Source organism: Chiloscyllium plagiosum, unplaced genomic scaffold, assembly GCF_037043375.1.
Source record: "Chiloscyllium plagiosum isolate Xiang-an unplaced genomic scaffold, Cpla_swu_hap1 HiC_scaffold_27, whole genome shotgun sequence".
Taxonomy (NCBI): domain Eukaryota; kingdom Metazoa; phylum Chordata; class Chondrichthyes; order Orectolobiformes; family Hemiscylliidae; genus Chiloscyllium; species Chiloscyllium plagiosum.
The window spans coordinates 36,561,946-36,706,124 of NW_028270165.1; the positions used below are offsets into that span (position 1 = coordinate 36,561,946).

A 144,179-nucleotide genomic window follows, 5' to 3' on the forward strand; every position below is an offset into this window, starting at 1 on the left:
TTATAAATTCCACTTTGGAAATAGAACCAGTCTGACTGAAAAAATACAGACAGACTCTGGCCTCACACCTTTAATGCATTGTCTGAGCTAAGTTGTCATCTTTTCTTATAAAACCTTAAGTTATCTCGAGTAGGTGTCTTATAAGAAGTTCTGGGGTTTACATATTAATGACACCAGCAACTCATTCTAAAGATGAAAGACTTTACAATCCAGGTTTCTTCAATGTATCATTTCAGTGGCATGACTCTGTAATGTTTTGCTGTAAACTCAGTGTCTTATGATCTTATACTCCACAACCACCTGATGAAGGAGCAGTGCTCCGAAAGCTAGTGCTTCCAAATAAACCTGTTGGACGGGCGTCATGTGATTTTTAGCTTTGCCCAGGTTAGGGTGGATTGGCCCTGCTAAATTACCCATGGTGCTCACGGTTTTGCAGGTGTGGGAGAATTGTTAGAAACGATTTGATTCCACCTTCTCATGACTGTCTGTGTGAACTTTGGTATGTTCTCCCCCTTCTGTCTGCGCGGGTTACCTCTGGGTGCTCCGGTTTCCTTCCACAGTCCAAGGATCTGCAGTTTCGGATGGATCGGCTGTGCTAAAGTGTCCAGGGATGTGCAGGTTAGAGTGGGTTAGCCACGGGGAACTGCAGGACTGTAGAGTAAGTTGATGAGTCTGGGTGGGATGCTGTGTGGAAGGTCGGTGTGAATTTGATAGGTGAAATGGCCTGCAGGGATTATATAATTCTTCTCCTTTAGCCATATGTGGATTGAGAAATGACCTGCTGGGGGAGGAGTAGGCTCCAGTTCATGGGACACTGCCCCAGTCCTGGGGAAGGTGGGAATTGTGCTGTCTCTCTCCCCACCCACCGCCCCCATCCATTCTCTCTCACCCCGCAACTCTCTGCCCCCCATTTTCTCTCTCTCTCCCCCTCATTCTCTTCCTCCACCCTTTGACCCCTGAGTCTTTCCTTTCAGCCCCCACCACCCTCTGTTCCCCCCAGTCTCACAATGGCCCCCACACTCTGTCACCCTGTCCATTCTGTATCTCTTCCAACTCCCACTGAACTTTCTCATGCCTCAAGCTCTCTTTGATCGCTGTATCAAGCTCTTAGAAGAGAGAGAGAGAGAGAGAGAATGGTTGGTGATGAAACTGCCTGGGAGATGGGGGTGCACGAGAAATGGCTGATCTTTCAAATTGAGAATAGCTAACATAATATATTCAGAAACAGCATTAAAGTTTGAATGCATGTTCAATTTTATATGAAGACAAAGCTGCAGCCATCTTTCTCAAACTTGCTTTGAACTATGTGCAGTTGAGGACAGGCTGTTCAGGGTGAATGAGGCTTTTGCTCGAAATGTCAATTTTCCCGAAATGTCAATTTTCCTGCTCCTCGGATGTTGCCTGACCTGCTGTGCTTTTCCAGCACCACATTCTTGACTCTAATATCCAGCATCTGCAGTACTCAGTTTCGCCTGTTAGGGGTGAATGGCCGATTCCTAGTCTTGAAAAATAGGTTCTGTTAGAAGGTGTAGAGGTGTATTCTACCTTCAAGAGAGTTGAAAAGCGAGCAGAACCACCTGACGTAGCACCAAACGTTCTGAACAAGGTAACAATTTAACATTTGGTCGAACAGCTCAGTAGCTGGGTTGCCTGGAGACAAAAACATACTCAATTTTGGCGAATCGATTTAAAATCTTGCCCCAAAATATTGAATTCCAACCAGTTTGAATTTAGTATTTTGAGAATATTGGTTAGCACTGCTGCCTCACACCACCAGGGTCGATTCCAGCCTTGGGTGACTGACTGTGTGGAGTTTGCACATTCTCCCCGTGTCTGCGTGGGTTTGCTCTGGGTGCTCCAGTTTCCTCCCACAGTCCAAAGATGTGCAGGTCAAGTGAAGTGACTATGCTATATTGCCCGTAGTGTTAGGTGCATTCGTCAGAGGGAAATGGGTCTGGGTGGGTTACTCTTTGGAGTGTCAGTGTGGACTGGTTGGAACGAAGGGCCTGGTTCCGCACTGTAGGGAATTTAATCCAATCTAATATTAACACCAATGAAACGATTTGATGCTTTGGAGTACAAAATCAAAAAAAAAGTTGAACAGTTACAGGAGAACTGCCAAAAGACCAACAAATGTAGGCTGCTAGTGAGAACTCTGAGAGGTACCTGTCCAGAGAAGGAGTCTGCACAGAGAAAAAACATCGACACTGACCTGGAGAGCAAATCTTCAGAGGAAGGTACAAAGAGAAGATTTAACAGCTGGCTGGGTTTAAAGTTTGAATCTTTCGGTAAATCTTAATCAGAGTTTTTATTGGACTGATATCATACAGGGGAAGGTAGAAGATAGGTTAGAGACAGGAGTTGTAAATAGTTGTTAATTAATTGTTCTCCGTTAGACTTTAATAAATAAAGTTGTTGATTTTTACTTTAAATACTGACCTTTGGGAATAGTTTCTTGGTTCTTGAATTTTCACAGATTGCCACATGGGTTAAACCTTCTCTATGTTGCTGGTTTAAATTAGGTGGGGGAGGTTGCACCCAGTGTTGTAAAATTTGGGGGCTTTCGTCCGAGATTTGAACTGGTTTAGACAGATTTGAATAGATTTGGCGGTACGAAAAATCCCAGCAGATTGAAACACTTGCAAGTTAGTGTCCTAGATCATTAAATAAAACTTTAAATAGTGACTTTTAGAAACAGTACCTTACCTCTTGAATTTTCACATTACCACATGGGGTAAATCTTTTTTGGGTTTAAATTAGTTGGGGGGGGGGTGCAGTCCGTGTCATAACAATTCTGACTATGTAGAAACAGTAGTGGAGAGTGGAAACAAACTGTTTGTTCTGTGCCAGTCGGATATCCTAAATTAATCTAGGCCCATTTGCCAGCTCTTGGCCCAGATCCCTCCAAACCTTCCTGTTCATAAACACATCCAGATGCCTTTTGATTATTGTAATTGTACCAGCCTCCACCACTTCCTCTGGGAGCTCATTCAATCCACGCACCACCTGCTGCGTAAAATAGTTGCCCTTTAGGTCCCTTTTAGTCCTTTCCCCTCTCACCCTAATATAAATCAATTGCTGCTTTTTCTGAACAGGCTCAGTGGCTGGCACTGCTGCCTTATAGCGCTGGGGACCCGGGTTTGATCCCAGTCTCGGGCAACTGTCTGAGTGGAGTTTGCACCTTCTCCCCATGTCTGCGTGGGATTCCTTTGGTGCTCCGGTTTCTTCCCACAATCCAAAGATGTGCAGGTTTGGAGAGGGCACTTGTGGGGAATTAACTTTCACACTTTTTTTCTACTCCTTAGGTCCCTTTTAAATCTTTCCCCTCTCACCTTCAACCTATACCCTCCAGTTTGGGAATCCCCTACCCTGAGGAAAAGATGAGTAGTCAAATAAAATGCAAAAGGAATAAAATGGGGGGGGGGGGGGGGGGCGGGGAGCAGAAAGGAGATGCATTGTTTAAATGGTGATATATTGGGATGTGGAGAAAGTGAGGACCGCAAATGTTGGAGATCAGAGTCAAAAAGTGTGGTGCTCGAAAAGCACAGCAGATGAGGCAGCATCCGAGGAGCAGGAGAGTCAGCGTTACAGGCACGAGCCCTTCATCAGGAATGTGTATAAAGGGGCCTCAGCGTCCTTCCATACCAGTTAATGCCTGTTGTGAGGTAGGTGCAGCAAGCAATGAGCAAAGCAGGTGTTATCTTAGCAAGAGCAATTGAGTTCAGAAGTGGGGATGTCTTCCTGCAGTTATGGGATCATTGAATATATTCAAGGCTGAGTTCATCTGATTTTGGAACAACAACGAAGTGGATGTTTATGGGGGAAGGCAAGGAAATGGTTTTCAGACCATTGCAGAACAATTACCGAGTCAAACAGCACAGAAACAGTCCCTTCAGTCCAACTACTCCATGCTATGTTCTCAAACTAATCTAATCCCATCTGCCAGTGTTTGGCCTATATCCCTCAGTCACAAAGCTGGTCCTTTTTACTAAAAGCTGGTCCTTTTACTAAAAGCTGGTCCTTCTTCTCAAGGATGCTGTGTCCTTGGTTTTTTTTCAGAGGGGTGGTTAAAAAAAACCCGGGCTCCGAAGTGACTGGTTTAGTACAGAGATGAAAAACAGTATTGGGAGGCATTTTTGGTTATATGTGAACAGATGAGACTTGAGGCCAAAGCTTTTATGTTTTATGTTTTAGAAGTGACCAGGGGTATCTCATGTTTAGGGGATCTATTTAAAGATGGGGTCCTGATGTCTTTTGAACAGCTGCGTCAGAAATTCGGATTACCTAATGGAGACCTCTTTTGATACTTCCAAATTCGAGATTATATACAGAAGAAGACCACGTTATTAGATAGTCTTTATAAATCAGATAGAGAATGTAGTGTCCTACGACCAGTGGGGGTATCTTCCGTCAGTACTATTTATCATTTACTACATGATGAAGTATCGGGAGATATGGATAATCTGCTTAAAACATGGGATCAGGATTTGGGACTAGAAATCTCTATAGAAACGTGGAATGATATTTGGGAAAATGCTAGAAGAATTGCTATCTGTAACAGAACCCAGGCTATCCAGCTGAACATACTTCATAGGGCCCATATAGCACCGTTTCGATTGGCAAAATTTAAGGCAGGAGCATCTCCAATGTGTCCTCAATGCAAAATAGAGGTGGGCACTCTTATACATTGCCTATGGACCTGTCATAAGATCCGTAGATATTGGACTAAAGTAGCAAGTACCCTGACAGAAATTTTAGGAACGGAAATTAAAGTGGACCCTGTATCTCTCCTCTTGGGCTTTTTGAACCTTCCCTCCCTGGACACCTACGGGAAGAGACTATTTTCTATTCTTTCTTTCGTGCAAGGAAAAATATTTTGGTGAACTGGGCGGCTGAGGGCCACCCTGGACTTTCAAATTGGCACAGATTAATTATGGAATGTATTCCCCTTGACTTCCTTACAAATATGGTGCACCGAAAGACTGAATTATTTTATAAAATATGGCAGCCCTTTTTGAATTACACAAATACAGATATTTTGGCTATCCTAACAAGGGCTTTTATTTAATTGAGATTACAAACCTGGCTGGTCCGGGGCCCCTCGGGGGAGGAATCCCGCACGAATACGGGTTTTATTACATCTGATGTTAACACATTCCGAACGTGTAAGAGACTTAAATATACACTCTGGTTAGTAGTAGGTTAGATTAGTAGATAGTTGAGTTTTGTTTGTTTTTTCTTCTTCTTTTTCGTTTTTTTTGTTAAATTTTGACTATTGTATATTTGAGTTAATTGTATATCAATGTTTATATCTGAGAGTTTTGTTTATTTTTGTAAACTTGTTAAAATGTTAAATTTCTAATAAAAATATCTATAAAAAAAACCGGACTGGCAGTGATGACTTTTGTAATCTTTTCTTACAGACTATCTGAAGACAGAAGTTTCAAGTCAACAGATAAAGGGCTTATGTCCAAAATGTTGATTCTCCTGCTTCTCTGATGCTGCTTGCCGTGCTGCCCTTTTCCAGCGATGCAGTTTTTGACTCTGACTCTCCAGCGTCTCCAATCCTCACTTTCACATCAATGTCTGATAGTTACTCAATCCATCAGGACCGCAACAATTTTTAACTATGATTCTGTGAGAAGGAGCAAAGCTTTCTTTTTGGTCCCTGTTTGAGTACGGGGGCACTGGTTGAAAGACCCTACTGTTGCAGCGCACTGAGTGTGGAGCCTGAAACAACTCTACTGCCTGGAAAGAAGAATTCATGGCAGGGTTGTACACGTGTGTGTGCAGCTGAAGCTTCGGCCATGGAGAAACCCGAGGAAACACGCCCTGTTGAGAAACCATGGAGTTGTGGCGACTGCGGGAAGGGCTTCCATGTCCCACCTGTCCTGGCGGCTCATCAGTGCAATCACACTGGGAAGAGGCCGTTCTCCTGCCCCAAGCGGGCAAAGGGCTTTACTTGCTCCTGTGTCCTGCTGGCCCACCAGCATATAAACACTCGTGAGAGGAAGTTTTACTGCTCCATGTGCGGGAAAGGATTCACTTGGGTGGACAACCTCCAGACCCACCAGCGATTCCACGCAGCGGAGAGGCTCTTTAGTTGCCATGAGTGCGGGAAAGCCTTCAGCAATTCCTCCAATCTGCTGACGCACCGGCGGGTCCACACGGGGGAGAGGCCATTCAGCTGCCCTGAATGCGGGAAGGCCTTCAGCGATTCCTCCAACCTGCTGAGGCACCGGCGGGTCCACACGGGGGAGAGGCCCTTCAGCTGCCCAGAGTGTGGGAAGGCCTTCAGCAATTCCTCTGACCTGTTGTCCCACCAGCGGGTCCACACCAGGGAAAGGCCATTCAGCTGCCCCGAGTGCGGGAAGGGGTTCACCCACTCCTCCAAACTGCTGGCCCATCAATGGGTCCACACCGGGGGGAGGCCGTTTACCTGCCCCGACTGCGGGCGGAGGTTCACATTGTCCTGCAACTTGCGGAGGCACCAGTGCATCCAACAATCAGATTCCACCAGTGACGCTGCAGTGGGTCACCCCCAGGGCTGAACCTCCTGCCCATTCTGACAGTGGGTGCAGCGAGCTTTTGTGTTTTGTGCTGGACTCACCCCCACCAAGCCCACCTACGTGGCTCAGGGGTGGCATGGTGACTCTGTGGTTAGTACCACTGCCTCACGATGCTGACCTGGGTTCAATTCCACCCTTGGGGAGACAGTCTGTGTGTAGCTTTCACATTGCACCCCCCACGTCTGTATGGGTTACCTCTGAGTGCTCTGGTTTCCTTCCCGTGGTCTAAAGGTGTGCAGGTTAGGATGAATTGGCCCATCTAAATTGTCCCATAGTGTTCAGGGATGTGTCGGTGTGGTGCATTAGTTGGGGTAAATGTAGAGGAATAGAGATAGGGAATGGCTGGGTTACTCTGCGGAGGGCCAGTGTGGACTTGTTGGGCGAAAGGACCTGTTTCCATACTGTAGGGAATCTAATCTTTAAAAAAAAAGAATTCCTCCAAGCAATCTTGATAAAATATGCCGAGTTGGACAAAGTATCCCATCAAGTTTGAGTTGAAGAAGTCAGAAGTGACACAACACCATGTTACAGTGCAACAAGTTTATTTGAAATCACAAGCTTTAGGAGCATTGCTCTTTCATGAGTGCTGCTCCTTCATCACTTCATCTGGTGTCGTGTGACTTCTGACCTTGTCCACCCCAATTCAACACCAGCACCTCCGCATCAGAGTTGACGAATGAGATTGGATTTTATTCGGCCTGATTGTGAGATGTTCCATTTGGAAACTCAAAACTGTCTGACCAACAAAGAGATGCAAATCATAGAGTCCTACAGCAGGAGACAGGCCCTTCGGCCCAACATGGTCCACACTGACCAAACTGTCCATCAACACTAAGCCCATTTCCCTGCAGTTGGCCCATTTCCTACCATACCTTTCCTATCTACGTATTTGCCCAAATGCCTTTTAAATGTTGTTAATGTACCCACCTCAACCACTTCCGCTGGCATCTCATTCCATATGTGTACCACCGTCTGCGTGAAAAGAAATGTTGCCCCTCACATTCCCTTTTATTCTTTTTCCTCTAACCTTAAACTGATGCCCTCTAGCCCTCACTTCCCCAACCCCGTGCATTCACCCTCTCATGATCTCTTCACTTCTCTAAGGGCCTCTCTCAGACTCTTAATCCTCTAAATAAAAATATCTTAGCTTGTCCAACCTCTCCCTTTTACACAGACCCTTGAATCCTGGTAACATCCTTGGAAATGTCTTCAGCACTCTTCCAAGTTGAATAACATATTTGTTATAGACACTGCCCTGTCTACCTGTTTTGTTGGAAATATAGGACCTAATCCAAACTGGATAATCTGGCTGATGGGGCAGGAAACCACTTCCTTTCTTGAGAGACAAGTCTCCTGGAGAGAACTGGCTGGCTGACTGATCTACTGACCCTCAGTGTCCCACTGCCCTCAGTTATCTGGAGGGGTGTCCACACATTTGCCGAAGGTGGTGCTTGAAACCTTTATCATCTTTGGGATGGATCCCCATTCATTCCGTGCTATGGAGTCATGCAGCCTGGAAACAGACCCTTCAGACCAACCAGTCCATGATCCCCAACTAAACTAGTGCCACCCATCTGCTCCTGGCCTGTATCCAGTATGTTAATACTTTTGTTCATTTGTTCACCGTGAGAGTTGGATAAATAAATTGCTGATTGTTGATTTTAAAGTGTTGGGGATTTATTCTTATCACTAGAGCAGGTTACACCACTTTTCATGCTAATTTTACAGATTATTGGGTGACACGCTCCTCTGGGTGTTTCTGTTTGAGATAGGTGTGGCTGTCAGCCTTTGCTTTATAAAAGTATTGACGTAATGTCGTGCTGAATGCAATGGAGTCAACATGAATCCCAGCCTTTCACTGTGGTTGTGGGTGAATCGTCTTAATTTGGCTCTTAACTCAGAAACTACACACAATTAACTGCTGAAACAATGACTAACACTTTATTGTATGTAGCAACCAAAAATAAAACTCCTCAAGTTTTCATTGGAGAAAAGAAGGTTTAGGGGTGACTTGATAGAGGTGTACAAGACGATTAGAGGTTTAGATAGGGTTGACCATGAGAACCTTTTTCCACGTATGGAGTCAACTAATATGAGGGGGCATAGCTTTAAATTAAGGGGTGGTCGGTATAGGACAGATGTTAGGGGTAGATTCTTTACTCAGCGAGTAGTGAGTTCATGGAATGCCCTGCCAGTAGCAGTGGTGGACTCTCCCTCTTTATGGGCATTTAAGCAGGCATTGGATAGGCATATGGAGGATAGTGGGTTAGTGTAGGTTAGGGGCTTGGATCGGCACAACATCGAGGGCCAAAGGGCCTGTACTGCGCTGTATTCTTCTATGTAACCAAGTTCAACCTCACTCACAACTTGGCTATCACACAATTGATGGCAGAATTTAACTGAGTTTCCCCCACCAGTATCTGACTCTGGAAGTGTCCAGGGATTCAGTGCAACATTCTTCTTCCAAGTACAGCTGCGACATCATTCTGGTTGAATTCTGGTGGAGATTCCTCGCTTTCAAATCTGTGATGTGATGCTTCTTTAGATTCTAACACCACCTCCCCATACTTCTGGAGATCTCCGGTCTGTAGCTTACCTTCTTATCCTCGAGGTTTAGTGGTTTGTTTGATACAGCGTTTCCTGCAAAAAACCCCTTTACGTCAGGGCCTTCCTTCCACAGACAAACTTAATTGTCCTTTTATCATGAGCTTATTAAACACTTCTCTCATCTGTCCCAGGAAACATCTTGTTGTTTTGCGTCCTTCTTCCCAGGGATGGTTAACTACCAGAAATTAGGCCATTCAGCCCATTGAGTCTGCTCCACTATTCAATCGTGGCTGATACGTTTCTCAACCCAATTCTCTCTGTAACCCTTGATACTTAAGATTGATTGAGTCTGCTCCACCATTCAATGGGCTGAATGGCCTAATTTCTGCCTCCTGATGTAGCAGTTTCTCAGTGGCCCTTTTGTTTCTTGGTCCAGAAAGAGTTCCTGCTGATTCAGGGAGTTGGAAAGTTCTGCAGTTTACAGGACCACACCACATTCCCCTCTGCCTCCTCCTGAGATACTGGCAATTCCCAAGATCCCTTGGTATCCCTGAAAACAATCGAGGTGTCTGGAAATCTCTGCTGCTACTCTGGAACAGAAGGATTATGGGGAGAAAATTCAGAAATCTGATGTGAAAAGGGACTATGGAGTTCTACTCCAGGATTCTCTCCAAGGTAAACTTACAGGTTGAGTCAGTAGTTGGGGAGGCAAATGCAATGATGGCATTTATTTTGATCAGACTTGAATATAAATGCAGGGATGTACTTCTGAGGCTCTGTAAGGCTCCGGTCAGCCCACAATTAGAGTACTGTATGTAGATTTGGGCCCCATATCTCAGGAAGGATGTACTGGCCCTAGAACATGTTCAGAGGAGGTTCACAAGAATGGTCCAGGAATGAAAAATTTAACATATGAAGAACATTAGAGGACTCTAGGTTCATACTTCATGGAGTTCAGAAGGATGAGAGGGGATCTAATTGAAACCTACAAAATAATGAACGGTGTGGATGTTGGGAAGGTGTTTCCATTGGTAGGACAGACTAGAACCTGAGGGCTCAGCCTTCGCGTCAAGGGAAGACCCTTTAGAACAGAGGGAAGAGAGGCTCCTTCAGCCAGAGTGTGGTGAGTCTATGGAATTCACTGCCACAAGGCTGCGGAGGCCAGGTTACTGAATATATTTAAGACGGAGATAGATAGGTTCGTGAGGATCAAGGGTTAAGGGAGAGAATGGGGTTGAGAAACTTATCAGCCATAATTGAATGGCGAAGCAGACTCAATGGGCTGAATGGCCTAATTTCTGCTGCTATGGTCTTATGATATGCTGATGTGTGGAGGGATGAGAAGGGGGGAAAAAGAGATGAAGAGAGAAAGACAGTTAAGGTGAAGCTCGATAGAGATGAAGGAAATATAAGAATTGTATTATAAATGGCAGAACACATAGGAGCACTGGCATACAGAGAGATCTGGGCATATAGATCCGTGGAAGTGGTAATGCAGGTGGGCACGGTGGTCAAGAAAGCACACAGCACACTTCCTTGAGTGTAAGAGTTACGTTACAGCTGTTTATTATGGCCACATTCAGAATATAGTGTGTAGTTCTGGTCACGGTGCTACTGGAAGGATGTGGGTGCTCTGGTAGAGGGTACAGGCAAGGTTCACCAGGACATTGCCTAGTCTGGAGGGCTCTCGTTATGAGCAGAGGAGGCATAAACCTGGATTATTTTCTTTGGAAAAACAGAGGCTGAGAGGAGACCTCGACAAAATGCTGAGATACACTGATTGGCTGGACAGGGGTGGCAGGGTAGCTCAGTGGTTCGCACTGATGCCTCACAGTGCCAGAGACCTGCGTTCGATTTTAGTCTCAGGCAACTATCTGTGTGGAGTTGGCACATTGTCCCTGCACCCCACCTCCCGTGTCTGTGTGGGCTTCCTCCGGGTGCTCGGGCTTCCTCCTACAATCCAAACTTGTATAGGTTAGGGTGGATTGGCGATGCTAAATTACCCATAGCGTCCAGGGAGAGGCAGGATAAGTTGGATTGTCTGTGTGTAAATTGCCCCAATGTTCAGGGATGTGAAAGTTCGGTGCATTAGTCAGGAGTAAATGTAGATAATGGGGGTCAGAAAACGAGTCTCTATGTGTTAATCTTTAGAGGGCCAGTGTTGTCTTGTTGGGCTAAATGGTCTGTTTCCACGCTGGAGGGATTCTATGATAGTCAGAGGTGTTTTTTTCCCTCCAAAGTAGAAAGTTCAACTAAAAGAGGTTCAAGGACTGTTTGGGGGGAAAGTGGTGGGGGTGGGGAATTAACACAGAGGGATGGTTGGTTTCTGGAACGCACTGCCAGTGGAGGTAATGGAAGCAGGCACCTTAACAACGTTTAAGGTGTATCTTGATAGACGCATGAAGGGGAGGTGAATAGAGGAACAGAAGCCACACATGGGCAATAAATTGCAGGTCTAAGTAAGAATTAAGAAGTAGCACAGGCTTGAGGGGGTCTATGTGCCTAAAGCAAGTGAGAAGGGCCTGTGACTGTGCTGTATTGTATTGATACAGCTTTCCCCCACTATTTGAAAGTAGAGTGTTCCTTTCATAAGCCGAAATGGCCTAAAGCGAAGAAGCAATTACCATGAATTAATTTATATTATGCCTTTCTTTGTAAAAGCGACAATCCTCTTCGGATTTCTTTCGGTTTGTGAGAACAGGTATTAATGTAGGTCTTTTGTTAAAGTGAAGTAGTGTAAAGTGAACTTTCGAAAAGTGGGGGATATCTTTATGCTGATGGAGGGGAGATGGGGGAGCAATGAAGAGGGGTGGATGTAGGCTCAGGTGCAGAATAAACACTGAGACACCAATTGAGCAGCCCAGACTGGCTCTGTGCTGGAGACTCAATGGGATAGAGACAAATGTATCTATTTCAGGTATACCTGCAGTATGCTCCATCCAGGATAAAAAAAAAAGTCCTTCATCTGCTTCAGCATACAGGGCAGATGAGCAGTTTCTCCCCAATGTGGACCAGGAGGTGATGCGACTGAGTGAAGCCTTTCCTGTGCTGAATGCAGGTGAATGGCCCGGTATATAAATGCTGATGAATATCGGGCAGGCGGGGAAGGGAAACCGTTCCTACACTCCCTGCATTTTCATGATTTCTCCATGGTGCAGGTGTCCTCGTATTTCTCCAGGTTCAACAATCAGTTGAAACTCGCTCACACTTACAGCATAGGTGTGGTGTTACTGGTGAACCCTCTGATAATTGGAGAACTCTGTAAAACATGTTCCAGTCACTACTCTTGTGTGTGGGTATGTAAGACTCTGTGAGTTTCCAGTCACACTGACATTTAAAACCTAACAAAGCAGACAGACCTTCTCCCCTTTGTTTTCAAGGCCATCTATATCCAAGTCCTGGTGAATCAAGCGATTGTCAGACTTCGATGTGATGTTTGGTCTGAGATTTCTGCCTCCAAATTCTTCTCTTGTAATATTCCTGTGGAAAGAGATTGCAAAGGTCATCGCTGTCAGTCCACAATAGAAAATCAGAACACACATTTCTAGTTTCTGTGGATCATTCTTTCCTCTCTTAATACCCAAGATCTTTGTGCTGATCTATACGTAAATGTATACAGCAGGGTAATGTGGTGGATTGCATACTCCAGGAAGAGTTCACTCAAGTTGCTGAATGGACATCTATCATGCGGTATTGACGTTCTTACTGAAGATATACAATATGCTGCAGTGCAATATTATGAGCCCAGAAACAACTGCAAATCAGGCTTTTAGAGCCATAAACATTCCATTAAATATGTCACATATACCCCAGACTTATCTGTCTTATATTAACGCACGGTTGTCTTACATTTCCAGAAGACTCAGATTTAAGTTTTAAGTGTGACTTTTTGTAAAAGAAGCCGTCGTTTTGGACTCCTTCCATGCCATACTGACTCTATTACTGGAAATACATCCATACTACACCGGGATTCATGGATCAATGACGTGAGGCTTATCTTTACCCTCTTATAATTTTCTGTTGCATAAATGTTTCGACGTATGCCAACGCTTTTCACCAGTCATACAGTCAGAGACATAAAGCACAGAAACAGATCCTTCAATCTAACTTGTCCATGCCGACCGGATATCCAAAATTAGTCTAGTTCCATTTGCCATCACTTGGTCCATATCCCTCTAAACCCTTCCTTTGCATATAACCATCCAGATGCCTCCACCACTTCCTCCGCAGCTCATTCCATACACGCTTCACCCTCTGCAAAAAAAAGGTTGACTGCAAGGTCCCTTTTAAATTTTCCCCCTCTCGCCCTAAACCTATGCCCTCTAGTTCCGCACTCCCCCTATCCCAGGGAAAAGACCTTGTCTATTCACCCCATCCACACTCAAGTTTTTATAAACCTCTTTAAAAAACACACACTCAGCCTGCGATGCTCGAGGGAAAACAGCCCCATCTTATTCAGCCTTTCCTTGTGGTTCAAACCCTCCTACCCTGGCAACAGCCTTGTGACTCTTCTCTGAATCCTTTCAAGTTTCACAACATCCTGCCTATAGGAGGGAGACCAGGATTGCACACAATATTTCAGAAGAAGCCGACTGAAACTGACTTTTGCAGAGTCTGCTCCCTGCTTGTATTCATACTGCCTCCCGTTGTTGCAAGTGAACAGTGCTTCCCCCTTTCTCTCTCCCTCCCAGGATAAGGAATGGAAAGGGGGAGACATTGCTTCATTTCCAGATTTTGCCCAGAAGAGCCCCCCTATTGTCTGAATGCGCAAGTTGGACGGTGAGCTTCTGAAGCTACTGCTGCTCCTCTCTTTCTGAATGAAGGTTGAGCTTCACTCCAGACTGCAACTCCCTTTCTCTGTCCAAACATCTGTGAGCACAGCACATTTTTGTTGAAATAAGGCATATTTCCTGAATGTTACAATTAAAGGGGTGTCTTCCCCCCGATATTCCAAGGGATGGTAAGTCAGAGAAGGACCACGCCTTGTGTTGTGTGGCTCGTGTGACAGTTGCAACAGGATGTCCCAACTCCTCTGCTCAATTCAAAGTTTGAGAGAAGAGTTGTAGCTCGGGTGCTCATTGTTGTGGTTCTGTTCGCCGAGCTGGGAATTTTTGTTGCAGACGTTTCATCTCCTGTCTAGGTGATATCCTCAGTGCTTGGGAGCCTCTTGTGAAGCGCTTCTGTGATGTTTCCTCCAGCATTTATAGTGGTTTGTCTCTGCCGCTTCCGGTTGTCAGTTCCAACTGTCTGCTGCAGTGGCCGGTATATTGGGTCCAGGTCAATGTGTTTGTTGATAGAATCTGTGGATGAGTGCCATGCCAGAGAACAGCCAGGGAATTCCTAGAGGCATGGCCTCGAGGCATTTTTCCAGCACCACATTTTTCAACTCTGGATCTGGGACAAGGTGTGTGGTGTGGGGGGAGGGGAGGGGAAATAAGGAAACTGGTGAAATCTACATTGCTCCTATGTAGTTGGTGGGTCCCAAGGCAGAAGACAAGATGTTCTTCCTCCAAGCGTCAGGTAGCATGAGCTTGGAGGGGAAGGCACCAGAGTACTTGCGTGTCCTTGACGGATTGGGAGGGGGAGTTAAAGCGTTCAGCCACAAGGCGGTGGGGTCGTTTCGTTTTGGCGTCCCAGAGCTGTTCCCTGAAATGTTCTGCAAGTTGGCGTCCAGTCTCCCCAATGTGGCAGAGACCACATCGAGAGCAAGGGACATATAAATAAATCTTATAAACAAATTGTACAAATTTTAGCCTGCCAGGGTTATTTTCTTTAATTAAGTTAAAGAAAATTTTAATTAAATTGGGTGACTACATGAAACGGTTTGTTGGTCAGACTCAAATCATCATCCTCAAATGAGACAATGCCATTAATATCAGTGAACTGCTTTTTTTTTAGAACCACAAGTTCTTGATTTATTTTCACAACTTATTGGTATTCACATCTGCACATTCAATGTCAAACTCTGACATCAGAAATGACATGACATCATTAATTTTTTTCTTACAGTAATTCAACAAACAAATTAATAACACACAGTGAACACCAACTCTCATTAATATGAAATTAAATTTGACCAAAGAAAAAGTAAAATCAAGATGAGAGATAACAAATGGGGGAAGGGCAGAAGGCAAGAAATGCAGCATCACTGAAGGTGCTCCTCCAGGGAGTGTATTTTACCAACTACAACTGCTCAATATAAACAAACACTCTGACATGATCCTCCGGTTTTAATGTAAACCATAGCCCCATACAGTAGGTACCATTTAAATAAGTTAATAGATACAAGCCTTGAGCAAATCCAGCCTCCAGCCGGACCCCCCGCTTCTTGGAGCTCGGACCTTCCTCCAGCTCCGGGGGGTTGTTGAGCTCCTGGGCTCCGGCCGCCGCCGAAGAAGCCGGGGGCGCCGACTCTCTCTCTTCCACCGCCGACATTTTTAATTTGTTTTCTCGTTCACCCGATAACTGTCACCTCCCCCTTCCCGGGCCCCGGGAATTATACAAAAATAAACAATAAACGCCACCGGGGACTGTCTCCTTTTCTTCACAACTTTTGTTTGAAAAGTTCTGGCTTTCATTTGAAATGTATTTTAAAGGTATTTTCTGAGGTAAACGATGCCTGTCTGCCCCCTCCCTCCGTCAGAAACCGCCCGCTGAGTCGATGAGAAAACCGCAGCCTCGCGCCGCCATCTTTGTTTTTCTTCTTCATTCCGTCTCCTCCTTCAGTGACGCGCGTCATTCGCGTCCCCTCCAATCAGAGCGCACCTTACTCCACCTGACCAATGGCGGCTGGCTTTGAGCGTCGTGTTGGTCCCACCCTCTGCAATATCTCTCTCCGATTAGTCGGTACCGACCACAAGCTTTGGGATTGGTGGAGAATTTCACAATCACGTCAGTGTATCCACCCTTTTCATTCCCGTTCATTCATTCAACAGCAGATGACCCAATTTACTGCAACGGGCTCTGGGGCGAAAGCGGTAGTGTCACATATTCAGGGGGAAGATGTGATTTTTAACGTTATCAACCAATTCAACTCTGGCACCTCCGCATCCATTCATTCAATCGAAGAGGGCTCATTTTTGTGTAATGGGCTCTGAGGGTATAATATTTGTATCCCATGTTGAGAAGAAACCTCTCCCCATTCATTCACTAGAAGAGGACCTATTTGCTGCAGAGGTTTTTTATGGCGCAGTGGTAGTGTCCCTATCTTCGAGCCCTGAAATCCCACTGCTATGAGGATGCGGAACAACAAATGTTTTCGTCATCAGTCACATGACACCAGGTTATAGTCCAGCAGGTTTGTTTGGAGGGGATCTTACAGAAATATATTAAATTATGAAAGAAGTAGAAATAGGATGTTGCATTGGTAGGTGAGACTGGGATAAGAGCGCATGGCCTCAAGATTAGAGGAAGCAGGTTTAAAACTGAACTGAGCAGAAACTTCTTCACCCAGAGGGTTGTTAATCTATGGAATTCCTTGCCCAGGGAAGTATTTGACATTACTTCAGCAATCACTAGAAGCAGTAGATACGTTTTTGAAAAATAAAAGAATTAAGGGATATGGTGAAAACGCAGGTAAGTGCAGCATAGTCCACAAAAAGATTAGTCATGATCTTATTGAGTGGTGGAGCAGACTCGAAGGGCCGGAAGGCCGACTCTTGCTCTTAGTTCTTATGCTCTTATGTTGAAATCACAAGCTTTTGGAGTGTAGTCACTGCAGCAGATGAAGTCATGAAAAAACAAGTGCAGGAAAGAGAATTTAGATAAATGAAAGACGGTCAATTACTTACTCCCATTCCTATTTCTGATGATCTTACTACACAGCAAGTTGTGTTGACCAAACATGAATTTTATTTCCATTGTTTAAAATCAAATATTTAAGATGAACAGTTTGTTTTTCCTCACTTGGACACACTGTGACCCATAACACTGTGAATATCATAAACCCGCTCATGAGATATCATAGGAACAATTCATAAACTAGATTTGTCACTGAGATACTAGAAAGGAGAAAAATTCCCAACATGTGCAGGATGCTAACGAAAAGTTAGCAACCTGAAATAGTAACAGGAGCAAGTGAACAGTCCCAATCAGGAAACTCATATTCTGACATCCACGACAGTACCTTGCTTTCCTTTTCAGTTTAATGATCCATAATTGAATCTGACTCCAACACACTCTCTGGCAGGCAGTTCCAGAGGTCAAAGTATTTTCAATCATTAACGAAGTAAGTTTTGGATCCATCCCAAAGACATTGAACATAGAAAAATACAGCGCAGTACAGGCCCTTTGGCCCTCGATGTTGCGCCGATCCAAGCCCACCTAACCTACATTAGCCCACTATCCTCCATATGCCTATCCAATGCCCGTTTAAATGCCCATAAAGAGGGAGAGTCCACCACTGCTACTGGCAGGGCATTCCATGAACCCACGACTCGCTGAGTAAAGAGTCTACCCTGTCCTATACCTACCACCCCTTAATTTAAAGCTATGCCCCCTCGTAATAGCTGACTCCATACGTGGAAAAAGATTCTCATGGTCAACCCTATCTAAACCCCAATCATCTTCTACATCTCTATCAAGTCACTCCGAAACCTTCTTTTCTCCAATGAAAACAGCCCCAAGTGCCTCAGCCTTTCCTCATACGAACTTCCTACCATACCAGGCAACATCCTGGTAAACCACCTTTGCACCCGTTCCAGTGCCTCCACATCCTTCCTATAGTATGGCGACCAAAACTGCACACAATACTCCAGATGCGGCCGCACCAGAGTCTTATACATCTGCAACATGACCTCAGGACTCCGGAACTCAATTCCTCTACCAATAAAAGCCAGTACGCCATATGCCTTCTTCACAGCACTATTTACCTGGATGGCAACTTTCAGAGATCTGTGTACATGGACACCTAGATCCCTCTGCTCATCCACACTACCAAGTATCCAACCATTAGCCCAGTACCCCATCTTCTTGTTACTCTTACCAAAGTGAATCACTTCACACTTACCTACATTGAACTCCATTTGCCACTTTTCTTCCCAGCTCTGCAGCTTATCGATATCCCGCTGTAACCTGCCACATCCTTCCTCACTGTGAACAACTCCACCGACTTTCGTATCATCCGCAAACTTGCTCACCCAACCTTCTAGCCCCTCCTCCAGGTCATTTATAAAAATGACAAACAGCAATGGTCCCAAAACAGATCCTTGCGGAACACCGCTAGTAACTGCACTCCAAGATGAACCTTTTCCATCAACTACTACCCTCTGTCTTCTTCCAGCCAACCAATTCCTAATCCAAACCTCCAACTCACCCTCAATGCCATACCTCCGTATTTTTTTGCAGTAGCCTAGCATGGGGAACCTTATCAAACACCTTACTAAAATCCATATACACCACATCTACCGCTTTAGCCTCGTCCACCTCCTTATTCACCTTCTCAAAGAATTCAATAAGGTTTGTGAGGCACGACCTACCCTTCACAAAACCATGCTGACTATCCTTGATCACATTATTCCTATCCAGATGTTCATAAATCCTATCCCTTACAATTCTCTCTAAGACTTTTGCCCACAACAGAAGTGAGACTCGCCGGCCTATAGTTATTGGGTTATCCCTACTCCCCTTCTTGAACAAGGGAACCACATTTGCTATCCTCCAGTCTTCTGGCACTATTCCTGTAGACACTGAGGACATAAAAATCAAGGCCAATGGCTCTGCAATCTCCTCCCTTGCTTCCCAGAGAATCCTAGGATAAATGCCATCAGGCCCAGGGGACTTATCTATTTTCACCCTTTCCAGGATTTCCAACACCTCTTTCCTACATACCTCAAAGCCATCCATTCTAATAAATTGTGACTCAGTATTCACATCGGCAATAATGTCCTGTTCCTGAGTGAATACTGACGAAAAGTATTCATTCAGTGTCTTCCCCAATCTCTTCAGCCTCCACACGCAACTTCCCACTACTATCCTTGACTGGACCTATTCCTACTCTAGTCATTCTTTTATTCCTGACATACCTATAGAAAGCCTTTGGGTTTTCCCTGATCCTACCAACTAAGAACTTTTCATGTCCCCTCCTTGCTGCTTTTAGCTCTCTCTTCAGATCCTTCCTGGCTACCTTATAACTATCAATCGCCCCAATTGAACCTTCACACCTCATCTTTACATAGGCCGCCCTCTTCCCTTTAACAAGGGATTCCAATTCCTTATTAAACCACGGTTCCCTCACACGACCCTTTCCTCTCTGCCTGACAGGTACATACTTATCAAGAACACTCAATAGTTGCTCCTTGAACAAGCTCCACATATCAATTGCGCCCTTCCCTTGAAGCCTACTTTTCCAAGCAACGCATCCTAAGTCGTGCCTCACCATATCATAATTTCTCTGCCCTCAGCTATAACTCGTGCCCTGCAGTGCACACTTATCCCTCTCCATCACTAGAGTAAAAGTCACCGAATTGTGGTCACTGTCCCCAAAGTGCTCACCTACCTCCAATTCTAACACCTGGCCTGGTTCGTTACCCAGAACCAAATCCAGTATGGCCTCACCTCTTGTTGGCCTGTCTACATATTGTGTCAGGAAACCCTCCTGCACACATTGGACAAACACCGACCCATCTAAGGAACTCGAGCTACAGCTTTCCCAGTCAATATCTGGAAAGTTAAAGTCCCCCATAACAACCACCCTATTACTTTCACTCTTCTCCTGAATCAATCCTTTCTTCTACGTCTCTAGGACTATTAGGAGGCCTGTAGAAAACTCCTAACAGGGTGACCTCACCTTTCCTATTCCTAACCTCAGCCCAAACTACCTCAGATGGCGAGTCTTCATCCATCGTCCTTTCCACCGCTGTAATACTATCTTTGACAAGCAATGCCACACCTCCCCCTCTTTTACCCCCACCTCTGACCCTACTAAAACATTTAAACCCTGGAACCTGCAACAGCCAATCCTGTCCCTGTTCTACCCATGTCTCCGTAATAGCCACAACATCGAAATCCCAGGTACCAATCCATGCTGCAAGTTCACCTACCTTATTTCATATACTTCTTGCATTGAAGTATACACACTTCAAGCCACTTTCCTGTTTACAGGCACCCTCCTTTGAGATTGATGCCATGTTCCTAACCTCCCTACACTCCAGGTCCTGCACCCGAAAGCTACAGTCTAGGTTCCCATGCCCCTGTAGAATTAGTTTAAACCCCCCTGAAGAGCACTAGCAAACCTTCCCCCAAGGATACTGGTGCCCCTCAGGTTCAGGTGTAGACCATCCTGTTTATAGAGGTCCCACCTTCCCCAGAAAGAACCCCAGTTATCCAGATACCGGAATCCCTCCCTCCTGCACAATCCCTGTAGCCACGCATTTAACTGTTCTCTCTCCTTATTCCTCGACTCTCTATCACGTGGCACGGGTAACAAACCAGAGACAACAACTCTGTTTGTTCTAACTCTGAGCTTCCAACCTAGCTCCCTGAAAGCCTGCCTAACATCCTCAACCCTCTTCCTACCTATGTCGTTTGTGCCAATGTGGACCACGACTTCAGGCTGCTCCCCCTCCCCCTTAAGGATCCGGAAAACACGATCAGAGACGTCACGTGCCCTTGCACCTGGGAGGCAACATACCAAACGTGAGTCTCTCTCGCCCCCACAGAACCGCCTATCTGTGCCCCGAACTATTGCTCTGCTCTTCTCCACCCTTCCCTTCTGAGCAACGGGGATAGGCTCCATGCCAGAGGCCTGAACCCCATTGCTTACCCCTGGTAAGTCGTCCCCCCCACAAGTATCCAAAATGGTATACTTGTTCTTGAGGGTAACGGCCGCAGGGGTCCCTGCACAGGCTGCTTCTTCGCAGTCCCCCTCACTGTCACCCATCTGTTTGCAATCTTTGGAGTTACTACTTCCCTAAAGCTCTGATCTATGACCCCCTCTGCCTCCCGAATGATCCTAAGTTCATCCAACTCCAGCTCCAGTTCCCTAACATGGTCTTCGAGGAGGTGGAGATGGGTGCACTTCCTGCAAGAGTAATCAGCAGGGACGACCATGGCATCCCTCACCTCAAACATGTTGCAAGAGGAACATTGCACTGCCTTCACTGCCATCCCTCTAAAAGTAACCTTTTAAAAACAAACTAGGTCCAAGAATAGAACAAGCAAAATGCAGCACTTACCTACTTACCACAACGGTTCTTATTATTAGGTTAGGCACCTCTGTAGTGCCTCGGGTTCCTCTCCTGCGTGCTTTTATAGGGAAAGAAACCTACCCAGGTAAGCTTACGCTACACCAACTTCCAGATCCGCTTCGCGCTTTTTAAAAAAAAACTTTCAAATTTAAACCGTTAAACAAACGTCACCGAGCCTTCAAGCAGCCCCTGCCAAACAGCCCTTACCTGCTCCGCTGACACTTCTATAAGAGGTGTTGGCTGGACCCAGACACTTCGGCGGGCAGTGTTCATTACTCATGTGTATTCTCTCCCCCACCCGCCTTAAACTAATCACCTGGGTTGTGAGTCGATTGTGCTGGCATTCTGGTGGCCCCAGGCAGTGTCTGTATCTGCTCTGCTGTTTCTCTCCATATTGTGATCCAGCGGCTATCTTGTGTGTCAAGTTGGCCAACTGATGGCTCAGTAGCCATCTTGTGTTTCTGTGTGCCTAGTAACACCCTGCCCTTCCCCACCTCTCCGCCACGCCCACTCTCTCTTCCCCACTCAATCTCTCTATCAACCCCACTCATTCTCTCTCTCTACCCCCACCCTCTGACTGCCATTTTCTCTCTCTCTCTGTCCCCCATCCTTTTGGTCTCTATTCTCCCCAGCCTCCACCACACCCGTCCTTTCTCAAGCCTCGAACCATCTTTGACCGCTGTATCAAGCCCTTCAAAGAACAGAGAGAGAGAGAGAGAGAGAGAGAGAGAGAGAGAGAGAGAGAGAGATAAGGGATAGTAATGCCTCTACCTGGGAGTTGGGAGGGGTGATAAATGGCTGATCTTCAAAATTGAGAATACCTAAAATGATTTTTGCAAGGTTTGTAGCTCAGGTTGAGGTTTAGGGTGTAGGTTTGCTCGCTGGGCTGTAGGTTTGATATCCAGATGTTTCATCACCTGGCTAGGTAACATCATCAGTGGCGACCTCCAAGTGAAGCGAAGCTGTGTGTCCTGCTTTCTATTTATATCTTTCTCCTGGATGGGGTTCCTGGGATATGTGGTGATGTCATTTCCCGTTCGTTTTCTGAGGGGTTGATAGATGGCATGTAGATCTATGTGTTTGTTTATGGTGTTGTGCTTGGAGTGCCAGGCCTCGTAGCCCTCCACATGGATGAAAAAAAACATCATTTCGACTGGGACAACACATCTATCCTGGGGCAGGCTAAGCAAAGACTTGCCAGAGAATTCCTAGAGGCCTGGCACTCCAACCTCAACGCCATAACCAAACACATAGACTGAGATACCATCTATCAGCCTCTCAGAAAACGAACAGGAAATGACATCACCACAAACCCCAGGAACCCCATCCAGGAGAAATAAATAAATAGAAAGCAGGAGACAACAGCTTCGCTTAACTTGGCGTCGCCACTGAAGATGTTACCTAGCCAGGTGATGAAACGTCTGGATATCAAACCTACACCCTAAACCTAAAATGATATCTTCAGAAACATCGTTAAAGCCAGAAAGCGTGTTCAAGTTTTTTAAAAGAGCTGCTGAAATCTGTCTGATTCTTTCACTGAAGTAAACGCAGTCAGGCCACCGCTCAGGACAGGCTGGAAGGGGTGAATGGGCGAAAATGAGCACTGCAGATGCAGGAGATTAGAGTCAAGATTAGAGTGGTGCTGGAAAAGCACAGCCGGTCAAGCAGCATTCGAGGCTTTTGCCTGAAACATCGATTTTCCTGCTCCTTGGATGCTGCCTGACCTGCTGTGATTTCCAACACCACTCTGATCTTGAATGTAAGGGGTGAATGGCCTAGTCCTAGTCTTGTGAAGTTGGTTCCAACTATCTAGAAATAGCGTCACAGAGCACAGAAACATACCCTTCGGTCTATGCCGACCAGATATCCTAAATTAATCTAGTGACCCATTTGCCAGCATTTGGCCCCTTATCCCTCTGAATCTGTCCTATTCATATCCCCATCCAGATGCATTTTAAATATTATCATTGTACTGGCCTCCACCACTTCCTCTGGCTGACCCCCACCAGCGTTCTGTGCAAAAAGGTTGCCCCTCAGAAATCTTACCCCTCTCACCCTAAACCCATGCCCTCCAGTTCTGGACTCGCGCAACGTGGGGAAAAGACATACAAAAGTTGAGCAGCCAGACAGAATGCAAAAACAATACAATGTCGAATCACAGGGAAAAACAAATTGTAGCTCGACCCCTTTTTTGTCGTATTGGCATTTGGACTCTTAAAATCTGACAGGAACACCAGCATCCCTAGTGAGCATACTGCGCATGTTTCCCGGTGTCAGCAACGCAGTGCACATGCCCACCGGTGTCAGCTGAACACTGGGCATGCTCATCGCTTTCCGCAAAAAATGGCGCGCGACCTTCCTTTGATGGTCCAATAGGGAACCGTGGAGGACCAAAACAAAACTGGTCCTCCTGCCAATCAGAGCCACCCCATTATCTGAATGCGGAAGTTGGACCATGAATTTCTGAAGCTGCTACTCCTGCTCCTCTTTCTGAATCAACATTGAGCTTCACCCAGACTGCAAATTCTTTTCTCTGTCTGAGATCTGTGAGTACAGCACTCTCTTTTCTCGCCCCCTTTGCCATTTCTATTTATTTACGGAATTCAATTGTTGACTTACAGCAACTGAAAGGAAAGGGATTGAACCCAGGGAGGGGACGGACTATGGAAAAGTGATCGAGGTCTGTGTCTCAATTGGCAAAGTAGACAGACAGGAGGCTGGAAGGGCACAGCAAATCAGGCAGCATCACGAGGTGTAGAAGTCGATATTTCGGGTGTAACCCTTCGTCAGGACTGGGGATGGGTGCCAGGACCGGGGGCTAAAGTGGGGATAGGTGAAGAATCGGTCAGATTAATCATTGGGTGGAAGAAATCAGGTTGGTGGCAGGAAGGAGTGGTAGTGAGGGGCATGGGGCTGAGAAGGGAGTCGGGTGATGGAAAGGGAGGTTATTTGAAATTGGAGTTCTCGATGTTGGGTCCTGCAGGCTGTAGTCTGCCCGGGCGGAAGATGGGGTGTTGTTCCCTAATTTGCGGTTTGGTTCGTTGTGGCAATAGAGGAAGCCTATGATGTTCTTGTCAGAAAGGGAGTGGGAAGGGGAATTAAAATCGATGGTGACTGGGAGGTCTGGTCAGCCTCTGCGGACCCAGCTGTGATCCTCGCCAATCTGTTCCCCAAGTTTATGCTCAGTCTCCCGGAAGTCTAGAAGACCACAATTTACAAACACGTGGCAAATGCAGTATCTCAATGTAAAGTTATAGTCTTTGCTATGAAACAAAAAAGCAGGAAGGAGATGTATTGTTTAAATGGTGATACTTTGGGATGTGGAGAAAGTGAGAACTGCAGATGTTGGAGATTAGAGTCAAAGTGTGGTGCTGAAAAAGGTGGTAAGTCAGGCAGCATCTGAGGACCAGGAGAGTCGACATTTCGGTCCCGAGCACTTCATCAGGAATGATGTGTGGATGGACAAAGGGTCTGATTCGGTTCTATATAACTCTAATCATCTTCAGTGAGAGCAGAAGTGTGATTGTGAAGGCTGGAGTTTCAGAGCAGCTTTCAAAGATGCTTTGCCCTTAATGTGGATGGACAAAGGGTCTGTTTCTGTGCTGTATGACTCTAATCATCTTTGGTGAGAGCAGAAGTGTTTCTGAGGAGTTTTCAAATATGTTTTGCCCTTAATGGGAGTAGAAGGTACAATGAAATCTTGCATTTGTGAGACAGCAACTGAGTGAGTGAGTAAATCCGAGGTTTTGGTGCAAAGTGGGAATTCATTGCACTGTGAGGATGAAACTCTACTTATTGAGTCATTTCTGCTGGTGAATGAAACCAGGCTCAAGATTAGGAGGAGTAAATTTAGGACAGAGATGAGGAGGAACTGCTTTATCTGGAGTGTAGTGTATCGATGGAATTCTCTGCCCCAGGAAGCAGTAGAGGCAGCTTCATTAAGTATATTCAAGACACAATTGGATGGGTTTTTGCAATGGTAGGGGAATTAAGGGTAGTTGGGACAATGCAGGGAGGAGGATCTCAGATGGTGAATAGATTAGCCATGATCTTAATTGGATTTTTGAACAAGAGGAAGGCATGAAAATGGTTTCAAGACCAGTTTAGAACAGTTACAGAGCCAGAGAGCACAAACAGACCCTTCAATCCAACTAGACCATGCTGACTGTGTTCACAAAGTAAACTAGTCCCACCTGCCCCATTCTCCCCGTAACCTTTGATCCCCTTGATACTCAAGAACCTATCTGTCTCAGTTTTAAATATCCTCAGTGACCTAGCCTGCACAGCCTTCTGTGGAAATAGATTCTACAGATTCACCGCTCTCTGGCTGAAGAAGTTTCTCCGTTCTAAAAGGTCTTCTATTTACTCTAAGGCTGTGCCCTCTGGCCCGAGTCTGTCCTACCAATGGAAACATCTTCGCAATGTCCACTCTGTCCGGGCTTTGAAGATTATGTATGGTTCAATTAGACACCCCCCCCCCCCCCGCCCCACCGAGTGCGGGCCTGTTAATCAGCATGAACCAGACCCTTCAGGATGAGGTCCAGCAGGGATTAGGGTCAGCAAAGTGTGAATGGAGGGAGTGTGTGTGGGATGGAGATTTTCAGCTTCTAGGGAATGAGAGAGAAAAGTGAGTTCGCTATAAATTAGAATTGATCGGATGGGCCAAAGAGTAGTAAATGGAATTTAATTTGGAGAAATGTGAGTTGTTGCATTTTGGTCAAGCAATCCAGGCAGGACTGACACAGTTAGGGGGAATGTTGCAGAACAAAGAGTCCTTGGAGTGCAGGTTCCATAGTTCTCAGGTAGACAGGATAGCCTTTGTTGGTCAGAGCATTGAGTAGATGAGTTGGGAGGTCATGTTGTGGCTGTCCAGGATGTTGGTTAAGCCACTTTTGGAATACTGCAGTTAGTTCTGGTCTCCCTGCTGTAGGAAAGATGTTATGAAACTTTGAAAGGGGTCAGAAAAGAATAGGTCAGGGGCATTCTCCATGGAGCATCCGAGGCTGAGGGGTAAACTTATAGACCTTTGTAAGGGCCATAGATAGAGGGGAAACCCCACGGTCTTTTCCCCAGGGTATGGCAGTCCAAAACTAGAAGGCATATATTTGAGGTGAGAGTGGAATGATTTAAGAGATTGGAGGGGCAACCACTTCAGAGAGTGGTGCATGTATGGAACGAACTGCCAGAGGAAGTGGTAGAGGCTGGCACAATTACAACATTTAAAAGGCATGTGGATGTCTGTCTGTTCTCAGCTCTGCTGGATGTCTGTTGAAGCTCTGAACCCTCCCTTCTACACCTTCTGGGTTAAACAAACATTCAGTCAGTCAAGCCTCAATCCACAATCTCCCAGCCAGTCAACAATCCAGGCACAGTGTAGTCACAGCAGGCAATCAGCTGCCCTGAGTCGGGAAGGCCTTTACCCAGGCCTCTGCCCTGCTGAGGCACCGGTGGGTCCACACTGGGGAGAGGCCCTTCAGCTGCCCCGAGTGCAGAAAGACATTCCATGAATCCTCCAACCTGTTGAGGCACCAACGGGTCCACACAGGGGAAGAGGCCCTTCAGCTGCCCAGAGTGCGGGTAGGCCTTTACCCAGGCTTCCTTCTTGCTGATCCACCAGTGGGTCCACACGGGGGAAGAGGCCGTTCCCCTACACAGTGTGGGGGTAGGCCTTTTTCCAGGCCTCTGCCCTGCTGAGGCACCGTGAGTCCACGCAGGGGAGAGGCCTTCAACTGCTCCTCCCACCTGCGGAGCCACCAGCGGGATCATGTGGCATTGCAGGGGATTGAAAGAATGACGGCCGAGTGCCTTTATGAACTGGACTATCAACCCAGTTCCAGTGGCTCCCGAGTTCGATTCCCACCGCGACAGATGGTGGAATTCGAATTTGGTCAGAAATCTGGAGTTCAGAATCTAACGGTGAAACCATTGTCGGTGGGGTGGGGGTGGAAGAAAACCCCCATCTGATTCACTCAGTTCTTTTTTAGGGAAGACTTGAGCAGTTATTAGAGCAGTCGTCCTAGCTGCATCCTTTACCCGGTCTGGCCTACACGTGACCCCAGCCCCACAACAGTCTGGTGGACTCTACGCTGCTCATCCAACTTGATTGGAATACAGGTTGAAATTGCTGAGTGAGGCAATACTTTCTCCAGGTTAAGGCTGTACCAAGGATGCAGTTACAAAGGGACGACTCAGTGGTGACCAATAATGAAGAAAGTGAGGGGTTGCACTTTGACCTTGAGCGATGTTTTAAAAATTGCTACTTTTTCTACGCCTTTCTGCTGGGAGATTCTGAAGCTGTAACAAAGTTGGGTCACAATAAAGATTACCTGAACTTCACACTGAGCTCAGACTCTCACTGAGAGCTTTAAACTGCAACAGGTTTTTGTTTTAAAACTGCTCATTTTACATGTGAAAGTGAGAACTGCTGATGCTGGAGATCAGAGTCAAGATTAGAGTGGTGCTGGCAAAGCACTGCAGGTCAGGCAGCATGCGAGGACCAGGGACATTGACATTTCGGGCAAAAGCCCTTCCTCAGGTTTTTGCCAGAAACGTTGATGTTCCTGCTCCTCAGATGCTGCCTGACCTGCTGTGCTCATTTCTGACAGTCTCCTGTACTATGTTTCCAATGTTGTGTATCGGTTGCAGCAGTGAAGGAGTAGCCAGCATTGTTAGAAATTGTAAAATTTTCAGGAGTGCAATGTCAACAGCATTGTAGTTTCCTGGCAGCACTGAGAAGTGTGTGCTTGGTTCACTAGACATGATGTGGAGGTGCCGGTGTTGGACTGGGGTGGATAAAGTTAAAACTCAACACCAGGTTATCGTCCAACTGGCTTATTTGGAAGCACGAGCTTCTTCATTGGGTGTTTGTGGAACAGGATCATAAGACACAACCACCTGATGAAAGAGCAGTGCTCCAAATGCTAGTGCTTACAAATGAGCCTGTTAGAGTATCACCTGGTATTGTGTGAAATTTAACTTCGCACACCCCAGTCCAACAGCGGCATCTTCAAATCAGGTACATAGTTCTTTGAAAGTTGCATCATTGGGACACAGGGTAGTGAAAGAGGCCAGTCAGGAGCCCTGGAGGACCGGAAGGTGACTGGTCCTCCTGCCAATCAGAGCCTTCCTATTGTCTGAATGCAGACGTTGGAACATGAGCTTCGGAAGCTGCTGCTGCTCTCTCTGAATGAAGATTGAGTTTGCTCCAGACTGTAACCTCCTTATTCTGTCAACCATCTGAGTGTATGGTACTCTCTTCACAACTCCTTTTCCATGTTTTTCATTCTGGGCTTCAATTTCCGACTTGCAGCAACTGAAAGGAAAGGGAATGAATTCACGGAGCGGACAGAATCAGGAAAAGTTTGTTTATAAACAGAGTGTTTCACGTGTGGAGTGAATGTAAAGAGGAAGTGGTGGATGCACATTCAGATGCAACGTTTAAAAGACATTTGGATAAGTATATGCGGAGGCACGGTGTTGGGCCAAACACTGGCAAGTGGCACCAATTTAGTTTGAGAACGTAGGCAGCATGGAATATTAGATTACTTACAGTGTGGAAACAGGCCCTTCGGCCCAACAAGTCCACACCGACCCGCCGAAGCGCAACCCACCCATACCCCTACATTTACCCCTTTAACCTAACACTACGGGCAATTTAGCATGGCCAATTCACCTGACCCGCACATTTTTGGATTGTGGGAGGAAACCGGAGCACCCGGAGGAAACCCACGCAGACACGGGGAGAACGTGCAAACTCCACACAGTCAGTCGCCTGAGTCGGGAATTGAACCCGGGTCTCTGGCGCTGTGAGGCAGCAGTGCTAACCACTGTGCCCTTAAATAATTGGACTGAAGGGTCCGTTTCTGTGCTGTCTAACGTAACTGTTCTGTCGTGGTCTTAAAACCATTTTCTTGCCTTCCACCTTCAACGTGGATACTCTACCTGCATCCAACACATAAACCATTCAAAATAAAAAAAAACCTCCTGCGCACAAAGAAATCCACACTTTATTGGTCAAAAATCAGATGAACTCAGCCTTGAATATATTCAATGACCCCCTAACTGCAGGAAGACATCCCCACTTCTAATCTCAGTTCAGCTTGTTAATATACCACTTGCCTTGCTGCACCTGTCTGACAACTCGCATTGACTGATGTAGAAGGATGCTGCAAATCAAAGCACTGATCACACGGTGGTCTGGTGTCAGCTCAGATTTCAGGCCCTGATTTCTCTGTCCTGTGTTGATCCTCCTGTTCCCACAGACTAAGATGTCGGTCTGTTCTCAGCTCTGCTGGATTTCTGTTAAAGCTTTGACCCCGCCTTTTATAACTTCTGGAACGATAAAATATTCAATCAAGACCCAACCCACAATCTCCCAGCCTGTCAACCATCCTGATACAAGGTGCAGTCATAGCAGGGAATCAAACAAGAAAAAATGAAACAAAAATCATAAATAGGCGCACGTGCTTAATGTTTGTTCATGAGGAAGTAAACCAGGAATAGGGATCTCTCAGGAATCTTACAGTGCCCTACTTGAGGAATTCTGTCACCCTTACATCTATTAGTACCCAGCTATGAATTACAACAACATTTACACCAACAGGAATAAAGCATCTGTTATCAAATAGACAGAGATATACAGCACGGACATGGACTTTTTCTCTATCTCATGCACACATGATAGATCATCCATGGTGGGAGTTAGTCTTTGTAGCATGATGTTTGCAAATACATTCTATTTTGCTCAAAGACTGCACAATCTGCAGGCAGTCAATACATGTAATATATTGTAAATTCCACTTTGAAAATAGATAATGGGCCCACTACCTTTTGGATGTGAGCATTAGTGGTATAGTAAGTAAGTTTGCTGATGACACCAAAATTGGAGGTGTAGTGGACAACGAAGGAGGTTACCTCAGATTACAATGGGATCTTGATCAGATGGGCCAATGGGCTGAGAAGTGGCAAGTGGAATCTAATTTAGGTAAATGTGAGGTGCTGCATTTTGGGAAAGCAAATCTTAGAAGGACTTGTACACTTAATGGTAAGGTCCGAGGGAGTGTTGCTGAACAAAAAGACCTTAGAGTGCAGGTTCACAGCTCTATGAAAGTGGAGTCGCAGGTCAATAGGATAGTGCAGATGGCATTTGGTATGCTTTCCTTTATTGGTCAGAGTATTGAGTACAGGAGTTGGGAGGTCATGTTACAGCTGTACAGTTGGAATATTGCATGCAATTCTGGTTTCCTTCCTATCAGAAAGCCCTATGCAATGTTTGTTTTTGTTTAGTGGGCGGCACAGTGGTTAGCACTGCTGCCTCACAGCTCCAGAGACCTGGGTTCAATTCCCGCCTCAGGCGACTGACTGTGTGGAGTTTGCACGTTCTCCCCGTGTCTGCGTGGGTTTCCTCCGGGTGCTCTGGTTTCCTCCCACAGTCCAAAGATGTGCAGGTCAGGTGAATTGGCCATGCTAAATTGCCCGTAGTGTTAGGTAAAGGGTAAATGTAGGGGTTTTTGGTGGGTTGCGCTTCGGCGGGTCGGTGTGGACTTGTTGGACCGAAGGGTCTGTTTCCACATTGTAAGTAATCTAATTAATGATTGCTGCAACCTATTCTAAAATATGAAAGACTTAACAATCCAGGTTTGTTCAATATATCAGTTCAGTGGCAGGGCACTAATGTTTTCCTATCAATTCTGTGCCATATGATCTTATTGTCCACAATCACCTGATGAAGAAGCAGTGCTCCGAAGCTCGTGTTTCCAAATAAACTGTCGGACTTAGCCTGGTGTTGTGCGATTTTTAACTTTGTCCAGGTTCAGATAGTGCCCAGGGATGTGCAGGTTAGGTGCATTAGTCAGGGGTAAATGTTAAGCAATAGGGGAATTGTGTGGGTGGGTTACCTTTCAGAGGATCGGTGTGTAGTCTTTGGGCCAGTTGGCCTGCTCCCACACTGTGGGGAGTCTCTGAAGGGGAAGGGATTTTTGTAAACTGTGCAAGGCAATGCAGGCGTAGTGTGGGGGCCTGCTGTTGGCCTTGCCCCGCCCTTTGCTCCTCTCCCCTGTTGTGGAGTTGTCTAAAAAACAGCTACTCTTTCTCTGCCCTTTTTGCTGGGGGAGGTGTGGGGGATTTGAATCTGTAACCATGTTGGGACACAAAATAAAAGGTAACCAGAACGTACTGCTGGGCTCAGGCTCTCATCGAAAGCTTCAAGCGGTTTTTGTTTTAAAGCTGCTCATTTCTTGCAGCCTTCTGCACTAAGTTTCCAATGTTGTGTATTAGATGGAGCAGTGAATGAGTAGCTGGTTTCGTTAGATACTATAAATTTTTCAGGAGTGCATCGTTTCATCGGCAGTTTACTGGCAGCACTGGGAAGTATGGGCTGTGTTCACTAGAAACGAGGTGGAGGTGCTGCTGTTGGACTAGGTTGGACACGGTTTAAAAATCACAACACCAGGTTATAGTCCAACAGGTTTATTTGGGAGCACCAGCTTCCGGAGTGCTGCTCCTTCATCGGGTAACTGTGGAGCAGGATCATAAGACACAGAGTTAAGAGCAAAAGATCAGTGTCATGCAACTGATGATATATTGACAAACGTAGATTGCTGTTAAATCTTTCATCTTTTAGAATGTGTTGCAGGTTTTAGTTCATTAATGTGTACATCGCAGTACTACTATTAAGTCATATTCTCAAGATCACTTTAAAAAACAGGTGACATCTCAGTCCAGACAATGCATGAAAGGTGTGAGAGTATCCCAATCTTAAATTGGACTGGTTCTATTTCCAAACTAGGAATTTATAAAATATTACATGGATTGACTACCTGCATATTGTGCGTTTTGTGCAAAATTGAATATATCTGCAAATATAATTCTGCAAATGCACCACATTGTTATATGTATGAATGCAGCATGAGAGTGTGTGTAAGAGAGTATGTGCGCACATGCTTGGTAAAGTGAGTGTGATGGAGGAGAAGCCTGTGAAAGGGTGTGTGTGTTGGGGGGGCGTGTATGTGTGTATGTCTGAGAGAGAACATGTGTATAGATAAAAGGTGAGGGGTTGCATTTTGCCAAAATAAGGAAGGGCAGGGCTTGTACAGAGGGATATGGTGGGGGGGTTCAGATATATACTTCTTTGAAAGTTGCATCACTGGTTGGAAGGAAGCTTCAGAAGGCATTCAGCACACTTACCTTAATTGTTCACACCATTGAATAAAGGAGCTGGGACATAATGTTGAAGTTGTACAAGATGTTGGTGAAGCCACTTGTAGAGTACTGAGAACGCTTCTGGTGGCCCTGTAATAGGAAGAATTTTATTAGAAAAGGTTCAGTAAAGATTTACCAGGATGTTGCCAGGACTGGAGGGTTTGAGTTGTAAGGAGAGGCTGAGACATTCTTCACTGGAGCACAGGAGGTTGAGGGGTGACCTCATTTGAGATTTATAAAATCATGAGGGTGATAGGGAAGATGAACATCAAACACAGCGAGCAGCGTGCGCGGTTATGTCGAGTGAGAGGGGAAGAAATTGTGGCATTTGGACACTTTAAATCCATCAGGAACAGCATCTCCATAGAGCACACTGCGCATGTCAGGTGAGGTGCCAGAAGACTGGAGGTTGGCTAACGTGGTGCCACTGTTTAAGAAGGGTGGTAAGGACAAGCCAGGGAACTATAGACCAGTGAGCCTGACATCGGTGGCGGGCACGTTGTTGGAGGGAGTCCTGAGGGACAGGTGGTACATGTGTTTGGAAAGGCAAGGACTGATTAGGGATAGTCAACATGGCTTTTTGTGTGGGAAATCATGTCTCAAATTTTGAGTTTTTTGAGGAAGTAAAGAGGATTGAGGAGGGCAGAGCGGTAGATGTGATCCATATAGACTTCAGTAAGGCGTTCGACAAGGTTCCCCATGGGAGACTGATTAGCAAGATTAGATCTCATGGAATACAGGGAGAACTAGCCATTTGGATACGGAACTGGCTGAAAGGTAGAAGACAGAGGGTGGTGATGGAGGGTTGTTTTTCAGACTGGAGGCCTGTGACCAGTGGAGTGCCAGAAGGATCGGTGCTGGGCCCTCTACATTTTGTCATTTACATTAATGATTTGGATGCGAGCATAAGAGGTACAGTTAGTAAGTTTGCAGATGATACCAAAATTGGAGGTGCAGTGGACAGTGAAGAGGGTTACCTCAGATTATAACAGGATCTTGACCAGATTGGCCAATGGGCTGAGAAGTGGCAGATGGAGTTTAATTCAGATAAATGTGAAGTGCTGCATTTTGGGAAAGCAAATCTTAGCAGGACTTATACACTTAATGGTAAGGTCCTAGGGAGTGTTGCTGAACGAAGACACCTCAGAGTGCAGGTTCATATCTCCTTGAAACTGGCGTCGCAGATAGATAGAACTGAAAAGGTGGTGTTTGGTATGCTTTCCTTTATTGGTCAGAGTATTGAGTACAGAAGTTGGGAGGTCATGTGGCGGTTGTACAGGACATTGGTTAGGCCACTGTTGCAATATTGTGTGCAATTCTGGTCTCCTTCCTATTGGACAGATTTTGTGAAACTTGAAAGAGTTCAGAAAAGATTCACAAGGATGTTGCCAGGGTTGGAGGATTTGAGGTATAGGGAGAGGCTAAACAGGTTGGGGCTATTTTCCCTAGAGCGTCGGAAGCTGAGGTCTACAAAGGGGCATGGATAGGATAGATAGACAAAGTCTTTTCCCTGGGGTGGGGAAGTCCAGAAATCAAGGGTATAGATTTAGGGTGAGAGGGGAAAGATATAAAAGAGACCTACTGGGAAACTTTTTCACACAGAAAGTGGTACGTGTATGGAATGAGCTGCCAGAGGAAGTGGTGGAGGCTGGTACAATTGTAACATTTAAGAGGCATTTGGATGGGTACATGAATAGGAAGGGTTTGGAGGGATATGGGCCAAATGCTGGCAGGTGGGACTAGATTGGGATGGGATATCTGGTCGGCATGGACGGGTTGGACCGAAGGGTCTGTTTCCATGCTGGTTCAACAAAAGCCATTCATGCTCTTCGCTGTCTGCAAAAATGGCGCAAATCCTTCTTCAAATGGACCAATGAGAAGCCAATTGTTGACTTGCAGCAACTGAAGAAAGTGAGTGAATCCAGGGAGGGGACAGAGTCGGGAAACGTTCGTCCAGGTCTGTATCTCAATTGGCAAACACATGGCAAATGCAGTCCCACAGTGTGAAGTTATAGCCTCAGTTACGAACAAATAACCGCTGAAAGGAGGTGCGTTGTTGAAATGGTGACATATTGGGATGTGGAGAAAGTGAGGACTGCAGATGCTGGAGATGACAGTTGAAAAGTGTGGCACTGGAAAAGCGCAGCAGATCAGACAGCATCCGAGAAGCAGGAGAATCAACGTTTCAGGCATGAGCCCTTCCTCAGGAATGATGTGTGAATGTAAAAAGTGGCCTCAGCATCCTTCCACACCAGTCACTGCCAGTTGTCAGACAGGTGCAGCAAGCAATCAGCAAGGCAAGTGGTATATTAGCAAGAGGAAATGAGTTCAGAAGTCTCTCCAGTTAGGGGGTCATTGAATATATTCAAGGCTGAGTTCGTCTGATTTTAGAACAAGAAAGAAGTAGATGTTTCTGGGGGAAGGCAAGTAAAATGATTTTAAGACCAGTACAGAACAGTTAAAGGGTCATACAGCACAGAAACAGACCCTTCAGCCCAACTAGTCCATGCTGACTATATTCACAAACTAAACTAGTCCCACCTACCTGTGTTTAGCCCATATCCCCCTGAACCTTTCCTATTCATGTACTTATCCAAATGTCTTTTAAATGTTGTTACACAACCAGCATCCACTATTTCCTCTGGACATTTATTCCACACACAAACCACTCTGTTTACAAAAAAGGTGCTCCTCATCTCTTATTAAAATCTTTCTCCTCTCACCTTAATTTGCGGCCTAATCTTGAAATGACACATGCCGTTCACCTTATCTATGCCTCTCATGGTTTTGGAAACCTCTATAAAGAGAACAAAGAACCCTACAGCACAGGAACAGGCCCTTCAGCCCTCCAAGGCTATGCTGATCGAGATTCTCTATCTAAACCTGCCGCCTATTTTCTAAGGATCTGTATCCCTTTGCTCCCTGCCGATTCATGTATCTGTCTAGATACATCTTAAAAGACGCTATCGATCCCAGCCCTACTGCCTCCACTGCATGAGACAACCACCACGCTCTGCGTAAAGAACTTTCCATGTAGATATCCCTCAAACCTTTCCCCTCTTACTTTGAACTCGTGACTCCTAGTAATTAAGTCTTCTCCCAACAGGAGAAGACCACGCAAACCTCCACGAGTGTATCAACGCGACTGTGCACATTGGGCCAGTATATCACTGGGAAATATTTATGTCCAAGCTGTTTTCGGAAGCAGATGAGAAGGCGAGGTGCAGAACAGAGCGCTGTTATACCGGAAAGCTGCTAAAGACGACATTGAATGAATAGGAGAGAATGCGTTCTCAGCTGGGTTATGGTCGCAACACGCACCCGTTGTGCCAGGGGTTCCACCTCGGTTCCACTCTTCCTTCACTCGCAACACCCCACACCCACCTCCCATAGTGCCAAGGCACTTTCCCCTGCAACCGCCGAATGTGTAACACCTGCCCATTTACCTGCTCCCTCCTGAATATCCAAGGGCTCAAACATACCTGCCAGGTGAAGCAGCACTTTTGCCACAACCTCGTCCACTGCATTCGCTGCTCACAGTGTCATTTCCCCAATGTAGCATGAAGCATAAACTGGGTGACTGCTTCGCAGAACATCCCGGTTCTGCCCGCAGGAAAAAGGCCCTGGCCTTGCGGTTGCCTGCCACTTTAACACATCACCCTGTTCCCTGGCCAACATCTCTGTCTCAGGCTTGCAGCAGTGTTCTCGCTCCAGATGAAAGAACAACACCTCATTTTCCACTTGGAGACCTTACAGCCCTCCGGTCTTCAATATCGAGTTCCATAACTTTAGGGCCTGAACTCCCCCATGTCCTTGACCCCTACCACACAAACGACTCCTTGTTATCACCTCGTCTGCTATGACACACTACGTATTGTTAGCCGCTAACAGTCTCCATTAACAGTTATTCGCCCTCTCACGCGGATCGTTATTCACTCCCACATCCTTCCTATTGTTCTCTCTCTGAGCTGGCGGCAAACACAGCAATGTACATCGGAGACTCTGAGCCAGCTGAAACTTGCTCAGTATGAAGTACATACCACGTTGCTGCAAGAATTGCAAGCAGCAAAGCGTTTCCAGAACATCTGCTTGTCATTCTGTCCCCGGGGCGCTGATATTTGTCTCATCCCCAGGAACTGGACTACCTCCACTGGTGGATAATTAAACCATTTTATTTCTACTTGGACGTTGTTCTGGGGGGTGGGACGGGGTGTAGGGTGGGGGCGGGTAGAGTCCATTCGATCTTCTGCTCTCTCTCTCTGTCTCTCTCTGAAACCCTTGGGGTGAGAGATGTCAGTTACATTAATGCGAGGAACATGAACAACTTTGATTGTGAACTTTGTCCAAGGGTCTGTTATCGGAGAGATAGAAAGATGCTGTGCTGGCAGGACAGAAAGAAATGGACACCGAGAACTCTTCGCCCAGGTAAATTCACATTGTTGTGCAGCCTTCTTGGTGTTCAGAAATCGTCTTCACCCAGCAATCTTACGGAAAGTCTATTGCAAAGTGGGCATCGCTTTCTTTGCTGCGATCGCGCAGCAGTTAACATCTGAGCCCCAAGTGTCCCAGATGAAGAGAATCCGAGTGAAACCTTCACTCACTGAGAGTCATCCCCACGGCCCTGAGCTGAGGGACTGCAGGCATCCAACACGGAAGGGACGGTTAAAAATGAAGCAGTTTTGCTCCCTCAGCCTCTCTGTCCCAGAGACAGGCAGTGGGACGGCATAAACACGTAGCATCATTCTCGCGCAGACAGAAGCCGTTCAGCCCATCGAGTCCACGGCGACTGTCTGTCACGTGTCTCTCTCTCTGAGGTTATTCACAATCGGTGGTATCCGTCCTAATAGTAGAGGACTATGTCTGAGTCGTGATGCGGTTCCTGACATGCTTGTCATTCTCGTCTAGACCAGGGTGGCGAATTAGTGCAAGGAATGGACGAAACCGCAAGGCATGTGTTTCAACTTTACCAGCTGATTGGCATCGCAGAGAACTGGGTTTGCGATTCAGTTCAGAGGAAACAGACGAAGGACAGAAAACCATTGAGACCTCTAAAATCATGCCACTTGAATTGAGTGGATTTGGCGAGTGCATCGATATGCTAAATGCCATTAAGTAGATGCAAAGGCGGCTTGTAGAAGAGAGCAGCACGAGGCGACATTGAACAATAGCAGAGGATGGTTTCGATCCATCGACCTCTGGGTTATGGGCCCAGCACGCTCCCGCTGCGCCACACTGCTGCCGCACGCGGCGCACCTTACACAGAACACTTCAGGTTTTCGTCTGGCACACGGCAGGCACCTTCGAGCCTGATGTCAAAGACCTCCACTGCTGTCCTGTAATATGCTGTTTCGCAGACGTATGGAGGCTGTGTAAATATAAACTTATTTCTAAATTCCCACATTCTGTTGGTCGAACTGTGATTTCACACTGAATCACAACATGTGTCACAGCGCAGACGGAGGCCATGCGGCCCACCTTCGCTCTGCTGGTTCTACACTTAAGTAAACGTGTGTCTCTATTCGTTTCATTCTCTCGCCTTCTCAGCGTAAATCTGCACATCTGAACGTGACCACCGAATTCCCTTTTGTGTCCATTGAATCTTCCTCTTTGTCAGTGTCAGACAGGGACTTACTGTCCCTAACCACTCCCTGCAACGAAAACGTTCTTCCTAATGTCACTTTTACTTCTTTTCCTCGTGACTTTAAAATTCTGCCGAATCGTTGTGGATCCTTTCAGGTGTGGGAGCATTTTCACAACATTATTTCCTGTTTCTAGGTCCCTCATGACTTGGAAAAGTTCGGTTCTCCGAGGAGAGCTGTTCCAATGTTCCAATCTACCTTGATTGTTGACATTCCTCAAACACCGCACCACTCACGTCAACCTGTTGAACACTATCTCCAACCATTTCACTTCCCTGTTTTCTGCCTCATTCGTACTCCAAACAGCCCAACCTCGTTTCATGAAGGCGTTTTTTGAGAAAATTAATCAGGCAGTTTTGCACAAGTCAAGTTAAAAAACGCGGGCTCGTCCGGGATTTGAACCCGGGACTTCTCGCAACTCGGCACAGTAAAGGACCTGAAGCGAGAATCATACGCCTAGACCAACGTGACAGAGAGGCGCCGCGCGACCAACCCACCACACCGCTTGCGCGACCTGAGACTTGCTCAGTATGAAATACATTTGAGATTCCTGTAAGCATTGCAAGCGGCAAAGAGTTTCCCGAACAGCTGCTTCTCATTCAGTCTCCCTGCTGGTGTTTGTCCCGTCCCCGGGAACCGGGCTCTCTCCACTGGCAGATAATTCAACCATTTTGCTTCGAAACTTTTCTCTGACAACCGAGTGGCCAGTGACAAGCATTGCCCTCCTCAACATAGGATACAGAGAACAGGAGAAGACCACGCAAACCTCCACGAGTGTATCAACTCGACTGTGCACATTGGGCCAGTATATCACTGGGAAATATTTATGTCCAAGCTTTTTTCGGCAGCAGATGAGAAGGCGAGGTGCAGAACAGAGCGCTGTTATACCGGAAAGCTGCTAAAGACGACATTGAGTGAAAAGGAGAGAATGCTTTCTCAGCTGGGTTATGGTCCCAACACGCACCCGTTGTGCCAGGGGTTCCACCTCGGTTCCACTCTTCCTTCACTCGCAACACCCCACACCCACCTCCCATAGTGCCAAGGCACTTTCCCCTGCAACCGCCGAATGTGTAACACCTGCCCATTTACCTGCTCCCTCCTGAATATACAAGGGCTCAAACATACTGCCAGGTGAAGCAGCACTTTTGCCACAACCTAGTCCACTGCATTCGCTGCTCACAGTGTCGTTTCCCCAATGTAGCATGAAGCATAAACTGGGTGACTGCTTCGCAGAACATCCCGGTTCTGCCCGCAGAAAAAAGGCCCTGACCTTGCGGTTGCCTGCCACTTTAACACATCACCCTGTTCCCTGGCCAACATCTCTGTCTCAGGCTTGCAGCAGTGTTCTAGCTCCAGATGAAAGAACAACACCTCATTTTTCACTTGGTGACCTTACAGCCCTCCGGTCTTCAATATCGAGTTCCATAACTTTAGGGCCTGAACTCCCCCATGTCCTTGACCCCTACCACACAAACGACTCCTTGTTATCAACTCGTCTGCTATGACACACTACGTATTGTTAGCCGCTAACAGTCTCCATTAACAGTTATTCGCCCTCTCACGCGGATCATTATTCACTCCTACGTCCTTCCTATTGTTCTCTCTCTGAGCTGGCGGCAAACACAGCAATGTACATCGGAGACTCTGAGCCAGCTGAAACTTGCTCAGTGTGAAGTACATTCCACATTGCTCCAAGAATTGCAAGCAGCAAAGCGTTTCCAGAACATCTGCTTGTCATTCTGTCCCAGGGGCGCTGATATTTGTCTCATCCCCAGGAACTGGACTACCTCCACTGGTGGATAATTAAACCATTTTATTTCTACTGGCACGTTGTTCTGGGGGGTGGGACGGAGTGTAGGGTGGGGTGCGGGTAGAGTCCATTCGCTCTTCTGCTCTCTCTCTCTCTCACTGAAACCCTTGGGGTGAGAGGTGTCAGTTACATGAATGCGGGGAACATGAACAACTTTGATTGTGAACTTTCTCCAAGGGTCTGTTATCGGAGAGATAGAAAGATGCTGTGCTGGCAGGACAGAAAGAAATGGACACCGAGGACTCTTCGCCCAGGTCAATTCACATTGTTGTGCAGCCTTCTTGGTGTTCAGAAATCGTCTTCACGCAGCAATCTTAGGGAAAGTCTATTGCAAAGTGGGCATCGCTTTCTTTGCTGCGACCGCGCAGCAGTTAACATCTGAGCCCCAAGTGTCCCAGATGAAGAGAATCCGAGTGAAACCTTCACTCACTGAGAGTCATCCCCACGGCCCTGAGCTGAGGGACTGCAGGCAGTCCAACACGGAAGGGACGGTTAAAAATGAATCAGTTTTGCTCCCTCAGCCTCTCTGTCCCAGAGACAGGCAGTGGGACGGCATAAACACGTAGCATCATTCTCGCGCAGACAGAAGCCGTTCAGCCCATCGAGTCCACGGCGACTGTCTGTCACTTGTCTCTCTCTCTGAGGTTATTCACAATCGGTGGTATCCGTCCTAATATTCGGGGACTATGTCTGAGTCGTGATGCGGTTTCTGACATGCTTGTCATTCTCGTCTGAACCAGGGTGGCGAATTACTGCAAGGAATGGACGAAACCACAAGGCATGTGTTTCAACTTTACCAGCTGATTGGCATCGCAGAGAACTGGGTTTGCGATTCGGTTCAGAGGAAACAGACGAAGTACAGACTACCACTGAGACCTCTAAAATCTTGCCACACGAGTTGAGTGGATTTGGCGAGTGCATCGATATGCGACATTTGGACACTCGGTAAGTAGACGCAAAGGCAAGCAGCTTGCAGAAGAGAGCACCGATCTTAAGAAAAGCAGCTCGAGGTGACATTGAATAATAGCAGAGGATGGTTTCAATCCATCGATCTCTGGGTTATGGGCCCAGCACGCTCCCGCTGCGCCACTCTGCTGCCGCACGCAGCGTCTCTTCCACAGAACACTTCAGGTTTTCGTCTGGCACGCGGCAGGCACGTTCGAGCCTGATGTCAAAGACCTCCACTGCTGTCGTGTAATATGCTGTTTCGCAGACGTATGGAGGCTGTGTAAATATAAACTTATTTCTAAATTCCCACATTCTGTTGGTCGAACTGTGATTTCACACTGAATCACAACATGTGTCACAGCGCAGACGGAGGCCATGCGGCCCACCTTCGCTCTGCTGGTTCTACACTTAAGTAAACGTGTGTCTCTATTCGTTTCATTCTCTCGCCTTCTCAGCGTAAATCTGCACATCTGAACGTGACCACCGAATTCCCTTTTGTGTCCATTGAATCTTCCTCTTTGTCAGTGTCAGACAGGGACTTACTGACCCTACCACTCCCTGTACGAAAACGTTCTTCCTAATGTCACTTTTACTTCTTTTCATTGTGACTTTAAAATTCTGCCGAATTTTTGAGGTAGAGGTAAACAGCCAAAGATAATCACCGTCACTGCTTTCCTTCCATCGACTCAACTTTGTGAAGCAGTATCTTTCACTGGCAAATAAAACACCTTTGTCCTCAGGTGCCTGCTTCATTTCGACCACGACTTCACGCCCCTCACTGTTCTCGTCTCACTTCCAAACACTTGGCTCATATCCTCAAAAACAGCTCTGTGGGTATCTGCTTGTTCCACCCTGACAGGCAGTGGGTTGCAGATTCCCAATCAGTCCCAATGTGATTGAAATATTTAAACCCCTCCACTGATTTGCATCTTTAAAAATCCGTGAAACAATCTCCCTTTCTTTCTGACGACAGTTCTCAACTGTAGTCGGCAGGGTTCACACCTGCGTGGGGAACCCGCAATGGATTTCATGTCCATCGCATTCATCACTCTGCCCACCAATACAGAACCACACTGACAGCTTCATTTCGCAGGTCTCTCTGCCCGTGGAGCTGAGAAAGAGTAAATCATTGCAGAGTTTGTTTGAATCCAATCACTTCACAGTTTTCGAAAGGGTTAAATATCTGCAAATGGCGATTCTGGGTGCTTCATCCCGAAAGATGAAATGGACGTTCAGTTAAAAGCAAAACCAGAAATTGCAGGAGCAACTCAGCAGGTCAGGCAGCATCTGTAGAAAGAGAATCAGAGACAACATTTCAGGACTTTTTTTCCCCTCATCCAGGTACAGCCAAACCCACTGAGTTGCTCTCGCACTTTCGCCTTCTGTCTCGGACTCTCAGCATCCGCACGCCTTTACGTTAGAAATTCAAGCAATTCAGAAACCCCTTTGTGCTTCCTCAGTGGAAAAGATTTCCGTTTGGGAAACATTTTCCTGACACCATTAAAAACGCGCATCTTTGCAGCCAAGAAAGCAGTAGGAGCACGAACAACAAACGCCCCGTCTTCGGGTGGTCTCGAACCACCAACCTTCCGGTTAACAGCCGAACGCGCTGACCAATTGCGCCACAGAGACAGGCCCGGGCAACGGTCGCACAGTCTCGTTGAGGAAGCATCTATTCAATTTATAATTCAACCTGCCCCGCCCAGAATTACCATTGTCTTCTCTCAGTTCAAACACAGCGAATACTGCAGAAAGCCAACGGGTCGAGCAGCATCTGTGGAAAGGTAAACAGAGCCGACGTTTTGAGTGTGTTACGGTTTTTGTTCAGAACTCAGTGTTTTGCCTCTTCCCGAAGATGGTCCAGGTCTGTGTCTCAATTGGCAAACACATGGCAAGTGAAGGTCCGCAATGTGAAGTTATAGCCTTGGCTGTTTAATAAAAAAGCAGTGCATTGTTTAAATGGTGATATATTGGAATGTGGAGAAAGTGAGGACTAGAGGTGAAAGTCGAAAAATGTGGCACTGGAAAAGCACAACAGGTCAGGCAGCATCTGAGAAGCAGGACAGTGAACGTTTCGGGCACAAGCCCTTCATCAGGAATGATGTATGGATGTACAAAGGGGTCTCAGAGTCCCTCCACACCAGTCAATGCCAGTTGTCGGGCAGATGCAGCAGGCAAAGAGCGAGGCAAGTGGTATATTACGAAGAGGAATTCAGTTCAGAAGTGGGGTCATTGAACATATTCAAGGCTAAATTCATCTGAGTTTTGAACAACAAAGAAGTGGATGGTTATGGGGGGAGGTAAGAAAATGGTTTTAAGACCAGTACAGGTCAGTCACAGAGTCAGACAGCACTGAACAGACCCTTCATCCAACTCGTCCATGCTGAGTATGTTCTCAAACTAAACTCGTCCCACCTCCCAGTGTTTGGCCCATCAACCTTTGAAACTTTCATATTCATGGACTTATCTAAATGTCTTTTAAACGTTGTAACTGTACGTGTATAAAATCATGAGCGGTATGGATAGGATAAATAGACAAAGTCTTTTCCCTGGGGTGGGGGAGTCCAGAACGAGAAGGCATGGGTTTATCGTTGGAGGGGAAAGATACAAAAGAGATCTAAGGGGCAACGCTTTCACGCAGAGGATGGTACGTTTATTGAATGAACTGCCAGAGGAAGTGGTGAAGTCTAGTACGATTGCAACATTTAAAAGGCATTTGGTTAGGTATACGAATAGGAAGGGTTTGGAGGGATATGGGGACGTGTGCTGTCAGGTGGGACTAGATTGGATTGGGATAGTTGGTCGGCATGGACAGGTTGGACCAAACAGTCTGTTTCTGTGCTGTACATCTCTATGACTCTATGACTTCTTCTGGACATTCATTCTGCACTCAGGCCACTCTCTTAAAAAACGATCCTTGTCCTGTCTTTGTAAAATCTTTCTCTACTCACCTCAAAATATTTGCTCCCTGATCCTGAAACGCCCAGCTGAGGGAAAGGACACCTGCTGTTCACCTCATCCGTATCCCTCATGATTTTATAATCCTCTATATGCAGTGTGTAGTGGTTCATTGAAATAATGTCCTGATGCAGCGTCGTTTGTGGGTGTTGGTATGATTGCTTCTTTGGTTAAGCACTTGGTTTGCGTGTGTTGTTTTTCTGTAGACGCTAGTTTGAAGTTCCCCATTGACTGTTCGCTCTCCTGTGATATCTCGGAATGGCACTTTGTTGTTGTTCTCCTCCTCTTCAAACCAGGAGCCCACCCCCCCCCCCCCCCCCCCCTCAGGCCATAGTCTCACTACTTGGAACACTAATATACAGACTAGTCAAAGGCCTCCACTGAAGACTAAAACACCAAGTCGAAGATTCACGCCACTCCATTTACTCCATCCAAGAATTCCTGAACACCAAAGACACTAAGTTAGAAGATGATGGAATAATGATGTCCTTTGACATAACAGCCCTGTTCACATCCATTAACATCAACGTGGTCAAAGAAAACTGGAGACACTACTCGAAGAACCAAAGACACAAACACAGCACCAACTTCATCAGCAAAGTTAGCACTATCCAGCTCGTGGAACTGTGCCTTAACCACCCACTTCATATTCAGTAACAAGCTCTACAAACAAATCAACGAAACACCCATGAAACCACCAGTATCAGGATTCCCAGCAGAAGCAATAATTCAGAGTCTCAAGCCAACAGCCCTTCCAACGATCCAACCCAAACTTTGTGTCTGCCACAGTGATGACACTTTTGTCATCAAAAAATGAAGCAAATTAGAGGAAAACTACAACACATCAACAATATCCTTACTGGCATAAAATTCACAAAAGAGGAGAACAACAACAAAGTGCCAATTCTAGATGTCACAGTAGAGCGAACAGTCAATGGTAAATTCAAAACAGCGTCTACAGGAAAACAACACCCACGAACCAAGTACTCAGCTACAGAAGCAATGATCCCGACACATACAAACAAGCCTGAATCAGGACACGATTTCAACGTGGCACGACACACTACAGTAGCCAGTAACGACGAAGACCAATAAGTAACTGTACAGCGCATTTAAGGAGAATGGGTAGGCAAAGAATCCACTGAAAAACACTTCCCTGACCGGGAATCGAACCCGGGCCGCAGCAGGGAAAGCGCCAAATCCTAACCACTAGACTACCAGGGAGACAGCATCGCCACCTCACAGCCCTATTGTAAATTGCTTCCCTGCCCGGAAATCGAACCCAGGCCACGATCGTGAGAAGGCTTCCACCAACATCATTGCTTGTCTCCATTGCTCCCGATGCGGTCTCCTCTACATTGGGGAGACTGGAGACTCCTCGCAGAGTCAAGTCACAGCGCTTGAGGGAACATCTCCAGGACACCCGCAGCAATCAACCCCATCACCCTCTCAACTCCTCCTCCCACTCTGCCGAGGACATGCAGGTTCTGGGCTTCCTCCATCGCCGCTCACTCCCCACCCGATGCCTGAAGGAAGAACGCCCCATCTTTCGCCTCGGATAAATTCAACCCCAGGACATCAATGTGGACTTCACCAGTTCCCTCATTTCCCCTCCCCCCACCTTACCTCAGTTCCAACCTTCCAGCTCAGCGCTGTCCTCATGACCTGTCCTACCTGCCAATCTCCCTTCTCAACTGTTCGCTCCACCTCCTCTCTGATCTGTCACCTCCATCCCCACCCCCATTCACCTATGGTACTCTTTGCTACCTTCGGCCCAGCACCCCCCAATTTATCTCGCCAACCATGGAAGCGTCCTGCCTCTATTCCTAATTAAGGGCTTTTGCCCGAAATGTCGATTTTCCTGCTCCTCGGAAGCTGTCTGACCTGCTGTGCTTTTCCAGCACCATTCTGACCTAAACTCTGGTTTCCAGCATCTGCAGTCCGCACTTTTGCCTACCCAATAAACCCAGTGTGACGATTTCACATCAATAAACTGACACTAGCAGACACAACGTCTGCAGAAACCCTAGCCACATTACTTTACATTAAAGACATCTGTGAAATGATTTCCAGACAACTCAACCCTCTCAGCATTAAACAACGGCTAGTGAACCTTAAATACCCTATACAAACAACCCGCAAACGAATGTTATTAACAAAATGCCATACAAGGAAATATATACATGAACTCTGCCGCACAGTTCTCTGTGGCAAGAAATGCTGGGATGAGATAAGGAAGATTTTTTCAGCCAAAACGAATCGGCACTAACTGGACAGCCATTTAAAATCAACGCTGTCAGGCCAGGATGGAAGACCGGAAGGGATAATCAGTTTTCTTATTTCCTGAAGATTTACAAAGCTGAGACTGGGTTTTGGCGTTTCTTCCCTTTCCACTCCCAGGAGCCGCAGTGGTTGGGGCGGTGAGTTGGGGAAAGTGAAATGTGCCCGTGAGCAGCGTGTGGGGCTATTTCAGCTTCCCCTCCTCTGACAGCGCTGTGACGTGACTCTGATGTTCTCAGGGACACTTACTGACGGGAGACAGTGAAAAGATTCCCATTCCCGCAGATCAGGAATTCAAACCGTATGCCGGCTTCAGGACAATGAGAAAGATTAATTGGGGTGTGTGAAGAAGCTGTGAGCTGCATTTCAAACAGGTAGGTGGAGTCAGATGCGTCATCCTTTGCACCCCCGGCCCTGTGCGGACCTGACGCCACCATGCTGCAGAGATCTGACGTTAATACGGACATGCGCAGCAATGGGAACATTGACAAGGTGAACAACCAAAGATAATCACCGTCACTGCTTCCCTTCCATGGTCCCAACTTTGTGAAGCAGTATCTTTCACTGGGAAATAAAACACCTTTGTCCTCAGGTGCCTGCTTCATTTCGATCACGACTTCACGCCCCTCACTGTTCGAGTCTCATTTCCAAACTCTTGGCTCATATCCTCAAAAGCAGCTCTGGGGATATCTGCTTGTTCCACCCTGACAGGCAGTGGGTTGCAGATTCCCGACATGTCCCAATGCGATTGAAATATTTCAACCCCTCCACTGATTTGCATCTTTTAAAAAAAGTGGAGCAATCTCCCTTTCTTTTTGACGACAGTTCTCAACTGTAGTCGGCAGGGTTCACACCTGCGAGGGGAAACCGCAATGGATTTCATGTCCATCGCCTTCACCACTCGGCCCACCAATACAGAACCACACTGACAGCTTCATTTCCCAGGTCTCTCTGCCTGTGGAGCTGAGAAAGCGTGAATCATTGCAGAGTTTGTTTGAATCCAATAACTTCACGGGTTTCGAAAGGGTTAAATATCTGCAAATGGCGAGTCTGGGTGTTTCATCCCGAAAGATGAAATGGACGTTCAGTTAAAAACAAAACCAGAAATTGCAGGAGCAACTCAGCAGGTCAGGCGGCATCTGCAGAAAGAGAATCAGAAACAATACTTGAGAACTTTTTTTTCCTCATCCAGGTACAGCCAAACCTACTGATTTGCTCCAGCAGTTTCGCTTTCTGACTCGGACTCTCAGCATCCGCACTCCTTTACGTTCGAAATTCAATCAATTCAGAAACCCCTTTGTGCTTCCTCAGTGGAAAAGATTTCCGTTTGGGAAACATTTTCCTGACACCATAAAAAACGCGCATCTTTGCAGCCAAGAAAGCGGTAGGAGTGAGAACAACAAACGCTCCGTCCCTGGGTGGTCTCGAACCACCCACCGTCCGATTAGCAGCCGAACGCGCTGACCAGTCGTGCCATAGAGACAGGGCCGGACCGCACTCCAAAGTCTCGTTGAGGAAGCTACTATTCAATTCATAATTCAACCTGCCCCGCCCAGAATTACCATTGTCAAAGCACTGATAACACGGTAGTTTGGTGTCAGCTCGGATTACAGGTCCTGATTTCTCTGTCCTCTGGTCTCCCTGTTCCCACAGAGTTAAATGTTGTCTGTTCTCAGCTCTGCTCGATTTCTGCTGAATCTTTGACCCCATTTTACACCTTCTGGAGCAATAAAATATTCTGAGTCTCCAGGAAATGACACCTTATCTATACCCCTCCTGATTTTAAAAATCTCGATAAAGTTATCTGTCAACTTGCTAGGCTTCGTTGGAAAAATGTCCCAGCTTCTTCTTAACTCAAACCCTCCATTCCCAGCAGCACGCTGGCAAAGTAGGGAATAAGGATTTGTATCAAATCACATAAATGTACTGTCTGAAAAAATCTGGCTATGTTCTTGCCTGAGATATTGAGAGTCCCTGGTGTAAGTATTTACCAATGCAATTATTTTGGTCACAGAATTGAACAATCATTTTGCAACAAAGGGGTCTACTCTGATAAGGAGCTGGTGGTTATTTCTAGGTTAAGTGAACAGTTTGTAGATCAGGGAGATGAAGTTCCAGACACTTGGCAAGGGCAAGAAATGACTGCGATAAATAAGACAAAGAACTGTAGATGCTGGAAATCTGAAACAAAAACTGAGAACACTGGAAAAACTCAGCAGGACTGGAAGCATATGTGGCGAAAAAGAAGAGTTAAGGTTTCCAATCCAACAACTCCTCTTCAGGATTCTGAAATAGTTTGTGAGAACCTCTTAAGACTACTGCTCCGCTTTAAGACCATAATACACAGGAGCAGGATGAGGCCATTTGGCCCATCGAGTCTACTCCACCAGTCGATCATGGCTGATATGTTTCTCCATCCCATTCTGCTGCCTTCTCCTCATAACCCTTGACCCCTTACTAATCAAGAACCGATCTCTGTCTTAAATGCCCTCAATGACTTGACATCCTCAACCCTTCTCCGAGTGGAAACATCATCTCCACATCCACACTATCCGGTCATAGAGTAGCACAGCGCTGCCTGACCCACTGTGATCTTCAGCATTTGTTGTTTTCAGGAAGGATTCCAGCATCTACAACAATGCGTTTCTAAATTTTGTACCCAAGTGGTTAGCTCTCCCTGGATCGCGTGAGATTTAACCTTACTCAACAATCCACTGTGTGGTACAATTAACAAAGTTCACAGTCCCCACCTCCTTTTGCACACGTCAGTAGCACAATCAGTGTTGAGCACTGCTGCCTCACAGCACCAAGGATCCGCATTCGATTCCAGCCTTGGGGCGACTGTCTGTGCGGAGTCGCCCGCACATGAGCGTTTGCATATTCTCCCTGCCGTGTCTGCGTGGGTTTCCTCCAGCTGCTTTGGTTTCCTCCCAAAGTCTAACGATGTGCGGTTTCGGGAGAAGTGACCAAACTAAATGGGGCCAGAGTGTGCAGTAAGTGCAGTGTAATGGGATAGGTGAAACTGTATGCATGGGTTACACTTTGGATGGTCTGTGTGGACTTGTTGGGCTGAATGGCGTGTTTCCACATTGTAGGAATTCTACTTGGCATTCCCCCAACTCCAGAGTCTCAGCGCTCTTGGCTTTTCCCATGGACAGTGTTGGGGAGGGAAACATTGTTTTACACGGGAGGAAGGTTCAGCGAGTGTGAAGCTAAAAGTACACGCAGTGCATCGCTTGAGCTGTTTTCCCCGGTATACCAGAGGCCGAGGGGTGACCTTACAGACGTTTATAGAGTCATGCAAGGCATGGATAGGTTAAATAGACAAAGTCATTTCCCAGGGATGGGAGAAGTCCAGAACAGGAGGGTAATATGTTTGGGGTGAGAGAGGCAAGTGTAAGGCATAATCTGCCGGAGGAAGTAGTGGATGTAGGTCCAATTATAACATTTAAAAGGCGTCTGGATGGATATATGAATAGGAAGAGTTCAGAGGGATATGGGCCAAGTGCTGGTAAATGAGACGAGATTAATTTAGGCTATCTGGTCGGCACGGATGAGTTGAATCGAAGGACCAGTTTTTGTGTTGTGTATCTCTATGACTCTGGCTTGCCCATAATGTTTGCCATGCCTGTATGTTCAGTTTCTGTCTGGTGTCGGTGCCAATGCCTTGATATCTCATTTCCTCCACCTCCCCAGATGTTAACCATTCCGTGTCTGGTTGTTTCTCAAGAAGCTGCATTGAAGGTTCATCCTGAATTGATACTTTTTTTGCTTCCCAAAATCAGACTTACTCACTCCTACATATCGTGAAAGATACTAACTTTCAGGTGGAGGTATCCAAAAGTCAGAGGTGTCTGTCTTGATGCTTTCACTTTTCGGTCTCTGTAAGATCCTGAATCAGTACCATCGGGAGAATTAGTTTGAGCGGAGTGGGAATAGAGGGGTGAGAGGGGGTGGGATGGTGCTTTCAATTTTGTGGAAAAAGAAAAGAATGTTCTGCAGAAAGTAGAATTGCTTGTTTGGAATTTCTAACCTGGACTGACAGTGATGATTTTTGTAATCTCTTTTTACAGATTATTTGAAGATCTGAAGACGGACGTTTCAATATCAATAGATGAAGGGCTTTGCCTGAAACATTGACTCTGCTGCTCCTCAGATGCTGCCTGATCTGCTGTGATTTTCAAGCATTGCACTTTGACTCTGACCTTTCAGCATTTGCTGTCCTCAATTTCACGTCAATGTCTGACAGTCACTGAATCCATCGGGACTATAACAATTTTCGACCATGATTCTGTGAGAAGGAACCAAGCTTTTTGGTTCCTGTTTCAGTACTTTTTCAACATCAGTGAGACTGGAAGAGAGACCCTACTGCTGCAGCACTTTGATTGTGGAGCCAGAAAATGTTATACAGACTGGGAGGTGGAATTCACGGCAGAGAGGTGCTGTACACGCGTTTGTGTGCAGGTGAAGCTTCGGTCATGGAGAAACCTAAGGAATCCCGTCCCGTGGAGAAACCGTGGAAGTGTGGCGACTGTGGGAAAAGCTTCCATTTCTCATCTGACCTGGAGACTCATGGACACAATCACACCGGGGAGAGACTGTTCTCCTGCTCTGAGTGCGGAAAGGGCTTCAGCAATTCCACCCGCCTGAATTGTTACTTTTTTTGCTTCCCAAAATCAGACTTACTCACTCCTAGATGTCGTGAAAGATACTAACTTTCAGGTGGAGGTATCCATAATTCAGAGGTGTCTGTCTTGATGTTTTCACCTGATGAGCCATCAGCGAGTCCACATTGGGAAGAAACCCTTCAGCTGCCCTGAGTGCGGGAAGACCTTCAGCAATTCCTCTGCCCTGCTGAGGCACCAGCGGGTCCACACCGGGGAGAACCCGTTCTACTGCCTCAACTGTGAGAAGCGCTTTACCCAGGCATCCCACCTTCGGATCCATACGGGGGAGAGGCACTACCCCTGCCTAGAGTGCGGGAAGGCCTTCAGCAATTCCTCCCACATGCTGAGGCACAGACGGGGCCACATTGGGGAGAGGCCGTTCACCTGCCCCGAGTGCAGGCGGAGGTTCTCATCATTCTGCACCTTGCAGAAGCAGCAGCGGGCACACCAGTGCTCCCAACAATCTGATTCTGCTGGTGAAACTGCTGTGGGTCACTGCGAGGACTGAACCCCTGCCCATTCTGACAGTGCTTATAGTGGGAGAGTCGGTCGGATTTTTTTGTTTTATGCCGTCGTGCCCGCCCACCCCCGCAACTTTGCTTCCAGTGGGGGAGCCCAGGAGCCCAGGAGCCCAGGAGCTTTCTCTCTAGTGTTTTCTGTCCAGTTAAAGAATTATTGCCTCTGTCTGGGAACGGGCTCCAGTCTGTAAGAAATAGCTGAATACTTCAGGGTGTCCATTCACATTCAGCAGTGACATTGAAATTAAATTTACAGTTATGTGCCTGTGAACAACTCATAATCGAAGGATTGCCCAACGGCTTGGCAATCCATTGTTGGGAACTGTTTGCTTGAATTGATAATTTTAAAAATTCTCTTCCTTAATTTACCCCTTAATTTTGTGTCTATGGGATGGTGGAGGACTTGATCATAAGGCTTAAATCATTGCTATTAACTGGATTATCTTGTTTAACTTTGCCCTAGTAAATTTGCGGTATTCATAATTGTTTGTTCTTGTTTAAATTATAATTCTGGTGTGCAAGATCTGTTCATCAAGTGTGGTCCTCTTGATGAAACTGCTGTGGGTCACTCCCAGGACTGAACCCCTGTGCATTCTGACAGTGTGTGTGCAGTGGGAGAGTCAGTGGGCTTTTTTGTTTTATGCCCTTGCCCCACCCTGCCCCGCCGCCAACTTTGCCTCCATTGGGCGTTGCTGCTTGTTGAGCACAGGAGCTTTTCTCTCTAGATTCTACTGTCCAGTTAAAGAATTGTTGGCTCTTTCTGAGAATGAGTCCCAGCCTGAAAGAAATGGCTGAATACTTTGGGGTGTCTATTCACATTCAGCAGTGACTTTTAAATTAGATTTACAGTTACGTGTCTGTGAAAAACTCATAGTCCAAGTATTGCACAAAGGCTTGGCAATACATTGTTGGAAACTGTTTGTTTGAATTGGTAAGTTTTAAAAATAAATTCTTTCTTAATTTGCCGCTTAAATTTCTGTCTCTGAGATGATGGGGGACTTGATCAAAGGGTTTAAATCTTTGCTATTAATTAGATTATCTACTTAACTTTGCCCTAGAAAAGTTGCCTTATTTATAATTGTTGGTTTTTGTTTAAATTATAATGTTGATGGTGCAAGATCTGTTCTTCATCAAGTCTGGTTCGGAACAGTTGAGAAATTGAGGGACATTGCATGTATTAATTTCACTGTGTTGTGAATCTGGTGAGAGTGACATTCATTTGTATTGGGTTGCTTACCATTAGTTGTAATGTCTTTCACCCCAACTATTCACTATGGTAGTGAGTTCCACAGTCTCACCACACTCTGAGGTTTTTCATGAAATCCTTAGTACAGAATTGGAAGGGAAAATGTTGACGAGGGCAGAATATAGGGTCTTAACTGCAAAAGCCAGGAAGTCATTCGACAAAGTAAGACCATGACAATGTAGGGACAAATAAGGAACTTTGACAGCAATGAAGACGTCACACATCAGAGTTCAAGATAATGGTCGTGACAAAAAGAAAAAGTACTCTGCTGATATTGGATATTGTAATTAAGCAAGTTTCGAGATGCTGCAGTTGGTTGAATATAATGACGTAAGAGATGAAATAACCAAAACCACGAATGTAATTTGATGTCGGTAACCATAAAGCAAGTGTATACTATTGATTGATAGAGGTCAATTGCGTGCAAGTAGGCCATTCAGCCCATCGAGTCAACATTGACTGACCGTCCCACCCAGACCCAGTTCGTTACCCTATCTCTGTAACCCTGCATCTCCCATGGTCAATCTACCCTCACCTGCACATCCTTTGGATTGTGGGAGGAGGCCAGAGCACCAGAGGAAACCCACGCAGACACAAGGGGAGAAGTGCAAACTCCACACAGAGAGTCGGCCCGAGGGTGGGATCAAACCGAGGTCACTGATGCTGTGAGGCAGCAGTGCTAACCACCGTGCCACCACCACATGCTGCTCTCTAAAGAAATGAATTTCAAAGACTCGGGAACACTTGAGAGAAAAACAAAACTCTCCTATATTAAATGAGAGGCTAGTCTCTGGCTAGAAATGAGTGGACATTACATTTACATTAAGTCCTCTCCAGATGTTATACAGCTTCATCAGATCATCTGTTTCTTCTAAACTCAAACTGATACAAGCCCAGCCTGACATCCTCCTGTCCCCGATTATAAGTTGAGTAAATCAGCGACCCTCGACCTGACTGGCATGACACAGGATGCCCCCAATCCAAGTTGACCTTAATTGTCTAATCTCTTGACGCCTACGCCACCATGTGGTCAGCTGAAACTCAGCCCTGAACGAGAGCAGAGGAACTGAATAGACGGCAGTGAGGTGGACATTGCATTCCCAGAGAATATTGTTCAAGTGAGAAAGTTGTTCAGCTCACATTCGGATCATTGCAGGGACCATGTCTCCTGTCATTTAAATATCTTAGATCCCAATAACAGTCTACTTTTGTTGTACATTGTGTGTGTTTTACCTGATTTACTGTTGCTGTCATTCCCATTAGGGTGTGTGAATTCAGTACCAGATAATAGGCTCAGTTCTGAATTATCCTTGAGGATTGGTGTAGAACGTACAAAGTGTCAGTCATAATGGAAGAAGCTCTACTGTTTATTTAACCCTTTGCTTTCATTGTCCTGGGACTAAATGAATGTGGAAGTGTAGAGGGAGTTTTACTCTCCATCTAACCCAATGCTGTCTTTGTCTTGGCAGTGTTTGTTGGGGACAGTGTTGAGGTAGCTTCACTTTCAATTTAAGAGTAGAGGAAGCTTTATTCTGATTGTAATCCCATGCTGTCCTTGTCCTGGGAGTGTGAGATGGCATCTGTAATTGAAGTGAATGCAGACTTGCTGTGGGAGTGGAGGGTACTTCTACCTGAGCACACCCATCTTTGAGATTGCTGTGCTGATCAAGACACTCTCAGACACCTTCATTCACTTTTACAACCAACCACAGGGTGGTTAAGGATGGTATAAATGCAAGCATTGCTAGCGATGCCCACACCCCATGCATGAATAAATACTTTTTGTTTAAAAGTTACATTCACGTTCCAAACCCTCTAATGTATGATGAGTTACATGGAAAATTCCTGTCAGTTTGGAATATCATTTTAAAACATAGGAATGTGTCAACCATGTAGAAATATAACAAGAACAACAAATGGAGAAGTTAACAGGTAATGAGCAGGACCAGAATGCTGAGTCAGTCTGACCTCCATGGCTGAGAGAGTTCTCCCAGATGTTGAAGTTACACCAGTGCCTTTTGCTCTTGCAGCTTCCCCAAAAGTTTGTCCCCGATGTCAGTTCATTCAATGACCCGAAGAACTAACTATTTTTATCTCCATAGCTGCTGCCAGACTTGCTGAGTAATTCCAGCCCTTCTGCTTTATTCTTTTATAGGATTTGAGCTTCCCTAAGTCAGTGTAATGAAGAACTGCAATGCTGGAGATCTGAAACACAAAAATGCACCAATTGCTGGAGAAACTCAATAGGACTGGAATCAAAAGTGGAGAGAGAAGCAGAGTTAGCATTTCAAGTGCTGTGACCCTTCTTCACAACAGTTCTGGACGAAGGCCAGGATATTGACTTTGTTTCTTTCTCTCTCTCTATCCACCAGTGTTGCCAGACAGGCTGAGTTTCTCCAGCAATTTCTGTTCTGACACTTTCACAAGGTTGATGTTTGTTATCCATCCCTAAGTGCAAGGTGTCTTGCTTATGCCAATTCAGAGGGCAATTTAAGAGTCAACCACATTGCTGTGGGTCTGGAGTCACATGTAAGCCAGACCGGGTAAGGATGGCAGTTTCCCTCCTGAAAGGACATTGGTGAACATGGGTTTTTATGACAATTGACGTCAGTGCCATCGATACCATACTGAGACTAATTTTGTGTTCCCCATTTATGATTTGAATTATTCACATCTCACCTCTTGCTGTGGTGGGATTTGAACTCATGTTCCCTGGATTACTCATCCTGTGACATTATGTTCACAGTGTTGCTTCCCATCCTTTGCTATTTTGTGTTTGCCCTTTACGTCTTTGTCCTCTGATGTTTGGGAAATTGAACCTGTTTAAAAGATTGCCCTAAACCTGCCCCTTTGACCAAGTCTTTGGTCACCTGTCCTAATCTGTGCTCCACTCTTGTGATTTTTAAAGGAATTCTCATTATGTTCACGTGAAGCACTTTGAGATAGTTCACTGTACCACAGAAGTTATTTGAATGCAGTTTGTATCCCTATCTTAATATCTGAAAGTAGAGGGTCATATTTTAAAAGTAGAAGACAAAAATGAGGATGATTTTGTTTCTTTCTGATGGTTGTGTGTCTTCCTCAAAAGGCAGTGAATTCAAAATCTTTAAGGCAGATGTAGATAGGTTCTTGATAACCAAGTGGATGACAGATTGTCGGGGATGTGTAGGAATGTAGAGTTGAGGTTGAATTCAGATCAGCCATGATCTTATTGAATGTTGCAGCAGGCTCGAAGGGCCGAGTGGCCTACTCCCGCCCATTGTATGTTTGTATCAAGCAGTCTGTGTCTCCCTTCTTATAGCTATGAACTGGGTCATTCCTTTCCAATATTGCGTCTTGCCGACAGTTAAGTGAACACCAGGTGGCCTCCTGTTGGGAGCAGGCATATTGTAGGAATTGCAGTATTTCTTGTGTTAATTTTGTTGCTTCTCACTCAGTGTTACTGAGAATCATCTAAATAAAAACCAAAACACTTCTATTATTATCGCACCAATGGAAGTGTTGGTTTGGATGTAACATTGTTGAATAAGCCATTCCCAGCTTTTCCAGAATTCTGTGTTTAAAGCCCTAGAGTCTGGTTTGTACCCCTGAAACAGTTCTTATCAAGGTCATATTTGACATCCTTTGTAACGGTGATAGGGATGAACATTGCCTCGTCGACCTGCGGACAGCCTCGATCAGAGTTATTGACAGTACTGACCCTCTCCAATATCGCTGTATGCTCTGGGAGGGTCTGCTTTTAGCGTCTTCCGTTCTTATTTATTTAACCGTAGCTGCTGGTGTTGGCATCTATACTGATGATATCCAACTGTGCCTGAACACCACTTCTCTCCCGACTCCTCTGTCATTTATAATTTACCAATAATTTCATCTGAATGCCTGCCCAATTTCCAGCATTGGATAACCATAAACATTCCCTTAGTTAAATATTGTGAAGGGTGAAGCCATTGTTTTAATCCCCAAGTTCGACCTGACACCCCCTCCAACCCCAGTAACTCTGTTGACATCCTTCTTGTCACATTTAAAACAAGGATTGATAGATTCGTGAACAGCCGGGGGATGAACAGTTACAGGAAAAGAGCAGGGAAGTGGATGTGGGGAATGTCAGATCAGCCACGATCCTACTGAATGGAGGAGCAGGCTCAAGGGGCTGAATGGCGTATTCCTGTTCCTATTTTTTATGGTTCCCGAGCCCTTACCTCTGATACAGGACACTGACTTCAGTTTGTGCCATTACTGAGAGTGCTGATGTTCCCTTGTGTAATATCAACAACGTAGCAGCTGCTGCAACCTCTCGCTCCTTTGTTACCTCTAAACACAATAAGCCAATGTGTCCAGGGGAGGCGATGGCCGACTTTATTGTCACCAGACTATTCAGCCAGTTAATGTTCTGGGGATTTGGGTTCAAAACCTGCCACGGCAGATGGTGGAATCTGAATTCAATATAAATCTGGAAATAAGAGTCTAATGATGAAATCGTTGTGGTTTTTTTTAAAAACTTATCTGGTTTCCTGCTGTCCGAAACTGGTCTGATCTACATGTGATTCAGATCCACTGTCAGCTGGTTGAATCTTCACTGCACTTTCAATCAAAACCTCCAGGCGGAGGTTCACTATAACCTCCCCACTTTTATACTCTATTTAAAGGCCAATCTCCCTTTTGCCTTCCCTGTTACTCACTGAACTTAGATGAAGAGTTCATAGATGCTTCCAAATCCTCCTATTCAGCAACTTTCTCCATTTAACATTCAGCACATTTCCTGCTGGCAAAGTGCACAACCTCATTTTCCCACATTCTATTCCATCTGCCAAGGGTTTGCTCATTTGCTTAACCTGTCGATATCCCTCTCCATGTCATCCTCACCACATGCATTCCAATCAACTGTCTCCACTGTAGTCTTGGCAATAGTACATTTACTTCATGTTTCCAAGTAATTCATATCCATATTGTAAATAAATTTGGCCCCAGCCCTGATCCCTGTGGCACATTGCTCGTTACAAGTTGCGATCCTGAACATGCCCCTTATCCCTACTGCATCATTGGTTAGCCAATCATCTATCCATACGATTAGACTGTCCTCGATATCGTGCGAATATCATTGGCTCTGCCAGCAAATCTTTCCAAACTGTCCTTGAAAAAGTGGTGGTGAGCTGCTTCTTAAATTGCTTCACAAATATGATGTGGTCTATAATAAAGGTTCAGGAGCGAGTTCCAGGATTTTGATCAATAACATCGAAGCAATGCGTATATGTCACAGTTGGAATGTTGTGTTCACACTTATCTACTCTTGCTGGTTGAAGTGATGGAGTGGAAGTTGCTCTTGAAGAGCCGCCACTCATATAATCAAGCCAGACAGATCGATTGTGGCCAGAGACTCTGCCATTTCGACTTCTCATCAATCTACATTCTTTCCATCCAAGTTTTAGTCACATCAAACTGCCACAGAACGCTGTTATGGCCTCTAGTAAACTATAATAACGTGAAGATCGCTGGGATGACTTTCTACATCCTAATATAAACACAGATCATTGTTTCCAGTTTTGGTGGAACAAAAGACATCGTATTGGTGGATAATTACAGTTAGAGCAAGCACAGCTAGCCATCGATAAATATTAATCCTGTTCACTTCAACGGCCAAATTTCAATTCAGAAACCAAGTGCACTCGGCTGCTTGTAACAGAGACAACATGACAAAATGGCTCATACGAGGAGAAATGGGACATTGAGGAGGAGTGAAATGTTTGCTTTTGGTCACCTCCACAATTGTTAGAAAAACAGGTTGAAATGATTCTTTAAAGCTGGCTGAAGTAATGGTGAAAAAGACATTTCTTATTTCTGAAAGAATGGGGAAACAGAAGAGGGAATGAAATCTGACTTGGGAGCTATTTCCTATTTGTTGAGGATGTTGCTTCATCACAGTCTTGGTTTAGAGCATAAGCTCTTCATCAGGAATAAAGGGTGGCCCAAGGGGGCTGAGAGATAACTGGGAAGGAAGTGGGGCTGGAGGGAAGGCAGCTGGGAGTGCAATAGATAGATAGAGGTAGGGATTGATGGTGATAGGTCAGAGATGATGGTGGAGCAAATAGGTGAGAAGCAAGGTGGACAGGTATGACAGGTCAAGAGGTTGGTGTCGAATTGGAAGGTTGGATGTTGGACAAGGTAGGGGAGAGGGAATTAGGAAACTGATGAAATCGATATTGATCCCATGTGGTTGGAGGGTCCCAAGGCAGATGATGAGGCGTTTTTCCTACAAGCGTCGGCTTGCAAGAGTTTGGCAGTGTAAGAGATCCAGGGCTTGCATGTCCTTGGTGGAATGGGCGGGGGAGTTAAACTGTTCAGACACAGGGCCGTCGGTCGTTTGGTTTTATTGTCCCAGAGTTGTTCCCTGAAACGTTCCGTTAGTTGGCGTCCAGTTTCCCCAATGTGGATGAGACCATATTGCGCGCAGTGGAAATAATCTTTCAATAGATTGCATAAATCTTAGCCTGCCAGAGTTATTTTCTTTAATTAAATTAAAGAATATTTTAATTAAATTGGGTGACTGCATGAAACGGTTTGTTGGTCAGATTTGAATCATCACTCCCAAATGAGACAATGCCATGAATATCAGTGAACTGCTGTTTTTGTTAAAAGTTCTTGATGTATTTTCACAGCTTACTGGAATTCACATCTGCACATTCAATGTCAAACTCTGACATCAGAAATGAAATTACAGCATTAATTTTGACTTACAATATTCGAAGAAACAAATTAATAGCACACAGTGAATACCAAGTCTGATTAATATGAAATTAAATTTGACCAAAAAATATAAAATCAAGATGGGAGATAAGAAATGGGAGAAGTGCATTAAGGCAAGAAATGCAGCATCATAGAAGGTGCTCCTCCAGAGAGTGTATTTTACCAACTAGCACTGCTAAATATAAACACTCTGATATGAACCTCTGGTTTTAATGTAAACCATAACCCCATACAGTAGATACCATTTAAATGAGTTAAAAATACAATCCTTGATCAAACCCAGCCTCCAGCCTTACCGCCCGCTTCTTGGAGCTTGAACCTTCCTTCAGCTCCGGGGGGTCGTTGAACTCCTGGGCTCCAGCTGCCACTCCTCCACTGAAGAAGCTTTGGGAAGCAGATGCAAAGGCAAGACACAGAACAGACCACCTTTGTAAATGAAAGCAGCTTACGGAGACATTGAGCAATAGCGTCACATGGTTTTGACCCATCGATCTCTGGTTCATCTGCCCAGCACACTCACGCAGCACTACTCTGCTTCTGTGCTCCCAGAAGCTGGATTGTGGATCAGTTTAAAGTAGGTCCTATATCTCTGATAACATCGGTACACAAGGCAGTGAAGAAAGGTTTCAGCACACTGGCCTTCATCAATTAGGGAATTGAGTATAGATGTTGGCAAGTTATGTTGTAGTTATACAGGACGTTGATGAGGCTGCACCTGGAATATTGTGATCAGTTTTGGTCCCCTTGGTGTTCTGACTTCTGACTTCTTCAACTCTGGGTTTGTTTTGAATTTGATGGGATACTTTGTGCAACTCAGCATGTTTAAACAGTATCTCTCAGAGGGATTCATTTGAAACTTTTCAGGAGGTGAGCTCAACAAGATTGAACTATTCAAATTTACTTGGACTCTCTTTTAAACTTACTTCAGGACCAGTAGTCAGAGACACGTACAGCATGGAAACAGACCCTTCTGTCCAACTTGTCCATGCTGAGCTGATATCCTAAATTAATCTAGTCCCATTTGACAGCACCTGACTCATATACGCTGGCAGCTTATTTCATATATATACCACACTCTGCATGAAGACGTTGTCCCTTTAATATATTTCGCCTCTTACTCTAAACCTATGCCCTCTAGTTCTGGACTCCCCCATCCCAGGGAAAAGACCTTGTCTATTACCCTGTCAATATCCCTCATAATTTTGTAACTTCTATTGGGTCACTCCTCTGCCTCCGATGCTCCAATGAAAACAGCCCCATCCTATTCAGCCTCTCCCTGTAGCTCAAACCCTCCAACCCTCAGCAATATTCCCGTAAATCTTTTCTCATAGAGAAGTTAGCGTTTCAGTCCTGAAGAAGGGTTAATATCCAAAACGCTGACTACTCCACATCCTGGTGCTGCCTGGCTTGCTGTATTCTCCCAACCTCCTGCTTGCCTGCTACGGGTTGCAACATGTAGTGGCTCAGTGTTACCACTGCAGCCTCATAGTGCCGTGTACCCAGGTTTGATTGCAGCCTTGGGTGGTTGTCTGTGAGGAGTTTGCACATTCTTCCAGTGTCTGCGTGGGTTTTCTCTGGATGATCCTGTTTTCTTCCATAAACCAAAGATGTGCAGGTCATGTGGATTGGCAATTCTTAATTGCCCATAGTGTAAGGTACATTAGTCAAAGGGAAACGGGTCTGGATGGGTTAGTCTTCGGAGGGTCGGTGTGGACTTGTTGGGACAAATGGCCTGCTTCCACACTGTAGCTAATCTCATCTGCACTACTTTTGTCACTAAAGAATGGCAGAGAAGACTTGACGGGCCGAATGGACTAACTTCTGCTCCGATGGTCTTGCGGTCTTAGGTTTCTCTGGAACATTTCATTGGCAATGTGCAGTCCCGGGCTCAATGAGCAGCAGTGTCCATTGAAAGCAAAGCTCATTGTATCGTAGAACTCCTACAATGTGGAACCAGGTCCTTCAGCCCAACACATCTGCACTGATCTTCCGAAGAGTAACCTACTCAGATCCATTTTTCTACCCTCCGTATATTGCACACAGACCTCCTAGGGTGGAATTGATCCTGGGTTCCGGTGCCATGAGGCAGCAGTGCTAACCCTGAGGCACCATGGGGTTGTGGTTGTGGGGTGTAGGGGAGGCACTTGCAGTCCAGCAGAAAACAAAAACAGCCCACCTACTCTCCAACTGCACCCACTGTCAGAACTGGCAGAGGTTCAGTCCTGGGGTGTGACCGAAGGCAGCGTCACCAGTGGGATCTGATTGCTGGGAGCGCTGGTGACCCGCTGGTGCTTCCGCAAGTTGCAGGAAAATATGAGCCTCTTCCCACAGTCGTGCCAGCTGAAGGGCCTCTCCAGGTGTGGACGGACTGGTGCCTCAGCAGGGCTGAGGAATTGCTGAAGGCCTTCCTGCACTTAGGGCAACTGAACGACCTCTCCCCAATGTGGACCCACCAATGGGCCAGCAGGTCGGAGGAAAGAGCAAAGCCCTTCCTGCACTGTGACATCTGGGCAGAAGAATGACCTCTCCTCGGTGGACCCACTGATGTCTCAGCAGGTGGGAAGAACTGCTGAAAGCCATCTCGCACTTGGGGCCGGAGAACGGCCTTCCCCGGTGTGGACCAACTGGTGCGTCAGCAGGGCAGAGGGATCACTGAAGGCCTTCCCACACTCAGGGCAGTAGAAGGGCCTCTTCCCCTCTGTGGACCCATTGGTGCTTCAGAACCCTTTCAAATTTCACAATATGCTTCTGACAGGAGGGAGACCAGAATTGCACACAATATTCCAAAAGTGGTCTAACCAATGTCCGGTCAGCCACAACATAACTTCCAAACTCCAATACTCAGTCAGAGGATTGGGAAAGCTTTCGAAACCCACAAAAAACAAACAGGAAAGAATGGAGGGACAAACCGAATTTTTGAGAGTCAGCTTGGAAGCATCACTGAGAAATCGACGGACTGGATTTATTGGGTACCCGTTCTCCTTAAATGCACTATATACGTATTTCTCTTGTGCTCTTCGTAGTTTCTCTGTGCTGCAGTGTGTAGTGGCTCAATGAAATAATGTCCTGATGCAGCTTCGTTTGTGGGTGTTGGTATGATTGCTTCTGTGGTTAAGTATTTGGTTTGTGTGTGTTGTTTTTCTGTCGACGCTAGTTTGAAGTTCCCCATTGACTGTTCGCTCTACAGTGACATCTAGGAATGGCACTTTGTTGTTGTTCTCCTCCTCTTCAAACCAGGAGCCCCCCTCAGGCCCACAGTCTCACCATTTGGAAAACCAATGTACAGACTAGTCAAATGCCTCCACTGAAGACTAAAACACCAAGTCGAAGATTCACGTCACTCCATTTTCTCCATCCAAGAATTCCTGAACACCAAAGTTAGAAGAGGATGGAATAATGTTGTCCTTTGGCATAACAGCCCTGCTCACATCCATTAACATCAACGTGGTCAAAGAAAACTGAAGACACTACTCGAAGCACCAAAGTCACAAACACAGCACCAACTTCATCAGCAAAGATAACAGTGTCAGGCTCGTGGAACTGTGCCTTATCACCCACTTCATATTCAGTAACAAGCCCTACAAACAAATCAACGGAACACCCATGAAACCACCAGTGTCAGGATTCCGAGCAGAAGCAATAATGCAGAGACTCGAACAAACAGCCCTTCCAAAGATCCAACCCAAACTTTGGGTCCGCTACAGAGATGACACTTTTGTCATCAAAAAATGAAACAAATTAGAGGAAACCTACAACACCATCAACAATATCGTTACGGGCATAAAATTCACAAAAGAGGAGAACAACAACAAAGTGCCATTTCTAGATGTCACAGTAGAGCGAACAGTCAATGGTAAATTCAAAACAGCCTCCACAGGAAAACAACGCACGCGAACCAAGAACTTAGCTACAGAAGCAGTCATCCCTACACATCCAAACCAACCTGAATCAGGACACTATTTCAACGAGACACTACACGGAACTTCGAAGACCAATCAATAACTGTACAGCGCATTTAGGAAGAACGGGTAGCCAACAAACCCCACAGACAATTACTTCCCTGACCGGGAATCGAACTTGGGCTGCGGCGGTGAGAGCGCCGACTCCTAACCACTAGACCACCAGGGAGATGTCAATGCCTGATGTCAGATCTACTGGAAATGACTTACCTGCCCGAAAATCGAACCCGGGCCGCGGAAGATCGAAGGCTTTCACCTGTGCATCCACCAATATCATTTCTTGTATCCATTGCTCCCGATGCGGTCTCCTCTACATTGGGGAGACTGGAGACTCCTCGCAGAGTAAAATCACAGCGCTTGAGGGAACATCTCCAGGGCACCCGCACCAATCAACCCCATCGCCCTATGGCCCAACATTTCCCCCCACCCCCCTCCCACTCTGCCGAGGACATGCAGGTCCTAGGCCTTCTCCATCGCTGCTCCCTCCCCATCCGATGCATGGAGGAAGAACGCCGCATCTTCCGCCTCGGATACATTCAACCCCCAGGACATCAATGTGGACTTCACTAGTTTCCTCATTTCCCCTCCCCTACCTTACCTCAGTTCCAACCTTACAGCTGACCTGTCCTACCTGCCAATCTCCCTGACCACCTATCCGCTCCACCCTCGTCTCTGACCTGCCACCTCCACCCCCATTCACCTATTGTACTCTTTGATACCTTCTGCTCAGCTCCCCCCACCCCCCCCCCCACCAATTTATCTCTCCACCCTGGAAGCGTCCTGCCTCTATTCCTGATGAAGGGCTTTTGCCCGAAACAGCGATTTTCCTGCTCCACGGAAGCTGTTTGACCTGCTGTGCTTTTCCAGCACCACTCTGATCTAAACTCTGGTTTCCAGCATCTGCAGTCCTCACTTTTGCCTAACCAGTAAACCCAGTGTGCCGATTTCACATCAACAAACTGACACAAGCAGACGCAACGTGTGCAGAAACCCTAGCCACATTACTTTACATTCAAGACATCTGGGAAATGATGTCCAGACAACTCAGCCCTCTCAGCATCATGGTAGCCCACAAACCTACCAACACACTTAAACAGCGGCTAATGAACCTGAAATACCCGATACAAACAACCAGCAAACGAATGTTATTTACAAAATACCATACAAAGAAATATATACATGAACTCTGCCGCACAGTTCTCTGTGGCAAGAAATGCTGGGATGAGATAAGGAAGATTTTTTTCAGCCAAAAAGAATCGGCACTGACTGGACAGCCATTTAAAATCAACGCTGTCAGCCCAGGATGGAAGATCCAAAGGGATGAACAGCTTTCATATTTCCTGAAGATTTACAAAACTGAGACTGGGTTTTGGTGTTTGTTCCCTCTCCACTCCCAGGAGCCGCAGTGGTTGGGGCGGTGAGTTGGGGAAATTGAAATGTGCCCGTGAGCAGCGTGTGGGGCTCTTTCAGCTTCCCCTCCTCTGACAGCGCTGTGGCTTGACTCTGATGTTCTCAGGGACACTTCCTGACGCGAGACAGTGAAAAGATTCTCGATCCTGCAGATCAGGAATTCAAACCGTATGCCGGCTTCAGGACAATGAGAAAGATTAACTGGGGTGTGTGAAGAAGCTGTGAGTTGCATTTCAAACAGGTAGGTGGAGTCAGATGCGTCATCCATTGCGCCCCTGGCACTGTGCGTATCTTCCGCCACCATGCTGCAGAGCTCTGACGTGAACACGGACATGCGCAGCAATGGGAATATTCACAAGGTGAACAGCCAAAGATAATCACCGTCACTGATTCCCTTCCATTGTCTCAACTTTGTGAAGCAGTATCTTTCATTGGGAAATGAAACACCTTTGTTCTTAGGTACCTGCTTCATTTCGATCACGACTTCATGCCCCTCACTGTTCTAGTCTCATTTCCAAACACTTGGCTCATTGCCTCAAAAGCAGCTCTGTGGGTATCTGCTTGTTCCACCCTGACAGGCAGTGGGTTGCAGATTCCCGACCAGTCTCAACGTGATTGAAATATTTCAACCCCTCCACTGATGTGCATCTAAAAAAAACCGTGGAGCAATCTCCCTTTCTTTCTGACGACAGTTCTCAACTGTAGTCGGCAGGGTTCACACCTGCGTGGGGAAACCGCAATGGATTTCAAGTCTGTCGCATTAACCACTCGGCCCACGAATACAGAACCACACTGACAGCTTCATTTCCCAGGTCTCTCTGTCTGTGGAGCTGAGAAAGAGTGAATCATTGCAGAACTTGTTTGAATCCAATCACTTAACAGGTTTCGAAAGTGTTAAATATCTGCAAATGGCGAGTCTGGGTGTTTCATCCCGAAAGATGAAATGGACGTTCAGTTAAAAACAAAAACTGAAATTGCAGGAGCAACTCAGCAGGTCAGGCAGCATCTGTAGAAAGAGAATCAGAGACATTTCAGAAATCTTTTTTTTTCCTTATCCAGGTAGAGCCAAACCTGCTGAGTTTATCCAGCCGTTTCTCTTTCTGTTTCGGATTCTCAGCATTCGTAGTCCTTTACGTTCGAAATTAAATCAATTCAGAAACCCCTTTGTGCTTCCTCAGTGGAGACGATTTCCGTTTGGGAAACATTTTCCTGACACCATTAAAAACGCTCATCTTCGCAGCCAAGAAAGCGGTAGGAGCGAGAACAACAAACACTCCGTGCCTGGGTGGTCTCCAACCACCAACCTTCCGATTAACAACCGAACAGGCTGGCCAATTGCGATAGAGAGATACGTAAACGCACAGCTTGCACAGTCTGTTAGAGGAGGCGGTTCGTCAATGCATAATTCTGTCTGTCGTGCCTAGCATGAACACTGTCCTCTACAGTTTTACTTTTATATACTAAAGCCTGGGCCATTCATTGTGAAGACATGGGGACAGTCTGATCCCACCATCTGCAGGCACATCCATGTCACTAGGAACTAGCTTTCCTACACCGGGACCATCGCCCTTTGAGCCTTTCAGTGTTTTGCCTGTTCCCGACTTTTCACAGTGACCCGGAGCCGAGAAGGGGTTTGAATTCCTGATGTGCAGGAACGAGAATTTTTTCAATGTCTCAGTTCAGTTCATGTCCCGAGAATAATAGAGTCAATCTCCCGGCCTCTTAAACAAGGGGACGGTGTCTGGACTGTCTCTGCTCAGTCGGACAGTTCATTCCTTCATTCTCCTCTAATTCCATTTCCCAAAGAGTTTCTAAAGAGTCACAAAGCTGGAGACTGGGATTTCTGTTTTACTTCATGAACATTTTTCCACCTGCTAACTGACAATATTTTGCCAAAATCTCTTCCCGATTGTAACACTTGCATCATGTCCAGGCATGAGGTATTTCCACTTTTGGGAATGTTCTCTTTGGAGCAAAGAAGGTTAACTGGAGATGTCCAGGGGCTGTTGGCAATGATGGGAGAACAAGTGGTGGGAATGGGCAGGTTAATGATCAGAAGAACCTATTGCCACTGACGAGGGTCAGTTACTAGAGGAAAGGGATTGAAGTTCTTTAATGGAAAGCCGCATTTGTGTTGAACAAACACAGGGAATACTACAGAAAGCCAACGGGTCGAGCAGCATCTGTGGAAAGGTAAACAGAGCCGACGTTTTGAGTGTGCTACGGTTTTTGTTCAGAACACGAGTTTCCTGCATGGCAATAAATTCCCAGACGTGAGAAAACGTGGCTTTATTGAGACGGGTTTTGTGAAGTTTGAGCGATAATGCAACCAATCGGAAGTCATTTAAAATCGCCAGCGAAGAAAGCATAGTCAGCAGGTTACCACACTGGGCGGGAGAACCCCAAAGGGTGTCTAAGGCAGCAACGTAAATGTTCGGTCACAAGTGGAGGCCTAATATTTCTCATGGAATGTTTCCAACAGGAAAGGTGAGTATTGGGCTTGTCAGCCTATTTCAGCTTCCCCTCCTCTGACAGCGCTGTGACGTGAACAAAATTAAATCTATGGTATTGAATGACATAGCGTCGGATGATGTGGAGTCTGTGTGTGTGGAATTGAGGAACCACAAAGGCAAAAAAAAAACATAATTGGAGTTGTGTATAGACCTCCTAACAGTGGTCAGGACCAGGGTCGCAACATGTGCCGGGAAATAGAGAAGGCGTGTCAGAAAGGCAAGGTCACAGTGATCATGGGAGACTTCAATATGCAGGTGGACTGGGTAAATAATGTTGCTAGTGGATCTAAAGAAAGGGAATTCATGGAATGCTTACAGGATGGCTTTTTGGAACCCAGGAGCCCAGAAGAGAGCAGGCTATTCTGGACCTAGTGCTTTGCAATGAACCAAACTCTATAAAAAATCTTAAAGTACGGGAACCCTTAGGACGTAGCGACCATAATATGGTAGAGTTCAGTCTGGAGTTTGAAAGGGAGAAGGCAGAATCTGATGTAATGGTGTTCCAGTTGAATAAAGGTAATTATGAGGGCATGAGAGAGGAACTGACTAAAATAGACTGGAAGCAGAGGCTAACCGGGAAGACAGTAGAGCAAAAATGGCAGGAGTTTGTAGGTATAATTGAGGACACTGTACAGAGGTTCATTCCCAAGAAAAGAAAGATTATCCGGGGAGGGATTAGACAACCTTGGCTGACAAAGGAAGTCAGGAAATGTATTAAAGAAAAAGAGAGATCCGATAAAGTGGCTAAGAACAGTGGGAAATCAGAAGATTGGGAAGGATACAAAAGCAAACAGAGTATAACAAAGAGTGTAATAAGAAATGAGCGGATCAAATATGAAGGTAGGCTAGCCAGTAATATTAAAATAATAGTAAAAGTTTCTTTCAGTACATAAGAAACAAACGACAGGCAAAAGTAGACATTGGGCCACTTCAAACGGATGCAGAAAGCCTAGTGATGGGAGATAAGGAAATAGCAGGAGAACTTAACAAGTACTTTGCGTCAGTTTTCACAGTGGAAGACATGAGTAATATCCCAAAAATTAAAGGGTGTCACGGGGCTGAGTTGAGTATGGTTGCCATTATGAAAGAGATAGTGCTAGAAAAGTTAAAAAGTCGAAAAATTGATAAATCACCTGGCCCCGATGGGATACACCCTAGAGTTCTGAGAGAGGTGGCTGAGGAAATAGCAGAGGCATTGGTTGAGATCTTTCAAGAGTCACTGGAGTCAGGAAAGGTCCCGGATGATTAGAAGATGGCTGTTGTAACCCCCTTGTTCAAGAAAGGATCAAGGCAAAAGATGGAAAATTATAGGCCAATCAGTTTAACCTCGGTTGTTGGTAAAATTCTAGAATCCATCATTAAGGATGAGGTTTCTAAATTCTTGGAAGAGCAGAGTCTGATAAGTCAACATGGATTTAGTAAAGGGAGGTCATGCCTGACAAACCTGTTGGAATTTTTTGAAGAGGTAACAAGTAGGTTAGACCAGGGAAACCCAGTGGATGTGGTCTATCTAGACTTTCAAAAGGCCTTTGATAAGGTGCCACACGGGAGGCTGCTGAGCAAGGCGAGGGCCCATGGTGTTCGAGGTGAGCTGCTGGGATGGATTGAGGATTGGCTGTCTAACAGAAGGCAGAGAGTTGCGATAAAAGGTTCTTTTTCAGAATGGCAACCGGTGACGAGCGGTGTCCCGCAGGGTTCGGTGCTGGGGCCACAGCTGTTCGCATTATATATTAATGATTTGGATGAGGGAACCGGGGGCATTCTAGCGAAGTTTGCCGATGATACGAAGTTAGGTGGACAGGCAGGTAGTACTGAGGAAGTGGGAAGGCTACAGAAGGATCTAGACAGGTTGGGAGAGTGGTCCAGGAAATGGCTGATGGAATTTAACGTGAGCAAGTGCGAGGTCTTGCACTTTGGCAAAAAGAATAAAAGCATAGACTACTTTCTAAATGGTGAGAAAATTAATAAAGCCAAAGCACAAAGGGATCTGGGAGTGCCAGTCGAGGATTCTCTCAAGGTAAACATGCAGGTTGAGTCCGTGATTAAGACAGCGAATGCAATGTTGTCTCTTATCTCAAGAGGGTTGGAATATAAAAGCAGAGATGTACGACTAAGACTTTATAAAGCTCTGGTTAGGCCCCATTTGGAGTACTGTGTCCAGTTTTGGTCCCCACACCTTAGGAAGGACATACTGGCACTGGAACGTGTCCAGCGGAGATTCACACGGATGATCCCTGGAATGACAGGTCTAACATATGAGGAACGGCTGAGGATACTGGGATTGTATTCGTTGGAGTTGAGAAGATTAAGGGGTGACTTCATCGAGACGTACAAAATAATACATGGCTTGGTAAAGGTGGATGCTAGGAAATTGTTTCCGTTAGACGAGGAGACTAGGACCCGTGGACACAGCCTTAGAATTAGAGGGGGTCATTTCAGAACAGAAATGCGGAGACATTTCTTCAGCCAGAGAGTGGTGGGCCTGTGGAATTCATTGCCACGGAGTGCAGTGGAAGCCGGGACGCTAAATGTCTTCAAGGCCGAGATTGATAGATTCTTGTTGTCTAGAGGAATTAAGAGCTACGGGGAGAACGCTGGTAAGTGGAGCTGAAATGCGCATCAGCCATGATTGAATGGCGGAGTGGACTCGATGGGCCGAATGTCCTTACTTCCACTCCGATGTCTTATGGTCTTATGGTCTTATGATGTTCTCAGGGACATTTACTAACGAGAGACAGTGAAAAGAGTCTCTTTCCTGCAGATCAGGAATTGAAACCGTAGGGCGGCTTCAGGACAATGAGAAAGATTAATTGGGGTGTGTGAAGAAGGTGTGAGCTGCATTTCAAACAGGTAGCTGGAGTCAGATGCGTCATCCATTGCGCCCCCATGCTGCAGAGTTCTGACGTTAACACGGACATGCGCAGCAATGGGAACATTCACAAGGTGAACAGCCAAAGATAATCACCATCACTGCTTCCTTCCATCGTCCCAACTTTGTGAAGCAGTATCTTTCATTGGGAAATAAAACACCTTTGTTCTTAGGTGCCTGCTTCATTTTGATCACGATTTCAAGCCTCTCACTGTTCTAGTCTCATTTCCAAACACTTGACTCATTGCCTCAAACGAAGCTCTGCGGGTATCTGCTTGTTCCACCCTGACAGGCAGTGGGTTGCAGATTCCTACCAGTCCCAATGTGAGTGAAATATCTTTCCCCCTCCACTGATTAGAATTTTAAAGAAGAAACCTGGAAACAGTCTCCCTTTCTTTTTGACGACATTTCTCAACTCGAGTCGGCAAGGTTCATACCTGCGTGGGGAAATCGCAATAGATCTCAAGTCCATCGCATTAACCACTCGGCCCACGAATAAAGAACCACACTGACAGCTTCATTTCCCAGGTCACTCTGCCTGTGGAGCTGAGAAAGAGTGAATTATTGCTGGGTTTGTTTGAATCCAATCACTTCACAGGTTTCGAAAGGATTGAATATCTGCACATGGAGAGTCTGGGTGTTTCATCCCGAAAAATGAAATGAACTTTCAGTTAAAAACAAAAACAGAAATTGCAGAACTCTGTTTTCTCCAACCGGTACTGCCAAACCCGCTGAGTTTCTCCAGCAGTTCCTCTTTCTGTCTCGGATTCTCAGCATCTGCAGTCCTTTACGTTAGAAATTAAATCAATTCAGCCTCATGTGAGGAATGAGAATCCTTTCAATTTCCCAAAAAAATCGGCAGAGATTTCAAGGCGTTTGGAAAAAAAGTAAAAGTGACATTAGGAAGAACATTTTCGCACAGGGAGTGGTTCGGATCCGTAAATCCCTGTCTGACCGTGACAAAGAGGCAGATTCAAAAACACAAAAGGGAATTCGGTGGTCATGTTCAAAGTAACAATGTGGAGATTTACAGGGAGAAGGCAAGGGAATGATACGAATAGAGACTCTCATTTACTTGCTGTGTAGAACCAGCAGAGCTAAGGTGGGCCTCCAAATGCGCTGTGACACGTGTTGTGATTCAGAGTGAACTCACAGTTCGACCAACGGAAGGTGGGAATTTAGAAAAAGTTTATATTTACACAATCTCCTCACGTCAGCGCAACAGCAAAATGGTTTAATTATCCACCAGTGGAGGGAGCCCTGTTCCTGGAGATGGGACAAACAGCTGGCTCAGGGATACCAGTCCACATTGCTACCTTTGCTGCCAGTTCAGTGGGAGAACATTGGAGGGACAAAGGCGCGAATAACGATCTGTGTAGGAGGGTGACTAACTGTTAATGGAGACTGTTCCTGGCTAACAATAAGTCGTGTGTAACAGCAGACTATGTGATAACAAGGCCTCGTGTGGGTGTGGTAAGGATCAAGGGCATGGGGGAGTTCGGATCCAAACAATATTGAACTCGATGTTGAAGACTGGAGAGCCATAGGATCTTCTGCAGGCAGAACCAAGATGTTCTGCGAAGTAGTCACCCAGTTTATGCTTCATGCTACGTTGGGGAAACCACACTGTGAGCAACGAATGCAGTAGACTAGTTTGTGGCAAATGTGCAGGTAAAGTGCTGCTTTACCTGGAAGATATGTTCGAGCCCTTGGATATTCAGGAGGGAGCAGGTAAATGGGCAGGTGTTACGCATTCGGCGGTTGCAGGGGAAAGTGCCTTGGGACAATGGGAGATGGGTGTGGGATGTTGCGACAGAAGGAAGAGTGGACCCGAGGTGTAAGCCCTGCCCATTTACTTCCTCTCATATATAAATCCGTGAAGTTGAAAGAACTTTCCATAGAATGATTCAGTTCCACGTGACTCATGAACTAATTTGTATTCATGTTGCGGGGCCAGCATCATTATTGTGCAGCTGCAGGCCATCGTCGGCGGCTCGCCCTGTAACGTCACGGCACGGCTGGAAGCCCTCGGGCAGTTTATCAAAGAAACCTCCCTGTGGGTCAGGGCAACCTGCATCGGGAAGCACTGGGATGGTCAACCACCACCAGTTCACATGGGGAACAAATCTCCACATTACACAGCCCTCGAGGCAAACTTCCTTTCTTTCGACTTAAAGTTCAAGAGTCCTCAAATTTCTTCCAGGTGTTCGCTAAATATATCTATGAGCACTTTGTTAAAGCTTGAATGTTGCGAGTGTTGAAATTTTGTGCTTTTCGCGAAATCACAGTTCGAAAAAATAGAATGTGGGAATTTAGACAGAGTTTATATTTGCACGACGGCGATATGTCTGTGGGTGCGTGATGGGAACATCACCCAGAAGGGAAACTACTTCTCCTATTCAGTCAATGTCGTCTTTACCAGCTTTCCCATATAACGGCGCTCTGTTCTGCACCCCGCCTTCTCATCTCTTTCCCAAAAAACTTCGACATAAATATTTCACATTGATATACTGGCCCAATGTGCACAGTTGAGATGATACCCTCGTGGAGATCTGAGTGGTCTTCTGTTGTTCTCTGTACCCTATGTTGAGGAGGGCAATGCTTGTCACTGGTTACTCCGGTGTGAGAGAAAAGTTTAGAAATAAAACTGTTCAACTTTCTGCCAGTCGAGCGGGCCCGGGACAAACAGCAGCAGGGAGACAGAATGAGAAGCAGCTGTTCTGGAAACTCTTTGCCGCTTGCAATTCTCAGAGCAATGTCAAATGTATTTCACACTGAGCAAGACTCAGCTGGTTGAAGACGTGGAGTGGCAGTGGCGGCTTGCGATCTGTGTCGCTCGTTCGTCTAGGGGTATGGTTCTCGCTTTGCGTTTTCCCCTGCGAAACATCCCGGGTTCAAATCCCCAGCGAGCCCGCGTTTCCTGATTTGTGCAAAAGTGCCCGATTAACTTTCTCAACCTCGCTAAACAAGGTTGGAGAACGAATTGGGCAGAAAGCAAGCAAGGAAGTGAAATGATGGAATATTGCGTTGACTTCAGTGGTGCCGTGTTTAAGGAATGTCAGCAATGAAGCAAGATTGGAACATTAGGACAGCTCTCCTCGGAGAACAGAAGTTTGAAATCTGGCCTGATTGAAACTTTCCAAGTCATGCGGGATCCAGGCAGAGAAAGTAATGCAGTTAAAGTGCTCCCACGCCTGAAAGGATCGGCAATGATTCGGCAGTTTTAAAGTCACGAGGAAAAGAACTAAAGGTGACATGAGGAAGAACGCTTTCGTACAGGGAATGGTTGGGGTCAGTAAATCCCTAACTGACATTGACAAAGAGGCAAATTCAACAGACGCAAAAGGAAATTCGGCGGTCATGTTTAAAATAACAATGTGCAGATTTACGCTGAGAAGGCAAGAGAATAGAGAAACACGTTTACTTACTGTGTTGAACCAGCAGAGTGAAGGTGTGCGCTGTGACACATGTTGTGACTCAGAATGAAATCACAATTCGACCAACAGAATGTGGGAAGTTAGAAACAAGTTAATATTTACACAGCCTCCATTTGTCTGTGAAACAGCATATTACACGACAGTAGTGGAGATTAGATTAGATTACTTACAGTGTGGAAACAGGCCCTTCGGCCCAACAAGTCCACACCGAAGCGTAATCCACCCAGACCCATTCTCCGACATTTACCCCTTACCTAACACTGCAAGCAATTTAGCCTGGCCAATTCACCTAACCTGAACATTTTTTTTGGATTATGGGAGGAAACCGGAGCACCCGGAGGAAACCCACGCAGACACGGGGAGAATGTGCAAACTCCACACAGAGTCGGCTGAGGTGGGAATTGAACCTGGCGCTGGCGCTGTGAGACAGCAGTGCTAACCACTGTTCCACCGTGCCGCCCACTTTCGAACGTGCATGCCGCGTGCCAGACGAAAACCTGAAGTGTTCTGTGGAAACCGGGAGCGTGCTGGGCCCATAACCCAGCGGTCGATGGATCGAAACCATCCTCTGCTATTGCTCAAAGTCTCCTTCAGCAGCTTTCCTTTGTAATGGTACTCTATTCTGTATCTTGCCTTCGCACCTACTTCCTGAATATCCTGTATCATACCGATACACTCAGGAAACTCACACGGTTCAAGTAACATGCTTTTTGGAGGTCTGAGTGGTCGTCTCCTGTTCTTCGTCGGTTTCCCATGAACTGATTCGCAAAACCACTTCTTTGAGGTGCCAATGAGCTGATAAAGTTGAAACACATGCCTTGCGGTTTCATCCATTCCCTGCAGTAATTCGCCACGCAGGTTCGGACGTGAATGACAAAACGATCAGCATGTCACAAACCGTATCACCACTCAGACACAGCCCCTTACTATTAGGACAGATATCACTGATTGTGAATAACCTCAGAGAGAGAAAAGTGGCAGAGAGTCGCTGTGGACTCGATGGGCTGAACGGCTTCTGTCTGGGCGAGAATGATGTTACGTGTTTATGCCGTCCCACTGCCTGTCTCTGGGACAGAGAGGCTGAGGGAGCGACAATGGTTCATTTAACAGTCCCTTCCGTGTTGGACTGCTTGCAGTCCCTCAGCTCAGGGCCGTGGGGATGACTCTCAGTGAGTGAAGGTTTCACTCGGATTCTCTTCATCTTGGACACTTGGGGCTCAGAGGTTAACTGCTGCGCGGTCGCAGCGATGAAAGCGATGCCCACTTTGTGCTCATATGAATTTACTTGAGGGAAGAGTCCTCGGTGTCCATTTCTCTCTGCCCCGCCAGCACAGCATCTTTCTATCTCTCCGATAACAGACTTTGGAGGAAATTCATCATCAAAGTTACTCACTTCCCACGCATTAGTATAAGTGATACCTCTCACCCCAAGGGATTGAGAGAGAGAGAGAGCAGAAGAGCGAATGACTCTTCCCTCCCTCCAGAAAAGCGGACAAGTAGAAACAAATTGGTTTAATTATCCGCCAGTGGAGAGAGTCCAGTTCCTGGGAATGAGACAAGCATCAGCGCCCCGGGGACAGAATGACAAGCAGATGTTCTGGAAATTCTTTGCTGCTTGCAATTCTTGGAGCAATGTGGAACAATTTCACACTGAGCAAGTTTCAGCTGGCTCAGAGTCTCTAGTGTACATTGCTCTCTGAGTTTATATTTGCACATCGGCGACATGTCTGCACAACAGCACATGACACTACAGCAGTGAAGATCTTTTGACCTCATTCTCGAACGTGCAAGTCACACGCCAGATGGAAAGCTGAATACTTCTCTGGAAAAGCTACCGTGCAATGCAGGGGAATGGCACAGCGGGTGCATGCTGGGATGATAAACCAGAAGCGAAACCATTTTCTCCTATTCACTCAATGTCGTCTTTAGCAGCTTTCCCGTATAACGGCGCTCTGTTCTTTTCCTTGCCTTGTGATCTGCTTCCGAAAACTTCGGGTATCTGAGTTAAATATGTCACATCGATACACAAGTCAAATTTACACAGTTGCTCTGGCACCCTTGTGGAGCTCTGAGTTGTCTTGTCCTATTCTCTGTCAGTGTGTCCTGATCTCGTGTGAAACCTCTTCTCTCAGATGGCAATGAACCGGTGAAGTTGAAACACATGACTTTCTGTTTTTGTTCATTTCCTGCAGTAAAGAAACCAACGCCCGTGTCACAAAAAACTTTCTGCAGGATCGCTGTGTCAAGACAAATTCTGAACACCAAGCAGGCTGCACAAAAATGTACTCATATCAATTTACCTGAGGGAAGAGTCTCCGGTGTCCATTTCTCTCAGTCTCCATCTTTCTGTCTCTCCGATAACAGGATCTTTGGAACAAGTTCAAAGTTGCCCATTTCCTATGCATGACTGTAACTGACTTATCTTGCCTCAGGTACTAGTGCGAGAGAGCAGAAGAGCGAATGGGCTCTGCCTTCCACCAGCACAGCTTGCAAGTAGAAACAAAATGGTTCAATTATCCACCAGTGGAGAGAGCCCGGTCCCTGGGGACGGGACAAACAGCAGCGTCCTGGGAGCAGGGAGACAGATTGAGAAGCAGATGTTCTTGAAAGTCTTGCCAGCTTGCAATTCTGGGAGCAATGTACAATGTATTTCGTACTGAGCAAGTCTCAGCTGCTTCAGGAGGTGGCTGCACCCATGGCTGGTGGCTCGTTAGTCTGGGATATGATTCTAGCTTTGGGTCTTCCAGCGAATGCAGACGTGTGAGAATTCCCGGGTTCCAATCCAAGGCGAACTCTCATTTCTTAAATTGACCTGAGCAAAAATGCCCAATCAATTTTCTCAAAAAGCCGCTTTGTTAAATAAGATCGCACTGCCTGAATTGGGGACGGTGCAGAGCTGCCATTGCAGTGAACACGGTGAAGAGAAACACTTGTTCAAAGTGAGAACAAGTATTGCAGATTTTTCGCCCGCGCAATCCGAGTCTGAATGAATCCTCCACCTGTATTACGCTCAATTCTGAGGGTGACACTTCAGGAAGCGGGGAAGTGAAGTGATTGCAGATGGCGCTGAACAGGTTAACGTGAATGGTCCCGTCCTGAGGAATGTCAGCAATGAAGGGAGATTGGAAAGTTTGGGGCAGCTGTCTTTGGAGAACAGAGGGCTGAAAGCTGGTCTGATTGAAGTTTTCCATGTCATGATGGTTTTAGACAGAGGAAATAATGCAGTGAAAATGCTCCCAGGCCTGAAAGGATCGAGAATGATTTGGCAGAGATTGAAAGTCATCAGGAAAATAAGTAAAAGTGACATTAGGAAGACCGTTTTCGCACAGGGAGTGGGGTCAGTAAATCGCTGTCTGACAGTGACAAAGAGGCAGATTCAATGGACACAAAAGGGAATTCGGTGGGCACGTTCAATGTAACAATGTGCAGATTTACAGGGAGAAGGTGATTCTGAGTGAAATCGGAGTTGGACCAACAGGATACTCCATCACAGCAATGAAGGTGTTTTGACGTCATTCTCGAAGGTACATGCCACAATGCAGATTCAAAACCGAGTATTCCTTTGAATCACGGAGTAATTTGTTTACAGTTATTCAGTTGAGGTGAGTGGAGTTGACCATTGGGAGCCACTTCAGTTGATAGGTCGAAGCCGTTTTCTCCTGTGTGATAGTCCCACCAGCACTCCAATTTGCTGTGCTTCCAGTCAGTAGATGCAGATTACTATCCGATACTGATACACAGGCCACGATGACCCAGCTGTGGTGACAAGCTTGTGAAGATCTGAGTGCTCTTCTCCTGTCCTCTGTCTGGCTGCTATGACCCGAAACATCAAACCTCTCTTCTCCGAGATAGAAATAAACTGGTGAAGGTGAAACACATCAGTTGCGGTGTGTCCCGTTTATAAAATTCAGGCTCACCGTTAATGTGGAGAGAAACCGTCAGACTAGAGTTTCCGCTTCTCCTGTTGAGTAAAGATAATTTTAACTGTGTCCAGTGAGAGGAAAGGATTTGCTGTTGGTGGGAAACATTTCTATCTGAACTCGCTATCACTCTCCTAATAGATTGAAACAAAAAGCTGGGAGTCTCTGCATATGTTGTAAAATTATCGGCATTACATTAATTCACACCGCGCTGTCATCAACTGAACGAAGCGGCTGCCCAGAGGTAGGCGGCTGTGTTTAAATCCCGTGATGAATTGGGGGAGCTGAGCATTTACTCAAACAATGGGCACACCACCTCCCTGACACAGTGTTCACAAATCAAACTGACAGCAAAGCTTCACGTGTGATCGAAAATTTCCGCAAAGAAGATTTGGCTCAACAGATATCCGGAGTGAACGTACTCCTTTCTTGATTTGAAATATAAGAAGATGACGTCAGTGAGCCTGACGTGATTCGAACACACAACCTTTGGATTTGGAGTCAGACGTGCTGCCGTTGCGCCACAAGCTCATGCATGGCCACAACCTCTACTCATGCTTAAGGGAAGTGATCGCACAGCAATGACTTTACGTTATGAGGAACAACGGAGATCAACAGTTCATGTGTGTTCTGTCTCTGCCCCCTCTCCTTCTGTCTCTCGAAGTAATTTCCAACTCTGTCTCAATAAAATGGTGAAAGAACTGTGGATGCTGTATATCAGAAACAAAAAACAGGAGTTGCCGGTGACCCTTCCACAGAACTGATGGTGATTGGGAAAATGTTGGTTAAAATGCTGGAGATAATGTGGGAGGAAGGCGGATGCAGTTAATGATAGATCAGGACAGAGCTTAAAGCGAGGGAAGAACTGTGGACAGGAAAGGGAGTTGATAACGATCTGCGTGGGAGGATGAATGGAGACTGTTCGTGGCTAAGAATAGGTAGTGTGTAATGACAGACTATGTGATAACAAGGCTTGGTGTGTGTGGAAGGGACGAGGATACTATGGATTTCAGGCCCGAGAATTATTGAATTCGATATTGGGAACAGAGGGATGTAAGGTCTCCAAGTGAAATATTCGGTGCTCTTCGTTCTGCTGGTGCTGAGCTTCGCTGGAACACAGCAAACCTGAGACAGAGATGTTGGCCAGGGAACAGGGTGGGGTGTGGAATTGGCAGGCAACTGGAAGCTCAGGGTCTTTTTTGCAGGTAGAACGTAGATGTTCTGTGCAGCAGTCACCCAGTTTATGCTTCGTTTTCCCCAATGTCGATGAGACCACATTACGAGCAGCAACTGCAGTCGACTGGGTTGTGGGAAGTGCAGGTCAAGTGCTGCTTCACCGGGAAAGTAAGTTTGGACACTTGGATAGAGAGGAGGGAGCAGATAAATGGGCTGGTGTCAGACATTCGGCAGTTGCAGGGGAAAGTGCCGTTGGTCTATTGCGGTGGGAATGGGGTTAGGCTTGGAGGGAATGAAGGAAGAGTGGACCCAAGGTATAACTCCTGCCCATTTACCTATCTGCCAAATAGAGGAATTTGTTAAGTGTGTACAAGGAAATTTTCTAATTCACAAAGTGGATATACATACTGCGAGGGTGCAAAACCTAAGGGCCAGTAACCATAATTCTATTAACTTTAGAACAGTGATTGAAAATAATATATCAGATCTAAATGTTGAAGTTCTAAATTGGAGGAAGACTCAGGTATTAGGCAAGATCTTTCAAAAGCTGATTGAGGGCAGATGTTCGCAGGTCAAAGGACTGCTGGAAAATGGGAAGCCTTAAAATATGAGATAACAAGAGTCCAGACGCAGTATATTCCTGATTCGGAGATGCTGGTGTTGGACTGGGGTGTACAAAGGTATAACATCACACCACACCAGGTTATAGTCCAACAGGTTTACTTGGAAGCACACTAGTTTTCGGAGGGACGCTCCTTCATCAGGTGATTGTCTGATGCAGGAAAGGAAAGGCTGGTAGGTTTGGGAATGCTGGATGACGAGAGAAAATGAGATTTTGGTTAAGATAAAGAAGGATGGTATATATCAGGTATCGGCAGAGAGATCGAGTGAATCCTCAGAGTATAAAGGCAGTACGAGCATACTTAAGAGGGAAATCATGAGGGCAAAAAAGGGGACATGAGATAGCTTTGGCAAATGGAGTCATGGATAACCCAAAGGGTTTTTATAAATACATTAAGGACAAAAGGATAACAAGGGAGAGAATAGGGCCACTCAAAGATCAGCAAGGCTGCCTTTGTGTGTAGCTGCAGTAGATGGGGGGCGGGGAGGGGGGGGGGGGTTCGAGATACTGAACGGATATTGTGCATCAGTGTTTACTGTAGAGAAGGGCATGGTAGATCTAGAATGTGAGAAAGTAGATGGTGACATGTTGAATAAATGCCCATATTACAGATGAGACATTGCTGGATATCTAGATATGCATAAAAGTGGATAATTCCCAAGGACCTGATCAGGAGTACCCTAGAACTCTGTGGGAAACTGGGGAAGTGATTGTTGGGCCTCTTACTGAGATATTTCTATCATCAATAGTCACAGGTGAGGTGCCGGAAGACTAGAGGGTGGCTAATGTGATGCCACTATTTAAGAAAGGTGGTAAGGAAAAGCCAGGGAACTATAGACCAGTGAACCTGACATCCGTGATGGGCAAGTTTTTGGAGAGAATCCTAAGAGACAGGATTTACATGTATTTGGAAAGTCAAGAATTGATTATGGATAGTCAGCATGGCTTTATGCTTGGGAAATCATGTCTCATGAACATGATTGGGTTTTTTGAAGAAGTAACAAAGTGGATTGATGAGGGCAGAGCGATGGACGTGATCTATATGGACTTCAGGAAGGCGATCATCAAGGTTGCTCATGGGAGACTGGTGAGCAAGGTTTAATCAAGGCATGCAGGGACAACTCGCCATTTGGATACAGAACTGGCTAGTAGGCGGAGGGTTGCTTTTCAGACTGAAGGCCTGTGACCAATGGTGTATCACAAGGATTGATGCTGGATCCGCTACTTTTTGTCATTTATATAAATGATTTGTATGTAAACGGAGGAGGTATAGTAAGCAAGTTTGTAGATGACACCAAAGTTGGAGGTGTAGTGGACAGTAAAGAAGGTTACCTCAGATCACAACGGGACCTTGATCAGATGGGACAATGGGCTGAGGAATCGCAGTTGGAGGTTAATGCAGATAAATATGAGGTGCTGCATTTTGGAAAATCAAATCAGAGCATGACTTTTACACTTAATGGTAAGTTCATTGGAAGTGTTGCTGAACAAAGAGACCTTGGAGTTCAGGTTGATAGTTCCTTAAAAGTAGAGACTCAGGCAGATTGGATAGTACAGAAGGCGTTTGGTGTGCTTTCCTTTGTTGGTCAGAGCATCGAGGATAGATGTTGGGAGCTCATGTTGCCACTGTACAGAACATTGGTCAGGCCACGTTTGGAATATTGCATGTAATTTTGGTCTGCTTCCTATCGGAAAGATGTTGTGAAACTAGAAAAGGTGTAGAAATGATTTACAGGGATATTGTCAGGGTTGGAGGTTGGAGGGTAGGAAGGTTTTATGGGGATTTGAGCCAAGTGCTGGCAAATGGGACTAGATTAGGTTAGGATATCTGGGCTGCATGGATGAGTTGGACCGAAGGGTCTGTTTCCGTGCTGTACATCTGTGTCACTCTGTGAGACTCCATGGGATTTTCTGCCCAAGAGAGCAGTTGAGACAGCTTCATGAAGTTTATTGAAGACGCAGTTGGATGGGTTTTAGCATGGTAGGGGAATTAAGGGTAGTCGGGATTGTGCAGGTTGTTGGAGCTGTGATCTTAATGAATGACGGAGCAGGCTTGACCAAATGGTCTACTCCTGCTTCTGTTACTTTGAACCTGTAACACTGCATTTCCCGCGGCAGTAGTTTTCCCACGGCACAAAGGAGGTTTTCTAAAGTATATTTAAACCCCTTGCTTTGCTTGAACTCAAACTGCATAGACTTGGAGGAGAGTGGGATTTGCAAAGTGCCCTCCCCTCCACATGTGCCTCAACTGCAGGACAGCTGTCCGGCCCGCCCTCCATTGTTGACGTCACAATGCGGATGCAGCCCTGTCAGTTTCAGAGTGAAACTCCCTCCCTCTGGGCAACATCTGGGAGCAAAGCAATGTCTCCCCCTTTCCATATACCATCCTCCAGCAGCGGGGGGGAGGGGGGGGGGGGGGGAAGGGGAGGTAGGGGTGGGTGAAACACTGTTCACTTGTAGCAAATGGAGTTAATCCAGGGAGGGAGCAGACACTCCAAAGGTGCTTAAATACTTTTTATCTCTCTTAAAGCTATTTTCCTTGTGTATTCCCTCAGTTTGCACCCGAGAAAAGGATTGCTCCTTTCCTCATGTTCACAACTAAAAGGTTAGATTCTCAAGAAACTGAGCAGCATTTAAAGGATTGGCACATTGCTCAAAAAAAGGTGGGTCTCATGGGGCCTGTGGCTCGTTGGTCTAGGGGTATGATTCTTGCTTCGGGCCTTCTGATGCGTGGGCATGCGAGAGATCCCGGGTTCAAATCCCGGACGAGCCCTTGTTTCTTGCACTTCCTTGTGCAAAAATGGCCAGTCAATACTCTCAAAAAGCCGCTTCATTAAACGAGATACCGTTCGAATGAACGCGGCAAGGGCAGCACTTATTCAAAGAGAATACGTGCTTTACTTCACACAGAGGGTGGTGGGCGTTTGGAACGCATTGCCAGCAGACGTCGTAGATTCATTTAAGATGCGTCTGGATAAATGCATGAGTGGGTGGGGAGTAGAGGGATACAGATGCTTAGGAATTGACCGACAGGTTTAGACAGGACATTTGGAACGGCTCAAGCTTGAAGGGCCTGTTCCTGGGCTGTAAACTTTCTTTCTTCTATATGGTGTATATCTGATATTGTTGGCTGTTGTAAAAGTTTCTTTGTAATTATTAGTCATCTTCTAATGTAGTAATGGAGTTACGTCCTTTTTTTGTCATATTTTTTATTTAATAGGTCAGCAGGAAGTCATTCAGCAATTTTACTGCCTTTCTTTTCTCAAGCAGCCTGAACATTTCATTTTCATATCCTTGATTCAGCTCCATTTCCAGCATCTTTGTAGGCAGTTTGTTCCATGTTATTATCACTGAAATGAAGTTTTCGTCTATGCACAGCTAAGCCGATCTGGCTGCATGAGGGTTTTCAGGTTTCTGTGGCCTGGATAATATGTGATCAGCAGACATCTCTCAATCTGCAGGAATTGCCACCAATGTAATGTTCATTAACTGTACTGACAGTGATCACTTATTTTGTGATTTTTCTTTGCAGGAAGACGTGCAGAAAGAAATCTGAAAACAAATGATACATCAACTTCTGACAGAGCCACTTGATTCATTGGGACTTGAATATCAGCAGCCATTCCAATCAAGAAGGCATGTTTGCTTTTGTTTGTTTGAGAGATTTTGGACAGTCCTGTGGCAGGAAGAATACTGAGACACCGAGTGAGGGAGATTCAGTGCGCTGACTATGAAAAGTGCTTCAAACCATTTACTCATCTTGGAGGAATCAAAGTTTCACGCCTCAAGGTGGGAAAGGCTATGTACCCGTTCTGTTTGTAATTTTAATCCCAGAGCAACACAAGGAAAGCTCCCTCCAAAGGAGAAACCTTGGAAATGTGGGGTCTTTGGGAAAGGATTCCCTTCCCCATCCCTGCTGGAAACCCACAGACGCATTCACACCGGGAGAGGCCATTCACCTGCTCGGTGTGTGGGAAGGGCTTCAGTCGGATCAGCCATCAGAAGACGCATGAGTGAGTCCACAAGGGAGAGAAGCCATTCACATGCCCCATGTGCAGGCGGGGTTTCACTCAGTCAGCTGCACTGCTGACCCACCAGCGGCTCCACCCTGGAGAGAGGCCGTTCACCTGCTGTGAGGGAAGGGATTCACCTGCTCCTCCCACCTGCGGAGGCACCAGTGAGTTCACGCGCCATCACAGGGGGGTTGAAGGAGCGATGGTCGAGTGCCAAGTGCCTATGCACGAAACGTCGATTCTCCTGCTCCTTGGATGCTGCCGGACCACCACACTCTCGACTCTGATCTCCAGCATCTGCATTTTTCACTTTCTCCTCGAGGGCAAGGTTGGACTTGTCTTTTATTCACTCATTCACTCCTTACAGCCTGTCCTTTGTTGTGGCCTAACTGCACATACATCAATGCAAGTTTCAGAAAGATTTCTGCAGCTTTACTTTTGAAAAAAATAACATTCTTCCCGATTGTAACGAAGTTTCTGAATATTTGGTTTTAGTTATTCTCAATTTTAAAAATCAGCTATTTCTCACATGCCGTGTTTCCCAGGTAAAGTCATTACCATCCATTCTCTCTCTTCCCTGAGAAAGACTTCATACAGCGATCAAAGAGGGCTGAGGCACGAGAAAGGACGATTGTGGGGGTGGAGGGGGTGAAGGGGTCGCTGGTGGTGGTGGAGAAGGGAGGAAAATTGACAGGGGAACAGACTGGGGTTCAGAGGGTTGGGGGAGAGAATAGAGGGTGCAGTGTGAGGAGAGAGAATAGGCAGGGGGCAATGGATGGGGAGAAAATGGACAGGGGGGCAGAATGTGAAGAGAGTGATAGCACAAATGCCACCTTCTCCAGGACTCGTGTCAGTGTCCCACGAACTGGAACCCACTCCTCCCACATTTCTCAAAATACGCGTGGCCAAGGCAGTGGAACCATATCATCCCTACAGGCCATTCACACCGACCTTCCCAACAGCATCCCGCTTAGACTCAGTCGTTTATGCTACAGCCCTGCAGTTCCCCATGGCTATTTCCTGACGAAGGGTTTTGCCCGAAACGGCGAGTCTCCTGCTCCTCGTATGCTCCCTAACCTGCTGTGCTATTCCAGCTCCACACTCTCGACCCTAATCTCCAGCATCTGCAGTCCTCACTTTCGCCCAGTAAGGGGTGAATGTTCTATTCCTAGTCTTTTAGATCTTTCAAAATCTTTCCCACACACCCTAAACCTTTAGCCTCTAGTTTTGGAATACCTCTAACCTGGGGAAAAGACAGAAACGTTGACCAGCCAGACAAAATGCAAAAGAAATAAAATGTCGAGGCACAGGGGAAAAAAATCGGCAAAATAAAATAGCTTCGGCATTTTTCTTTCGTATTCGCATTTGGACGCTTAATATTTGTCATGATCGGAAGGTGCCCGTGTTGAACTAAAGTGTACGAAGTTAAAAATCACACAACACCAGGTTACAGTCCAATAGGCTTGTTTGGAAGCACTAGCTTTCGGAGCGCTGTTACTTCATCAGGTGGTTGTGGAATATAAGATCATAAATTCTGTGTCTTACGATGTTATACTCTACAATCAGCAGATGAAGGAGCAGGGCTCCGAAAGCTAGTGCTTCCAAATAAGTCTGTTGGACTATCACCAGGTGCTTTGTGATTTTTAACTTTAAAATTTGTAACAAATTCCTGCACACTGAGCATGCTCCACGGTGTCAGCAAGTACTGCGCATGATCGCCAGTGTCAGCAAAGCACTGCGCATACTCTTGGGTGTCCGCAGAAACGGCGCGTGAGCTGCTTTCCATGGAGCAGTGGAGAACCGGAAGGAGTCTGGTCCTCCTGCCAATCAGAGCCGGCCATTGTGGAAATGCGGAGGTTGGACCGTGAGCTCTGAAGCTGCTGCTGCTGCTCTTTTCTCTCTGCATAAGGTTAAACTTCACCCCAGACTGTAACTTCCTTCCTCTGTCTAACATTTGTGAGTACAACAGTGTTTTTATCACCACGTTTTCATTCTGGGGTTCAAGAGTGAACCGAGGGAGCGGCCAGACTCTGGAAAAGTTGATCCAGGTCTGTGTGTCAACTTGCAAACACATGGAAAATGCAGTCCCACATTGTGAAGTTATAGCCTTTGCAGTGTAAAAAAATAGCAGAAAGGAGGTGCATTGTTTAAATGGTGATATGTTGAGATGTGGCGAAAGTGAGATGATGGAGATCAGAGTCGAATATTGTGGCGCTGTAAAACCACAGTCGGTCAGGCAGCAACTGAGGAGGAGGAGAGTCGACGTTTCGGGCACGAGCCCTTCATCAGGAGTGATGTGTGGATAGACAAAGGGCCCTCAGTGTCATTCCACACCAGTCACTGCCAGTTGTCAGAAAGTGCAGCAAGCAATGAGCAAAGCAAGTGGTATATCAGCAAGAGGAATTGAGTTCAGAAGTGGGGATGTCTTCCTGCAGTTAGGTCGGTTATTGAATGTATTCAAGGCTGAGTTCATGTGACTTTGAAGAACAAAGAAGTTATGGGAGAATGCAAGAAAATGGTTTTAAAACCAGTACAGAACAGTTACAGAGTCATACAGCACAGAAACAGACCACTCAGTCGAACTAGTCCATTCTGGCGGCGTTCTGAAACTAAACTAATCCAATGATTGTCCGATATCCCTCTGAACCTTTCCTATTCATGTACTTATCCAAATGTCTTTTAAACATTGTAACTGTACCTGCATCCAGCAACTCCACTGGACATTGATTCCTCACACGAACTACTCTTTATCTTTAAAAAAAAATGTGCCCCTCATGTCTTTTTAAAATATTTCTTTCCTCACCTTCAAAATTTGCTCCCTAATCTTGAAACATCCACACTAGGGTAAGAATACCTGCCGTTCACCTCATCTATACCTCTCATGATTTTATAATCCTCTCTAAGGTCACCTCTCAACCTCTGATGCTCCAGTGCAAAAAGTCCCAGCCTATCCATCTAGATGCAGGAATATTTATATCCAGTTATGAACTGTTCAATGCTGGTGCCAGCTGGAAAGACAAATGACCTATTCCTGCTTCCAATTCTCTCACTGTGTCTTGGACAGCAAGAGACCATACAACATAGGTGCAGAAATTAAGCCATTTAGTCCATCAGATCTGCTCCACCATTCAATCACGGCTTATACGTTTCTCAACCCCATTTTGAAATATGGATTTTGGAAAGGCAGATCAGGGCAGGATCTACACATTTAATGGGGAGTGTTGTTGAATAAACATACCTTGGAGTGCTGGTTCATAGTGGAGTCGCAGGTAGACAGGATAGCAAAGAAGGTGTTGATATATTTGCTTTTGTAGGTCAGTGCATTTCAATACAGATGTTGGGAGGTCATGTTGCGGCTGTACAGGACATTGATTAGGCCACTTTTGGAATACTGCATTCGGTTCTGGTTTCCCTGCAACAGGAAAAGTGTTACGAACCTTTGCAAGGATTTGGAAAAGATTTACAAGGGTATTGCCAGAGTTGGGGGGTTTGATCTATATGGAGAGGCTGAATAGGCTGGGCTGTTTTCTCTGGATCATTGGGGGCTGAGGGGTGACTTTATAAAAGTTCATAAGGCGCATGGATAGGGTGAATAGCCAAAATCTTTTCCCCAGAGAAGGGGAGTCCAAAACTAGAGGTCATAGGTCTGAGGTGAGAGGGTAAATATTTAAAAGGAACTTTACAGGCACCTTTCTCACGCAGAAGGTGTTGTGTGTATAGAATGAGCTGCCAGAGGAAGTGGTGGAGGCTGGTATAATTAAAGCATTTCAAAAGGCATCTGGTAATAGGGAGAATTGAGAGGGGTAGGGGTTATGTGCTGACAAATGAGACGATGTTAATTTGGGATATCTGGTCAGCACGGACAATTTGGACTGAAGGAAAGCAGAAGTGTCATTGTGAAGACTGGACTTTCAGAGCAACTTTCAAACATGTTTTGCCCATACTGGGAGCAGAACCTACAATGAAATCTTTCATTTGTGAGACAGCAACTGAGTGAGTGAGGACATTCAGGATATTGGTGGAAAGTGGGAATTTGTTGCAATGTGGAGTTGAAGTGATTTAAGTAAAGTGTGCTGAGCAGGGAGCCTAGTGAAGGGTTAGGTGAGTTTTTGTTTTAAACTGCTCATTTCTTTCAGCCTCCAACATTGTATTTCCAATGCTGTCCATCAGTGGGATTGGTGAATCAGTAACTGGTATCGTTAGAAGCCTTACGACTTTCAGTACTGCAGGTATAGCATTGTCTCATCAGCTTTGTAAAGGTTACTGGCAGCAGCGGGAGGTGTGGGCTGGGATTCACGAGAAATGATTAAGCAGTTAGATAACACACGTACAAGAGGGCAGGGTGGGACTTGTCTTTCGATTTGCAGAAGGTGGGAGGTTCTGGTGCTGCAGTCAATGGCAAACACAACTGCGGTAAATCATAGAATCAATACAGCGTGGAAGCAGGCCATTCATCCCATCAAGTCCACACTGACCCATCCGATGAGCATGCCACCCAGACCCACCCTATCAAGTCGTTTCTGCCGGTGAGTGAGACTAGGTCCCAAGATTAGGGGGAGTAGGTTTAAGACAGAGGAGAAGGAACTGCTTTTCCCAGAGAGTGGTGAATCTATGGAATTCTCTGCTCAAAGAAGCAGAAGAAGCAGCCATATTCAAGACATAGTTCGATGGGATTTTGTATGGTAGGTGAATTTAGGATAGTCAGGATAATGCAGGTACGAGGAGCTGAGACGATGGATAGATGAGCCATGATCCTTATGAATGGTGGAGTAGCTCAATGGACCAAATGACCTACTCCTGCTTCTATTACTGCAAATGTATAAACATGCATTTTTTATGGACAATCCGTACCAAGGCAGGTGAGCAATGTAGTGGTGTGGAAATGAACATCAGAGAATGATAGAAAGGGACACGGAAAGTAAATGTCCCAGTCCAAAGATGTGCGGGTCAGGTCAAATGACCATGCTAAATTGTCCATAGTGTTAGGTTCATTAATCAGAAAGAAATGGGTCTGGGTGGGTTACTCTTCAGGGTGTCAGTGTGGACTTGTTGGGCCGAAGGGCCTGTTTCCACACTGTAGGGAATCGAATCTAATCAATCAAAACTGGATTCTACAGAACACAAGAATTGAAACTGAAGACTGTATGACTGAATGTGTGCTGCAATGTTACACAACTGAATGAATTGACTGCACACATCGAAGAGAATAATTATGATCTGAGACTCCTTACAGGGACGTGGCTTCAGGATGACAAGGATTGGATCTGAATATTGAGGGGGTACGTGGCATTCAAGTTGAATAGGAAGCGAGGTAAAGGTAGAGGGTTGGCACTGCTAATCAAAGCACTAATAACATGGTACTCTGGTGTCAGCTCGGATTTCAGGTCCTGATTTCTCTGTCCTCTTCTCCCTGTTCCCACAGAGTAAGATGTCTGTTCTCAGCTCAGCTGGCTTTCTGCTGAAACTTTGAGCCCCTTTTACACCTTCCGGAGCAATAAAACATTCAGTCGATCAAGGCCCAATCCACAATATTCTCAGCCTGACAACCATCCAGACTGAGAGAGTCATCGGAGCAGGGAATGAAACAAGAAAAATGAAACAAAATTAGACATAAATGCACATTTGGTGCTTAAAGTGTGTTCATTAGATAGTAAACCAGAATTAGGGGTCTCCCAGGATTCTTATCATCCCCTGCTTGAGGAATTCTCTCTCCCTAACAATATTTACATCAACAGAAATAAAGCATCTGTTATCAAATAGACATAGAGATATACAGCACGGAAATAGACTTTTTGATCCAACACATCCATGCTGACAAGATGTCCTATATAAATCTAGTGTCCCATTTGCCAGCATTTGGCCCATATCCATCCAAACCTTTCCTATTCACACATCCATCCAGATGCCTTTTAAATGTTGTAGTTGTACCAGCCTCCACCACTTCCTCCAGCCTATTTACTCTATTCTTGCCCCTCATGATTTTGTAAATGTCCATAAGATCACCCCTCAGCCTCCGACATTCCAGGGAAGCAGCCCCATCCTATTCAGGCTCTCCTGTTTTGCACAAACTCTCCAACCCTGGCGACATCCTTTTCAATCTTTTCTGCACACTTTCAAGTTTCACAACATCGTTCCTATCCTATAGTAGGGAGACAAGAATCGAATGCAATAATCCAAAAGTGGCCGAACCAATGTCCTGTACAGCTACAACATGACCTCCCAACTCCTGTACCCATTCAATGAGACAAATGGCCTCTTTCTGCACTGCAGCGATTTAATGATTTGATTTTGTATCAGAGTCAATTTCAGTCACTATCTCTGGTTTATGGTGTGTCAGGGTGGGATCGCTGGTACCAGAATTGCATGCAATACTCCAAACGTGGCCTAACCAATGTCTTCTACAGTCGCAACATAACCTCCCGACTCCTGCACTCAGTGCACTGACCAATAAAGGCAGGTATATCAAACACCTTCTTCACTATGCTGTCTATGTGCGACTCCCCTTTCAAGGAACTATGAACTTACCATCGAGTCATACAGCATGGTCATGGACCTTTGGTCCAACCAGTCCATGCCAACCACAATCCCAAACTAAATCAGTCTCTCCTGCCTGCTGTTGGCCTGTATCCCTCCAAACCTTTCCTATTCATGTACTAAAACAAATGTCTTTTTATTGTACCCGCATCCACCGCTTCCTGAGGAAGTTCATTCCACACATCAACCACCCTCTGTGTAAAATTAGTATTTGAATGGCAAGGATGAAGTTGAATTGAAATGGTTCATTAAAATCAACAGCTTCTACCAAACCCCCTACAATAGGTATGGTAGCAACTCCAACTCTGGAGTCTCTCAAATCGATATTTCCATGGAGTGGAGGGAGGAGTAAAGTGTTGGATTCACAGAGGTGGGCGTCTTCTGAGAGTGTAAAGCGAAAATTAAACCCCGTGCTTTGCTTGAACTCAAACCGCATTGACGTGGAGAAGAGCGAAAGGAGTTTGCAAAGTGTCCTCCCCTCCCCATGTGCCTCAGCTGCAGGGCAGCGCAGGAGCAGTGCGCTCCCCCCCCCCCCCCCCTCCCCCACCCCATTGTGGACGTCACAACGTGGAGGTAGCCCTGTCAATTTCAGAGTGAAACTCCCTCCCTCTGGGTAATATCTGGGAGCAAAGCAAGGTCTCTCCCTTTCCATTCCTCATCCTGGGAGGAGGGGGAGAGAGAGGCGTGGCGGGGTGTGGTGTGGGGTGGAGACTGTTCACTTGTAGCAACTGGAGTGACTCCATGGAGGGAGCAGGCTCTCCAAAGGTGCTCAGATGCTCTCTGTCCCTCTCAAAGGTATTTTCCTTGTGTATTCCCTCAGTTTGGCACGTAGAGAGTTTGCACCCTGGAAAAGGTTTACTTCTTTCCTCATGTTCAGAATTATAAGGGTAGTTTCTCATGGAACTGAGCAGTATTTAAGGAATTGGCACATTGATTTCAAATGGCGACATCTGTTGCTTCATATGGTGTATATCTGATATTATTGGCTGTTATAAAAACTTTGTGACTATGATTTTTCACCTTCTAATGCAGTAATAGAGTTACGTTCTATATCTCTTGTCTCTTTTTTATTTACTAGGACAGCAGGAAGTCATTCAGTAACTTCACTGGCTTTCTTTTCCCAAGCAGCCTTGACATTTCATTATCATATTCTTGATTCAGCTCCATTTCCAGCACCTTTGTCAACAGCTTGTTCCAGGTTATTGCGATCTAAATTAAGTTGTCCTCCATACACACTTAAGGCTATCATGTTGCATGAGGGTTTTCTGCGTCCTGCATAATATATGGTCAGCACTCATCTAGCAATCTACAGGAATTGCCACCGATGTTATGTTCATTTAACAGTACTGACAGTGATCACTCAATTTGTGATTCTTTTTGGAGGACGACATGCAGAAAGAAATCTGAAAACAAATGATACATCATCTTCTGACAGAGCCACTTGAATCATTGGAGCTTGAATATCAGCAGCCATTCAATTCGAGAAGAAATGTTTGCTTTTGTCTGTGTGAGAGATTTTGAACACTGGTGTGGCAGGAATAATATTGAGACACCCGAGTGAGACAGATTCAGTACGCTGTCTGTGAAAAATGCGTCAAACAATTTACTCAGCTTGGGGGATCAAAATCTCACCCCTCATAGTGGGGAGAGACTATGTATCCATTCTGTTTTTAATTTCAAATCCAGCGCGACACAAAGAATGCTCCCCTCATGGGGAAACCAGGGAAATGTGGGGACTGTGGGAATGGGTTCCCTTCCCCATTGTGGCTAGACACCCACAGATGCGTTCTCACTGGGAAGACGCCGTTCTCCTGCTCAGTATGCGGGAAGGGATTCAGTTGGCTGTGCTGCCTACAGACACACCAGCGAGTTCACACTAGGGAGAGGCTATTCATGTGCCGCCATTGTGGGAAGGGATTCATTCAGTCGTCCCACCTGTAGACACACCAGCAGGTTCACAGTAGGGAGAGGCCGTTCTCCTGCTCTCTGTGTGGGCAGCGATTCATCGATGTATCCCACCTCCCGAATCGCCAGCGGGTTCACCTGGGGGAGAGGCCATTCACCTGCTCTGAGTGCAGGAAGGGATTTGTCGATTCTTACACCCTGCTGACCCACCAGCAGGTCCACATCGGAGAGGCGCCATTCACCTGCCTTAAGTGCGAGAAGAGCTTCAGTCATGTGGGCAACTTGTGGAGGCACCAGCCGATCCACACCAGGGAGAGGCCATTCACATGCTCTGTGTGCGGGAAGGGGTTCACTCAGACATCTACACTGTAATCTACCCAAGGGTCCATATCATGGAGAGGGCGTTAATCTGCTCTCAGTGTGGAAAGGGCTTCACCTGCTCCTCCCACCTGCGGAGCCACCAGCGAGTTCTGGAATCTTTTGAGGATGTAACTCTGAAGATGGACAAGGGAGATCCAGTGGATGTCGTGTACCTGGACTTTCAGAAAGCTTTTGATAAAGTCCCACACAGGAGGTTAGTGAGCAAAATTAGGGCGCATGGTATTGGGGGCAAAGTACTGACTTGGATTGAAAATTGGTTGGCTGACAGGAAACAAAGAGTAGTGATAAGCAGCTCGCTTTCAGAATGGCAGGCGGTGACCAGTGGGGTACCGCAGGGATCAGTGCTGGGACCGCAGCTTTTTACAATATATATTAATGATATAGAAGATGGTATTAATAGTAATATTAGCAAATTTGCTGATGATACAAAGCTGGGTGGCAGCGTGAAACGTGAGGAGCATGTTAGGAGATTACAGGGTGACCTGGACAGGTTAGGTGAGTGGACAGATGCATGGCAGATGCAGTTTAATGTGGATAAATGTATGGTTATCCACTTTGGTGGCAAGAACAGGAAGGCAGATTACTACCTAAATGGAGTCAAGTTAGGTAAAGGGGCAGTACAAAGAGATCTGGGTGTTCTTGTACACCAGTCAATGAAGGCAAGCATGCAGGTACAGCAGGTAGTGAAGAAAGCTAATAGCATGCTGGCCTGGAATATTGTGTCCAGTTCTGGTCTCCAAATTTGAGGAAAGACATTCTGGCTATTGAGAGAGTGCAGCGTAGGTTCATGAGATCAATTCCTTGAATGGTGGGACTATCTTATGTTGAAAGGTTGGAGCGACAGGGGTTGTATACCCTTGAGTTTAGAAGATTGAGAGGGGATCTGATTGAGACGTATAAGATTATTAAAGGATTGGACACTCTGGAGGCAGGAAATATGTTTCTGCTGATGGGTGAGTGCCGAACCAGAGGACACAGCTTAAAAATAAGGGGTAGGCCATTTAGGACAGAGATGAGGAGAAACTTCTTCACCCAGAGAGTGGTGGGTGTGTTGAATGCTCTGCCCCAGGAGACAGTGGAGGCCCAGTCTCTGGATTCGTTTAAGAAAGAGTTGGATAGAGCTAGCAAGGATAGTGGAATCAAGGGTTATGGAGATAAGGCAGGAACAGGATACTGATTGCGGATGATCTGCCATAATCATAATGAATGGTGGTGCAGGCCCGAAGGGCAGAATGGCCTACTCCTGCACCTATTGTCTATTGAGTTCACATGCCATTGCAGAGGGATTGAAGTGGTGACGGCCGAGTGCCATTATCGACTGGACGATCAACTCAGTTCCGGGGATTCCCGGGGTTTGAATCCAGCCGAGGCAGATGGTGGGATTGGAATTCGGTCAGAAATTTGGAGTTCTGAATCTAATAATGAAACTATTTTTGGGGGGGAGAAACTGCCATCTAATTCACTCATGTTCCTTTTAGGAAAGGAAACTGCCATTGTGGGAAAGGATTCACTCAGTCATCTCAACTGCATCCTTTATCCGGTCTGGCGTACACCTGACTCCAGACCCACAGCAGCATAGTTGACTCTTGACTGTCCCCCCACCATGTCAAATGAGTGGGAATAACTTAAATGGATACAGTGTGTGGGTGGAAATTGCTGAGTGAGGCAATACTTCCTTCAGCTTAAGGCTGTACCAAGAATCCAATTATAAAGGGACAACTTGGTGCTGACCAACAGTAAAGGAAGTGGAGTTGGGAGGAGTGTGTGAGCTTTGAGCTGTTTAAAAAAATGCTTCTTTTCATACACTTTTTTTTTGCTGGGGAAATCTGAAGCTGTAACAAAGTTGGGTGGCAATAAAGGTTACTTGAACTTAACCCCAGTCTCAGACTGTCAATGAAAGCTATGAGATCCAATAGGTTTTTGTTTTAAAACTGCTCATTTCTTTCAACCTCTTGCACTAAGTTTCCAATATCGTGTATCAGAAGGAGCAGTGAATGAGTAGCTAATATTGTTAGAAATTGTAAGTTTTTCATCTCTGCAGGTATTGCATCGTTTCATCGACATTGTAAGGTTTACTGGCAGCACCGGGAAGTGTGGGATGTATTCACAAGAAACAAAGTTAAAAATCATACAACACCAGGTTATACTCCAACATGTTTATCTGGAAGCACGAACTTCCGGAACACTGCTCCTTCATCAGGTGTTTGTGGAGAAGGATCATAGGAGAATTTATAGCAAAAGATCGCAGTTTCATGCAACAGAAATGATATAGAACAACTTAGATTGTTGTGAAGTCTTTCATCTTTTAGAATGGGTTGCAGGTTTTGGTTCATTAATATGTAAATCCCAGAACTTGTTTGAAGACACATTCTCGAGACAACTTAAGGTCTGTATCCCAATCTTGAGTGAGACTGGTTCTATTTCCAAAGTAGGAATTTATAAAATCTCACATGGATTAACTGCCTGTAGATTGTATTTGGCTCAAAAAGCGCACAATGTATCTGCAAATACAAAATCACACCAAAGGCTTATATGTAAGTGCGCATGCATGAGAGTATAGGTGAGTGTGTGCGTGCTTGATAAAGTGTGCGAGTGATAGAGTATCAGCCTGTGAGAGGGTGTATATGTGTGTGTGTCTGAGAGGGATCTGTGTGAATGTGAGAGTGTGTGCTTTGTGTGGGTGTGAGAGCGAGTGACAGTGAAGTGGGGTTACCTGTCATGTGACATGAATCCAAGGTCCTGGTTGATGCCATCCTCATGTGTTCCGAACTTGGCTACCAGCCTCTGCTGGGCCACTAAAACTGAATAAGCAGTTACATAGCACACATTGTAGAGGGCAGGGTGGGACTTGTCTTTCGATTTGCAGAAGGTGGGAGGTTCTGGGTGCTGGAAACTAGGGAAAACACATGTTGGAGGACCTTCGCCTCAGAGAGATGCAGCTGGAAGCCAGGCTGCAGACACGTTGGGGGAATCATCAAACCCCCTATACTGTGAAAATAGGCCCTCTGGCCCAACAATGCACATTGACCCCCCCTCAGAGCATCCCACTCAATAACCTCCGCAGCTAATCCCTGAATTTAGAACACCCAATCCACTCTAAGCTGCACATCTTGGGAGGAAACCAGAGCACCAAGAGATGGGGGGAGGGGGAGGGTGGTAGAAAAGTGCAAACTCCACACAGACAATCACCCTGAGGGTGGCCTCGAACTCAACTCCCTGGCACTGTGAAGCAGCTGCTGCCGCACCACCTACAGTCTTGGATTGAAGGAATCGATTGGCTTCATGCCAGTCCTGGTGACACTCCAGCCCGTTTGGGGAATTGAATTTGCTTCCACAGAGTTTCCACGGTGCAGGGGTCATTGCGTCTCAGCAGCTTCAACGATCCAAAGAAGGGCTCGTCTACGGCGAGAACACTAGTCCACATTTCGCTGCAGAGTTAAAGTTCTCTGCACAGCCAGAACCCTGGAACACTCCCACGCAGGCTGCGTATAATCACGGGGCTTCTCAAGTCACGTTGATGTTCGAAATAATTTCCCCTCCTGGATTCAAACGCTGCTGATATTCAGGCCCTGAGTAAATTTCTTGTGCACGCCTGAACAGCAAATCCTCCTCTGCTAATACCTTGAGAAAACAGATCATTGCTGTCAGTGCAGGGCAGGAAATAGTATAAGAGAATTCTAGTTTGTACCGAGCAGCCTTCCCTATCTCCTACCCGAAATCTCTGTCTCCCATTTCCTCCACCTTTCAATGGATTCCAACTCGAATTCATCCTTCCATCCTCCTGTTTTTGCCCAGCTCCCCTCACCGGAAAGCGCTGACTCTCGGTTCAGTTTCTTAGTCACTTCTTGCCGTTCCCAGTATATTGCCCACATCTTTATTTACTTTTTAAAACAGAAAGGCAGTGGTTTGCTGATGCCAGGATCTGAGGGTAATTGCGTTCACGCTCCAGATTCTCTCTCGCGTCTTTCACAAAAATCTGCACTGCGCATGTGCAAAGAAGGGGATGTGGGAGTGGGTGGAACGCATTCACCAACTCCCCATTCAATCAAGATCCAATCATGCCCACAGCGCCTCCTGTCTATTCTCTCTCGCTATCCCAGCTCCCCCCCGTCACACACGCCACCCTCTGCACCTCCGTCCATTCTATCTCCATACCCTCTGCCCCCTGTCCAGTCCAGTCTCTCGTCCACCCTCTGCTTTCCTCCATTCAGTCCCTCTCCCCACATTCATTCTCTCTCTCCTCCCACTCTCTGCCCCTCTCCATTCTCTCTCTTCCCCCATCCTCTGCTCTCCATCCATTCCCTCTCTCTCCCCCCACCCTCTCCTAACACTCATTGTTGCTCTCTTTCTCCCCACCCTCTGCCCCCCTTCCATTCTCTCCCCACCCACTGACCCACGTCCACTCTCTCTCCCCACACTCTGCACCCCCATTCTCTCGCTCTCTGACAAACGCTTTGCCCCCCACCCTGTGAACCCCCAGGTTTTCTCTAACTCCAATGCTCTGTCCCCGTGTCCATTTCTCTCTCTCTCTTCCCCCTAGCCTCTGTTTCCCGTCCAATTTCTCTACTTGCACCCCCACCCTCATCCTTTCTTGTATCAGCCCATCTAAGGATCGAGAGAGCGCGGATGGTGATGACTCTACTTGGGAGATGGGAGGGTGTGGTGTGAGAAATGGCTGATCTTTAACATTGAGAATCGCTAAAATGATATTTTCAAAAACATCAGTAAAGGTTGAAAGCAAATTCAATTATTTTTTAAAAAAGCTCCAGACATTTTTCTGAAACTTGCATTGAAATCTGTGCAATTAGGCCACAGTTGAGGACAGGCTGTAAGGGTGGAATGGCCAATTCCTCATCTTGTGAAGTTGGTTCAGATTAAGTAGTAATAGAGTCATAGAGTTGCAGAGCAGGGAAACAAACCTGTCGGTGCATGCCAACCACATATTCTAAATTAATCCGGTGATCCATTTGCCACCATTTGACCCATATCTCTCTCAACCCTTCCTATTCATATACCCATCCAGATGCCTTTTAAATGTTGTAATTGTTCCAGACTCGACCACTGTCTCTGGCAGCTCATTCCATACATATACCACGTTCTGCATGAAAATGTTACCAGTTCGGTCCCATTTAAACCTTTCCCCTCTCACCCTAAACCTATGCCCCTCCAGTTTTGAATTTCCTCTACCCTGGGGAAAAGACATTCAAAAATTGAGCAGCCAGACAAAATGCAAAAGGAATAAACTGTTGAGCCCCAGGAAAACAAAAGAAGTGTGGCTCCAGCCTTTTTTTCTCTCCGATTGGCAGTTGGACCAGCATCTCCACTGGCCATACTGCGCATGCTTCTCGGTGTCAGGAAGCATTGCGCATATACGCTGGTGTCAGCAAAATACGACGAATGCTCTTTGCTGTCAGCGGAAATGGCGCGCAACATTCTTCTGATCGCCCAATGGGAAGCTCTGAAGGACCGGAAGGAGTGTGGTCCTCCTGCCATTGAGAGCCTCCCCCAAATTGTCTGAATGCGGAAGTTGGACAATGCGCTTGTGAAGGTGTTGCTGCTCCTCTCTCTATGAATGAAGATTTAACTTCATCCCAGACTGCAACTTCTTTCCTCTGTCCAACATCTGTGAGTACAACACACTCTTCTCACCCCTTTTCCATTTTATTTTTTCACTCTGGTGTTCAGTTCTTGACTTGCAGCAAAGTTGGTTCAGGTATGTGTCTTAATTGGCAAACACATGGTAAACGTAGTAACGCAGTGTGAAGTTATAGCCTTTCCTATGAAATAAAAACAGAAAGGAGGTAAATTGTTTAAATGGTGATATATTGGGATGTGGAGTAAGTGAGGACTGCAGATACCGGAAATCAGAGTCGAAAATTGTGGCGCTGGAAAAGCACAGCTGGTCAGACAGCATCCGAGGTGCAGAACAGTCAACGTTTTGGGCAAAAGCCCTTCATCAGGAATGATGTGTGGATGTACAAACGTGCCTCAGATACCTTCTGCTCAGGCTTTCTACTCCAGTCAATGCCAGTTGTCACATAGGTGCAGCAAGCAATCAGCAAGGCAAGTGGTATATTAGCAAGCGGAAATTAGTTAAAAGTGGGGATGCCTTCCTGTAGTTTGGGACATCTTGAATATATTCAAAGCTGAGTTCATCTGACTTTTGAATGTCAAAAATAGTTATGGGGAAGGCAAGAATTTAAAAAAAATAATTATTAGAAACGTTTTCAAATCTCTCACAGCACCTCTATATACAAAAAAGAACAATACCAAAATACAGAAAAATAGCAGTACAACAATGTCATATTATGATACTATTAATAATGAGCTACCTATTATTCTACTAGAACAAACTTAGCTTAAACTAAACTACAATCAAATTGAATAAAAATAAAATTAAACATAATTTAAGTTAATTTGAATTCTATCACATTACTTTATTCTATTTCACTCACCACATCTCCATTAAGGCTCCCATCCATGGGAGCACCAGTTATTGCACCCGTATTCCTTTCACCCAGCCTTGCCCTCCCAGGGCCCATGAGCGCCCGGACTGATTCCCACTTGATCAGCAGTATTAATTATATCACAGCTCTAATTAATACTGCTGATCAGTCTGCATCAATATAATTTGGAAAGGGCCGCTAAGTCTTGTAAAACTACTATTTTGTGGTGCACCATATTTGTGAGGTCATCTTGGGGGGGATGTTCCATCACCAGCATATGCCACCCCATAAGCCCTGGGGGTTTTTCCAACATCCAATTAATTAAAATGTTCTTCCTTGCACAGTGCTTAAGAATGTTACACAGTCTGTTCCTGTGTTCTCCAAGAGAAGGCAAATTTGGCAACCCCAGAAGAAGAAATACCGGATTCACATTAACTTCAATCCCCCAGGATGTCCTTCAGCTCCCTCACTATAGCACTCCAGTATCTCTGGATCTTGCAACATGACCAATAGCAGTGTGTGAGTGCCTATACTAATTTTACATTTGGGACACCCTGGTGATGTGCCTATCTTGAACTTAGCTCGCCTCTCTAGCGCCACATAAGCCCTGTGTAAAATCTTCAATTGCATGCCCTGTGCTTTGTTACATATTGAAATTTTCCTTACATTTTCCCATATATCTTGCCATACTTCTAATGAAATATCCTATCCTAGCTCCCGATTCCACATCCTAGAGAGTCCCTCCACATCCCCTAAGGTACGTCCCTTCTGTAAATGATACAACGGACTAACTGAAAGAGCACCTGTACACAGAGTACTCTTTACTCCACATTTGACCTGTAATGCTGAGCCAGAAGCGTGTTATTCCTCTGTATATAATCCCTTAGCTGAAAGTACCGGAAAAGGTCCCTATTAGACAATGCATATTTCTGACTTAGCTGGCTAAATGACATCAAGACCTAACCCTCGAATAAATCTCTCAGACAGAAGATTCCCTTATTCTCCCAGGACTGAAAGCCGGAGTCCATTGCCCCAGGTTTAAATACTTGGGCTGCCACCAGTGGGGTAATCAGTGAGGTCATCAGCCAATTGCCCTTGTCTTGCCTCATTATCCTCCAGGATTTCACTGTATTTAAAATGATTGTACTCTTACACTGCTCAGTCTCGGATTTCATATTATCAATGAATAATAGATTAAGTAGGGGACATCTCAACTGCAATGCTTCAACGTCAAGCAAAATCGACCCCGAGTCCCCTCATGCCCAGTCACACACATATGCTAAGAAAGCGCAGATTTGATATCTCTTCAAGTCCAAAAGGTCCATTCCTCCTCATCCTGTGAGAGCTGCAATTTGATAAACTTAATTAGGGGGCGGCTGCGACACCAAATAAAAGAACCGAGCCAACCATTGAGCCTCAGTAATACTCATCTGGGTAGCAACAACAGGAGCATTCTCATGGGGTACAATAGGCGAGGAAGAACATTCATTTTAATCAGAGCTATTCGGCCTAACCATGAAAACGGTAATCCGTCCCATCGCTGCAAATCCTGCTTTATCCTCTCCAGTAATTGTACATAGTTAGCTTTTTACAGCTGGTGGAAGGCAGGAGTAATAAAAATTCCCAAATGCAAAAACTCTTTTGACGACCATCTAAACAGGAACTGCATTCCATCCTTCAGATCAGGCACCTCCACTAATTCTCTCCCCCCACCCACCCAAATAAATTAATTGTTCGAATCAATCGAGGAACGGACTCCTCCAGATTGGCCAAGAACAAAAGGACATCATCAGCATATAGGGTAATCTTATGTTCCCCCATTCCCACTCCTGGCGCCACTATTTCAGGAATCCTCCTGGTAGCTTCAGCTAATGGCTCAATTGGCAAGGTAAATAGCAGTGGTGAAAGAGGACGCCCCTGTTGACTACCTCTCCCAGTATTAAAGTTATCTGACTTAGTGCCATTTGTGATGACTGCTGCTTTAGGATCATTATACAACACCACCACCCACCTAGCAAAGGTTGTACCCAGACCAAAGCGCTTGAGGACCCCAAGCAGGTACAGCCATTCTATCTGGTCAAATGCCTTTTCTGCATCTAGGGAGGTCACCGAACCCAGGATCAACCTTTGCTGGCATACCTGCACCATGTTCAGTACCCTCCTGATATTGTTGGAGGAGCTACGGCCCTTAACAAAACCCATCTGATCTTCTTTCACAATACAGAACAACACCTTTTCCAACCTCAGGGTCAGCGTCTTGGGTAGAATTTTAAAATCTACATTCAACAGTGAAATGGGTCTGTATGAAGCACATTCTTCGGGCTCTTTCCCCTCCTTTAAAATGAGGGAGATATTAGCCTTCCTAAGAGAGGGCGGAAGATAATCCTGTGCATATGAATAGCGATACATCCCCACCAACATATTTATGAATTCCTTATAGAATTCACTTGGGAATCCATCTGACCCCAGTGCTTTGCCATCTTGGAGATGTTTTATTGCATCCTGCACCTCCTGTATCGTCATAGGCCCATTCAACAGGAAACCTGTTCCGCGTTTATACTAGGGAGATGCAGGATCTCAAAAAAGGCCTGTATTCTCGCTGCACCATGTTCATCTCCCTCCGACCGATATAACCCTGCAAAGTATTCCCTCAATCTTCTTTAACTCACGGGTAACTGTACCAGCCTTCTCTCTAACAGACATAATAGATTGGGAAACATTTTTCTTTCTGGCCAGATATCTACCTGGCTTATCTACAAAATCAAACAATCTTTGTTGAGCAAAGCAGACTTTTTTTTCCCAGTGTGTGCAATGAGTTGGGAGCAGCCCGGAGAGCTGCAGCTTGACCAGTGAAGGCCTATTGTAATATACTTCCTCAGCTATCTGCAGACGGGTCTCCAACATCTGTTGTTACTCCTTCCTCTGCGTCCTTCTCGTCATTGAATAAAAAATAATCAGGCCTCATAAAGATGCCTTAGTGGCCTCCTACAGTATTTCCGGATTACTGGCCGTACCCGAGTTGATATCCCAGAAGGCTCTGAACTCTTGTGATGTACTCAACAGATTTGCTATCCCTTAACAGGAATGGGTCCATGCACCAGTGCTGTGCATCCATTCCACCACTCTTGATTTTACCATCTAATTACACTGGCACATGGTCCGAGACAGCAATAATGCCAATTTCACAAGCCAATGTTCTGTCCAAGCAATCCAATGGCATTAAAAAGTGTCAGTTCCGATGTGGTACTTGTGTGGGTTGGAAGAGAAAGTAAAGTCTCTTCCATTAGGGTGGAGATGCCTCCACACATCCACTAATCCCAACTCCTCACACATGTCCACCAACTGCTTAGGTTGCGCGGGTGTACCTGCCTGGCCCTTTGGCACCCTGTCTACCTCGGGATCTATTAGGCGTTTAAAATCCCCTCCAGTGACCATGCGGCATCCCCCAAGACTCATTAATTTAGCAACTGCATCAATTAGAAATTTAAGAGGGTGCACCGGGGGGACAATACACATTCAGGACGCCATACTCTTCTCCATGTATGAGAGCTTTAAGAATGACGGACAGTCCATGTTTGTCCTTAATTTGCTCAATTACCTGGAAAGGGAGGTTCCTTCTTACCAGTATAGCCACTCCTCTACACTTGGAGCTAAAGGAGGAGAAGAATACCCTATCATAACCTCCTTGCTGCAGTTTCAGATGTTCCTTATCAGTTAAATGTGTCCACCCTTTCCTTCCTGAGGCTTGACAGCACCGTCTTTCTTTTTAATGGGGGAATGGCTCCCTTTTACATTCCAGGGGCACCACCTGAATGAATCAGTAGCCATGGTCATCCAGGGCAGCCCGTGGTTTCCCAAGAGGAGGAAGCTTATCTGAGGTGTGGTGAGCAACAAAGACATTAACTCTATAAAGTCTAAAAACTGCTCCTATTCAAAACTACTATAAATAAAAATCTAACCACCACATATAACTTAAGCAAATGCGCAAATAACCCCCAATTATGTAGAGATCTCCCCCCTCAACCCCCCAACCCCACCATTGCCACCATCCTGCCTCCTTCCCACTGAGGCTATGCCCCAAACTCCAGGCAATTCACAGATTGAAAAAAACATGTTATTTACATTCTGAGAGTTAACAATGGTTGCCCATCTCCCCACACCCCTTCTCCATTCATCTTAAGCGCAGGTATAGCCACCCCCAATCCAAACACAAAAGGACAGCAGTAAAGAAATGGCCTCAGACAATACCTAACTGACTGATATACTATATAATTCCAGTTTTACGTCAAGGCAGTACGTATAAAGCCGATAACCACAAGAAAAGGGGCAAAAAAGTAATGATGTCCCTCCCGCCTTCACCCCGACTCGATTTCTTTAATTCAGAGAATTTGCAAAGTCCTTCGCCTTTTCTGCTGAATCAAAATTATATACCATCCCTCCATGAGAGAAACGCAATACGGTCAGGGACCTCAAAGAATATTTTCTGTTCAGATCCCTTAATTTTCTCTTAACTTCATCAAATGCCCGTTTCTTAATCCAGGCTCCCGAGAAGTCCTGAAAATATATTATTCTTGAGCCTTTGTGCATTAAAGCCTGTGGATCTCTTCCCAGTCTTCTTGCTGTTACAATCACTAACTGTTTTTCTCTTTTATGCAGGAGGCGCACTCGGACCACGCGGGGCTGCGGGTCCGACCCGGACCTGCGCATTTCGATCCGGTGGGCCCGCTTCACACTCAACAGGCCCGACTCCAACTCCAGCCCCAGGAATCCAATAAAGTCTTCGCCTCCCTCACATTCCAGAAGACCCACGAGCTGTAAGATATTTCTTCTACTTTAGTTTTCCAGGTCGTCCACTTGCTCCTGAAGGACCCGAACCTGGTCTTCCAGCGTTTAGATCCTTCCTCCTGAGACCTCCGCCACGGTCTTGATGCCACGGTCCTCTCCTCCGCTGCCTATTCTCTTCGGGCCAACATTTGAATTTCCTGCTCCATGCTTTTCCAGTGTGGCAGATAGCGGTTCCACCGCTGCTTCAATCTTATCTCAGAGTTTGGCAAACACCGAGAGTAACTGCTGCTGCCCCATTAAACCCAAAGGGTCTGCCCTGGGAGTTTGAGCAATGGCTCCAGGCGCCCCCAATGCAGTAGGGGAGAGCCCTACCTGCTGCACCCCTGTCGGCCCTTTTCCTTCATTTGCTTTCATTCTGGTCCTAAAGCTGTCAAACCACAATTATAGCAGCTCTAGACGTTCAGTAAGTTTATATTAGCGATTGTTTTCTCCTACGGATGGTTAATGAGGTGGGGGGAGGGGGTAAAAGTCCACCTTGCCGGGGGTATGGCACAGAGCCCAGCACAGCAGACCACTCAAACCACCGCCATCTTGGATTTCCAAGAAAATGGTTTTAAGACCAGTACAGAACAGCTGCACGGTCATACAGCACACAAACAGACCCTTCGGACCAACTAGTCTATGCTGACTATGTTCTCAAACCCAACTAGTCCCATCTGCCAGTGATTGGCCCATATCCCTCCGAACCTTTCCTGTTCATGTACATTTCCAAATGTCTTTTAAACATTGTCACTCTACATGCATCCACTACTCCCTTTGGACACCCATTCCACACACAAACCGGAGAAAGAAATGGAGCTCTTCATATCTTTTTAAAATCTTTCTCCTCTCCCCTTCAAAATTTGCTCCCTAATCTTGAACGCCCCACCCTAGGGAAAGGACACCTGCCTTTCACCTCATCTGTACCCTTCATGATATTATAATCCTCTATAAGGTCACCTCTCAATCTCCTCTGCTCCAGTGAAAGAAAACCCAATCTATCCACCTGGCTGTAGGTATATTCATATTCAGTTATGATGTGTTCAATGTTGGTGCAGGCTCAAATGGCCAACTCCTGCTCCCAATTCTCTCACTCTGTGTCCAGGACAGCATTAGGAGATTGGGAAAGGGGAGGGATAGATATCTTGTTTGTTTTTATTTTTAAAATGCACTTGATTCCCACAAATATAATCAACAGGTACAAGTACAGCACATGCAGTGTTCCTCATTGCAGCTTCAAGGTTTTGTGTCCTCTTCTTACGCGTTGGCTCCAGCACATTCAGCATACTTCCCCCGCCTCCCACCCCCCCCCCCCCCCCCACCCTCCCCATCCCCGCCCTGAGCCATTGATGCTTCCATTGTTTATAAAATCAAGAGAGGAATGGATAGGGTTAATAGACAAGGTCTTTTCTCTGGGAGTGTAGAACTATAGAGTAAAAGATTGAGGGTGAGGTGGCCCGGGGAGGGGGCGAGGAATTTAAAAGGAACCGAAGGGGCAATTCATGCAGAAGACGGCGCGTGTAAGGAAAGAGCTGCCAGAGGAAGTAGTAGATGCTGGTATAATTATGACACATTTAAAAGGCATCTGGATAGGTTTATGAATAGGAAGGGTGAAGAGGGATATGGGCCAAATGCTGGCAAATGAGACCAGATTCAGTGAGGATATCTGGTCAGCATAGACCATTGGACCAAAGGACCTGTTTCTGTGCTGTATATCTAGATGACTCTGGTTTGCCATGCCAGTCTGTTCAATTTCTCTCTGGTGTCATAGCCTTGATGTCTCATTCTAAAACTCCCCTGTGGGGGCACGTTTACCATTTTGTGTCTGATTGGTTGCCAAGAAGCTACATTGCCGGTTCATCCTGAATTTACACACTATATTTTTGCTTCCAAAAATCAGACCTGCTCACTCTCAACAGTATCCCAATGTCGTGGAAGATATTAATTTTCAGGTGCAGATATCCAAAATTCAGAGAGATGTCAGTTGTGACTGTTTTGTTCTTCTGTCCCTGTCAGATCCTGAATCAGCAATTTCAGGAGAATTAGAATGGAGTGAGAACAGAGGGGGAGAGAGAGAGAGAGGGATGGTGCTTTCAGTTTTGTGGAATAATAAAACAAAAGAATGTTCTGCAGAAAGTAGAATTGCATGTTCTGAATTTCTACCCTGGACTGACAGTGTTGACTTTTGTAATCTCTTTTCAGACTATTTGATCTGAAGATGAAGTTTCAAAATCAACACATGAAGGGCTGATGCCTGAACCATTGACTCTCCTGCTCCTCAGATGCTGCCTGACCTGCAGTTTTCTACTCTGATTCTCCAGCATTTGTGAGTCACTCAATCCACCGGGACTGCAACAATTTTCAACTATGATCCAATTGGTTCCTGTTTCAGTACATTTTCAGCATCAGTGGGACTGGAAGAGAGACCCTACTGTTGCAGCAACGCACTGAGTGTGGAGCCTGAAACAGTTATCTGGCCTGGAAAGAGGAATTCGAGGCAGGGAGGGGACATACACGCGTTTGTGTGCAACTGTAGCTTCGGCCATGGAGAAACCATGGAAGTGTGGCGACTGCGGGAAAGGCTTCCGTGTCCCGTCTGCCCTGGAGACACATCGGCGCAGTCACACCCGGGAGAAGCCATTCTCCTGTCCTAAGTGCAGGAAGGCCTTCAGTGATTCCTCCGCCCTGCTGAGGCACCGGCGGGTGCACACTGGGGAGAGGCCCTTCAGCTGCCCTAAGTGCAGGAAGAGCTTCAGCGATTCCTCCGCCCGGCTGAGGCACTTGCGGGTTCACACAGGGGTGTGGCCCTTCAGCTGCCTCAAGTGTGGGAAGGCCTTCAGCGATTCCTCCGCCCTGATCAGGCACCAGCGGGTGCACACGGGGAGAGGCCCTTCCGCTGCCCCGATTGTGGGAATGTGTTCACTCGCTCCTCCCACCTCGTGATTCACCGGCGGGTCTACACCGGTGAGAAGCCCTTCCCCTGCCCCAAATGTGGGAAGGCCTTCAGCGATTCCTCTGACCTGCTGGCTCACCAGCGGGTCCACACCGGCGAGAGGCCATTCACCTGCTCTGTCTGCGGGAAGTGCTTTACACGCTCTTCCGACCTGTTGAAGCACCAGCGGGTCCACACTGGGGAAAGGCCCTTCAGCTGCTCTGTGTGCGGGAAGGGCTTTGCTGTCTCCTCCACTCTACTGACGCACCAGCGGGTCCACACTGGGGAGAGGCCGTTTTCCTGCCTCGAGTGCGGGAAGGGCTTTGCTGTCTCCTCCACTCTACTGACGCAACAGAGGGTCCACACTGGGGAGAGGCCGTTTGCCTGCCCCAAGTGTGGGCAGAGGTTCACAATGTCCTGCAGCTTGAACAAGCACCAGCGGAAGCACCAATGCTCCTAACAATCAGATTCTGCCGGTAACGCTGCTGAGGGTCACCCCCAGGACTGATCCTCCTGCCCTTTCTGACAGTGGGGGTAGTGGGAGAGTTGGTCGGCTTTTTTGTTTTCTACTGGGGGAGTGGGGGGGGAGAAGGGAGGGTGGTGGCTCAGTGGTTAGCACTGCTGCCTCATAGCGCCAGGGACCCAGATTTAATTCCATCCTCAGGGTGACTGTCTGTGTGGCGTTTGCATGTAATTCCCCGCTGTGTCTGCGTGGGTTTCCTCTGCGTGTTGCAGTGTCTTCCCAAAGTGCAAACGTGCGCATGTTTGGGCGAATTGGCCAAGCTAAATAGTCCCATAGTGTTCAAATATGTGCAGGTGTGGTGCATTAGTTAGGGGTAAGTGCAGAGTGATAGGGTAGGAAAATGTGTCTGGGTGAGTTACTCTTCAAAGGGTCGCTCTGAACTTGTTGGGCAGAAGGGCCCGTTTCCACACTGTAGTGCCTCTATGTTTCTATGAACCTTGCTTCCAGTGGGCGCTGCTGCTCATTGAGCCCAAGACCCGCACAAACCTACGACCGCAAGACCAATATAGCAGAAGTTAGGATATTTTGACCCATCGAATCTGCTCCACCATTTATTAGAGACAAAATAAAAAACTGCAGATGCTGTAATCTAAAATAGACAAACAGGAGGCTGGGCACAATAAGGCAGGCAGCACCAGCAGGTGGAGAAGTCAGCATTTCAGGTATTATCCCTCAGGACTGAAGAAGGGTTCTACCCGAAACGTTGACATCTCCATCAGAAATGATTTATCAGTATGTTGTTAGAACTAGAGGGCATATGTTTAGAGTGAGAGGGGAAGGATTTAAAAGGGACCGAAAGGAAAAACTTTTCATGCAGAGTGTGGTGCGTGCATGGAATAAGCTGCCAGAGGAAGTGGAGGAGACTGGTAGAATTACAGAATTTAAAAGACATTTGGTTGGGGACATGAATAGAAAGGGTTAGAGGGATTTGGGCCAAGTGCTGGCAAATGGGACTAGATTAATTAAGAATATCTGGTCCGCGTGGACGAGTTGGACTGAAGGATCTGTTTCCGTGCTGTACCTCTCTATGACTACCGGTCCTGATGTAAGTTTCGAATTTAGTAACTTTGAATAATTCAATCTTGTTGAATTCACCTCCTGGAAGGTTTCAAATGAAACCCTCCAAGCGATATGATTTAACTACGCCGAGTTGGATAAAGTATCCCATCAAGTTCACATGAATGCGCAGTTGAAGAAGTTGAAGTCAGAAGTCACACAACGCCAGTTTACAGTCCAACAGGTTTATTTGAAATCCCAAGCTTTGGGAGCATTGCTCCTTCATCAGTGCTGCTCCTTCATCACTTCACCTGATGAAGGAACAGTGCTTCGAAAGCTCATGAGTTCAAATCAATCTATTGTGATTCTCACCTGGTGTTGTGTGACTTCTGACCTGTCCACCCCCAGCACCTCCACATCAGAGTTGACGAATGAGATCAGACTGTATTCAGCATGATTTAGTGAGATATTCATCTGGATGTCCTTATGCCTCAAACATCGATTCTCCTGCGCCTCGGGTGCTGCCTGACCTGCTGTGCTTTTCCAGCACCACACTCTCAACTCTGATCTCCAGCATTTGCAGTCCTCACTTTATCCTGGTTCATGTGGAAACTCAACACTGTCAGAGTTACAAAGAGATTCCAGTCATAGAGTACTATAGCACAGAGACAGGCCCTTCAGCCCAAACTGGTCCATGCTGACCAAAATGTTTGTCAACACTAACCTCATTTCCCTGCACTTGGCCCATATCTTTCTAAAGCTTTCCTACCCATGTATTTTTGAAACGCCTTTTCAATGTTGTTAATGTACCTGCTTCAACCACTTCCACTGGCAGCTGTTTCCCCAGGCGAACTACACTCTGTAAATATTTTGCCCCACATCTTTTCTTCCATCTTTCTCCTCTCACCATAAAACGCGTCCTTGCTCTTGAAATCGTTCCTCAAGGGAAGAGACAGCTACCATTAACCCAAATCTACCCCTCATGGTTTGAAAATATTGCCTCTCAACTTCCTCTGCTCCAGTGGAAAAACATCCCAGCCTATCCAGCCTAAATTCTAATTTGATAATAATGGCAGTGATGATTTTGGCTGTGTGTGTGTCAAGGATCTCTCCTTTCTAAGCCAATGCTGTGCCTCTTACGTTCACCTGATCTTAAAACGAATGGCACCCCATTCATTTAAAATGTCCATGTTTTCTGTGTAAAGTCGGTCCTGGTCGGCAAATAGGCAGTGGTGTCTTATATTCCGGTAGACTTCTTTTGACCGGGTTCATATGCTCTGTTTTGAGATGTATGAGTAAATCTTCAGAACAAAAGATTAATGCAGCCTTTATTCATGTCTCATTATTAAAAACACTTTCTCCATTTACAGATGTGATTGAGAAGCTTCTCCCAATGAATCTTTGACTGATAACAGCATTTGTCAGGCTTTTGAAAGTCACTGCAGCTCTGTCATAGCACAGGGGAGGGCTCTTTCAGACACAACGCGTCATGTAGAAAATTCTCCCACATTAGTCGAGCAAAGTAGACGTCTTTTTCAGACATTATGAAACTTGAAAGGGTTCAGAAAAGGTTTGGAAGGTTGTTGCCAGGGTTGCAAGGTTTGAGCTACAGGGAGAGGCTGAATACGCTGGTACTATTTTCCCTGAAGCTTTAGAGTCAGCCAGAAACATCTGTTGAATCAGAAAACATGTCTTTCTGCAGCAGCTTTAGACAGACTGCTTGCCAAAACCAAAACCAGGGGAAAAGAATGGGACAACTGCCCTTTCATTGTAGAAGCGTTTTAGAAAAATAAAATGTCAAAACCTTTTCCCGGATTGTTGCCTTAGCCAGTATCTGTTAACCATTAGTGAAAACCTTAATCCTAGATGAATGGGAAGCCTTTTACAACCCCTCCTGAAAATAAACCAACAACGTAATCTTCTTAAAGGAGGAACATGATCACAACAAAAAGCACTTGAACTGAAACATTTGTAACAAAAGGCTGTACAGTTAGCAGGACAAGAAAACAGGTTTTCAATTTCACCAATCAATTTAAATCAGCCCCATTGGCTACCAAAAATTTATTAAATTTAAATCCTAAAGTTTTGACAACAGGACCAATCCTATCATAAAGAATTGGCGGTCTCAGTCATCTGTGTATTAGATAAAGCATCATTTAGAAAAACAGAGAAGGACATTCCTGACGGAGGAATCGGAGGAGGCATCCCCGACAGAAAATGGCGCAGAATATTCCGGAAGACACATAACCTGGTTGTAATCTGAGAGATTAAATTCTATTTTGTGTCATCTGAGTGGGACATGTATTGATTGGAAAAGCATACCAGAAGAATCTTGATTTATTCCAGAATACTCAGTAGTTCGGAAGGATTTCTTCAGTTTGTTAGTAGTTTTGTTCATTTGTTCACCGTGAGAGTTGGTTAAATAAATTGCTGATTGTCGGTTGTAAAGTGTCAGGGATTTACTTTTAACACTACAGCAGGTTACACCACTTATCACACTGACTTTACAGATTAAAGGGCAACGTGCCACTCTTTGCACGTTTCAGTTTGAGATCTTGGTGAGGGGGGGGGGGGGGGGGGGTTCAGCCTTCGCTTTGTAACAGTATTGATAACATTCTCTTGAATGCAATGGAGTCAATATTAATCCAAGCCTCTTGTTGTGGTTGTGGGTGAATCACCTTAATTTGGCTCCTGACTCAGAAACCGCACAGACAATCAACTGCTGAAATAATGATTTGCACTTTATTGCACGTCGCAACCACAAATAAAACCTCTCAAGTTCATTCAGCTTCACTCCCCAAACTTGGCTATCACCCAGTTGATGTCTGAAGTTAACTGGTTTTCCACCGACGGTGCCCATCTCTGGAAGTTCCAGGGGTTTGATGCAGTATTATTCTTCTGAGTACTGCTGCGGCTGCATCATTCTGGAGTTGAAGTTTGGTGGCGTTTCCTCAATTTCCAATCTGTGGTGTGACTTTTGTTTTTAAGACTCTAACATCACCACACATTGCTGGAGACCTCAGGTCTGCAGCTTACCTTCTTATCCTTGAGGGTTAGCTGTCTGTTTGAAACAGCCTGCCATGCAATTAACCCCTCTATGTCAGGGCTTTCCTTCTACAGGCAGAATTAATTGTTCTTTTGTCACACCATTATTAAACAGCATTATCTTGCCTGTCCCAAGAAACAACTTATTGTGTTGCCTCCTTCTTCCCATGGATGTTCATTAGCAGAAATTAAGCCATTTATCGTATTGAATCTGCTCTGCCATTCAGTCATGGTTGATATTTTTCTTAACCCCATTCTCCCTGTAACCTTTGAGCCCCTTGATACTCAAGAATGAGTGAATGGTGGAGCAGACTCAATGGGCTGAATGGCCTAATTTCACTTCCTGTGGTGTCACAGTTTCTCGTCCGCCCTTTCGTTTCTTGGTCCAGAAAGAGTTATTGTTGGCTCGTGAAGTTTGGGAAGCTCTGGAGTTTACAGGTGCACACCACTCTCCTCTCTGCCTCCTCCCAGAATAACGATTCCTCCTGAGATACTGGCAGTTCTTGAGATCCCTGGATATCCAGGAATACAAATCAGTGTGTCTGGAAGTCTCTGCTGCTACCCTGGAACAGAAGGATTATGGGGAGAAAATTCAGAAATCCGAAGAGCAAAGAGACTTGGGACTTCTAGCCCAGGATTTTCTCAAGGTAAACTTACAGGCTGAGTCAGTAGTGAGGAAGGCAAATGCAACAATGGCATTTATTTTGACAGGACTTGAATATAAAAGCAGGGATGTACTTCTGAGGATCTTTCAGGTTCCAGTCAGGCCACAATTGGAGTCCTGTACACCGTTTTGGTCTCCATATCTCAGGAAGGATGTACTGGCCCTGGAACATGTTCAGAGGAGGTTGATGAGAAAGGTCCCAGGATTGAAAAGCTTAACATATGAAGAACATTTGAGGACTCTGGGTCTATACTCAATGGAGTTTAGAAGATGACAAGGGAACTAATTGAAACCTACAGCATACTGAACAGCTTAGACAGAGTGGATGTTGGGAAAATGTTTCCATAGGTAGGAGAAACGAGGACCCGAGGGCTCAGCCTTCAAGTAAAGGGAAGACCTATTGGAACGGAGATAAGGAAAACTTCTTCAGACAGACAGTGGTGTATCTATGGAATTCACTGCCCCAGAAGGCTGTGAAGGCCAGATCGTTGAATACATTTAAGCTGGGGATAACTAGTTTCTTGAGTATCAAGAGGATCAAAGGTTATGGGGAGAATGGGGTTGAGAAACTTATCAGCCATGATTGAATGGTGGAGCAGACTCAATGGGCTGAATGGCATAATTTCTGCTCCTATAATCTTATCATATGCTGATGTGTGGAGGGGTGAGAATGGGGGAAAAGAGATAAAGAGGGGAACACAATTAAAGTGAAGCTGGGTACAGATACATAGGAAATACAATAATTGAACGATAAATTTCAGACCACATAGAAGCACTCGCATACAGAGGGATCTGGCCATATAGATCTCCAAAATTGGCAATACAGGCGGGTAACGTGATCAAGAAGGCACACAGCACGTTTGCCTTGAGTCTAAGAGTTGACGAGTTATGTTATAGCTATTTATTCCGGCCACATTCAGAATATTGCGTGCAGTTCTGGTCCCTACACTCCCAGAAGGACATGGATGCTCTGCGAGAGGGTATAGAGAAGGTTCACTAGGACACTGCCTGGTCTGGAGGTCTCATTATGAGCAGAGAATGGGATAAACCTGGATTATTTTCACTGTGAAGATGGGGCAGAGAGATAACCTCAACAAAATGATGAGACACACAGATTGACTGGACGGGGGTGGCATGGTGGCTCAATCATTAGCACTGATGCCTCACAGCACCAGGGAAACTGGTTCGATTTCAGTCCCAGGTCACTGTCTGTGTGGAGTTTGCACATTCTCCCTGTGTCGATATGGGTTTCCTCCGGATTCCTCTCACAATCCAAATGTGTGGATTCGGGTGGAGTGGCTATGCTAAATTACCCCAATGCCCAGGGATTGGCAGGTTAAGTTGGATTGTCCGTGCTTAAATTGCCCCACAGTGTTCAGGAATGTGAATGTTAGGTACATTAGTCAGGGGTAAATGTCGAGTAATAGGGGTAGGGAAATGGGTCTGTGTGGATTATTCTTTGGATGTTTGGGGTTGGGCCAGATAGTCTGTTAGATAGTCAGAGGCTTCCCCCACCCCACCCCCAGGGTGGAAAAGTCAACTACAAGAGGGCACAAGTTCAAGGCGAGAGGGGGACAGTCAGGGGGAGAATTGAAAGGGAAGATGTTTCACACAGTTGGATGGTTGATGCCTGGAATGCACTGCCAGTGGACGAAGTGGAAAGAGGCACCTTAGCAACACTTAAGGTGTATCTGGACAGACACATGAAGGGGAGGTGAATACAGGGACAGAAACCATGCATCGGCAATAAATAGCAGGTCGAAGTTAGGATTAAGAATTGGCACAGGCTTGCGCGGGGAGGGGGTAGGGGGTAAAGTCAACTTTCCAAAAGCAGGGGATACCTGTATGGTGATGAAGGGGTGGGTGGAGGCTCAGGTGGAGCATAAACACTGACAGAGCCCAATTGGATTGACTGTGGTGAAGACTCAATGGGACAGAGACAAATGTATCTATTTCAGATCTCCCTGCACTTCAGCCGCTTCTGTGGACTGTTTCCGTAGGGAAGGTGCAATCCCAGGCTCAGAGAGCATCAGCCCCCACTGGAAGTAAAGTGGGTGAGAGAGCGGCCATTCAGCATAAAGGAACCCCTTGCCCCTCCCACTTTACCCACTAAACAGGGTTCAAGATGAGACTCTCAGCAGCGGTAACAGCAGAGTCCAACCCGAATCCCTGCGCCATCTAACTTATGAAGTTGCTGGTGTCTCCACAAGTTGCACGACTGGGTGAAGCCCTTTCCATACACTGGACAGGTGAACGGCCGCTCCTTGGTGTGGATGCGCTGGTGTTTACGCAGGGTGGAGGAATCACAGAAGTCATTGCTCCAAACGGGTCAGGTGAACGGCCTCTCCTCAGTGTGGTAGCGGAAGCTGAGCAGCAGGTGATACGACTGGGTGTAGCCCTTCCCGGACACAGAGCAGGAAAACGGTTTCTCCCCGGTGTGCATCCGCTGGTGCGGCAGTAGGTGGTGTGACTAAGTGTAGCCCTGCCCACACACGGGGCAGATGAACGGGTTCTTGTTGATGTGGACCCACTGGTGGGCCAGGAGGTGGTGTAACTGAGTGAAGCCTTTCCTGCACTGAGTGCTGGCGAACAGCCGCTGCCCGGTGTGCAAATGCCGATGAATCTCCAGTGTAGATGGCGAAGGGAAACCATTCCCACACTCCCCACATTTCCACGGTTTCTCCATGGTGCAGGTGCCCTCGTCTGTCTCAGACCTTAACAATCTGTTGAAAACTTGCTCACGCTTACAGCATGTGTTTGGTGTTACTGGTGAACCCCCTGATAATTGGAACACTCTCATTCAGTCTGTAAAGCTTGTTCCAGTCACTACTCGGGTATGTGGGTATGTGAGACTTTGAGTTTCCAGTCACACTGACGTTTAAAACCTAACGAAGCAGACAGACCTTCTCCCCTTTGTTTTCAAGGCCATCAATATCCACGTCCTCGTGGATCAAGTGACTGTCAGACTTTGATGTGATGTTTGGTCTGAGATTTCTGCCGCCAAATTCTTCTCTTGTAATATTCCAGTGAAGTGATTGCAAGGGTCATCACAGTCAGTCCATGATAGAAAATCTGAACGTAATTCTAGCTACTGTGGAACGTTCTTTCCTCTCAATCCCAAAGATCTTTGTGTCGAACTATATGTAACTGTAAACCGACAGGGTTATGGGGCAGACTGCATACCTCCACGAAGAGTTCACATGGACTCAAGTTGCTGAACGGATATCTTTAGTGCAGTATTGACACTCTTACTGAAGATCTACAATATGCTGCAGTACGATATTACAAGCCCAGGAACAACTGCAAATCAGACAAGGTCTTTTCAGAAGTTGGACCCTGAACGTCTGAATCTGCTGCTGCTCTTCCTCTCTCTCTCTCTCTGAATGAAGATTGATCTTCACCCAGACTGCAACTTCCTTCCTCTGTCACAATATTTGTGAACAAATCCATTTTTTTGAAGGATGGCCTGTTTCCTGATCATCACAATTAAAAGGGTGTCTCCCCCTGATATGCAAAGTGACAGTCAGTCAGGGGAGGGCAGGGTCACGTCTTGTGTTGTGTGGAATCTGTGACAGCTGCAACAATTCATCCCAACTCCTGTACTCAGTGCTCCGACTGATGAAAACAAGCATGCCGAAAGTCTTCTTCACTGCCCTGTCTACCCATGACTCCACTTTCTAGGAGCTATGAACCTGCACCCTTACATCTCTTGGTTTGAAATACTGCATATGAAACAGATTTGGTGTTTGTTGGTATGTGTTATTATTTGGTGCTTATCTCGGCTCTAATTCGGTATTTTATACTGAATGCCATGACTGATGAAGGCCAGTGTGCCAAACGTTTCTACCTGTGACTCCACTTTCAGAGAACTGTGAACATGTACTCCAAGATCCCTCTGTTCCACTACACTCCTTAACGTCCTGCCATTCACCATGAAATTCCTACCTTGATTTGACTATACAAAATGTAAGACCTCACACTTATCTATATTAAACTCCATTTGCCATTAACCTTAAACCTATGCCCTCTAATTTTGGACTCCCCGAACCCCAAGGGAGAAGACCTTGCCTATTTACCCTACCCATGTCCCTCATGATTTTATAAATGTCTTTTATGTCACCCCTCAACCTCCAAAGCTCCAGAGAAAATAGCTCCAGTCTATTCAGCCTCTTCCTGTAGCTCAAACCCTCCAACCCTGGCAGCATCCTTGTAAATGTTTTCTGACCCTTTCAAGTTTCACAACACCCTTCCTGCAGCAGAAAGCACAGAATTGCATGCAGTATTGCAACAATGATGGCACCAATGTCCTCTCTGAAGAGGGTTTTAAAACAATATTTATGACTACAAGCAAATCAGGTTAGTTGGGCATGACTTTCCCATAGCAGTTGGTTTTGGTTGTCCTTCATTAACCTATGCTTTATAATATATAAGAAAATATTTTGAGGGATGGGATTGTTGCTAGCACGTCCAACATTTGCTCCCCATCCCTCATGGCCTTTGGACTGAGCAATTGGCTACATGCTAGAAGGCAGTTGAGAGTCAACCACATTGCAGTAGGTCTGGAGTCACGTGATGTGAGCGTGTGCACGCGTGTGTAGGGTTGTGAGTGGTAGATTTCCCTCCCTAAAAGAACACTTTCACAACACTCTATAATGATTGGACAAAAATAACAGTTCTGGTAGCATCTATGAGGAGACGACAGTGTTACTGTTTTGAGTCCGGTGGCCCTTCAAAATTAGGCTGGATTCAAAACATTAACTGTTTTCTTTCCACAGATGCTGCCAGACCTGCTGCATTTCCCCAGCAATTGTGCCTTTTGTTGCTGATCTCCAACATCTGCAATTCATTGTCTTAGCCAATAATGGTTTCCTGGTTGCCAGTACAGAGACAAACTCTCACTTCCAGATCTTTTTATTCGTTGAAAATAAAGTCCACTAGCATCCATGATGGGATTTTAATTTTTGTTCTCAGAAGACCGAGATCTCTGGGCTACTTAACCAGTATCACGAGATCACAATCTTCCCTTCATTGACAGTGACATTGACAATCTTGTCCTGAATATTTTTCTTTATTCATTCATGGAACGTGACACTTGGTCTCCCAAAAAATAACCAAGTGCCAATTCAGAGGGCAGTTAAGAGTCAACCACATGACTTTCGAATAAGGGTGACACATTCACCAAACTGGGACAGGACTGAAGATTTCCTTCCTTAAAAAAAAGGTTATTAGTGAACAAGATAGGTACTTATGACAATTGATAAGATCACCAAAGCAGCGATAAGTTTATATTCCAGATACATAAATTGATTTCAAATTGCATCGGGGCCATAGCAGCATCAATTTGAAACTCCAGATGTTAAATCCAGGAACAATTCCCAAATGCCACCAACTCCCTACAATCTCTAGGCTTCCCAACATTGACTGGTCTGTAATTGCCAGTTGCATGCTTTTCCTCCTTACTATTTACTATTCAATTCAGCCCATTGAGTTGACTCTGCCATTTATTCAGATCACGATAATTCTGGGAAACATTTACTCCATTTTGCTGCCATTTCCCCATAATCCTCAATTCCCTTACTGGTTAAAAAAAATCTATCTCAGCCTTGAATGCACGTAACAACCCAGGCCCAGACTCACCCACTTTTCCACGTCTAGCCTGTCAAGTCGCCTCAGAATCTTGTACGTGACAATAAGGTTACCTCTAATTCTTCGAACTTCTAATAAGCACAGGCCCAACCTATTCAGTTCTCCTCATAAGACATTCTTTCCATCCCTGGTATCATCATGGTCAACCTTCTCTGGACTGCCTCCAATGCCAATATATCTTTCCTCAGGTAAAAGGCCCTAAACTGTTCACAGTATTCAGTTGTGGCCTGACTAATGCCTTACATAGATTCACTATAACCTCCCTACATTTCTACTCTATTGAAAAGGCCAACCTCCAATTAGCCTCCCTATTACTCACTGAAAGTGGATGAAGAGATTCGTGGTTGTGATTCCAAATCCCTCTATCTAATGTCATCCTCACCACCTGCTTTCACATCAACTGTGTCTTCTGCAAATTTAGCAATAGTACCTTCACTTTACTTATCCAAGTAATTCGTATATATATTGTAAATAATGTTGGCCCCAGTGCTGATTCCTGTGGTACACCACTAGTTACAAGTTGTCATCCTGAACATGTCCCTTACCACAACTGTGGTAGTTAGCCAATCCTCTATCCATGCTAACATACAGCCTCCCAACACTGTGGGCTCTTTGCTTACTATTTCATGAGATGTGAATATCATTGGCTGTGCCAACAACTCTTCCCAAACTGACTTTGAAAAGGTGGTGCCGAACTGCCTCTTAAATTGCTTCACAAATATGATGTGGTCTGCAACAATGTTCAGGAGTGATTTCCAGCATTTTGGTCAATAACAAAGAAACAATGCGATATATCTTGCAGTCGGAATCCTGTGTTCACACTTGTCTGTTCTTGGTGGTTGAGGTCATGACTTGGAAGGTGCTTTTGAAGAACCACCACTCATGCAATCAAGCCAGACTAATAGATTGTGGCCCGAGACTCTGCCATTTTGACTTCCCTCATCAATCTACATTCTTTCCAGCGAAGTTTCAGTCTCAACCCGCCACGCAATGCCATCTGTTACGGCTTAAAAGATAAGAATACACATGATTACCGACCGTATTTTGGGTTGTATAAATATTTGCCTGCCAGAATTATTTTCCAAAAGACTTTAATTAAACTGGGTGACTGCATGAAATGGTTTGTTGGTCAGACTATAATCATCATCATCCAAGGAGACAATGCCAGTAATACCATTGAAATCTTTTTGTTTAAAAAGCACAAGTTCTTGATTTATTTTTACAACTTACTAGCATTCACACCTGCATATTCAATGTCAAACTCAGACAACATAAATGAAATTACACCATTAATTTTGTTTTACAACAATCCAACAGATTAATTAATGATACACAGTGAATACCAAGGCTGATTAATGTGAAATGAAATTTGACTGAAAATGTAAAATCGAGATGAGAATAACAAATGGGGGAAGGGCAGAAGGCAGGAAATGCAGCATCATAGAAGGTGCTCCTCCAGGGAGTGTATTTTACCAACTACAACTGCAAAATATAAACAAACACTCTGACATGACCCTCCGGTTTTAATGTAAACCATACTCCCTTCCAGTAGGTACCATTTAAATAAGTTAATAGATACAAGCCTTGAGCAAATCCAGCCTCCAGCCGGGCCCCCCGCTTCTTGGAGCTCAGAGAGGGGTTCCCACTCATTCATTCAACAGGAGGCGGCTCAATTTATTGTGATGGGCACGGAGGGTACAGTGGTCGTGTATCATGTTGAGGAGGAAGCTGTTTCCTCTCATTCAACAGAAGTGGACCTATTTACTAGAGTTTTTTGTGGTGCAGCTGTAGTCTCCCATAGAGCCCTGAGGCTCAGGTTAAAATCCCACTGGTCCAGTGTGTGTAATAACATTACTGCCCAAGCCACGTGCCAATTGGCAGAGGGATAAGAAAATTAGGGAAGTAAACACGTCAACCTGTTCAATGCTATCTCCAATCATTTCACTTCCTGTCCAATTCGTACTACAGGGAGCCCAGCCTCGTTTCACGGAGGTTCTTTTTGAGAAGTTTAATCGGGTATTTTTGCACAAGTCAAGTTAAGAAAGCCGGGATCTCTCGCAAGACTGCGCGGGAGACAACAATTGTAATTCGAGGCGGGGTGTCTGAATTATGAATTCACTAATAGCCTCATCTAAGCGATGGTGCAGCTCTCGCCGGCCTCTGTCTCTTTGGCGCAATTGGTCAGCGCGTTCGGCTGTTAACCGAAAGGTTGGTGGTTCGAACCCACCCAGGGGCGTTGTGTTCGCTGTTCTTCACTGGCTTCGAAGCTGAGCGCTTTTAATGGGGTCAGGAAAATGTTCCCCAAACGGAAATCCTCTCCACAAAGGGGTTTCTGAATTGAATTAATGTCTAACGGAAGGGACTGCGGATGCTGAGAAGCCGAGACAAAAAGAGAAACTCGGCAGGTTTGTCAGTACCTGTCGGAGAAAACAGAATTTTGAAATGTTGTCTCTGATTCTCTTCCCACAGATGTTGCCTGACCTGCTGAGTTCCTCCTGCAATTTCTCGTGTTGTTTTTAACGGTAAGTTCATTTCACCTTTTGGGATGAAACACCTAGACTCGCCATGTGCAGATATTTATTCCTTTCGAATCACTGTGAAGTGATTGGATTCAAACAAACTCTGCGATGATTCACTCTTTCTCAGCTCCACAGGCAGACAGACCTGGGAAGTGAAGTTGTCAGTGTGGTTCTGTATTCGTGGGCCGAGTGGTTCATGCGATGGACTTGAAATCCATTGCGGTTTCCCCACGCAGGTGTGAGTCCTGCCGAGTACAAAATGAGAAATGTCGTCGAAAAGAAAGGGAGCTTACTCCCCGGCTTCTTCTTTAAGATTCAAATCAGTGGAGGGGGAAAAGTATTTCACTCACATTGGGACTGGTGGGTATCTGCAACCCACTGCCTGTTCGGGTGGAACAAGCAGATACCCGCAGAGCTTCTTTTGAGGCGATGAGCCAAGTGTTTGGAAATGAGATTAGAACAGTGAGGGGCTTGAAATCGTGATCGAAATGAAGCAGGCACCTGAGGACAAGGGTATTTCCTTTGCCAGTGAAAGATACTGCTTCACAAAGTTGGGCCTGTGGAAGGGAATCAGTGACGGTGATTATCTTTGGTTGTTCACCTTGTGAAGGTTCCCATTGCTGCGCATGTCCGTGTTAACGTCAGAACTCTGCAGCATGGTGGCGTCAGGTACACACAGGGCCGGGGCGCAATGGATGACGCATCTGACTCCACCGACCTGTTTGAAGTGCAGCTCACAGTTTCTTCACACACCCCAATTAATCTTTCTCATTGTCCTGAAGCCGGCATACGGTTTGAATTCCCGATCTGCGGGAATGAGAATCTTTTCACTGTCTCGCGTCAGTAAATGTCCCTGAGAACATCGGAGTCACGTCACAGCGCTGTCAGATGAGGGGAAGCTGAAATAGCCCCACACGCTGCTCACGGGCACACTTTCCTTTCCCCAACTCACCGCCTCAACCACTGCGGCTCCTGGGAGTGGAAAGGAAACAATCACCAAAACCCAGTCTTAGCTTTGTGTATCTTCAGAAAATAAGCAAAGGTTCATCCCTTCGGATTTTCTATCCTGGGATGACAGGGATGGGTTTTGTCACTCTTTTGTAGGACATTGCAAGTGGATGTTTTGCAGAAAAGCACCACAATGCCATCTGATTAATCAGGACCTGGATGTTTTCGGTCTTTGAATGTAAGTGTTGTGCTCCAGAACTTTGTTGTTCACAGTTTATAATACTTATCTTCCCAGTCCCCTGTATCACTTATCGAAAATGTTTAATTTGCATCTTGTAATCCTTTCACTGTCTGCTAATGAGGATAGCGTTTCCGTGTTTTACCTAAATTATCTTGACCTTGCATACCTCAAGCCACAAGCTAATTTCACGAGAATACTTTTCCAGTTCAAAAGCCAACTGTTAATGGTGGCTCTGTTTCTTGTCACGTATCCAATTTCAGATCGATGTTGTTAATGTCCCTTTTATTCCTTCAGATCCAGGTTTCGCTCACAGGGCTAGAACAGAACTGTCACCAAATACATTTACCAATCTACGTTCATCCTATCGATTGTATTAGCATCATCAACACTTCTCATCAAAATAACTCGAGAGACTTTCACCACAATTTTCTGTGAACAGTTCCACATTAGCTTTGCTGAATGAACCCCAAATTTCTTGAAGTGGCTCCTTATTTTCGGCCCTGATTATTAATCTCTCTATGCATGGGAATGGATCCTTCCCACCCGTTCTATCACTCATCAATGTGTGTAGTTCAGTTCGATCTCCCATCAGCCTCCTCTGTCCTGATCAAATCCAGGGGAACAGGATACGTTGGGACTATGGCGCGGACAGGAAAAGCCCAATACTCACCTTTCCTGTTAGAACCATTCCATGAGAAATTTTAGACCACAACTTTGGGCGTGTAGTTGTCGCCGAACACTTAAGGTGCTGGCGTAGAGATCCTTTGGGGCTCCCCCGCTCAGGGTGGTAACCTGCTGACTATGCTTTCTTCACTGGCGATTTTAAATGACTTCCTGTTGACTGCATTATCGCTCAAACTTCACAAAACCCGTCTCGATAAAATCCAGTTTTTTCATGTCTGGGAATTGATTGCCATGCAGGAAAATCGGGTTGTGAACAAACAACGTACCAGCCTCACAATGTCAGCTCTGTTTACCTTTCCACAGATGCTGCTCGACCTGTTGGCTTTCTGCAGTATTCTCTATGTTTATTAGGCACAAGTGCTGCTTTTCATTCAAGAACTTCAATCCCTGTCCTCTGGTAACTGACTCTGGTCAGTGGCAATTGATTCTTCTGATCATTAATCTGCCCATTCCCACCGCTTCTTCTCCCATCATGATCAACAGCTCCAGGAAATCTCCAGTTAACCTTCTTTGCTCCAAAGCGAACATTCCCAACCTTGGGAATGTCTCTCCAAAATGGAAATTCCTCATCCCTGGAAATGAATCATGGCGTACAATTGGGAAGATGTTTTGGCAAAATATTGTCAGTTACGAAATGGAAAAATGTTCATGAAGCAAAACAGAAATCCCAGTCTCCAAATTGGGGAACCTTGAGAAACTCTTTGGGAAGCGGATTTCGAGGAGAATGAAAGATGAACTGTCCGACTGAGTAGAGACAGTCCAGACACCGTCCCCTTGTTGAAGATTGCGGGAGATTGACTCTGATGTTCTCGGGACATGAACTGATCTGAGACATTGAAAGAATTGTCGTTCCTGCACATCAGGAATTCAAACCCCTTCTCGCCTCCGAGCCAATGAGAGAACTCGGGAACAGGCAAAACACGGAAAGGCTCGAAGGGTGACGGCCCGGAGTAAGAAAGCTAGTTCCTCCTGACATGGATGTGTCTCCAGCCTGTCCCCGGTATCTCCACAATGAATGTCCCAGGCTTTATTATGGAAAAGTAAAACTGATAGACGACAACTGGAAATCGAGGCCGGGAGGCTGAATTATGAATTCACTAATAGCCTCCCCTAAGCGATGGCGCAGCCCACGTCATCGCCTGTCTCTGTGGCGCAATTGGTCAGCGCGTTCGGGTGTTAATCGAAAAGTTGGTGGATCGAGCCCACCCAGAGGCGATGAGCTTCTGGTTGCCTGTAACTTTAACACGCCACCCTGTTCCCTGGCCCACATCTCTGTCTCAGACATGCAGCAGTGTTCCAACAAAGCTCCGCTCCAGTTGGAAGACCAGCGCCTCATTTTCCGTTTGGAATCCTCCAGTCTTCAAGATCGAGTTCAATATTATTTGGACCCGAACTCCCGCATGCCCTTGATCCCTCCCACACCCACACGAGGCCGTGTTATCACATCGTCTGCTGTTACACACGACTTATTGTTCGCCAGGAATAGTCTCCATGAACAGTTCGTCACCCTCCGACACAGATCGTTATTCTCTCCTTTGTCCCTCCAATGTTCTCCCTCTGAACTCGTGGCAAAGAGAGCAATGTGGATTAATATCCCTGAGCCAGCTCTTTGTCCCATCTCCAGGAACCAGGGTTCTCTCCACTGGCGGATAATTAAACCACTTTGTTGTTGCGTTGACGTGAGGAGATTATATAAATATAAACTTTTCTAAATCCCCACCTTCCGGTGATTGAACTGTGAGTTCACTCTGAATCACAACACGTGTCACAGCGCAATTTGAGGCCCACATTAGCTCTGCTGGTTCTACACAGCAAGTAAATGAGAGTCTCTATTCGTATCATTCTCTTGCCTTCGCCCTGTAAATCTCCACATTGTTACTTTGGACATGACCACCGAATTCCCTTTTTTGTTCTTGAATCTGCCTCCTTGTCACGGTCAGACAGGAACAAGAAAGTGTTCTTCCTAATGTCACTTTTACTTTTTTTTCCAAATGCCTTGAAATCTCTGCCAATTTTTGGGAAATTGAAAGGATTCTCATTCCTGCACATGAGGCTGAATTGATTTAATTTCTAACGTAAAGGACTGCGGATGCTGAGAATCCGAGACACAAAGAGGAGCTGCTGGAGAAACTCAGCCGGTTTGGCAGTACCTGTGGGAGAAAACAGAGTTCTGAAATATTGTCTCTGATTCTCTTTCCACCGATGGTGCCTGACCTGCTGAGTTGCTCCTGCAATTTCTGTTTTTGCTTTTAACTGAAAGTTTATTTCATCTTTCGTGATGAAACAACCAGACTCGCCATGTGCAGATATGTAACCCTTTCGAAACCTGTGAAGTGATTGTATTCAAACAAACCCAGCAATAACTCACTATTTCTCAGCTCCACAGGCAGAGAGACCTGGGAAATGAAGCTGTCAGTGTGGTTCTTTATTCCTGGGTCGAGTGGTTAATACGATGGATTTGAGATCGATTGCGGTTTCCCCACGCAGGTGTGAACCTTGCCGACTATAGTTGAGAAATGTCGTCAAAAAGAAAGGAAGACTGTTCCCCGGTTTCTTCTTTAAGATTCACATCATTGGAGGGGTTGGAAATCTGCAACCCATTGCCTGTCAGGGTGGAACAAGCAGATACGCACAGAGCTACTTTTGAGGCTATGAGCCAAGTGTTTGGAAATGAGACGAGAACAGTGAGGGGCGTGAAGTCGTGATCGAAATGAAGCAGGCACCTGAGGACGAATGTGTTTTATTTGCCAGTGAAAGATACTGCTTCACCAAGTTGGGACAATGGAAGGGAAGCAGTGACGGTGATTATCTTTGGCTGTTCCTCTTGTGAATGTTCCCATTGCTGCGCATGTCCGTGTTAACGTCAGAACTCTGCAGCATGGTGGCGTCAGGTACACACAGTGCCGGGGCGCAATGGATGACGCATCTGACTCCACCTACCTCTTTGAAATGCAGCTCACAGCTTCTTCACACACTCCAATTAATCTTTCTCATTGTCCTGAAGCCGGCATACGGTTTGAATTCCTGATTTGCGGGAATGGGAATCTTTTTACTGTCTCGCGTCAGTAAGTGTCCCTGAGAACATCAGAGTCACGTCACAGCGCTGTCAGAGGAGGGGAAGCTGAAATCGCCCCACACGCTGCTCATGGACATATTTCACTTTCTCCAACTCACCTCCCCAACCACTGCAGCTCCTGGGAGTGGAAAGGGAACAAACACCAAAACCCAGTCTCAGCTTTGTAAATCTTCAGGAAATTAGAAATCTGTTCATCCTGTTGGATCTTCCATCCTGGCCTGACAGCGTTGATTTTAAATGGCTGTCCAGTCAGTGCCGATTCGTTTTGGCTGAAAAACATCTTCCTTATCTCATCCCAGCATTTCTTGCCACAGAGAACTGTGCGGCAGAGTTCATGTATATATTTCCTTGTATGGTATTTTGTAAATAACATTCGTTTGCGGGTTGTTTGTATAGGCTATTCCAGGTTCATTAGCCGCTCTTTAAGTGTGTTGGTAGGTTTGTGGGCTACCATGATGCTGAGAGCGTTGAGTTGTCTGGACATCATTTCCCAGATCTCTTTTATGTAAAGTAATGTGGCTAGGGTTTCTGCACATGTTGTGTCTGCTTGTGTCAGTTTGTTGATGTGAAATCGACATACTGGGTTTATTGGGTAGGCAAAAGTGCGGATTGCAGATGCTGGAAACCAGAGTTTAGATCAGAGTGGTGCTGGAAAAGCACAGCAGGTCAGACAGCTTCCGAGGAGCAGGAAAATCGACTTTTCGGTCAAAAGCCCTTCATCAGGAATGGAAGCAGGACGCCTCCAGGGCGGAGAGATAAATTGGGGGGTGGGGGTGTGCTGGGCCGAAGGTAGCAAAGAGTACAATAGGTGAATGGGGGTGGGGATGGAGGTGAAAAGTCAGAGAGGAGGGTGGAGCGGATAGGTGGGAAGGGAGATTGGCAGATAGGACAGGTCATGAGGATAGCACTGTGCTGGAAGTTTGGAACTGAAGTAAGGTGTGGGGAGGGGAAATGAGGAAACTGGTGAAGTCTACATTAATGTTCTGGGTTTGAATTTATCCGAGGCGGAAGATGGGGCGTTCTTCCTCCAGGCATCGGGTGTGGAGGGAGCGGCGATGGAGGAGGCCCAGGACTTGCATGTCCTCGGCAGAGTGGGAGGGGGTGTTGAAATGTTGGGCCAGAGGGCGATGGGGTTGATTGTTGCGGTTGTCCTGGAAATATCCCCTCAAGTGCCGTGACTGGACTCTGCGAGGAGTCTCCAGCCTCCCCAATGTAGAGGAGACCGCATCGGGAGCAATGGATACAAGAAATGACATTGTTGGATGCACAGGTGAAAGCTTGCTGACGACCGCGGCCCAGGTTCGATTTCCGGGCAGGAAAGTAATTTTTAGGAGAGCTGACAAGCGGAATCCGCATCTCCCTGGTGGTCTAGTGGTTAGGATTTGGCGCTCTCACCGCCGCGGCCCAGGTTCGATTCCCGTCAGGGAAACCATTTTCAGGGGTGCAGGCTACCATTCTTCTTAAATGCGCTGTGTAATTATTTATAGTCGTTCCTGGGTGCTGCAGTGTGTCGTGGCTCGTTGAAATAGTGTCCTGATTCAGATTTGTTTGTATGTGGAGGGATGATTGCTTCTATAGTTAAGTACTTGGTTCGTGTGTGTTGTTTTCCTGTAGAGGCTGTTTTGAATTTACCATTGACTGTTTGCTCGACTATGACATCTAGAAATGGCACTTTGTTGTTGTTCTCCTCTTTTGTGAATTTTATGTCAGCGAGGATATTGTTGATGGTGTTGTAGGTTTCCTCTAATTTGTTTCATTTTTTGATGACAAAAGTGTCATCACTGTCGTGGACCCAAAGTTTGGGTGGATCGTTGGAAGGGCTGTTTGTTCGAGTCTCTGCATTATTGCTTCTGCGAGGAATCCTGATACTGGTGGTTTCATGGGTATTTCGTTGATTTGTTTGGAGGGCTTGTTACTGAATACGAAGTGGGTGGTAAGACACAGTTCTACGAGGTTGACAGTGCTATCTTTGCTGATGAAGTTGGTGCTGTGTTTGTGTCTCTGGTTCTTCGAGTAGTGTCTCCAGTTTTCTTTGGCCAAGTTGATGTTAATGGATGTGAACAGGGCTGTTATGTCAAAGAACAGCATTATTCCATCCTCTTCTATCTTAGTGTCTTTGGTGTTCAGGAATTCTTGGATGGAGTAAATGGAGTGGCGTGAATCTTCGACTTGGTGTTTTCAGTGGAGGCCTTTGACTAGTCTGCATATTGGTGTTCCAAATGGTGAAGCTTTGGGCCTGAGGGGGGCTCCTGGTTTGAAGAGGAGAACAACAACATAGTACCATTCTTAGATGTCACAGTAGAGCGAACAGTCAATGGGGAACTTCAAACTAGCGTCGACAGAAAAACAACACACACAAACCAAATATTTAACCACAGAAACAATCATCCCAACAACCACAAACGTTGCTGCATCAGGACATTATTTCAACAGCCACTACACACTGCAGCACAGAGAAACTACGAAGAGCAGAAGAGGAATTCGTATATAGTGTATTTAAGGAGAACGGGTACCCAATAAACCCAGTCCGCCGATTTCTCATTGATGCTTCCAAGCTGACTTTCAAAAATTCGTTTGGCCGTCCATTCTTTCCTGTTTGTTTTTTGCGGGTTTTGAAAGCTTTCGCAATCCTCTGACTGAGTATTGGAGTTGGGAAGTTATGTTGTGGCTGTACAGGACATTGGTTAGACCAGTTTTGGAATATTGTGTGCAATTCTGGTCTCCTATCAGAAGGATACTGTGAAATTTGAAAGGGTTCTGAAGCACCAGTGGGTCCACAGAGGGGAAGAGGCCCTTCTGCTGCCCTGAGTGTGGGAAGGCCTTCAGTGATTCCTCTGCCTGCTGCCGCACCAGTTGGTCCACACCGGGGAAGGCTGTTCTCCGGCCCCAAGTGCGAGATGGCCTTCAGCAGTTCTTCCCACCTGCTGAGACACCAATGGGTCCACACTGAGGAGAGGCCGTTCTTCTGCCCTGAGTGCAGGAAGGGCTTTGCTCTTTCCTCCGACCTGCTGGCCCATTGGTGAGTCCACATGGGGGAGTGGTCGTTCAGTTGCCCTAAGTGCAGGAAGTCCTTCAGCAATTCCTCAGCCCTGCTGAGGCACCAGTCCGTCCACACCGGGGAGAAGCCGTTCTCCTGCCCCGAGTGTGGGAAGGGCTTTATCCGCTCCTCGACACTGCGGAAGCACCAGCTGGTCCACACGGGGGCGGGCGGGGGGGAGGGGGGGGGGAGGGGGGAGGCCATTCTGCTGACCTGAGTGCGGGAAGGCCTTCATAAATTCCTCCACCCTGCTGAAACACCTGTGTGTCCTTCAGCAGTGGGAGGCCCTTCAGCTGGCCCGAGTGTGGGAAGAGGTTCATGTTTGCTTGCAACTTGTGGAAGCACCAGCGGGGGCACTGCTGCTCATTGAGCCAGGGACTGCACATTGCCAATGAAATGATCCAAATAAACCTCAGACCGCAAGACCATCGGAGCGGAAGTTAGGCCATTGGGCCCGTCGAGTCTACTCTGCCATTCGTTAGAGACAAAATTAGTGCAGATGAGATTAGCTACAGGAAATAGGCCATTTGTCCCAACAACTCCACACAAACCCTCCGAAGAGTAACCCATCCACACCCATTTCCCTCTAACTAATGTACCTAACTCTATGGGCAATTAAGCATGACCAATCACCATGACCTACACATCTTTGGTTTATGTAAGAAGACAGGATCGCCCAGAGAAAACACATGCAGACACTGGGAGATTGTGCAAACTCCTCACAGACAGCTATCCAAGGCTGGAATCAAACCTGGGTCCCGTGCGCTGTGAACTGCAGTGGTAACCACTGAGCCACTACATATTGCAACCCGAAGTTGCAAGCAGGAGGTTGGGAAAATACAGCCTCAGAATGTGGAGTAGTCAGCGTTTTGGGTATTAACCCTTCTTCAGGACTGAAACGTTAACTTCTCCATGAGAAACGATTTATGGGAATGATGCTGGGGGTTGTAGGGTTTGAGCTCCAGGGAGAGGCTGAATAGGCTGGAGCTGTTTTCCCTGGAGCATCGGAGGCAGAGGAGTGACCTAATAGAGGTTACAAAATCATGAGGGGCATGGACAGGGTAATAGACAAGGTCTTTTCTCAGGGGTGGGGGAGTCCAGAAGTAGAGGGCATAGGTTTAGGGTGAGAGGCGAAAAATATTAAAGAGACAACGTCTTCATGCAGGGGGTGGTACATATATGAAATGAGCTGCCAGAATATATGGGTCAGGTGCTGTCAAATGGAACTAGATTAATTTAGGACATCAGGTCAGCATGGACAAGTTGGACTGAAGGGTCTGTTTCCATGCTGTACGTGTCTCTGACTACTGGTCCTCGTGTAATTTTAAAATAGGGTCCAAGTAACTTTGAATAGTTCAATCTTATTGAGCTCACTTCCTGAAAAGTTTCAAATGAATCATCTGAGCGATACTGTTTAAACATGCTAAGTTGGACAAAGTATCCCATCAAGTTCAACACAAACCCAGAGTTGAAGAAGTCAGAAGTCAGAACACCAAGGGGACCAAACTGATCACAATATTCCAGGTGCAACCTTATCAACGTCCTGTATAACTACAACATAACTTGCCAACATCTATACTCAATTCCCTAACTGATGAAGGCCAGTGTGCTGAAATCTTTCTTCACTGCCTTGTGTACAAATGTAATCAGAGATATAGGACCTACTTTAAACTGATCCACAATCCAGCTACTGGGAGCCCAGAAGCAGAGTAGTGCTGCGTGAGTGTGCTGGGCACATAACCCAGAGGTCGATGGGTAAAAACCATGTGATGCTATTGCCCAATATCTCCGTAAGCTGCTTTCATTTACAATGGTGCTCTGTTCTGTATGTTGCCTTTGCATCTGCTTCCCAAAGCTTCTTCAGTGGAGGAGTGGCAGCTGGAGCCCAGGAGTTCAACGACCCGCCGGAGCTTGAGGAAGGTCCAAGCTCCAAGAAGCGGGGGGTAAGGCTGGAGGCTGGATTTGCTCAAGGCTTGTATTTTTAACTCATTTAAATGGTACCTCCTGTATGGGGCTATGGTTTACATTAAAACCGGAGGATCATATCAGAGTGTTTATATTTAGCAGCAGTAGTTGGTAAAATGCACTCCCTGGAGGAGCACCCTCTATGATGCTGCATTTCTTGCTTTATGCCCTTCCCCCATTTCTTATCTCCCAGCTTGGTTTTATGTTTTTTTGGTTAAATTTAATTTCATATTAATCAGACTGGGTATTGACTGTGTGCTATTAATTTGCTTCTTCGAATATTGAAAGTCAAAATTAATGGTGTAATTTCATTTCTGATGTCAGAGTTTGACATTGAATGTGCAGATGTGAATACCAGTAAGTTGTGAAAATACATCAAGAACTTGTGGTTTTTAACAAAAAGAGCAGTTCACTGATATTCATGGCATTGTCTTATTTGGGAGTGATGATTCAAATCTGACCAACAAACCGTTTCATGCAGTCACCCAATTTAGTTAAAATTTTCATTAAGTTAATTAAAGAAAAGAACTCTGGCAGGCTAAGATTTATGCAATCTATTTATAAGATTATGTCCATTGCTTGCAATATGGTCTCATCCACATTGGGGAAACTGGACGCCAACTCGCGGAACGTTTCAGGGAACAGCTCTGGGACACTAAAACGAAACGACCGACGCCCTGTGGCTGAACGCTTTAACTCGCTCTCCCATTCCGCCAAGGACATGCAAGTCCTGGGCTGCCTCCACTGCCAAACTCTTGCAACCCGACGCTTGTAAGAAAAACACCTCACCTTCTGACTTGGGACCCTCCAACCACATGGTATCAATGAAGATTTCATCAGTTTCCTCATTTCCTCTCCCCCACCTTGTCCCAGATCCAACCTTCCAATTCGACACCAACCTCTTGACCTGTCATACCTGTCCACCTTGCTTCTCACCTATTTGCTCCACCCTCATCTCTGACGTATTACCATCAATCCCTACCTCCATCTACCTATTGCATTCCCAGCTGCCATTCATCCAGCCCCACTTCCTTCCCATTTACCTCTCAGCCCCCTTGGGCCACCCTTTATTCCTGATGAAGAGCTTATGCTCTAAACCAAGACTGTTATGAAACAACATTCTCAACAAATAGGAAATAGCTCCCAAGTCAGATTTCATTCCCTCTTCTGTTTCCCAGTTCTTTCAGAAATAAGAAATATCTTTTTCTTCCACTAGAAAGTGATCTTCCACTTTGCGCTGTCTGAAGTGTTATGCCACATTATTACTTCAGCCACCTTTTAAGAATCGTTTCAACCTGTTTTTCTAACAATTGTGGAGGTGACCAAAAGCAAACATTTCACTCCTCCTCAATGTCCCATTTCTCCTCCTATGAGCCACTTTGTCATGTTGTCTATGTTACAAGCAGCCGAGTGCACTTGGTTTCTGAATTGAAATTTGGCCATTGAAGTGATCAGAATTAATATATATCGATGGATAGCTGTGTCTGCACTAACTGTAATTATCCACCAATACGATGTCGTTTGTTCCACCAAAACTGGAAACAATGATTTGTGATTATATTGCAGTCGGATGTAGAAAATCATCCCAGCGATCTTCACGTTATTATAGTTTACTGTGGCCATACAGCATTGCGAGGCAGTTTGATGTGACTAAAACTTGGATGGAAAGAATGTAGATTGATGAGAAGTCAAAATGGCAGTGTCTCTGGCCACAATCGATCTGTCTGGCTTGATTATATGAGTGGCGGCTGTTCAAGAGCAACTTCCACTCCATCACTTCAACCAGCAAGAGGAGATAAGTGTGAACACAACATTCCAACTGTGACATATACGCATTGCTTCGATGTTATTGATCAAAATCCTGGAACTCGCTCCTGAACCTTTATTATAGACCACATCATATTTGTGAAGCAATTTAAGAGGCAGCTCACCACCACTCTTTCAAGGACGGTTTGGGAAGACTTGCTGGCAGAGCCAATGATATGCACATGATATTGGAAACAGTCTAATCGTATGGATAGATGATTGGCTAACCAATGATACAGGAGGGATAAGGGGCATGCTCAGGATCGCAACTTACAACTAGCAACATTCCACAGGGATCAGTGCTGGGGCACAAAATTATTTACTACATGTATATGAATTACTTGGATAAGTAAAGTGAATGTACTATTGCCAAGACTGCAGTAGAGACAGTTGATTAGAATGCAGGTGGTAAGGATGACATGAACTCTTCATCCAAGTTCAGTGAGTAATCGGGAAGGCAAAAGGGAGATTGGCCTTTAAATGGAATATAAAAGTAGGGAGGTTATAGTGAACCTCCGCCTGGAGGTTTTGATTGAAAGTGCAGTGAAGATTCAACCAGCTGACATTGAATCTGAATCACATGTAGATCAGACCAGGTTTGGACAGCAGGAAACCAGATAAGTTTTTACAACAAACCACAACGATTTCATCATTTGACTCTTAATTCCAGATTTATATTGAATTCAATTCCACCATCTGCCGTGCCAGGTTTTGAACCCAAGTCCCGTGAACATTACCTGGGTGAATGGTCTGGTGACAATAAAGTGGCCATCGCCTCCCCTGAACACATTGGCATATTGTGTTCAGAGGTAACAAAGGAGCAAGAGGTTTCAGCAGCTGCTAAGTTGTTGATATTACACAAGGGAACATCAACACTCTCAGTAATGGCACATACTGAAGCCAGGGCCCTTTCTCAGAGGTAAGGGCTCGGGATCCACAAGAAATAGGAACAGCAATACGCCATTCAGCCTCTTGAGCCTGCTCCTCCATTCAGTAGGATCGTGGCTGATCTGGCATTCCACACATCCACTTTCCTGCCCTTTTTCTGTAACTGTTCATCCCCCGACTGATCACGAATCTATCGATCCTAGTTTTAAATATGACAAGAAGGATGTCAACAGAGTTACTGGGGTTGGGGGAGGGGCGGGGGGTGCTCAGGTCGAACTTGGGGACTAAAACAATGGCTTCACACTTCACAATATTTAACTGAGGGAATGTTTATGGTTATCCAATGCTGGAAATTGGGCAGGCATTCAGATGAAATTATTGGTAAATTATGAATGACAGAGGAGTCGGGAGAGAAGTGGTGTTCAGGCACAGTTGGATATCATCAGTATAGATGCCAACACCAGCAGCTACGGTTAAATAAATAAGAACGGAAGACACTGAAAGTAGACCCTCCCAGAGGATACAGCGATATTAGAGAGGGTCAGTACTGTCATTAACTCTGATCAAGGCTGTCCGCAGGTCGACGAGGGAATGTTCATCCCTGTCACCGTTACAAAGGATGTCAAATATGACCTTGCTAAGAACTGTTTCAGGGGTAGAAACCAGACTCGAGGGCTTTCAACACAGAATTCTGGAAAAGCTGGGAATGGCTTATTCAACAATGTTGCATCCAAACCAACACTTCCATTGGTGCGATAATTATAGAAGTGTTTTGGTTTTTATTTAGATGATTCTCAGCAATACTGAGTAAGAAGCAACAAAATTAACACAAGAAATATTGCAATTGCTACAATATGCCTGCTCCCAATAGGAGGCCACCTGGTGTTCACTTAACTGTCTGCAAGGCGCAATATTGGAAAGGAATTATCCAGTTCATAGCTATAAGAGGGGAGACACAGACTGCTTGATACAAAGGGCGGGAGTCGGCCACTAGGCCCTACGAGCCTGCTGCAACATTCAATATGATCATGGCTGATCTGAATGCAACCTCAGCTCTACATTCCTCCACATCCCCGACAATCTGTCACCCACTTGGTTAGCAAGAACCTGTCTTCCTCTGCCTTAAAGACTTTGAATTCACTGCCTTTTGAGGAAGACACACAACCATCAGAAAGAAAAAAAATCATCCTCATTTTTGTCTTCTACTTTTAAAATATGACCCTCTATTTTCAGATATTAAGATAGGGATAAAAGCTGCATTCAAATAATACCTGTGGTACAGTTAACTATCTCAAAGTGCTTCACGTGAACATAATGAGAATTCCTTTAAAAATCACAAGAGTGGAGCACAGATTAGGACAGGTGGCCAAAAACTTGGTCAAAGGAGCAGGTTTAGGGCAATCTTTTAAACAGGTTCAATTTCCCAAACATCTGAGGACTAAGACATAAAGAGCAAACACAAAATAGCAAAGGATGGGAAACAACAGTGTGGACATAATGTCACAGGATGAGTAATCCAGGGAACATGAGTTCAAATCCCACCACAGCAAGAGGTGAGATGTGAATAATTAAAATCATAAATGGGGAACACAAAATTAGTCTCAGTATGGTATCGATGGCACTGACGTCAATTGTCATAAAAGCCCATGTTCACCAATGTCCTTTCAGGAGGGAAACTGCCATGCTTACCTGGTCTGGCTTACATGTGACTCCAGACACACAGCAATGTGGTTGACTCTTAAATTGCCCTCTGAATTGGCATAAGCAAGACACCTTGCACTTAAGGATGGATAACAAACATCAACCTTGTAAAAGTGTCAGAACAGAAATTGCTGGAGAAACTCAGCCAGTCTGGCAACACCGGTGGAGAGAGAGAGAGAAAGAAACAGAGTCAATATCCTGGCCTGCGTCCAGAACAGTTGTGAAGAAGGGTCACAGCACTTGAAATGCTAACTCTGCTTCTCTCTCCACTTGTGCTTCCAGTCCTTTTGAGTTTCTCCAGCAATTGGTGCATTTTTGTGTTTCAGATCTCCAGCATTGCAGTTCTTTATTACACTGACTTAGGGAAGCTCAAATCCGATAAAAGAATAAAGCAGAAGGGCTGGAATTACTCAGCAAGTCTGGCGGCAGCTATGGAGATAAAAACAGTTAGTTCTTCGGGTTATTGAATGATCTTACATCGGGGACAAACTTTTGGCAAGCTGCAAGAGTAAAAGGCACTGATGTAACTTCAACATCTTGGAGAACTCTCTCAGCCATGGAGGTCAGACTGACTCAGCATTCTGGTCCTGCTCATTACCTGTTAACTTCTCCATTTGTTGTTCTTGTTATATTTCTACATGGTTGACACATTCCTATGTTTTAAAATGATATTCCAAACTGACAGGAATTTTCCATGTAAGTAATCATACATTAGAGGGTTTGGAACGTGAATGTAACTTTTAAACAAAAAGTATTTATTCATGCATGGTGTGTGGGCATCGCTGGCAATGCTTGCATTTTTACCATCCTTAACCACCCTGTGGTTGGTTGGAAAAGTGAATGAAGGTGTCTGAGATTGTCTTGATTAGCACAGCAATCTCAAAGATGGGTGTGCTCAGGTAGAAGTACCCTCCACTCCCTCAGCAAGTCTGCATTCACTTCAATTACAGATGCCATCTCACACTCCCAGGAAAAGGACAGCATGGGATTACATTCAGAATAAAGCTTCCTCTAGTCTTAAATTGAAAGTGAAGCTACCTCAACACTGTCCCCAACAAACACTGTCAAGACAGAGAGAGCATTGGGTTAGATACAGAGTAAAACTCCCTCTACACTTCCCCATTCATTCAGTCCCTGGACAATGACAGCAAAGGGTTAAATAAACACTACAGCTTCTTCCATTATGACTGACACTTAGTACGTTCTACACCAATCCTCAAGGATAATTCAGAACTGAGCCTATTATCTGGTACTGAATTCACACACCCTAATGGGAATGACAGCAACAGAAAATCAGGTAAAACACACACAATGTACAACAAAACTAGACCGTTATTGGGATCTAAGATATTTAAATGAGAGGAGATATGATCCCTGCAATGATCTGAATGTGAGCTGAACAACTTTCTCACTTGAACAATATTCTCTGGGAATGCAATGTCCACCTCACTGCTGTCTATTCAATTCCTCAGGGCTGAGTTGCGGCTGACCACATGGTGGCGTGGGCGTCAAGAGGTTAGACAATTAAGGTCAACTTGGATTGAGGGCATCCTGTGTCATGCCAGTGAGGTCGAGGGCCGCTGATTTACTCAATTTATAATCGGGGACAAGGGGATGTCAGGCTGGGCTTGTATCAATTTGCGTTTAGAAGAAACAGATGATCTGATGAAGCTGTATAACATCTGGAGAGGACTTAATGTAAATGTAATGTCCATTCATTTCTAGCCAGAGACTAGCCTCTCATTTAAGATAGGAGAGTTTTGTTTTTCTCTCAAGTGTTCCCAAGTCTATGAAATTCACTTCTTTAGAGAGCAGCATGTGGTGGTGGCACGGTGGTTAGCACTGCTGCCTCACGGCATCAGTGATCTGAGTTTGAACCCACCCTCGGGCCGACTCTTTGTGAGGAGTTTGCACATTCTCCCCTTGTGTCTGCGTTGGTTTTCTCTGGTGGTCTGGCCTCCTACCACAGTCCAAAGGATGTGCAGGTCAGTGTAGATTGACCATGGGAGATGCAGTGTTACAGAGATAGAGTAACGAACTGGTTTTGGGTGGGACGGTCAGTCAATGTTGACTCGATGGGCTGAATGGCCCACTTGCACGCAATTGACCTATATCAATCAACAGTATACTCTTGCTTTATGGTTACTGGCATCAAATTACATTCGTGGTTTTGGTTATTTCATCTCTTACGTCATCATATTCAACCAACTGCAGCATCTCGAAACTTGCTTAATTACAATATCCAATATTAGCAGAGTACTTTTTCTTTTTGTCACGACCATTATCTTGAAATCTGACGTGTGACCTCTTCATTGCTGTCAAAGTTCCTTATTTGTCCCTCCATTGTCATGTTCTTACTTTGTTGAATGACTTCCTGGCTTTTGCATTTAAGACTCTATATTCTGCCCTCGTCAACACTTTCCCTTCCAATTCTGTACTAAGGATTTCATGAAAAACCTCAGAGTGTGGTGAGACTGTGGAACTCACTCCCATAGTGAATAGTTGGGGTGAAAGACATTACAACTAAGGGTAAGCAACCAAATACAAATGAATGTCACTCTCACCAGATTCACAACACAGTGAAATTAAAACATGCAATGTCCCTCAATTTCTCAACTGTTCCTAACCAGACTTGATGAAGAACAGATCTTGCACATCAACATTATAATTTAAACAAAAACCAACAATTATAAATACGGCAACTTTTCTAGGCCAAAGTTAAGTAGATAATCTAATTAATAGCAATGAATTAAACCCTTTGATCAAGTCCCCCATCATCTCAGAAATAGAAATTTCAGCGGCAAATTAAGAAAGAATTTTTTTAAAAAACTTACCAATTCAAACAAACAGTTTCCAACAATGTATTGCCAAGCCTTTGTGCAATACTTGGACTATGAGTTTTTCACAGACACGTTCCTGTAAATCCAATTTAAAAGTCACTGCTGAATGTGACGAGACACCCCAAAGTATTCAGTCATTTCTTACAGGCTGGGACTCATTCCCAGAAAGAACCAACAATTCTTTAACTGGACAGTGGAATCTCGAGAGAACAGCTCCTGGGCTCAACAAGCAGCAACGCCCAATGGAAGCAAAGTTGGCGGCGGGGCAGGGCGGGGCAAGGGCATACAACAAAAAAGCCCACTGACTCTCCCACTGCACAAACACACTGTCAGAATGCACAGGGGCTCAGTCCTGGGAGTGTCCCACAGCAGTTTAATCAAGAGGGCCACACTTGATGAACAGATCTTGCACACCAGAATTATAATTTAAACAAGAACAAACAATTATGAATACCGCACATTTACTAGGGCAAAGTTAAACAAGATAATCCAGTTAATAGCGATGATTTAAGCCTTATGATCAAGTCCTCCACCATCCCATAAACACAAAATTAAGGGGTAAATTAAGGAAGAGAATTTTTTAAATTATCAATTGAAGCAATCAATTCCCAACAATGGATTGCCAAGCCGTTGGGCAATTCTTCGATGATGAGTTGTTCACAGGCACATAACTGTAAATTTAATTTCAAAGTCACTGCTGAATGTGAATGGACACCCTGAAGTATTCAGCTATTTCTTACAAACTGGGGCTCCTTCCCAGACAGAGCCAATAATTCTTTAACTGGACAGAAAACACTAGAGAGAACAGCTCCTGGTCTCAACGAGCAGCAGTGCCCACTGGAAGCAAAGTTGCGGGGGTGGGGAGCACGACGGCATAAAACAAAAAAATCCGACCGACTCTCCCGCTATAAGCACTGTCAGAATGGGCAGGGGTTCAGTCCTGGCAGTGACCCACAGCAGTTTCACCAGCAGAATCAGATTGTTGGGAGCACTGGTGTGCCCGCTGGTGCTTCTGCAAGGTGCAGAATGATGAGAACCTCCGCCTGCACTCGGGGCAGGTGAACGGCCTCTCCCCGGTATGGTCCCCGCCTGTGCCTCAGCAGGTGGGAGGAATTGCTGAAGGCCTGCCCGCACTCTGGGCAGGGGAAGGGCCTCTCCCCGGTATGGACCCGAAGGTGGGATGCCTGGTTAAAGCCCTTCCCGCACTTGAGGAAGGAGAACGGGCTCTCCCCGGTGTGGACCCGCTGGTGCCTCAGCAGGGCAGAGGTATCGTTGAAGGCCTTCCCGCACTTGGAGCAGCTGAAGGGCTTCTCCAATATGTGGACCCGGCAGTGGGTCAGCAGAACGGAGGAATAGCTGAAGGCCTTCCCGCATTCGGAGCAGGAGAATGGCCTCTCGCTTGTGTGACCCGCTGGTACCTCTGCAGGACAGAGGAAATGCTGAAGGTCTTCCCGCACTCAGGGCAGCTGAAGGGTCTCTCCCTAATGTGGACCCGCTGATGGCTCATCTGGCGGGTGGAATTGCTGAAGCCCTTTCCGCACTCAGAGCAGGAGAACAGTCTCTCCCCGGTGTGACTGCGCCCATGAGTCTCCAGGTCAGATGGGAAACGGAAGCCTTTCCCACAGTCGCCACACTTCCACGGTTTCTCCACGGGACGGGATTCCTTAGGTTTCTCCATGACGGAAGCTTCACCTGCACACAAACGCGTGTACAGTACCTCTCTGCCGTGAATTCCTCTTCCCAGTCTGTATAACATTTACTGGCTCCACAACCAAAGTGCTGCAACAGTAGGGTCTCTCTTCCAGTCTCACTGATGCTGAAAACGTACTGAAACAGGAACTAAAACGCTTGGTTACTTCTCACAGAATCATGGTCGAAAATTGTTATAGTCCCGATGGATTCAGTGACTGTCAGACATTGACGTGAAATTGAGGACAGCAAATGCTGGAGAGTCAGAGTCAAAGTGCAATGCTGGAAAATCACAACAGATCAGGCAGCATCCGAGGAGCAGTCGAGTCAATGTTTCAGGCAAAGCCCTTCAGATATTGATATTGAAACTTACGTCTTCAGATCTTCAAATAATCTATAAAAAGTGATTACAAAATTCATCACTGTCAGTCCAGGTTAGAAATTCCAAACAAGCAATTCTACTTTACGCAGAACATTCCTTTCTTTTTCCACAAAATTGAAAGCACCATCCCACCCCCTCTCACCCCTCTATTCTCACTCCGCTCAAACTAATTCTCCCCATGGTACTGATTCAGGATCTTACAGAGACCGAAAAGTGAAAACATCAAGACAGACACCTCTGAATTTTGGATACCTCCACCTGAAAGTTAGTATCTTTCACGATATGTAGCAGTGAGTAAGTCTGATTTTGGGAAGCAAAAAAAGTATCAATTCAGGATGAACCTTCAATGCAGCTTCTTGAGAAACATATGGGGAGGTGGAGGAAATGAGATATCAAGGCATTGGCACCGACACCAGACAGAAACTGAACATACAGGCATGGCAAACATTACGGGCAAGCCAGAGTCATTGAGATACACAGCACAAAAACAGGTCCTTCAGTCCAACTCATCCGTGCCGACCAGATAGCCTAAATTAATCTCGTCTCATTTACCAGCACTTGGCCCACATCCCTCTGAACTCTTCCTATTCATATATCCATCCAGACGCCTTTTAAATGTTATAATTGGACCTACATCCACTACTTCCTCCGGCAGCTCATGCCTTACACTTGCCCCTCTCACGCCAAACATACTACCCTCCTGTTCTGGACTTCTCCCATCCCTGGGAAATGACCTTGTCTATTTAACCTATCCATGCCTCGCATGACTCTATAAACGTCTGTAAGGTCACCCCTCAGCCTCTGGTATACCGGGGAAAACAGCTCAAGTAATGCACTGCGTGTACTTTTAGCTTCACACTCGCTGAACCTCCCTCCCGTGTAAAACATTGTTTCCCTCCCCAACACTGTCCATGGGAAAAGCCAAGAGTGCTGAGACTCTGGAGTTGGGGGAATGCCACGTAGAATTCCTACAATGTGGAAACACGCCATTCAGCCATACAAGTCCACACAGACCATCCAAAGTGGAACCCATGCATACAATTTCCCCTATCCCATTATACTACACTGACTGCACACTCTGGGCCCATTTAGTATGGTCACTTCTCCCGAAACCGCACATCGTTAGACTTTGGGAGGAAACCAGAGCAGCCGGAGGAAACCCACGCAGACACGGCAGGGAGAATGTGCAAACTCCACACAGATAGTCGCCCCAAGTCTGGAATCGAACACGGGTCCGTGGTGCGGTAAGGCAGCAGTGCTCACCACTGATCCATCGTGCGACTTACGTGAGCAAAAGGAGGTGGGGCCTGGGAACCTTGTTAATTGTACCGCACAGTGGATTGTTGAGCCAGGTTAAATCTCACAGGATCCAGGGAGAGCTAACCAACTGGGTACAAAATTTAGAAGCGCGTTGTTGTAGGTGCTGGAATCCTTCCTGAAAACAACAAATGCTGAAGATCACAGTGGGTCAGGCAGCGCTGTGCTACTCTATGACCGGATAGTGTGGATGTGGAGATGATGTTTCCACTAGGAGAAGGGTTGAGGATGCCAAGTCATTGAGGGCACTTAAGACAGAGATAGGTTCTTGATTAGTAAGGGGTCAAGGGTTATGAGGAGAGGTCGGCAGAATGGGATGGAGAAATATATCAGCCATGATCGACTGGTGGAGTAGACTCGATGGGCCAAATGGCCTCATCCTGCTCCTGTGTATTATGGTCTTAAAGCGGAGCAGTAGTCTTAAGAGGTTCTCACAAATTATTTCAGAATCCTGAAGAGGAGTTGTTGGATTGGAAACCTTAACTCTGCTTTTTCTCCACATATGCTTCCAGTCCTGCTGAGTTTTTCCAGTGTTGTCAGTTTTTGTTTCAGTTTTCCAGCATTCACAGTTCTTTGTCTTATTTATCACAGTCATTTCTTGCCTTTCCCAAGTGTCTGGAACTTCATCTCCCTGATCTACAAACTGTTCAGTTACCCTAGAAATGACCACTACCTCCTTATCAGAGTAGATCCCTTTGTTGCAAAATGATTGTTCAATTCTGTGACCAAAATAATTGCATTCGTAATTACTTACAACAGGGACTCTCAATATCTCAGGCAAGAACACAGCCAGATTTTTTCAGACAGTACATTTATGTGATTTGATACAAATCCCTATTCCATACTTTACCAGCGTGCTGCTGGGAATGGAGGGTTTGAGTTAAGAAGAAGCTGGGACATTTTTCCAACGAAGTCTAGCAAGTTGACAGATAACTTTATAGAGATTTTTAAAATCAGGAGGGGGACAACATAAGGTGTCATTTCCTGGAGGCTCAGACTATTTTATTGCTCCAGAAGGTGTAAAAGGGGGTCAAAGATTCAGCAGAAATCGAGTAGAGCTGAGAAAAGACAACATTTTCCTCTGTGGGAACAGGGGGACCAGAAGACAGAGAAATCAGGACCTGAAATCGAGCTGACACCAGACTACCATGTTATCAGTGCTTTGACAATGGTACTTCTGTGCGGGGCAGGTTGAATTATGAATTGAATAGTAACTTCCTCAAGGAGACTGTGCAAAAAGCCCCGGGCTTGTCTCTGTGGCGCAACTGGTCAGCGCGTTCGGCTGTTAAACGGGAGGTTGTTGGTTCGAGACCACCCCGAGGCGGCGCGTTTGTTGTTCACGCTCCAACCGCTTTCTTGGCTGCAAAGATGCGCGTTTTTAATGGTGTCAGGAAAATCTTTCCCAAACGGAAATCTTTTCCACTGAGGAAGCACAAAGGGGTTTCTGAATTGATTGAATTTCTAACGTAAAGGCATGCGGATGCTGACAGTCCGAGACAGAAAGCGAAACTGCTGGAGCAACTCAGTAGTTTTGGATGTTCCTGGATGAGGAAAAAAAAGTTCTGAAATGTTGTCTCTGATTCTCTTTCTACAGATGCTGCCTGACCTGCTGAGTTGCTCCTGCAATTTCTGGTTTTGTTTTTAACTGAACGTCCATTTCATCTTTCGGGATGAAACACCCAGACCCGCCATTTGCAGATATTTAACCCTTTCGAAACCTGTGAAGTGATTGGATTCAAACAAACTCTGCAATGATTCACTCTTTCTCAGCTCCACAGGCAGAGAGACCTGGGAAATGAAGCTGTCAGTGTGGTTCTGTATTGGTGGGCCGAGAGATGAATGCGATAGACATGAAATCCATTGCGGGTTCCCCACGCAGGTGTGAACCCTGCCGACTACAGTTGAGAACTGTCGTCAAAAAGAAAGGGAGATTGCTCCAAGTTTTTTTTAAAGATGCAAATCAGTGGAGGGGTTTAAATATTTCAATCACATTGGGACTGGTCGGGAATCTGCAGCCCACTGCCTGTCAGGGTGGAACAAGCAGATACCCGCAGAGCTGCTTTTGAGGATATGAGCCAAGTGTTTGGAAATGAGACGAGAACAGTGAGGGGCGTGAAGTCGTGGTCGAAATGAGGCAGGAACCTGAGGACAAAGGTGTTTTATTTGCCAGTGAAAGATACTGCTTCACAAATTTGGTACAATGGAAGGGAAGCAGTGACGGTGATTATCTTTGGCTGTTCACCTTGTGAATGTTCCCATTGCTGCGCATGTCCGTGTTAACGTCAGAACTCTGCAGCATCGCGGCTTCAGGTCCGCACAGTGCCAGGGGCGCAATGGATGACGCATGTGACTCCACCTACATGTTTGAAATGCAGCTCACAGCTTCTTCACACACCCCAATTAATCTTTCTCATTGTCCTGAAGCCGGCATACGGTTTGAATTCCTGATCTGCAGGAACGAGACTCTTTTCACTGTCTCGCGTCAGTAAGTGTCCCTGAGAACATCAGAGTCACGTCACAGCGCTGTCAGAGGAGGGGAAGCTGAAAGAGCCCCACACGCTGCTCACGGGCACATTTCACTTTCCCCAACTCACCGCCCCAACCACTGCGGCTTCTGGGAGTGGAAAGGGAACAAACACCAAAACCCAGTCTCAGCTTTGTAAATCTTCAGGAAATAAGAAAACTGATTATCCCTTCCGGTCTTCCATCCTGGCCTGACAGCGTTGATTTTAAATGGCTGTCCAGTTAGTGCCGATTCGTTTTTGCTGAAAAAATCTTCCTTATCTCATCCCAGCATTTCTTGCCACAGAGAACTGTGCGGCAGAGTTCATATATTTCCTTGTATGGTATTTTGTAAATAACATTCGTTCGCGGGTTGTTTGTATAGGGTATTTAAGGTTCACTAGCCGTTGTTTAATGCTGAGAGGGTTGAGTTATCTGGAAATCATTTCACAGATGTCTTTAATGTAAAGTAATGTGGCTAGGGTTTCTGCAGACGTTGTGTCTGCTAGTGTCAGTTTGTTGATGTGAAATCGTCACACTGGGTTTATTGGGTAGGCAAAAGTGGGGACTGCAGATGCTGGAAACCAGAGTTTAGATCAGAGTGGTACTGGAAAGGCAAAGCAGGTCAGACAGCTTCCGAGGAGCAGGAAAATCGACATTTCGGGCTTAAGCCCTTCATCAGGAATAGAGGCAGGACGCTTCCAGGGATGGCGAGATAAATTGGGGGGTGCTGGGCCGAAGGTAGCAAAGAGTACAATAGGTGAATGGGGGTGGGGATGGAGGTGACAGATCAGAGAGGAGGGTGGAGCGAACAGTTGAGAAGGGAGATTGGCAGGTAGGACAGGTCATGAGGACAGCGCTGAGCTGGAAGGTTGGAACTGAGGTAAGGTGGGGGGAGGGGAAATGAGGAAACTGGTGAAGTCCACATTGATGTCCTGGGGTTGAATTTATCCGAGGCGAAAGGTGGGCGTGCTTCCTTCAGGCATCGGGTGGGGAGTGAGCGGCGATGGAGGAGGCCCAGGACCTGCATGTTCTCGGCAGAGTGGGAGGGGGGTTGAAATGTTGGGCCAGAGGGTGATGGGGTTGATTGCTGCGGGTGTCGTGGAGATGTTCCCTCAAGCGCTGTGACTTGACACTGCGAGGAGTCTCCAGTCTCCCCAATGTAGAGGAGACCGCATCGGGAGCAATGGATACAAGCAATGACATTGGTGGAAGCCTTCTCACGATCGTGGCCCAGGTTCGATTTCCGGGCAGGGAAGCAATTTACATTAGAGCTGTGAGGTGGCGCTGCTGTCTCCCTGGTGGTCTAGTGGTTAGGATTCGGCGCTTTCACCGCTGCGGCCCGGGCTTGATTCCCGGTCAGGGAAGTGTTTCTCTGTGAATCGTTTGCCTACCCATTCTCCTTAAATGCGCTGTACAGTTCCTTATTGGCCTTCGTCGTTACTGGCTACTGCAGTGTGTC

The 144,179-nt window shown here is 45.9% G+C and overlaps 1 protein-coding gene and 1 non-coding gene across 2 annotated transcripts; both read left to right on the forward strand.

Moving 5' to 3' along the window:
• Nucleotides 1-6,026: 6,026 nt before the first annotated feature.
• LOC148143618 (uncharacterized) lies at nucleotides 6,027-103,310 on the forward strand. The gene is made up of 5 exons (XM_087975247.1): nucleotides 6,027-6,050; nucleotides 6,114-6,487; nucleotides 50,911-51,207; nucleotides 72,016-72,208; nucleotides 103,149-103,310. Exons 1-5 carry the CDS (start codon nucleotides 6,027-6,029, stop codon nucleotides 103,308-103,310), a joined length of 1,050 nt encoding a protein of 349 aa, XP_087831373.1.
• Nucleotides 103,311-119,278: 15,968 nt separating this feature from the next.
• Nucleotides 119,279-119,358, forward strand: trnan-guu (transfer RNA asparagine (anticodon GUU)). Its single transcript has one exon. It is a non-coding gene; the product is annotated as a tRNA-Asn (tRNA).
• The last annotated feature ends 24,821 nt before the right edge of the window (nucleotides 119,359-144,179 follow it).

Excerpts from the sequence above, each read along its gene's own strand:
- LOC148143618 (XM_087975247.1), top strand. The coding sequence starts at position 6,027 with ATGTGCGGGAAAGGATTCACTTGG. Across the intron at positions 6,488-50,910 it reads TTGTCCTGCAACTTGCGGAG|CCATCAGCGAGTCCACATTG; the intron begins GCACCAGTGCAT and ends TCACCTGATGAG. Across the intron at positions 51,208-72,015 it reads TGCCCCGAGTGCAGGCGGAG|CATCATTATTGTGCAGCTGC; the intron begins GTTCTCATCATT and ends TTGCGGGGCCAG.